This window comes from Sturnira hondurensis, unplaced genomic scaffold, assembly GCF_014824575.4.
Source record: "Sturnira hondurensis isolate 20B ecotype Veracruz unplaced genomic scaffold, ASM1482457v3 Scaffold0002840, whole genome shotgun sequence".
Classification (NCBI taxonomy): domain Eukaryota; kingdom Metazoa; phylum Chordata; class Mammalia; order Chiroptera; family Phyllostomidae; genus Sturnira; species Sturnira hondurensis.
This window is the reverse complement of record NW_028075471.1, coordinates 32,748,680-32,886,452: the sequence shown is the minus strand read 5'-3', so window position 1 is coordinate 32,886,452 and position 137,773 is coordinate 32,748,680. Positions and strand designations below refer to the sequence as shown.

The window sequence follows — 137,773 nt, the reverse complement described above, 5'->3', positions numbered from 1 at the left end:
AGTGACACAATAACATAATTGACTCATTGAAAAGCAATTGCCAAGTTGTACCATTCTGCAATAGGCACTATGGCTAATTACCTCAGTTTATTAGTGTAAGGAGGTGAGGCCAAGCAAAGGCTCCATCCCACAAAAGGCATTTTGACCTTGTTCTAGTCATGATTTCATATTTTCTTCCAGCAAGTCATCTCTCCCGTGGATACAAGGAGAATCAGACAGGCAGAGAGACAGAAATAGTGTAAGATAATTCAATAGTTAAGGGAATTAACTCAAATAGATAATCCAAAAAACTTTTATTTAGAAATTAAACTGACAATAAATGAGCTGTGCATCATTTTGATACGGAAAGTTCCAATATTACAGTATGTGAGACTCAGTTATAAGAGTAAAATAGCAACATTAACTGCTACTTAAACTAATACAAATTATTATCTGACCCCATCTCACTCTATTATAACTGAAGTATTCTGTCACACAGTTCCACTTCTGAGGACAATAGTCTTCTTGTGATTGGTATGAAAGATCACTTAGTTTAAAACATTTGGTTAATGAAAGGACTTCTATTGTTTTGAATAAAGAAGAAATTCTAATAATATGCCTTGCAGAATAAATAAATAATATGAACATATGCAAGACAGCCTAAAATATACCTTTTTTGAGGATCCCACAAATAAACTTCTATCACAACTGAAGTCCATTTCAGAAGTTTAAATACAGGAGTGTTTTAATTTCTATTAAGACCTCACTAGCCTTAATATCTCAGGAAAGTCAACTGTCTCCTGCCTGTGCGTTTTCTTACTGTGAGAGCAGACATAATGCTACTTACTGTTTCTCAGGGGGTGCTATGCGAATTAATTGGTTAATGTTCTTAAGGCGCTGCCTAAGTGCTAAATGTTATCATTAGTGTGCACTGTATATCTCTTTGCAATTATCTGCCACCTTAAAATTCTATGGCCTGCACGGGTGCCTCACTCCTAGAATGTTTACAAAAGGTTAAGGAAAGTTCAAGAAGTTAAAAAAAAGTACGTGAACTGAGAGTAGAAGAAAGGGAAATTTTGAATTTGGCACATTTTATTATATCCCTCTTGTTACATCAAGTTAAATGCTTCTGCCTTGGCTGGTGTGGCTCAGTGGATTAAGCGGAAGCATGTAACTCAAAAGGTCACATGTTCGATTCCCAGTCACGGCACATGCCTGCACTGTGGCTCAGGTCCCCTGCTTGGGGGCGTGCAAGAAGCAACCAGTTGATGTGTCTCTTGCACACTGATGTTTCTCTTCTGCTCTTTCTCCCTCCCTTTTCCTCTCTCTAAAGTAAATAAATAAAATATATTTTTTAAATTACATGCTTCTTAGACTAAAAACCATTGAACTAAACATTTTAGATGGATAAATTGCATAGTATGTGAATTTTATTTCAATAAAACTGTTATGAAAATAATAATAACTCTAACCTCATCATCACACCAAAAAAAAGTTATATACTTCTAGAAAGTATGGGACATTGTTCTATAGGAAGAATTTCTATCCACACATATTTTGAGTTTAAAATATACTATATAATTTTAAAAATTCAATTTGCAATAGAACTAAGCAATTAAATTATGCATTGAGATAAGTACAAGTCACTTTTAATAATTTAATTATTAATTACAATAGTTGTAGATTTGATCTGAATGATTGAAACTGTCTTGACATCGATGAGACCAGCTGGGGCTGGCAGTTAGTGGGTATGGAGACATCAAGCAAAAAAAAGAGAGAGCGAAAGGAAGAACTCATGGACAGGGACAACAACGGGAGGGGAGGGGGCTGGAGGTGGAAGAGGGTATACAGAGGATGAATGGCAATGGAAAAAATACAATAAAATAAAAATAAAAGATAACAAATAACAAATGTTGGTGAGGATGTGGAGCAATGGGAACCCTTGTACAGTGTGGATGGGAATGAGAATTGGTGCAGCCTCTATAAAAACCAGTATGGAGGTTCCTCAAAAAAATTAAAACTAGACCTGCCATATGATCCAGCAATTCTACTTCTGGGCACTTAGTCAAAGGAAACAAAAACACTTAATGCAAAAAGATATCTTAACCTTCATGTTCCCTGCAGCATCGTTTGCAACAACCAACACATGAAAGCAACCATAGTGCTCATCAGTGGGTGAACTGGTAAAGAAAATGTGACCTATGTAATGATGGAGTATTATTTAGCTGTAAAAAGGAAGGCAGTCTTACCATTTGCACATGGATGGACCTTGAGGGCCTTATGCTAAGTGACATGAGTTAGACAAATACAAATATGTATGATCTTACTTGAACATGGAATCTTAGAAAACAAGAAACCCAAACGCATAAATACAAAGAACAGATTGGTGGTTACCAGAAATGGGCGAAGCTGGGTAAAAGGTATGAACTTCTCATTACAAAAGTAAGTCCTGGGGGTGTCATGTACAGCATGGTGACTACGATAAATAATACTATATTTGTATGTGAAAGTTTCTAAGAGTAAATCTTAAAAGTTTCCATCACAAGAAAATGATATGTATATATGGAATAAATGTTAACTAGACTTATTATGGTGAACAATATATACAAATATTGAATTATATTGCATATCTGAAACAAATATAAGGTTATATGTTAATTATATCTCAGTTTGAAAAAAGAACAGCCCTGGCTGGTGTGACTCAGTGGGTTGAGTGCTGGCCTGAGAACCAAAAGGTCATAGGTTCAATTCCTAGTCAGTGCACATGCCTGGGATACAGGCCAGGACCCCAGGTGGGGACATGTGAGAGGCAACCAATTGATTTCTCTGGCACATCCATGTTTCTTTCCCTCTCTTTCTCCCTCCCTTCTCCTCTCTCTAAAAATAAATAAAATCTTTAAAAAATTAAAAAAGAACAGAGGCTGTATGTCAAATCATGCATATCATTTTAACAATCACTAAATAAGAAAGACTTCAAGTACTTATCTAGAAGGAAAGAGACTACTTCAGAAAAAAATTAAAGGCTGGCCTGAGCCCTGGCCAGTGTGGCTCAATTGGTTGGAGTATCATCCAGTAAAACAAAAAGTTTCAGGTTTGATTCCCAATCAGGGCACATGCCTAGGTTGCAAATTTGGTCCCCCGTAGGGGAGGCAACCAAGCTATGTTCCTCACATTGATGTTTCTCTTCCTGTCTCCTTCCCTTCCTTCCCCTCTTACTCAAATGAGTAAGCATGTTCTCGAGTGAGGACTAAAAAAAAAAGCTGGTTTGATCATTAAGACAAGCCACTAAAAATGGCAACTGAAGCTTTCACATACCTGGTATAATAATTGTATTACTTTGCTTAAATACTTGTGAATCTTTAGTGAAACACCTCAAGTAATTTTTTACTCCAAGTATTCCTAAAACTAAAAAATAATTTTCTGACTTTCCATTTTAAATCAGAAAGAATATTAAAAACATCTAGTATGTTTTAGTCACATCCATTCAATTGACTCCTGCCAGGTTCCCCATCCTTCCTGACCATTCGAGCTGTTTGACTTCAACTGCATTCCACTTTCTCCTTATCCTCCCCTACTCTCCCACCCTGGGGTCAACTCTGACCCCTGTCTCCACAATCAATCCTGACCTTAGACAATAATGACTTAATGAGTTTCAACTCAATTCTGTGGGACCAAGCTCAATTTATCCCTTCTCACTGGTCCAACTAGTCCAGTTTTATCAAATGCACTTTGGTCTTACTCCATAGGTCAGATCTCCATTTATAAATGAATCTTTGGTGGCCTTATTCCCTGAATCTGACTATGTACTGCAGTCCCTGGGGGTTATGACCCTGCCAGGCTTTGCCAGGTCCCTCTCAGAAAAGAATCCTGCAGCAGATCCTAAGTCCTGAGGCACAGGAAATCCCAACCTGACCTTGTCCATTTTCAACCACCACAAGCTCCTGGATTCTTTGCACCTATGTTTTGCATGCCTGTTGAAGAATGCCATTATCCCCACATGAGACTCTCAAGATATATATAATTTGATTGACATATCTTTCACCTCATCTATAATGGAGAGCCCAACAGGCCACACTTACTCCCTAGACCCACCCAGAGTCTCACAATAACGAACATTACAAAAACCTCAGTTCAATTACAGTCTTATTCCTTCCCACCCTATCATTTCTGCCCCAGGTGGCCTGTCTGTGCCTGACCCTATTCTGAAACACCTTTGAGAATTTCTGTGTTGCTGTCCTCCTTTCACAACTATACCTAAAGAATTAATTACAGGATTCTGCAACAAAATAGTATGTGTTGCAAAATAGTCTCAGTATATGACAGATTATTAAAACGCTTGAACTCTGTTTATAAGTTTAAGGCTTTTCAATTCATATGGGCCCTTAGGAAATTACTTAAATCTTAACATAAAATAAAATTGCAAAAATCCAAGTATAAGTTGTATGTATTTGATGATTGTAATTATTGGGGGAAAATTATGGATGTCCACAAAGCCTGAAAAACAATCTACACACAGCAACGCACTTTATACACAGGTTAAGTCAGAATAATGTAATTATGGACTTCTTTACTTTTCCAAATATTATTTACTTTTGCATTTTGATAAGGAAAAGGAAATTGTGATATTTATCATAAGATAATCCTTACAAGTATGCTGAGATGATTCAATGAAAAATGTGATAGTTAATGCTTCCTTTTTAATGAATTCTTTCTTCCTTAATCAAATCTTGGTTTAGCTGTGTATTGACTCAGAACATGCCCCCTTTCATATGCACATATGTGTTTTTCCAGAGAACCCAAAAGGTTAACAACCGTTATTATACACCAGGAGTTTGGTGTAATGGTTAAGCACTGAATCAGCAGCCTTAATATCTTCCTCTTAGCTCTATGACCCCGGCAAGTCACTGATCATCTATCACCTCAGTTTCTCTCAAACCAAATAATAACTGTTGAATTAGGATTATACCTATAATGTATATTAATAGCTTTTAGTGATAAATGAGAAATGAATGTAAACTAATGTATTATAGAGTCCCAGTTCAGCTAGCCTACTTTCTTCATATAAGACATAAAACTTTAATTTGATAAAGGTGTGTTCTTAGATTATAACTACTACTATTGGCCATGGAATGAAAGCTAGACTATTAGTATATTAAAACACTTGGCTAAATATCAGAACTTTTGACATAAATATTTAACGAGAAATACATAATGACATGTAATGACATATGATTGTTTCTATAGCCCAAAGTTAGGATTTACAACTGTAAAAGCAAGAATTGTTCATTGGTAAAGATGACTCTAAACTTGTAAATGGTATCTCTACTTAAAAAGTGTAAAGTACCTTTAAAGTGTGTCATAGTCATTCTATAGATTCACCAATTGTAATGATGCTCTCACGGAAATTCTGCTTTTTTACAAGTCATTGCAGAAATATTGCAGTAAAGATGAATTACCATTCTACTATCTAAAAAGTGTATCTTCAAGCTGTTAAATGAGTGAACAGTGATCTGTTATGACTTTAACAAGAACCTTATTATCCATGGGGGTTACTGCTATTAACAGTGGGAAATGTATCTTTTAAAGACATTAACATTGAATGGAAATGCTTTCACCCATTTAAATAAAAGTCCTTGTTCTTTACTTTACAATAAAACTTGCTTTTGCAAGCTTCTCTATTGTAAGTATTTATACGAAAATATTCTGTTTGTCCTGGCTGGTGTTGCTTGGTGGATTGAGCATCAGCTTACAAACCAAAAGGTCACTGGTTCCATTCCCAGTCAGGACACATGCCTGGGTTGTGGGCCAGGTCCCCATCTAGGGGCATGTGAGAGGCAACCATTTGATGTTTCTCTTCCTCTCTCTCTCCCTCCCTTCCCCTCTCTCTGAAAATAAAATCTTTTTAAAAAGTATTCTCATTGTGCCATTTTAGATGGCTTTTGTATTTTTAAATTTCTATATTCTAAATTCTTTTCTATAGAGACACTGGTAAAGAGTGTTAAATTAATAGAACAGTGTTTGCAAGCTGATACATGAAAGGCTCTATTCTAGCTATAAACATATTAATAACACTATTAGTCAGCTACTTAGTTCAAGGTTAGATACATTATTTACATTCAAGGTTCTTAGATCCTACATTTGTTAGCTTTTGTCCCATATGCACTAGATACTATGTAGGGAATTTGATAAACATAAAATCTATTTGTCAATATAAAAGCAACAAGTGGGGAAAAAGAGAATAATCTTTAAATTTTAAAATATTTTAAAATATTTTAAAATGATGAAATACCACATTTAAATATCAAATTGGAAAATATTTAAATTTGTTTTCATCCCCAATACTGGCCAGAATGCAAGTAAATGGATATTTATACTCATTTAATTTTGCAAAATAAATTGGTCCTTTGTAGGAGATAATTTCATTATATGAATCAAGAGCCTTGTAAATAATCTTACCCTTTGAGATATAGTATTTAGAACTTCTGGGAGTCTATCCTTAAGAAGTAATGGAAAATGTTGACTATTTACTCTCAAAGCTATACCAGAATTGTTTACGATAGCAAAATGCTGAAAACAATCTAAAAGCTCAACAAAAGGAATGCTTAAAGCAAATTATGATACTAGAAAAAATAAAATATTTTATGCTTATTAAAATTATGAATATAAATATTTTTAAATGAAAAGTCAAAATGCTTATGATATAATGTTAAGTGAAAGGGTAGGATACAGCAGATGACAGGACGCTGTATATAGAGAAGCCTAAAGATTCCATGAGAAAACTACTATAACTAATAAATGAATTCAGTAAAATAGCAAGATACAAACTAAATATCCACAAATCAGTTGCATTTTTGTACACCCAAATGAACTACCAGAAAACAAAATTAAGAAATAATCCCATTTACTACTGCAACAAAAAAATACGATACCTACACCTATACTCAAAGAATTATCAGATACTAAAGAAAGAAATTGAGGAAGATACAAATAAGTGGAAGCATATACTGTGTTCACAGACAGGAAAAATCAACATCATTAAAATGTCCACACTACCCAAAACAATCTATAGATTCACTGCAATTCTTATTAAAATACCAATGGCATATCTCACATATCTAAACAAATATTCCAAAATTTGTATGGAACCACAAAAGACCCTGAATAGCCACAGCAATCTTAAGAAAAAAGAACAAAGTTGGAAAACTCATGCTACTTGGTATTAAACTATACTACAACGACCATAGCAATCAAAACAGCATGGTACTGGCATAAAAACACACATACAAACCGATGAAACACAATAGAAAACCCAGAAATAAACCCACACTTTTATGGTCAATTAATATTTGATATAGGAGGCAAGAACATATAATGGAGTAAAGATAGGCTATTCAATGAGTCGTGTTGGGAAAATTGGACAGATACATGCAAAGAATGGAACTAGACCACCCTCTTATACCACACACAAGAATAAACTCAAAATGGACTAAAGACTTAAATATTAGACTCAAAACCATAAAAAAGCCTAGAAGAGAACATAGAAAATATAATCTCAGCCATTTCTCATAGCAATATTTTTTCTTATATGCCTCCTCAAGCAAGAGAAACAAAAGAAAAAATAAACAATTGGGAATACATCAAACTAAAAAGTTTCTAACAGCGAAGGAAACAGTCAACAAAATGAAAAGACAACCCACTGAATGGGAGAACATATTCACCAATGAAGCATCTGATAAGGGGTTAATATCCTGAATTTATAAAAAACTTATAAAACTCAACACACAAAAAAATCCAATTAAAAAACGGGCCAAGGACACTAATAGACTCTTTTCTAAAGGGGACATCCATATAGCCAGGAGGCATACGCAAAGAAGCTCAGCAGCAATCAGCAGAGTGTGATGTGAAGTGAAATAAGTCAGTCAGAGAAATACAAGTACCACATGATTTTACCTACATGGGGAACTGAATGTGGAAAGTAAGCTAACAAAATGGAAAGAGACATAGATGCAGAGAACAGACTGACAGCTTTCAGAGGGAAGGGACTTTGGAGGGCTGGGTGAAAATGGTGAAGGGAATTAAACAAACAAACAAACAAAAACATAGACAGACAACAGTATAGTTGTTACCACAGCGAAAGGGAGTGGTGGGAGGTAGAAGAGGGTAAAGTGCAGGAAAAATGGTGATGGAAGGAGATAACTTGGGCTAGTGAACACAGAATATAACATACAGATGATGTATTACTGAATTGTATACCTGAAGTCTATGACTTTATAAAGCAATGTCACCCCGATAAATACAATAAAAGATTATGAAAGGGTAGAATAAAAAATTATGTGTTCTATGATTTAAATAGGAATGGAGAGAGGAAAGCGGGTTTTAAAAAGATCACAATGTAAAGACAATATGCGCCCCTGTGTGCACTCACCACAGCATCATTCACAGTGGCCAAGACATGGAGACAACCCAGTGTCCTGCAGTGCAGGACTGGATAAAAAAGATACAGTACGTACATACTACGAAATACAACTCAACCACAAGAAAAGATGAAATACTGCCATTTGTGGCAACAGGGATGGGCCTTGAGAATATGCCAAGCAAAATGTCAGTCAGAAGAAGCTAAGAACCATGTGATTTCACTCATATGTAGGAGATAAAACTGAAACTCATAGTTACCAGAGGGAGGAGGGCAGTCATGGAAGATGGTTTGACTTTGGGTGGTGAGCATACAACACAATATCTTGTATCATAGAAATATACACATACACCCTGGCTGGTATAGCTGGTATAGTGGCTTGAGGTAGGGCCTGTGGACCAAAGGGTCACCAGTTCAGTTCCCAGTCAGGGCACATGCCTGGGTTGCAGGTCAGATCCCCAGTAGGGGGTGCGTGAGAGGCGACCACACATTAATGTTTCTCTCCCTCTATTTCTCTCTCCCTTCCCTTCTCTCTAAAAATAAATAAATAAATGTGCACTTACAACCTATATGATCCTATTAAACAATGCCACCCCCAAAATTTAATAAAAATAGGGGGGAAAAGATCACAAAGCAAGAAACAACAAGTGCTGACAAAGATGTAGAGAAAGGGGAGCCCTCTCGTAGTGTTGATAGGAATGCAGGCTGCTGCAGCCACTGTGGGAAACAGTGTGGAGTTTCCTCATAAAATGAAAAACGGAACTACTTTTTGACCCAGCAACTCCACTTCTGGGAATATATCCAAAAAACCCCAAAACACTAATTTGAGATAATACATATGCACCCCTTGATTTCATGGCAGCATTATTTATAATAGATCTAGAAACAGCCATGGGCATAGAGTTTCAGGTTTGTGAGATGAAAAGTTCTGGAGCTCTGTTGTACAACAGTGTGAATATAACTGATACTACTGAACAATACACTTAAAATAATTAAAATGGTAAATTGTATGTTACGTGGTTTTTATCAATATTCTTAAAGGGCATAACTTCATAAAATTTGGTATGTGTGTGCGTGTGTATCAGGGTAAATACCAAACTGTTAATGAGAGTTTTCCCTTCGAGGTAGGGAAAGATGATGGTCAGGAAGGGACTTTTTACACTTTAAATGCTTTTTTATATTTTTATTATTTTCAGTGAGCCAATACTATCTTTACATCTTTAAAAAAAGTTGGATGGGACCTGGATCCATCTGTGGTTTCTTGAGCCTAAATGCTGTAACTTTCAATGAGTTTAAGTCACTTGTTTCCAATTTAATAGTCAATAGAAGCGTACAGCCTGCAGATCAAAGCAGATTTGAGAAACGTTTAAACACATGTATCATCTTCATAGGAAGTTACCCTACCTTTTCATCAACTTTTCAATGTCAAAGTGTTGGACAGTTAAAGAAAACATTATTGTGCTTGGGGAACAGGATGGACAAGATGAAAGATATCAAACTGCTTACAGAGTTATTGATCAGTTCACATTCAAGAGAAGAATAAAAATTAAATTGGAAAATGTTAAGTACCTATTAAAAATTACCTATGTAAGATGAGCTAACTCACCAACAGAAGAAACACAACCCTTTGCGATCAAATTTATCGTTGACTATGGTTGGCTTATTTTCAGTAGCACAATGACAGATATAGAGAAGAATCCACATGTCAGGCTTGGTGCTCATACCTGCCTGCTCGAATTGCCAAAAATCAGGGTCTGAACTCTTCAGATACACTAGCAAAGAATGTGCATTCATTTATTCACTGACTCATTCAATAATTATTTATTGAGCTGTGGCAGATAACATATGAATCTAAAACAAGCAGATTTTTGGTTTTAAAATATTCCCTGGGAACCATCTCTATTTTCAGCACTCTGCTAAGTATGGCGGTTATTATAGAGGAATGTGGAGAGGCAACTATCACCTTATACAATCAGCACTTAAAAGAAATCTTTAGGCCCTGACCAGTACAGCTCAATTTCTTGGGACTCATGCAGCAGAATGAAAGGTCGCCTGTTCAATTTCCAGTCAGGGCGCAGGCCTGAGTTGCAGCTTGGTCCCCAGTTGGGGTGTGAGAGAGGCAACTGCCCCACGTTTCTCTCTTGCACTGCTGTTTCTCTTCCTCTCTTTCCCTCTCCCTTCCCATTTCTCTAAAAAATAAACCATTTTTTTCAAAAAATAGATCTTTAGGACTAGAAGGATTATTGAAACAGTCATTTCTTTTTTTTTAAGATTTTATTTATTTATTTATCTTTAGAGGGGAAGGAGAGAGGGAGAGAAACATCAATGTATGGTTGCCTTTCATGCGTCCCCTGCTGGGAGTTGGCCTGCAGGGAACTGGCCTGCAACCCAGGCATGTGCCCTGACTGGGAATCGAACCGCAATCCTCTGGTTCACAGGCCTGCACTCAATCCACTGAGCTACACCAGCCAGGGTTCATTTCTTAATTTTTTGTAGTTAACTTTTTTAAATGAACTGATCATTTTATTTTATAGTATTTATTTTTTAATCACTTTGCTTGGGCCTCTTTGCAACCATACGTGATTTTTCTTTCTTTATTTTAAAATTTTATAAGAACAGCCATAGTTAGGTAGCTCACTTGGTTGGAGCACATCCCGTACGCTGAAAGATTGGGGGTTTGAGCCCCAGCGAGGGGGGTCACAGGAGGCAACTGATGGATGTTTCTCTCACATCAATGTTTCTCTCTCTCACTCTTTGTCTCTCTCTTAAAATCAATAAACATATCCTTGGGTGAGGATAAAAACATTAAAATTTTACATAAAATCCAAAAGTTTAGAAAGCATTGTCCTAGAGGTCATCTAGAGAAAAAAGTATATATGTAATTCCATAGGCAATTGAATGGTCTCTAACTAGTAAAATTGTAAGATTGGAGCAGTATAATGGTAACAGGTCAGAGGCTCATCATTTGTTGGCATCTCCTTAATAGATGTCATTAATAAACTTCAAGGCAATGCACTAAAATATAATCATAATAATATAAACTATATAAAAGGAGAAACTACCACATAGAAGTACTTGAATACAGAAAACATGAAATACAAATAGAATGAGCAGAACATAAGTTTGAGTGATTCAAACTACTTCCAAACACACATACAACCTCTACAACTCAGCAACAATCAGATTATTGTGTGTGTGCTAAACTGAGATATCAGAATTAACTCAATACACTGTACATATTTTGTTCAACTCTGTTATTCACAAACCCTAAGGAAAACAGTAAGTCTTGAAGGATTGCCTCTAATTTTTTCAAGTCACTAAGATGTATTATTATTTACTTACTATCTTTATAAATGGTGTTAGTAGTACCTCACTTTTAATTTAGGATTGTGACACTGACCCAAATGTGACTTGTCACTGCCTTGGCTTTCTCAGAGAACATAGTAAGAGAAAAAGTAAAGACTGATAAGCCCTGTTATTTATTCTGTGGGAATGCACCAAGAACAGTCCTACAAATCGTGGGATGAGTCACTGGGTTGCAGAAGATAGCATCTGCCAAGTTTCCATTCCAAAAAGCCAGCATTTCTATAGCTCTCTTTGTTCCTCCCTTGCTGTAGGGCAGATGTCTCACACTAGAACATCAAATAGTGGCTAATCATCGGGACTCAATAATTTCACTGTCAAACTGATAGCTTCATTTTTATTTCTCCTCTAAAATATGTATGCCACCTCTGATTTTCTTCTTATATCATTTTTCTCTTGAAAAACTACTCCTTTAATTTCTTTTTAATTTACACAGACTCATCAAGCTACCTGCTCTAGGTTCTATAATTATCCCTTGAACACATTTATTTATGAACATGAACTTCTGGACATTATATAAGCTATCTGATGCCAGGTTTGATCTTCAAGGAAACTTTCCAGGGTGCTGTACTTGCAGTTTCTTTAGTGAACCTACTAGGAAACCAACATCTGCCCACTGGAAACAAGTCTTTGTCCTCAACAGTATTTCACCCCTGAACGGCATTAGAATCATTTGTATGGCTTCTTAAACACATGGAGGCCCAACCTTAGCTCGGTTCAATTAAAATCAGAAATTTGTGGTGAGATGCTACCCACACATATATAGTTTCTTTCTCTCCTTTGCAGCCATAACTGGAAACCCCTGATGGGAGGTAGAAATCAACTCTCTCCAGATCTATTATATTGACTTGTCCATTATTTCCTTACATGCCTGTCTCTTCTACTAGACTTAACTCCTTTAAGACAGTATTAGACTTGTTTTATCCACTCGTCTGTTGGTGGACACTTGGGCTGCTTCCATATCTTAGCCATTGTAAATGACACTGCAATGAACATAGGGGTGCTCATGTTCTTTCAAATTAGTGGTTTGGGTTTCTTCAGATATATTCCCAGAGGTGGGATTGCTCAGTCAAAAGGCAAATCCATTTTTAATTTTTTGAGGTAGCTCCATACTGCTTTCCGCAGTGGCTGCACCAGTCTGCACTCCCACCAACCGTGCAAAGAGCTCCCCTTTCTTAACCTCCTCATCAGCACTTACTGTTTGTTGATTTATGATGATAGCCATTCTGACAGGAGTGAGGTGGTATCTCGATGTAGTTTTAATCTGCATTTCTCTGATGATTTTACTCATTTGTGGAATTTAATGAACTGAACTAACAAGGAAAATGGGGACAGACTCATAGATGGAGAACAGAATGACAGCTGGTGGAGGGCACATTAAGGGTAGAGAGACGGAGGAAGAAGGGCTCGTGGACATGAGGGAGTAACCATTGTGGTAACTGCCGGGGAGAGGTGGTATAAGGGCACTAAAAGGCAAGGTAAAAAATATACAGCACAGATTATTTTTTTAAAAAGACAATTTGGCAGAGCCAGTTTTCATTAATTTAATTTAAAAAGAAAATCTCAACTCCTTACCTTGCCTTACATCGCCGGTGTGGTCCTTTCCCTACCTACCCAGCTCACATCTCCCCCTTGCCCCTGAGTTTCTTGCAAATGTGACAAATGTAATCCTATCCACAGGCTTTTGCATTTGATGTTCCCTCAACCAGAAACACTATTCTCCCAGTAATTTATTTCTCCGGCTCTTTCACATCGTAAGAAGTCTCTGCTCTGCCCTTAGGAAATCCTTTCCTAACCAGCCTATGAAAGTAACCACTCCCCCCACTGTCTCCACCATCTCCCAGTCTTATTTCCATCATGGAACTTATCTCTATCAAAAGTCAATTTTCTTATTTATTATGTGCTGACTTATTATTTCCACTCATCCATTCAACCCATCCCTATTCTAGAAAATTCTGAAAGTCAAAACTTTGACTTCTTTTCCATCACATCCTCAGGGCTTACTGACTGTGCTGGTGCAGAGTAGGTCTTCAATATATACTTTTGAGTAAATGTTGAATAAGCATTTGAATTAATGAATGAATCTATAAATGAATGAATGAATGAATGAAAGTATAACACCAGCAGAGCATTAAAAGTTCAGGACCTCTTGTTCTTTGTTTCAGTAATATCCTTTTAATGTTCCTTTGTTATCACTCTAGTTTCCTTTGAATACATGTCAATAATTGCACTATTTGTTGAAGTCATTGTCGATTTTAAATCATTTCATTGACTTTTTTCTGCAATTCACTCCCTCTTGTACCCAATCAACTTGTGTTTATAAGGTCAACAATTTCTAAAAGTACCAAGAAATGGAATGTGAAAATCACATGTTGCCCTGAATGGCATGGCTCAGTTGGTTGGCACGGATCCACAAAACAAAGAGTCATCAGTTGGATTCCTAATCAAGGCACAGGCCTGGGTTGCAGGTTCGATCACCAAGTGGGGTGGATAGAGAGGCAATCAACTGGTGTTTCTTTCTCTCTCGCATTGATGTTTCTCTTCCTTCCTTTCCTCCTCTCAGCCCCTCTCTCTAAAAATAAACTAATTAAATCTCTTTAAAAAATAGAATTTAAAAAAATCTCAGAGCTGCAGAAGTGACCCATGGGTCAGGTCCCGGACGACACCATACTCTAGCGTTGGGCAACGTTCTCAGTCTGTAGGTCTCAGTATTCCCATCACATGCGATGCTGGAAATGAAAGACCTGGGGCTGCGTGTATCCATGTGGATGCATCTCAGTCATTGGTGGAGCAAACAGCAGCAGCAGAGGAACCTACACACTGTGATGCTGGTGATAAGGATGCTCCCATAGTCACAGCAGAAGACTGCTCAGTATCACCCCGTATTGGTAGAGCTTAAAAAGGGGAGACGTACAAAGGGCACCTGGTAAGCTGGGACAATGGGATGAACATCAACCTGTGTGAGATGATCTACACATCCAGGGAAGGAGATGAGTTCTGGAAGATGCCAGGCTGCTACATCCACGGCAACACCATCAAATACCTGCGTATTCCTGACAAGACCATCATATGGTCAAAGAAGATGTGGTGTCCAAAGGTTGTGGTCGCAGCGACACACAGCAGCAGAAGCAGCAGAAAGGCCATGGCATGAAGGCTGCTGGGCACAGTGTGTTTGGCGGCCACAGCCCAGGCAGGATCCCAGGCCCTAGCAGAGGTCAGCCAGCACAGAAGGCGGGCAGACAGATTAGGAAACAGCGAGCTGGTGCTGTGTGTCCCAGAGACTTGAGCACTGCCCCGCACTCTCCGCTGCGTGTCTGGTCCAATCCATGAGTCTGTTCAAAGCAGAAATACGAGACAGGTGTCGGTGGGACCCCCACCTGTGCATTTTGTTAACCCCCTCTTATGTAAAGTACGTTTTTTTTTAATCCAGCATTTCTACAGTTCGAAATGTTATTTGGTGTTTTTGATTTTGTGAAGTTGCAGCCAACTTGATTCCCGGAAGGTTCTGTGGGTTAATGCATCTTTAGAGTCCTCCCCCTTGTGCGTTAAAGGAGTCGTTTTCCAGACAGTTTCGTGCTGTGTCTCTGGTCGCATCGCTGTGTGGCAAACAGACAGAAGGTTTTCCTTTAAGCTCTTAGCACAGAGATCAACGGTCCTCAGAGTTTTCCTGAAACGCGGACCCGAAGCTGTGTTTTCCGAACGAATCTGGGCAGACTTGTGCCTAGGAAGCTGTTGCGAAAATGTGGGTGGGCCCTGCCCCTTTCCCTCCTCCCTTCCTCTTTGGGTTACAAAAATAAAAATGAAACACAGCTACAAAAAAAAATCACATACCATCCTGCTGTAGATGATTAAGATTTGGAGGTTAATAAATTATGAAGTTTATTTATTCTGCTCTATTATATTCAATTAAGTCATTGGCATCTTTTAGAAAAACATTTATTTCATTGTCTTAAAAACAAAAATAATTCTGCTTTAAATTTACATATCAAATATATGTAAATTATATATTTTAACTCAAATTAACATATTTTTAATTGTTTTTAAAATTTTTTAAAAATTGTTGTTCAAGTACAATTGTCTCCATTTTCTCACCACCACTTCCCCCCACCCCACCCACCCCAGCCCCCACCCTCAATCCTACTCTCCTTTGGCTTCATCCGTGGGTTTGAGCCATATCAGCCAGGGTTTCAGTTGCTTAGATCATATTTAGATGCTTTTTGATTATGCAGTCTTCCTTTACCAAATGATTCTGAAGGGCCTTGCAAATCATGTAATGAAATGCAAAGTTCATCTTAAGAGCAATGCAGTGCCCCTGAAGAGTTCTTAAGCAAAGAGGAATATTATCAGGTCAGTGTTTCAGAAATTTCACTCAGCAGGATGGAGAATATAATGGAAGAGAACAGAGCTAGAGGCCAGGAATCCTAAATGAGAACTATGGACCTGGAATTGGACAGTGGTAGTGAGCGCGAGGAAAAACAAAGAGACTTAAGGAGGTAAGGCAGACAAAGCTTAATCACTGTTCTTTACTTTATCTTGTCCCCTTTTATTTATACTTTTTGTGCACTTTACATGTGAGGAAGGGGTTCAAAGTTTTTTCATGTTAAAGACTGGTGGAAGGGACATCTTGCTCCCTATATTTCCCAAAATCTTGGAGGAGTTACTAAAGCAAAACTATAACTGATTCACAGAATACTGATAAGGTATAGTCATATCAATATATTTGACATGTAATTTCTTTAGTCCCTTGTACAATTAGTAATACATAATGCATATGCAATATATAAGAAATATGACGACAAACAGCCATACCACTTGATTGTCCCTATATTCAAAAGATTATGGCACCTGCCTCCCTGTGGCTGTTCCGTAAAAGATACAATGGTTTTTAATGGTCTGTAGGGCCTTTATTTTCTTTCCTGCCCATGTCTGCATGTTGAAATCTAAAATACACTCCCTAGCTCTTTTCAACTGCCATTTCTCCATGCAGTCATCTCAGATGCTAGAACCCAGAAGTAACAAATCTCTCCTCTTCAAAATTCCCACATTCCTTTTGTGATACTTCATGTTTTACTTTGTGATAAGGCCTTATCTCCAGTAGACTATAAGCTCCTTGTAACCAGGGCCTTTGTCATTTCTTCTTTAATTTATCCACGGTACTTAGCACAGTGCCTGGCACATAACAGAAACCCCATAAATACTTGTCACACAAATAAATCAATAGCTGTTTCCAGCTGCTCCTTTCACCCCTGCCTTATTGCACCCAGATCAATAGCAATGGAAATCCTGCCAGAGATCAAAGCCTCAGGAGACCTTGGGAATAATAGGTTAGGAAACAAGATTCACTGGCAACTTTGTAGAAACTATACCAGATATTTTACTTAAAGGGATACTGCTAAACCACATGTCTAAGCTTTGATTTATAACCTCTCTGAAAAAAATCCCAATGGAATTTTTTTAGTATCACAGTTGTAACCGCAAGTTTTTCTTGGAACTCCGCTATTCCTGCGGATCAAAGCTAACCAGACTGGGTACCTGTATTGAACCCAAGATAGTATTAATAACATTAAAATAAACTTGGAGCTTCACGAACATTTTATAGGTAGTCGTTTTCTAATGCAATCAATTTCTAGAAAACATCGTGTTGAAATCTCAAAAGAGAAAATCTTAAACTCCCTAATAAAAAAGACAACTGTTAAAGATGGTCAGATTCACAAACCTGGAAGCTGAAGTACCTTTCAAATGTCCCAACTGTCTCAACAGAAAGCCAACTAAGGTCTTATCTATGTGAGCATAGAACACCTATCTTTTTAATTCCTTTCTTATTGCTTAGAATGCCATAATCTCTCAGTATTGTGAATACTCATGGGCCTGGTACCGGGTCAGAGGTGTATTTGGCTTCTGTGTTTTTAGGAAAAAGGAATCCAAGCTCCTGATGCTCCAGAATATTTGGGTTTCTGACTAAATCATTCCTAGTTGCATTAAATAACAATACCAAAACAAGGCTATTAAAAAAGAACATTTGATACTGAAATGGCAGTGGTAATACGGCATGGTATCTAGGATTTGCTGTGCAATATTCCAGCAGAGGAGGAAAAGGAGATGATAGGTGAAGAAAATGCCAAAATCTAGACAGCAATTTAATTTGGGTGGCAAGTAGATGGGAGTGTGTTGCGCCATCTCTCCACATTTGTATGTTTGATTTTTTTTCTCTTTGTGTAGTATTATTGCAAAAACAATTTTAAATTTAAAAAACTCCAGACAGCCCTGGCTGGTGTAGCTCAGTGGGTTGAGCGCGAGCCTGTAAACCACACAATTGCGGTTCGATTCCCAGTCAGGGCACATGCCTGGGTTGCAGGCCAGTTCCCAGCAGGGGACTCACAAGAGGCAACCATACATTGATGTTTCTCTCCTTCCCTTCCCCTCTAAAGATTAAAAAAAAAACCCTCCAAACAAATAGTGCCCAGAGTCCTGAATCCTCCTTGAGAACTGCCATCTTGATCTGACTCTAGACTCATGTGTTTAAAGCTGGCTCTCAGCTTTTGTTTCTTTTGTTTCATTGGGGGGTGGGGGGTCAGTGCTTTCAGAGAGTCTATTGGACCCATGGCCCAGGACAATGAAAAACAACCAGAAATTTCAGGGCTTTTTTCATTTGAACTTACTGGGGTGACATTGGTTCTTGACTTCATACCTCCTCTCTAAATATCTGGGGACACAGTATCTTCTTGGTAAAGATATTTTGCCTTGTGCTTGTGGTAGACTTTGTTTTTGTTTCCTGTGATAACAATTCCTAAATTTACATTTGAGAATCTACTCTAACCCCATTCTCAATCCATGATGAAGCTGATTCTATCACTGAATTTTGGGGTGGAGTTTAAGACCAAGATGAAGTCAATTGAAGCATCCCTTCCCCCAGCCACTGCCTGTTGTCTAGACAGACACGTGACCTAAACAAGGAGATTCAGATCTTCCATTTCTGTTTGTGCTACGGGAAAAGTGGACTCTTTACCACTAGATTTGATATTCAGTTGATAGGTTCTTGTAGTTGCTTAAAGCCATCATGTATAGCCATAGAATTAATACAGCAGAAGGTAGCCATATAACCACTGCAGGTGAAAGAAAGGAAGATAGGTTGTAGTGATATCATGTGAGCCCTGACCAGCTGCCCTTGAAGACTGTCCCTGGCCTTGAGCTGTGTGATTAATTACCTGAAACACTCTGATATGTAGCTTAATCACTCCCACACAGTATTATCAGATGGCTTGACAGCATAGCACTTTGTAGAGCTTGCACTTCAAAGGAAGATGCATAAAGTTCAAGCATAACTCTTACTAATCAAAATACACAAGTGAGTTCTGAAAATGGGGAATCATGACCATTAAATTCTATGATTAACTCAACCCATATTGTATGCCTATAGTGTGACTGTGCTAGGTGCCAATTCCAGCAATGGCAAGGCAGCTCAGCAATGAGAAATAAATGCAGTCCCTAAATGTTTCCATTTGTTCAACTGACATATAACTCTGTCTGAGATTTTCATAGCAGAAACTACTAAGAGTATTTCAGTAATATAACTGGTACTGGCCCAATTCCCTCCTAGGTAGTTGGGGGCCCAAGTGACACTCAGGCCAGGGATAGAAGAATGGGGTTAGAAATTGCTTAGGGTTGCCCCTGGATCCTGAGCTTAGAACAAGGATGATCCCAAAGGTAGCTTCCAGGAACAATCTCACTAAGGCAAAAAGTTAAGGGAAATGGGCACAGAGTTCAATAAAAACAAGTGGAAGCCAATGGAGAGATCAGGAGCAACTGGCTGGAACAGAAAATTTAAGAAGATGGAGAATCTCAGAGACTCAGGTTATTGCATCTTCACTCAACACCTAGGAAAGGGCTGTGAAGTCACCGGGCTATTTCAGACAAATAGCAGAAAAATATTGTAGAATCATCATTATTTTTACTACTCAAGTGAAAAAAAGTTCACTTGTCTAAATGGAAATCAAAGAGCATCAGAAAAAGAAAGAGAACCCATAGATTTCCTATTCTATTACACATGTTTCTTCTTTAGGTCGTGAGGTGGAAATGGTAAATCAGCAATCAACACACATTCCAGTTCCTGTCTAGTGTGTCTCCCAGTACCGCACAGACTAGAAAACTGGAAAACTATTTCCCTATATTCCCCTGCAGCAAGAGTTCTGGAACCGGGACCCAATAAGTAGATGCAATCACATGAGATCTGAAAACTGGAAGGGAGGTGACAGCGATCACCCAGCTATTCTCTCTTGCTGCTGGCAACTAGGGCGGGGGAGGGAAGAGACTGGGCTTTTCTGAGGCAGAGCGCCCGTGTCCGGTCATTAGCTGTGTGAGGCTACTGCGACAAGCTCTCAAATTCCATAGTTCCGTGGCAGCCTTCTCATTGCCCCTCTTTCCCGGCCAAGTAGCAGCTAAATTTCAGGACTGCTCAGCACTGTTATTCTGGGAGTTAGTCTTACAGGCCCAACAGTGTGCTCACAACTCCAATTTTACAAGGGACAAAATTCCTTATATTTAAATTTCTTCTTAAAAAAGCTAGAACGGTTTCTGCCTCCTGAAACATTCTACTTCCTAAAGCATTACAGATTTGTGATGATAAACAAGTCAAGCCAAAGATGAATCTCATTTACAGGGCAGTGTCATTAGGACACCAAAGATAGTACTTTAGAAAAGAAAATGCATTGGGGTGTATGCAAATGAGCAAAGCAGCAGAATATATAAATCTCTGCAGCAGTTGGTAGTCTTACTGTCTTTCCCAGGCAGAAGGCTTTCCAAGGGGCAAGCTTCCATAATGCCACGCCATCCGTTCAGCAGTATTAGCCAAGTTAATGAGGTTACTGGTACTCACTTGTTGTCATTTCCCCATTGTAGGCACTTAAGGCCCAATGTGAAACATTAATAAATAGAATAGGTCACCAAATACAGTGGTCTGGTCAGAATGGAGCTATTTATAAAGGTTATGGATCGGATTAAAACCCTCATTTGTCACAGAGCCAGGGAGACAACACTCTTTCCTTAGCCACAGATTCCTCCACATTTCTCAGAGAACAATTACCTAAACCTAGATTACAACGTTATTCGAAAGCATTACCAGTTAGTGTATGCAGATCACTATCTGCTCTGTCATTAAAAGCACAGCAAGGAATAATGACCATGAAATGCCATTCCTGGAAGAACAGGGGCTTGGAAGTAAATGTAGCAGTTGAATTTGGCATCTTGTGGTGGCCCTAGAGGGAAGGTGATTCAGCTAAAACTTGGTATTTGTGAAGATTTTATTCAAAACCTCTGTCATTTTTCAGCAAGATCAATAGGAGGCAAAGGGCTTCCCTGCCCCCGCCACTCCAGTGCCGTCAAGGTGGGGGGGCTCTAGCTCTACCCAGTATTCAACGCTGCCTCGGGGTCATGGAGTCCCCCTTCCTGCAAAGACCTGGGAGTCCAGTTCCAAAGTGACTGACAAATTCCAAACGCAGGACCTGCTTACAAGCTGCAGTGGTCTTTGAAAAATTAAAAATCACAGAGACTTCAGAGACACAGAGGGTTATTGGGATATTTATTGTTCACGAGTAACCTTTTAGCTGTATTTTACACGTGGAGGAGATTGTACAATGTCACCTTATTTGCATTTTCACGGATTGATATGTAAACATTTTAATCATCATGCACATGTTAATAGTACAGATGATTTGATTTATATTTTTTACGGTAAGTCGATCCACTTTTCATTCATGAAAATCCTAGGAAAAGAAGTATTACCAAAAAAGTGACCCAAAACTTTCTACTTTAGTCACTGAAAGCTCAGGAGGCAACTTGAATTCCTACTGCTTTGCTCCTCTAAATGTCCATCCCCTTATTAACAACTCTGCTTTATTAAAATTACAATTTTACATGGCATTTTTGCAGCAAGAGAGCATGACGATCTAGCCCAAATCCATATTCTGTAATTCTGTATATACTTTTCCCCTAAACTTATCATTACTGACCAAATTATAAAGATGTGAGCAGGAAATTTACAATGTAAGCAAGACTTAGAAATAAAGATCTATCACAATAAAACAAAGGGTACATTTTACTAAAAAATGCCATGTGCGATTTTAAGAATTTTAGAATGTAGTGTTCTACCACCATTAAATTAACTCTTGATATGTATGTGTGTGCAATGTGTTCATACACAGCGCCATATTTGAAGACATGGTCAAATTAGACTACTGAAAATAGTATAAACACCTGTTAGTTCTTCTTTTATGAATCTTAACTTTACAAAGCAGGGATCAGCTAAAACAAACATTAAATACAACTCTATTTCAAAATACAAAATAAAAGAGCATGACGTTGGCATCACTGTTCGTCACCTATGTGTATATCAGACCTTTCAAGTGATTCTGCAGTTGCCACACAGTGGGGCCTCTGGGCCTGTCAGATATCTGATTCCTCTGCTCTGCGAGGTATCTAACTCCCGCGCCCAGCAGAGCGCAGGGTCATTCTTGGGTCACGGTGGTTAAAGATGGCTGTCAATTCATTGCTTGGGCTAGGTTTCAAGTCTCCTTTATATCTGTTATATTGATGATTCCTAGTGATAGCTTAGGAAATTAACCACACCATCTATATGCATCGTAATGGTGTGTTTCATAGCACCAAAATGACGGTATTAAAAGCTCAGTGTGCTGTATTTAAAAGAATCTGTTACCCTTTGAAAGCTAAGAACTGGAACAAATATACTTTCACCTGAATAAACAGTTATGCTTCTATGGTGCCTTGCAGATTTAAAAAAAGAGAGGTTGTAATAAAACAAGTTGTAACTAGCTGATCCTGCCTTTTCGCCATGCAAAAGTAATTATTACTCAGTCAAAAATATACAGTGAAAAAGAGTAATTGCAAACAAAGCCACTGTAATCCTGAGAGTATCCACCTGGTGTTTTTATTTTGATGAATACCCTTTTGGTTCCTATGGCTGCACGACTTAATGTTTGTCACAACTCCCTATGGCTAAGGGGAAAGACAAGACTTAACTGCACATTTGCACATGCTTTATTGCAATGCAATGACATTAACACATTTAGCAGGGTTGTCATTCCATTTAATTACTCTGATTCTGACATGGACCTACCACAGATAAAATTGATGGTATGAGTTATGAGCACCATAAAAAATTACTGCTTTCTCTTCAAGGGATGTCCTTTTATATTCTCTACAGCTATCTAACTTAGGTGAAGAAAAAAATTAAGCCTGGTAATAGGAGAGCCATCCTCAAATTGCTTCCTTCCAAACTGAGTTATTCCTGCTACATGGTGATGATCATGCATGCTCATTTATTTTTCACCCTACCCGGGTGAGATCTGTGACAGCTAAAGAAAAATAAACAAACAAACAAGCAGACAAAAATAGAGAAAATCCTCTGCTAGATTAATCCTATGCTTATTTTCTATTACATTTGCTATTTCTCAGCAATGTTTGATGATACTCATTAAGCTTTTCCCTGGGACAAGTAAAAAGCTCAGGAGCTAGATACTAAACTCAGAATGTATTCGGTTAGACAGGAGTTACGACAGGGCTGTGGTAGTAGTCACTGCCGAGATTTAAAACCGACAGTAAGAGGAAGTCAGCAGCTCTATCCAAGTGAGAGGGTGGTGGTACAGGGCCTGGCGTCCTGGCGTGCGTGGCCAAGTGGAAAGGTGCCAGGTGCTGGCTAGAAGAGCATAACATGCTGGCTTTCTCCTTCACGAGTTGAAAGAAAAGCTTCAGCAGCACAACGTCAATGTTTCATGGAACCACATTAAACACTCTGCTACTTGAGTTCATTTTCCACATTCTTGTTTATGACTCACTAATAAAAGAAGCTAGTGTCCTTTTAAAGTCTCTCCATGAGCTTCCCTCCCCATCCATGGGAAAAAACCTAAATTTCTAGACACATGCATAATTCAATTACCCAAAGAGAGGATGAAGCATTTCTTTTTCAGTCTTTTTGAAAATAGGCTCCTATTTATTTGGCTATTGATCAAGTAGAAATCTTCAGTACAGATATTCTGCCATGTGGCTTCATCCCAAGATTCTTTTGTCTTCCAATTAGGAAATGGTTTTATGTTATACCAATAGGATAAGATATTCAGAGGATTAAATCAATAGACTATAAATTACATGTAAAAGAAAACATCAGGTCACTGCCCTGGCACAACAGATTTATTATTAAAGTAGGTAACTCCATGGCAATTCACTACATTAGATTTTATAAAGTAAGAGACACAGAGAGATCAATGGTAACTTTGGCTTGCCATTGCTTTTAATGGTTCATTTATAATAGCTACTTATCTCCTATTATTTTAGCTTGCTATAATAATGTCAAGCCAAGAAAAAAAGATGATCACCATTATGGGAATATATATTTAATTCAAGTCTGACTGACTATTCCTTAATCTGATTCATGTGTTTTGTACGGTGGCCAGAAATACTCTAAAATGCATAGTGATTCTTAGGTACACATGAAAACTCCATTATACAGTCTACATTATGGTCAAAGTACAAAAAATCTGGCACTTTTGGCTGAAGTTTCATTGGCGTATTATTAGATGAACGACCACATTGCAAGGCCCATCCATAGCCCACCAGCGCAAACCTGCCTGGTGCTGTCAACGTCAAGAATAACAGCTGAATCTCAAATGGACCCTCACTATGTTTCCTGGAAACTATCTTTGACAATATAAAGTACACTTGGCTCCAGACAAGCAAATGATCCCACACTCCATGTGTGGATTCGCTGCAGCCACCTTGGCATTCTTGAATATGTTTGATACAGGCTTCCAAAGACTGTCTCAAATGGAAGAGAATAAACTCATCTATTTCTTCTGGTACGACTTAAGGAAAAGGGGTCTTCACCAACTAATGCCCTAGACATTTTCTTCCAGGGAAACTGGGATTAAATAAATATTAAAGGACATGAGGGGTGATTGAATCAAGGAGGGATCTCCACCACCACCACCACCACCACTATTTCTTAGTGATACAAGAATGATAAATAACTTTAATTATATTTTATTGATCATGCTATTACAATTGTCCTGATTTTCCCCCTTTGCCCTCCTCCACCCAGCACCCTCACTCCCTCAGGCAATCCCCCCACCATTGTTCATGTCCATGGGTCATGCATACAAAGTCTTTGGCTACTGCATTTCCTATACTGTATTTTGCAACCCCATGGCTATTCTGTAACTACCTATTTGTATTTATTAGTTCCCTCACCTCTTCACCCACTCCCCCAAACCTTCTTCCCATTGGGCAACCATCAAAACACTCTCCATGTTCATGATTCTGTTTCTGTTCTTCTTGTTTGCTTAGTTTGTTTTTTTAGATTCAATTGTTGATAGATTTGTATTTTTTGGTCATTTTATTGTTCATGGTTTTGATTTTCTTCTTTTTCTTAAATAGATCCCTTTAACCTTTCATCTGATAATGATTTGGTGATGATGAGCTCCTTTAGTTTTTTCCTGTCTGGGAAGCGCTTTCTCTGCCCTTCCATTGTAAATGGTAGCCTTGCTGGATAGAGTCATCTAGCTTGTAAGTACTTGCTTTCTATGACTCTGAATATTTCTTGCCAATCCTTTCCAGCATGCAAAGTTTCCTTTGAGAAATCAGCTGGCAGTCTTATGGGAACCCCCCTGTAGGTCAATAACTTATTTCCTCTTTCTGCTTTTAAGATTCTCTCTTTACCTTTAACCTTTGGCATTTTAATTATGATGTGTCTTGGTGTGGTCCTCTGCGTATCTACCTTGCTTGGGACTCTCTGTGCTTCCTGGACTTGTATGTCTATTTCCTTCACCAAATTAGGGAAGTTTTCTTTCATTATTTTTCTTTTTCCTTTTTTTATAGATGTAATTTATTTAATTTTAGGGAGAGGGGAAGGGAAAGAGGAAGGAAGGGAGAGAAACATCAATGTGTGGTTGCCTCTCGCACACCCTCTACTAGACCTGGCCCGTAACCCAGGCATGTGTCCTAGACCAGGAATCAAACCAGCTACCCTTTGGTTCCCAGGCTGGCACTCAATTTACTAATAAGCCACACCAGTCAGGGCTGCTAAAATCTTAAAACTTATGTGTCTTTGTCAACATAAGGTGATTTCACTACTGCTCCCCCTGTTGGCTGTCTTGTTACTGATCACTCTGGATTCTCCACACTGTTAGTGTTGCATTTGCACACATAATTTCACTCTATTTTGAAGTAGATTTTACTTATATCCAGAATAAACATAAAACACCAAAGACTCAACAACAATAAAACAAAAGTCCAATTAACAAATGGGCAAGGACTTGAACAGACATTTCTCCAAAGATAATATACAGATGACAAATAAGCACATGAAAAGATGCTCAATATCACTAATCATCAGGGAAATGCAAATGAAACTACAATAAGATACCACCTCACACTCATTAGGATTAAAAAAAAACAGACAATAGCGCTGGCCTGCGAACCACATGATCACGGTTCGATTCCCAGTCAGGGCACATGCCTGGGTTGCAGGCCAGTTCCCAGCAGGGGACACATGAGAGGCAACCATACATTGATATTCCTCTTCCTCTCTCCTTCCCTTCCCCTCTAAAGATAAATAAATAAATAAAATATTTTTTAAAAAACAGACAATAACAAGTGTTGACATATGGAAAAATTGAAACTCCTATGTGTGTACATTGATGGTGGGAGTGTAAATTGCTACGACCAGTTTACAAAACTATTTGGCAGCATGTATTAAAGCTAAACATATGCTTAGCCTGTGATCCAGCAATTCTACTCTTTAGAATACATGCAAGAGATATGAATGCACATCCTCATAAGAATATTTTCAAAAAATATCAACATAATGTTCATAACATGATAGCCAAATATTAGAATCACTCCGAATGCCATCACAATAAGATGGATAAATGAAATATGGTGTGTTCGTACAATGAAATACTGCACAGTGATTTTTTAAAAGAATAAATTATTATTATTAGCTATAACACAAATGCATCTTACAGATATTACATTAAAGAAAAAAGCCTTATAGTAGGTATTATATAATTCCACTTATATGAAATACAAAGCGGGTAAGACTACAGTGATAGAAGTCAGAAAGAGGGATGGGGTATTGACTGGAAAAGAACACGAGAGAAACATGTGGGGTGCTGGAAAAGTACTGTATTTTGATATAGGTTGCAGTTACACAAGTATGTGATGAATCTTAAAAGCATGATAGAAAAAATGTCAAACACATAAGTATGATTTCATTTATGTGGCAAAATGGAAAAGGCAAAACTATAGGGATAAAGAACAGATTGGTGGTCACCAGGGACTCGGGGTGGAAGGAGGAGACTGACTGCCAGGGAGAGCAAGGGAACTTTTGGAGAGGATGGAAATGGCCTGTATCTTGAATGGGGTGCTGTTCCGCAACAGTATACAGTTACCAAACTCATCAAACCAGGCATTTTAGAAAGGTTGAGTCTTATTATAACTAAATTATAACTCAATACCTACTTTTAAAATATTCCACAATCTGTACCCTTAATATTAGTGCCCTTGTGCACTAGCTATACTAGGTACATGTTTTATTTCAATAAAAAACATAAAGTTATTTTGAAGTAGAGGTTAAATGGGTTATGAAATATGTGTTCCAATCCAAAGTTGCTAAATCAAATACTGGTTTGCTAAGTCAAATACTCTAGTTGTTGCAACGGAGCAGAAACACAGGAAGAGTTAGGTCTGGAATGAGCCCCGAGGTTTATGCAGTACCTCCCCTGCACCCAGCGAGGAGAGTGGTCTGTGAAATGCTGCACAGCCATTCAGTGTGGAGCCTGAAACCGAAGAAGCCTCGGAAAGCTGACTCTCAAACCAATAGTCTAATTCAATTCCAGGTAGAGGGAGATTTTTGTTTAAAAAGTCAAACTGATCATTTGGCACTGTGTAAGCCGCTCATTTCCAACCAGTTGTGCCGCACGGGGCCTCTGGTGGCACATATTTGCTCTCAACTTCCGAAGACACCGAGAGAATGAACCAGAAGTTGTCAAAGTGCCTTGAGCTATTTGAGCAGCTCTGCCTGAATAATCTGAATCTGCTGTTACCAGAGTTCCCTTGATAGCAGCAATTTGCCGTAAAATGGGGATTACGGCGGCGCCTGTTTAGGTGGCTGCAACTCAAAATGAAATCTCGCCACAACTTCTACCCTTCCCTGTCCAGGGCCATCTCCAATATCACATGGTCAGTTATGCCAAGCACTCCAATGGTCTTACTAGATATTTTGTGGTACAATCTACATTATATAACTTTAATTAACTTCTCTTTAAAACTGCAGTTCCTCTGCAGTAAAGTCAACTTTTTAAAGTGTACACATGCTCAGATCTTAACAAAGCCTATAAAGCAAGTGTTGGTATGCTAAATAGTTCTCAACATTTTTCTCACAAAATTGCAAACATGAGCAGTTCTGCCATACTTCTCTCTAAAGCTGAGAGTTTAAGGAAGAGCCGAAATGGTCCCTAGTTCCCCTTTCTATGTTCTGTTTCTACCTAGATGACCCTTTGACCTCCCATCCTCTCACCCCCACGATGCCCCAAGCACCAACTTTTCTCTCAACTCCACCCCTGTCAAAACAGAAAAGACTCTGGTATCAGTTATTTACACTTTTTGATTGACTGATGGGTTACACTTTAGTTTCAATGAGCTTTCAATTCATTCAAGCAACATTTATATTTGAGCCATTTTACACTTCATTGTACAATGAAAGGTCCTTTAACTTAAAGACCTTTGAGCTTTAACTTAACTTCAGTAAGCAAATAAGAAAACATTTTGGAATCAAGGAAGAATGTGAAGTCACTCTTGGTGTCCCTAACCTTGGGAACTCGCGGACCACAGCGAAACGGCTGAGAGGGTACAGAACAAACCCAAAGAATTGTTCCCTCGCTCACTCACTCATTCACTCAAGCATGCATTCAACAAACATTTATCAGTTGCCTAGCATGTGCCAGGTGTTACAAGGCAGAAAGAATCAATGATTATTAAGATACAGTGTCTCTCCTGAAGAAGTTTACAAAGAAGAGTCCCAAAGACTGAAAGAGAGAAGTGCTCCGACAAATAGGGAATACTGAAGGAGGATGGGGGGGGGGGGCGGAATTCACTTCCCTCTCCCTGGGGCAGCTTTCACAGACGGCAGACCCATGAGCTCAGTTTATAGGAATTTGACAGGGCAAAAGGCAGAGAAAGGGGCAAAACAGGTTTTCTAATCTTTTGGCCAAATGGGAGAGGGACGCGTACCTTTCCTGTGCAGAGGGAATTTAAGGCAGCAGAGGACTGGTGTCTCCTGCAGCCACAAACATAAAGACAGCTTTGGCTGTGGCAGCAGCTGGGCCCCTCCCTCTCATCTGAAGGCATTCGGGAAGGTCAGTTGCTTAAAAGCCTTGCCAAGATTCCCTCAGCTACTTGTAGGGGAGAACAGGTGCAAGTGTTGTCATTCACCTCCATGCTCCAGCTCCACTTACTAAAATGCTATTTTTTGTATCGGGATGCATACATTTTATCATTATCCTTTAAAGTGGTTCCTACTCTCTTCTCTTTCCACTCCCTTGACTTTCCCAGGAAATCTGGAGGCATTAAATTTATATTAGCATTTCCGGCCCTGGCTGGTGTAGCTCAGTGGATTGAGCACAGGCCTGCAAACCAGAGGATCGCAGTTCGATTCCCAGTCAGGGCACATGCCTGGGTTGCAGGCCAGTTCCCTGCAGGCCAACTCCCAGCAGGGGATACACAAAAGACAACCATACATTGATGTTTCTCTCCCTCTCTCCTTCCCCTCTAAAGATAAATAAATAAATAAAATCTTTTTAAAAAATTTATATTAGCATTTCCCAGACACCTTATCTTCTGTAGCAAAAGTCGTCATAAAACCCAAATCACATGTTGATCACTGTCCCAACCATAATTAAAAGCTTACTCTTCAGGTAAGTTGGGGAGCAAAAAATGTCACCTCCAATTGCTCTATAAAACTTTGATAATAAAATTCTAAAAGTTTAAGTGTTTAACTAAATTCTAATACAAGTATTAACAAATAATGTGATATGACATAAGTTAGGTAATAGGTTATGTTTTGCAATGATTTGTACACACCTTCAAAAGGGCTGGTCTCTTCTCTCTGCAAAGTGTTAGATCATCCCCAAATAAATGTTTTCATTAATAAAGGAGCAGTTATGAGACAGGATTCAAATATAAGGCAGCGAGAAAGAAACCAGAATAAGGAGATGTGAAAAGTTCCAGGAGGGAGAAGGAATAGGAATAAAGTTAGTGGAGATAAGAAACAGGTGAAGCCAGAATGAATTCTTAGAGCCAGAAGAGCAAATCTCTAGGTGCTTCTGTAGGGCACCTACAGCCAATAGGTACTGAAGCATCGTCCACCTGACACGATTATAGATGCTCAGTCAGGGACTGGACTGGACACCTTCATGTCATTCTCAAATAAGAAAGAAAAATGAGAAGCGGGTGGGGAGAAAAGAAGGAGGGAGGGAAAAGGCAAGAAAAGGGAAAGTTGAATCAGTCAAACCAGTTGGGGAAGGAGGATATACAGTGTTATTGAGAATGACTTATTTATTTTATAAATTGAAGTTTCTACCTTTTAAATTCCTTCCCCCATTTTTGTCCACCCCTCATACCCTGCCTGTAACAACAGCCAGTATGTCTTCTGTATCCATAAGCTTGTTTTTTTTAGATTCTGCATAATAAATGAGATTGTATGGCAAGAAAAAAAATTAGTGCTCAGAAGCCAGACTGCTAGATTTAAAAGTAAGCTTTACCATTTTCTTTTTTTTAATTTATCTTTAGAGGGGAAGAGAAGGAGAGAAAGAGAGAAATATCAATGTATGGTTGCTTCTCGGGAGTTCCCTGCTTGGAACTGGCCTGCAACACAGGCACGTGCCCCGACTGGGAATCGAACCGCGATCCTCTGGTTCGCAGGCCCGCGCTCAATCTACTGAGCTACACCAGCCAGGGCACTTTACCATTTTCTAGCTGGATGACCACTCCCTTCAGTTTCCTCTTTTTTAAAATAGAGATTGTAATAGCACCTACACTTCACAGTGTTGTGGGGAGAATTCAAATGAGCCAATCCATATAATGTGTTTAACACAGTACCTAGTGCAATATAAGCAGTCAATAAGCCTTTGCTACTTTTGCACATATAGGCTCAGCCTCAGAAAAACAAACATTCATGACGATAAGATAGGAAAGCTGAAAAATAAAATAGAAAATAAGTTCTCTTTTACAACTCAATTAGATAAATTTGTGTTTTCTTGGCGGACAAAGAAAGAGCCATCTTTGGCTTTTTTATATATTTGTTTAGGTTTCACAAAGCAAAAGAGTGTGTAGTTTAAAAAAAACATGGCGGAGAAAGAGAGAAAATGGAGTTTGAAGAAGCTGCCATTTGGCCCACCTTGTACAGATACTTTCTAAATCACTTAGTCCAACTTCCACCCCACAATCCGGGGATACAGCCCACAAGCCCTGAAAAATATCAAAGCACCGACATGCGGTGTAACACATGGCAGGTGTGTCAGGATTCTTAGTTGTAAGCAAAAAGTACTATTGCTGATTTGATTGGAAAAGGAACATTTGGGTAGCTCAGCAATTTGCTAAGACGCCTGGAAATCCAGCTTGAAAAATGAGAAGAATGGCAGCCAGACCTCAACGTCACCGTAGAGTCAGTCTCGTGAGGAGACCACTGCTCCTGCCCTAGACTGTGAGCCCGCCACCTGCCCTGCCAAACCACTCAACCTGGTTGCTGATAGAGGTCACCTCTAGAACTTTCCCCAGGCCTGTGCTGGAAACAGATGAGGCTACTGAGAGCAGAGATGCGGGGTTTTCTGACTCACAGTGAGAAAGTGCCGGAACATAAAAGGTCCAGACATTGGCCAATCCTACAGAAAAGAAAAGAAAAAGAATGAGAGAAAAAAAGAAATATATTTAATGTAATAATTAATGGTACACCTACTGTTTTAACCAGTCATGAAATTCAAAACATGCCCCATAAACACAGATAAACTCCACGATAAAACATTAGTGTATCTATGAGTTTGTTTCTGTTTCATTTGTTCATTTGTTTTGTTTTTTAGATTCTACATATGAGCGAGATCATGTGGTATTTGAAAGGAATTAAGAAGTAGAAATTGCCACTTACAGCCCTGGCTGGTGTAGCTCAGTGGATTGAGCATGGGCCTGTGAACCAGACAATCACGGTTCGATTCCCAGTCAGGGCACATTCCTGGGTTGCAGGCCAGTTCTCGGCAGGGGCCAGTTCCCAGCCGGGGATGCACAAGAAGCAACCATACATTGATGTTTCTCTTCCTCTCTCCTTCTCTTCCCCTCTAAAGATAAATAAATAAAATATTTTAAAAAAAAGAAATTGCCACTTACAAAAATAGTCGTGAGGATGCAAAGTATAGCATAGGGAATATAGTCAATAATACTGTAATAACTATGTATGGTGTCAGATGGGTACTCGCTCATCAGGGTGACCACTTTGTAAGGTATATGAATGTATAATCACTATGTTGTACATCTGAAATTAATATAATATTGTATAACAACTGTAAGTGAAAAAAATTTAAATAAGTTGTCACAACTGCTGAAGTCTGGATTTCTCTCATAGAAGGAGTATTTTTTATCTAATATAACAAATTGCAAGTTAAGTCCTTGTGGTCCACAGGGAACACACCAATGAAGCCAGAACGCTCCCTGAACTTCTGTGGCTCCTGAATCAAGCAGCAACCAGGGAGCTAACACGCCATTTGAATGGCTGGGGCAGGGCCATTAAGAAGCTTGGCTTTCTTCTGGGTTTTACCTCTATCTCATCTGTCAAACCATATGCAGAATTTCTGAAGTGGAGGAAATAAAATGGGTTGGCCAATTGCTCTGTACCCATGCAATAGAAGGGATCTGCGCATCAGTCACCCTTTCTGTAGAATTCATGGAGGTAAGCAGGGAGAAAGAAACCCTCTGGCCATCTATCTCATTATTCATACCTGCTTATTCTGAATAACTTTGAGATCTTCAGTATTTAATTATTATTCTAACTAATTGCTGTAATTACAGTACTTAATAAAATAATTAATCATTAATGTTATTAATATATCTAGCCCAAGATTAATTTTTACTTGCAATTTATACTACCCATTTAAGTTTATATTAAAGATACAAGGAAATATTTTTTCTTACCCCTCTTGCTGCTGGCACCTTTCTGGGACTCAGTTTCTCCACCTATAAAATCGAAAACCCAGATTAGATGACTTTTATTATCCCATCTTACTTTCTTTCATTCTAGAACTAAAAGATATGGGAAATATTCTAATGTTTGTAATTACACCAAGTCTTTGTTCACTATAAAAGTTAGAAAAGTAGGAGGAAGTAAAGTTACGTTCTTCTATATACAACTCTTTTTTCCTTCTCTTAGAGAGAAAGGGAAAGGGAGGGAGGCAGAGAGGGACAGAAACATTGATCAATTGCTCTCCTAGATGGGTACTGACCCCTCAGCCCAGGCATGCGCCCTGACCAGGAATGGAACCAGCGACGTTTTGATCTGAGCCACAGCGCCCAACCAGCTGAGCCGCGCTGGCCAGGGCTCTACATAGAACTCTAACCTGACTTTGTCTTAATTCAGATCTGAGAATAACTGGCTGCTAGAGACTGGCTGTTTCAAAGCCTCATAGTATGTTTCTTCAAAATCATGTTGAAACTGGTTCCTCTGGTTATTTTTAGTCAAGAAGTGCTAAGAAGTAAACTATGAGGACTAGCCCTCTTGGATGAATATGAATTATTCCTTTGTTGTTGTTAAACGTAGATTGTGACCGGGTTTATGGTACATAAAATAACCAAATGAAAATTGCAGGGTGGAATATCATGCATTGAAGTGTTTCCATCATCTGGATGTTAGTTTTCACAGAGACAAAACATCTGTATTTTATAGTGAATATTTCCATTTTTGTCCACCTCTTGGGTGTGCCACAGAAATAAGTTGTGAATGAATATAAATGTTTTCTTCTCTCTGCAAAGAATTCCCTTAATCAGTTAGTGTCGGGTATGAAAAAAGTCTTTTATTCTTAAAATTGTTCCCTCATTGACTTTATTGTTAAATTTGACCTCTCTTTACTTTTGTTTTCACTCAAATATTTGTCATTTGCTTATTTTCCCAAGGATGTGTAGCCACGGTTTGCACATAGGTGCGGTATTAAACAGTTTCTCCAGCTCTCTAATTCTCGATCAGTAAGCAATTACCCCACTGTGTGCATGTGTGGACAATGACGGCTTGGTAACTCTACAGAGGACTCGTGTGGTTGGCCCTGTACAGAAGCACTACAACCAAGTGGCTAGGAGTTTGAGCCCTGGGTTCGGTGCACAAGTTATGTATTTAACATCTTATTAGCCCTCCATTTCCTTATCTGTAAAATAATAATAAAAACACCTCCTTCTCCGGCTAAGGACGAAATGACAATGTGTGTAAAGTATGTGATGTAATATTGGACATTACTTGGCTGAGAATATCTGCACAAATACCAGATGTTAAGCATGCTGAAAAACCACATGTATTTTAGAGGATAAAACTTAGAAGTCAACAAGAACGGTCACCTTGGTTTGTAATGTGAGAATCTGCAAGTACAGAAAGCTTGAGAATCCTCCAGGGATTCTCTCTTCATGTTACTGGAAGTCGAGAGCCCTGCCCTCCAGAAGCTTGAGGTCCTCTTGAAGGAGTCGAGACTAACACGCGTGGACAGTCTGGTGCACAACCCCCACAGTGACAGAGCTTCCTGTGTCAAGGGAGTTTGGGGAGGGGCCCAGCAGAAAGCGTGTAAAGTCGTACCGACGACTTTCTACAAAGAAGCGAGACGTGCGTGGAGTGAGAGGACAGTTGCGTAGAACGCTTCCCTGCCTGGAGGCGCGCTGGTCTCTCTAGGAGCACCCAGTGTTCAGAAACTTCTACTCATCACTCCTGCAACGCACCCTCTACCCTTCAAAACACCTGCGTTGAATACGAAGGGGAATGCACGTTACTCAGTTACACGCAGTTTGAAAAGATCTGGGAGGAGGGAGCCAGCAGAGAGCAGAACCTCCCTCCCCCTTTCAAATCTTAAGAACTTGAACCCAGGGGCCGGGCTCCCTGGGGTTCCCGGGATGCAAGCCCGGAGGTCTTCGCCGCAGGAGGCCAACCTCTCCCTCCGGGGGCACCTGGACACTGGGCGCTGCTGGCGGGACAACCAGGAGGAACAGTGGGGCCTAGTGTCCCCTAGAGACGGAGCGGGCCCTCCGCAGGCTCCCTTCACTGCCCACTCACCGGCGTGGGCTGGGTCCCAGGCCGGCCTCGAGGCCCGCACGCCCGGGAGCGCCCGCATGCCGCTGCTGCACGGAGTCCGGGAGGGACGAGCAAAGGGGCGGCGGTGTCTGCCGAAGATTGGGCGAGAGAAGGAGGGCCCCGGGGCGTCTTCCCGAGGCCGGCGCCGAACGCCGCACCCCGCAGCAGCACTCGCGCTGCCCGCGCGAGCCCAGCTTCCCCGACTCCCGCTGCTGCCCCTGCGCTCCTGGAGCCGGGGCCCCGTTTGTTCCTCGGGAAGAACCGTTTCCCGGAACCGCGTGGCTGATGTTTGGGAGGCGGAGGGGGGGCGGGGAGGGCAGAAAGTCCCTAGGATTTCAAATCCTTGCTTTCTGCACTTCTCTTACGGTCCTGTGGCGATTTTTCTTTTAAAAGGAAGCCGATTATCTTTTGTAAAACATCCAGCATGGCTAAAGAGTATCCCCGTTTAAAAAAAAAAAAGTAATTTAGTAATTTATTTTATTTTCCGCTGCAAACATTTGCGTATTTTTCTCCAAACCAAGAAACCACCCAAGCCCGAAATGACAACGCAAAACAGCCTGATTTGCCCAGATTAGCCTTAGGACTAGATGGTTTATGAACATATTTCTAATACTAAAATATTTAATAGGCTGTTTTTAAAATGGAAACCTTTTTAGTTGTGGCTAAAAAGAAATATTAAGAAAGAGACGCTTGTCTTTTCATTTATTTCCAATAAACTCCCAAATGCAGTCTTTTTAAGGTATTTTGCAGGACGTAATGGGGGTTTGGGATTTCCCCCACCCCCCAAAAGGCCACACTGTTGATAGGCTAGATTCATTATTTTGTTTGCAGTTCCTCAATCGAAGGTCAACTATATTTAGTGACTGGTGTTATTTAAAATAAGGATCTAAAACTACAGGGATTCCAGTTCAGCTTTTCAAACACTGACAACCATAAATGCCCCTCTGGGCAACAGGTTCTGCTGAGATCAATAGAATCCAAAGGAGGAAAGAAAATGTAGAAAATTATGTTTCAAGGAGACTTTGATTATTTGGGCTGTTGTTTGTGTGTGTGCATGTGTATGTGTTAGGTACATCAGTGGGCCAGGGGAAAATTAAGAAATATGGACCAGAACAACTCAGGAGGCTATGCTGTGCTACAAACCAAACAGAAATAAAAAAAAAGATTTAGAGTCAAGACACAACTTGGACTATTTCTTGCATCTCTAAGCCCTTTCCAGCTGATACCTCTTGACAATTTAATGGAGGTTGAATTTGGGTACAGGTAACTAACCCCCCTTGTCTATGTTTAAAAACAACATCAAGTATATGTGTTGAAATCTACCTGCTCTCTGTCTTCATATTTTAAGAACATGTCTTTAATGGCAAGTAGCCCAACATTTTCTTGTTCAAACAAGATGGACAGAAACATTCAACTGTGAGGTTGTTTCAAAGATTCAGTAATGAATCTTTGAAATTTCAAATGGAAAGGATCCTACCCTGGCCAGGTAGCTCAATTGGTTGGAGCATCTTCCCAATAGCCAAGGTTGTGGGTTCCATCCCCCATCAGGGCACATACAAGAACCAATCAATGGATGCATAAATAAGTGAAACAACAAAGGAATGTTTCTCTCACTCCTCCTTTCTCTCTCTAAAATCAATTTTAAAATTAAATTAAAAATTCAGTAATCCTAGTGGCCTCAAAATCAAGGACTTGACTAGTAAACCAGAAGTGGGAAAACAAACAATAACCAGCCTGAAACAAATTACATGGAATAAATGAGAAAGTGCCGAATCAAAGCAGAAATTTAGAATTAAGAAGAGCACTGGCCACAGGTTCTAAGCCACCCTGACTTTTATTTAGAAAGTAAGAGTACTGATAATATGGTCTCTGAGTCGAATCCATTCCTGTCTGGATGCCTTGTCTTTTGATTCATAAAATGAGAACTTGGGGGGACAGTGGCCCAGTATGGTGTGGCTCAGTAGATTGAGCGCGGGCCTGCAAACCACACGATCACGGTTCGATTCCCAGTCAGGGCACATGCCTGGGTTGCAGGCCAGTTCCCAGCAGGGGACTCGTGGGAGGCAACCACACATTGATGTTTCTCTCCTTCTCTCCTTCCCTTCCTCCCTAAAGATAAATAAATAAAATCTTTTAAAAAATAAAAAAAATTAAAATGAGAACTTGGGTAATGGGTCCCTATCAATTCTGGATATCTAGGCACAAATAGTCCCACCCCAGAACTTTTGGACTCTTAAATCTCAGGCAGAAGAAGGAGGAGAGGAAGGGGAAGAGAGAGAGGAGAAGAAAAACTTAGGCAAAAAGTAGGCTTATCTACACCAGAGTGTCACCAAACTTAGGCAGCTAGTGAGTAGCTTATCTGATAGGGACATGTTAACTTGTATCCTTGTGTGTATTGAAAAGCCATAGCATTTCGTAGAGTTAGAGATGCATTTTATAGTCCCATTCAATATAAAGAAAGATGCTGTCAATGCACTGATTTCAAAATTTAGAACAGAAGGTTTGTCTGTCATTCAAAATAGTAAATTAAGTACTCAGACTCCTAGAGCTTCTACTGCAAGAATGATTATTCTTCAGGAAGAAACACAAACAGCAGTGACTGTTTTCTTTCTTTTTTTTCACAGACGTGCTCAGCCATCAGAAAAGCTTAATAAATCCCTATTTAGTATGCATTTATGCAGTGATTACATGAACTTTGACCTCTGAAGAGCTGTAGCGATTAGCTTCAGTGTCCAGCATCTTCTTTCACCATTCCCCACTGGCTTCCCTGGGTCTTCCTTTTTCATCTTAGTAATTCGTGCACTAAGAGAGCGTAAAATTTTAAAGTTGACTTTCCACCTGAGATATTTGCTTCTGCACAAGTCAATTCCCCCTCCTCACCCCTCCCACTCCTGTCTAAACAGCCATCTCTAAACAGCCATCTCAGATGGATATTGGGGCTCTGATTGTCAATATTACTCAAACGCAAATGGATTTCAATTCAATCTTGCCCTGTACTTTCGCAAAGAAGATAAACTCTAATAGCCCAAAGAGCTTCATTTCATAGCTCATGGCATCAGAAATAAATCGAAGCTCTTCTGTCAGGCTAATTTAACGTTTTTTTAAATATTCACTGTAATTTATTTTAAGTCAAATGAAACCTAGTGGATTGGCAGAAAGCTAAAAGGAGGAGGCAGAAGAAGGGCAGCTGGAAGCTGCGCTCCCTCTCCCCCAAAAAGGAGTCAGGAAGGGGGATGAAAGTGTTTTAACTTTCTAGTAAACACTGTTTAGCAAAAGCATAATAGGAAAGTTGCCCTTTTTCCAAAGAAGGATGGAACTGTAATTGTTGCCTTCAGCAGAGAGCTCAGATAAACCGCTGGGACTCATTCTAAAGTGACCCATCACTGCATTCATCTCTTCTTGAACTTTCGGTGAACCTGAGATTAAACAGGGGTGAGCAGCTAAGCAGTTTGTTGTTAGCAGCCTTTTCAACAACCCTTTCAGACTGAGTAAATATTGATCGGTTTGAATCTGATTGCCCCAGAGGAAAACACCAGGGCATCTGAATAGCCTCCAAAAGTAAACTTTCAAAGGTGAAGCCCAGAGCAGACCTCAGAGCGGGCAACACAATCTCAACACAGCCTCGTTTGGGAACTCCCAGAATTTCGGGAGTACTTTGAATGAATGTGAGCGGAGAAAGGAAAAAACACTTGAAAACTGGAATTTTATATTGTGCTTATCCCAAGTCCCTAATTGAGACGCTGTGCTTTTAAAATCTAACGATAAAATGTTATTTTCTGCTTTTCCTCTTCTGTCATTTCAGTTACCGTTGCTGTCATTTTTCACGGTGCTCCTCAGAGACCAAAACAGAAGAAGAGAGACCTTGAAATAGGCTGTGTTAAGCGCCTTTGATTTAATCGATTGGGACAACTACAAAGATACAAATGTTTTTCTTGTTGAAAGGTATATTAATGTTTCCTAAATGCATTGCTTATTAACTGATTTATTCCACAACCTAGAGAAGGCTTCGGATGTTTAGCCATAATGTATTGTTCTCTCTCTCTCTCTCTTTCCACCCCCCACCCCCACCCCTGCTACATTAAAACCAGCACCTTGAAGATTGGAATCTCCGGGATTCCAGCAGCGCGGGCCCTGCTTTTAGATATTGAAATTTTGGCAGTGGCATGCAAATGACACTTTAACACATTAAAGTTTTTGGAATCAAGCCATCTGTTTTGCTGTGTGGTCTTACACTAATAAACAAAAGATACTGTATAAGGGCAAGCCGGGGAAATGAAAGAAAGAGTTGGCCCACTTTGAAGTTCTCCCCCATCCACTTAGTCTTTTAGAAGCCAACCCAGAGCCCGGGAGCGGCAGGGAGGGCACCGGGCGCCCTTGATATGGCCGCAGCCACTGTGCCTGCAAAGTCCAGGCTCTCCCCTTTGACAAGGAGGTACAAGAAATCTCATTGTTGCTCTAGGAGGTCTGTAAATGTTAAGTTTTTGTAGGATTTCCTCCCACCAGAACACCAGCCCATCCTTTGCAAAACACCCTTTGGAAAGGAAGGAAGTTATATGTCTGTATTTGTTTGTGATGCTGTAAAATTTCTGCCCTAACCTTGGGGCTAAATTAAACCCTCTAAAGGAAAAGTGGTAAGCAGCCTGGCAGGGCCCCTTGGAACTCTGTGATTCACCGGCTTCCTCTGTTGCTTTAACACATGCCTTCGTCAGAAGAAACTTGAATAGTGAAAGACTTCAGAGCAGCTTCCACAAGTTCACCTGGAAAAACCTGTTGAACCTTGAGAAGAAAAATCAAAACTGTATTCCAGGGTTATGTGGCATGGAATTGAGAACTGAAGACCCATTGCAGCCATGATGGCTATGAAATCAAAGCTGAATCGGATGTAAATGAGATGTGTGACCTAGAGACAGTGAGGGGGGGGGGCGTGTGTAGAAGGTGGCAGGAAGGGATGGATACTGAAAGGAAGAAAGGGGGGAGGGCTGCAAGGGTTTACTGAAAACAGACCACACTCAATTCAAAGGGTAAATAATATTGGAACACTGACCATCCAAAAAAAAGAAAGAAGGGTGGGGTGGGATCCCGGTCTTCAAACAGCTTTATACTGGAGCTAATTAAACGTGAATCTCTTAGCTCTTGGTTCACTGATGTGAAGAAAGACTGACTGAAGAGCTCCAGCTTTTGAAGGGGGTTCTGTTTATACATACGTCAACATTCAGTTGGAGGTGAAAAGGTTAGCACTTGACCCAGGAAGTACCCATGTTTGTTTCAAAAATAGATCTCCTTTATAAATTTCTTTGCCATTTTTCCATTATGAACTTTCATTATAATAAAGGAACTGTTGTTATTTTAAAGAAAGTCAACCTATTACAAATACTGGTTAGGTGCAATTATACTCCTAAGGGAAGCTTCAACTATCTAGTGGAAAGCACTTTTTTCCCCCCAGAAAAGTCCTATCTCTTTGAAAATGCACACTACCCTTCTTCCTTTCCGCACATGAAATGACCCAACTTTGTAGGAACCAACAAACTGTCACCAGGCCAAATACAGGGATCTTGAAGCATATCTGAAACTTGAATATATTTATTACAGACATCTTAAGACCCGTAAACTCTGCTCTGGATCACATCACTCCAGGATCTCAGAGCTGTTCATGATTGTACAGGAAGTGGGAAGTATCATAGGCTCACAAAGGATAACTGATAGAACTCAGTGTGGTACTTCAGGAACATCAAAACATTGTGCGACATGCAAAAGACTATTCACGAATCACACAAAATATACATTCATTGTGCCATCCATCACATTAACAATTGAGCTGAAAATACATCACATCCAGCTAAGATAACTGTGAAAGGAAGAAGCTGGTTTGAATAATACCTTTAGGTTCCGAGTAATCCAGTACAAAGTTTAAATAGAATGGCCAGAGAAACAAGAAAGAGGTGGGGATGGGAAGAGACAAGTACAGGAAGCAAGGTTTCTGAACCTCCTGGTCTGCAGGCCTTCCTAACTCACTGAAAGAACGAATAGAAGCTACCCTCTGAGGCATCCTATTCAGTTTCAATGAGGGCTTTTATTTTTTAACCTGTAATCATACAAAATTGTACCAGCTTTGAGAGTTTGCCCACCCTGTTTCAGTCACTAAATCCAAACATCCCTAGAAAATCTGTATAAAGATAAATCTCTCAGGACAAAGTATTTACAACCAGCAAACTCACACACGAAACTGAATTAAATTAAAGGTGAAATAAATGTGTAAACACGTTCATAGTGCATCTCTTCTTCATGAGCTCCTGACCACTGTCCTTTCTCTCTCCCCTAGGGCAAAGTAGGGGGGAACTGTAAATTTACAGATAGATACAAGGTGTGAGGCTTCCCTTTGACATGTTTCTGCTGGCAAAGGAGACTATTTTCCAAAGAACATCTGACAAGAACAGAAGATTCTGTGGAAATCTCCTAAGAGTGAGAGTCATCAGAAAATCGGTGCTGGGACCCCATCTTCATTACAGAGTTAGCAGCCCACTCCCCCACCCCATCCCAATCAAACGTCTAGTCCAGAATTCTGTGGAAAGACGTTATCCTGCCCAGGAGCTCTCCAGATAGGATCAGAAAGACAGAGCCTGCAAATGGAAAGGAAGATAAGCTAACAATGTGCTTTGGGTAAGAAGTCCCAGCCTGAGGCGTAGCCTAGGCTGCGGAGCCCCGGGCTGCGCCGGCCTCAGTGGGAGGTAGTCAGCGTGTCTGAGGTAGAAGACCCCGGGGAAGGAACGCAGGGCGAGGCGCTGGACTTCTCTGAGGATTCTTCGGCCTTCTCCTCGCTTCCCGGTGGGGTGGCAGGAGAGATGGGCAAGAGGCCCTCCTTTTCTCGTTTCTTCTGTTTCATTCGACGGTTCTGGAACCAGATCTTCACCTGGGTCTCATTGAGCTGCAAGGACGCGGCGATCTCCACCCTGCGGGCGCGCGTCAGATACTTGTTGAAGTGGAATTCCTTCTCCAGCTCCGTGAGCTGCTTGGTGGTGAAGTTGGTGCGCACCGCATTGGGTTGACCGACGTAGCCGTACTCTCCAACTTTTCCTGGGGCAGGGTGGGAAGCCATGGGAGAAAAAGGTACAATTTTAACAGTCGGTATGAGATCCTCTACAGGTTCAGAACGATATTCAGATAAAGAGGAATGGAGAATTTCTCAGACTGGGCTGGGAAGGGTGAGTGATGAGGTGCAAAGTGTTCATCTGAAGTCAGCAATCAGCGTGGTCAGATCGGTGACGAATGGAGCCTAGAGATATTACTAGAATTCCCCCAAGCACACACACCTACTCACTTCCTAATTCCAGAATCTCTAAAGCTCAGCCCCTTTGGAAACGCAACAGCCCCAGACCTTCCTTTGCCCCAACACACCTGAGCAATCCCCCAAACGCCCCATAACACTGGTGGAAGCAAGAACTTTTAAAAATATATATATATTAGTTTTCCTTAGAAACTAAGCATACCACCTCAATCAAGGAGCAACCACGGAATGGCAAGACTTACCTGTTTTGGGGGGGTTTCTTTTGACTTTCATCCAGTCAAAGGTCTGCGCTGGAGAAGAAGTTTCTGATGCAGGGGAGAGACAGGCTTCTTGGTGGCTGGCGTGGAGAGGGGACAAGGAGTTATTATACGTGGCCAGGGCCAGGTTCTGATGCTCTTGTCCATATGAGTGGTGAATGTACTGAGGCGATCCCACCGCGCCCCCGGCATAACCCTGGTGGTGGTGGTGATGTTGGACCATGGGAGATGAGAGGTTTCCAGAATAAACAGCGGGAGCGCACGAGGGGTACCCACCACTTACTTCTGCTTCCTGATTTAACGCGTAAGGGCTGTAAGGAGCGCCGAAGTTCTGGGCCCCGTAGCTTGGACCACAACTCGAGTGGGAGTAGGATACCCCCAGGTTCCCAGGAGTCTGGTAGGTGGCCGGCTGGGAGTGGTGATGGTGGTGGTGGTGGTGGTGGTGGGGCGAGCTGATCTGCACCCCCCTGCCTACTAGGAAGCGGTCGTCGCCGCCACAGCTGTTGGCACTGACCGCGCACGACTGGAAAGTTGTAATTCCATGGTCGGAGGGATAGGCTCGCGCAGAGCAGGTCCCCGAGTCGCCACCGCTGAGGATGGGGTATTCCAGGAAGGAGCTCATTCTTGCATTGTCCATCTGTCACTGAGTGACTGGGTCCTGAGAAGCCCTGGGTGACCGTGCCAACTTTCTCACTTCCTCCATGGGGCCGAAGAAGAAAAATGATATGAATGTACAGTGCGCAGGAGGGGGGGCAGGAGGGCGGAGGGCGCTACGGCAGGCACGTGACCGTGGCAGCCAATGGCGGAGCCTCCTGCGAAAGTTTGCTGGCTCCCGCAGTGATGGATCACCGTTTCGGTGGCATTTAAATCCCAGGCGCTCCTCAGTCTAGGTGATGCGCAGTCGCCCCCCCAGGCGGCCCAGGCGGCGGTAGCAGCTGCGGCGGCTGCAGGGGCAGATTCGGAACGCTGGGGCGAAAGGGAGAGGAGCCTGCCTTCTAAGCGCGCCGACTCCGCTCGCCCCCCTCCCTCTGGGAGGTGGGGGCTGGGAGGCATCTTCCCCACCCCGGTCTCCGCCCTCTTCCCCACCGCACAGGAAAGATGATGAGCTGACCAGAGGTGAGAAGGGAAGAGGGTTCCGCGCTCTTTTGGGTGGGGAATCAGTGGGCCAGAGCTCGGGTCGTGCCGAGCAGGAAGGGCTAGAACCCAGCCGACCTCGCTGCCCAAACTCCCCCGGACCCGGAGCTTTCCCTGCAGTCCCCGCTGTGGTGCCTTGGGGCCGTGGGCAGCGCGGAGCGTGGTGGCGTAGAACGAGATTGGGCCACCAGCTCTCCAGGCTCCAAGGAGTAATAAAGGCCGCGGATGGCTGACTAAAAGGAACCTGGGTGGGCGTGGAGAAGACGTGGACAAGAAAAGAAACTTTCTTTCTCCACGGAGGTCTTGGAGGCTCCCTACCTCCACCCCTTCTCCCCCACACTATTAGTATGGCAATGAGAAGCTTTTGTAATTCGATGCCTGATAACCGGGTGAGCCCTGGGAGCAGAGCCTGCCGGAAAAGGCCGGGACTGGCCGGGTTCATTGCCCTCCCTCTCTGCTCGCTCTCCGCCCCTTTCTCCGCCCCACTCAGCTTTGCTCTGGGAGTCTGATGAGAAGCGGAGCTGCTGGGCCGCTGGATTTTACAGGGTAGGAGGCGGAGGGGAGAGAGATGACGCTAGAGGACGTGGCCAGCGTGGGGGCCGGGCCCTGCGCTGCAGGCCATCTGCCGGCTCCGCCAGACCTCGGAGCCTACGCGGTCTGGCGGTGATCTCAAAGGGCCAGACCACAGCTCCCACAAAGTACGTTGTCTCCCCTCCCCCACCCCCTGCAACGTTTCTGGTTTTCTTAGGGAAGAATGTCAGGAGTTTGCTGAAATTCCTTTATGCACATACACACCCATTCTACAACACATCTGAAGTGGGGGTGTGGGCTGGTAGGTGGGGCGGGGGCAGTGGACAGATGGCTGATGGTGGAGGAAACATTTTCTTGCCCAACAACACGTCCTCTCCTTTGACTGCGTTGTGTGAACTTTTAAGTCTTTCCCTAGAGAGACACGTTCGAATCTGAGCGTCACCCCAGGTCAGGGGTCCTGTTCTCCATCACCCTCCTACCACCCTGATGCTGATGAGCCATTAATCGCTGTTTACTATTAGGTTTCTTGTCAACCCTTGGCTTGTAAAGAGAAAAGGCCAAGCAGAGGCCCAGGCTGAGAGGTGATGTATTCTTAGGTAGAAGAAATCCGGAGATCATCCAGGAAGCTTTGCAACCAGTGATGTATAGACCTTACACTGACCATATTTACTCATCTGAATCCCACAGATGAAATTTATCTGAGGATTGTATGTGGATCTGGGGATCACATGCCCCTGTAGTTTTCCCTTCCCAGTTGGAAGAAGTAAGTTTTGCTTAAGGCCAGCAAGCACATTTCACGGGTGTTAGTGAACCTTTCAGATTTCTGCATTCTGTTCTTCACATATAGAAGTTCCTCCCAAACCTGCCCTCCTCCAAGGGAAAACTTGCAGAAATTTGATTATAGACTCCCGTCAGTGGCAAAAAATCCATTTTCCCTAAACATTTTCCTTTGAAAAGGTATTTATATGACCTTTGACCTAGCCCCCATCACGTTTAAGAGGGTACACAAGCAGGAAAAGTCACTCCTGCCCCAGTTTCAGCACCTGGGGAACTTCATCCTGGAGAAGGGAACAGGCATGGTGGCCCTCCTGGGGGCGGCTTCCATGGGAGCGCCCAGGCCTCCAGCACTGGGGAGAGATGAGGCTCCTGGGGCGGGGGGGGGGGCGGGGGGGCGGGACGTGAGGGAATCAGTGCTGATAGTGCGGAGGTTCTGCTCTCCGAACAGAAGCTGGTCGTTACGTCCTCCCCCTTGGCTTCGTTCCTGGCCCTTTCTTGCTCTCCAAGCGCCCGTTTACGTTACCCCCTCGGCCACAAGCTTGTACCACAAAACCACCCCTGGCCACAACTGCTCTCCTTCTTCTGATACTTCGCCTCTGCGCTCCTCTTGGACTCTCTTCCTCCCCGCACAGCTCTTTTCAGGGCCAGGAGGGTGGGTGCACTTCTTGGAATCACAGGCTTGCACCCGGGCTCCGCGACCCACCCCGCCACCGCGCACTGCTCTCGGCAGGCCCGACTCTGGCAGCCGCGCCGGCTCCGCCCCGGCTGGCCGCCCCGAGCGCGGATCTCCCTGCGCCGCTCACAAAGACGGCCTCCCTGGCCTCGAGCCCGCAGGCTTCCGTAGCTCGGGTCCTTCCCCACCCCCACGAAAGCCTGGGGCTCATTCTACCTCGTAGGAGACCCTCCGTCCTCCCGGCGAGTAGGCGAGCGCCCCACGACTCGAGCTAAAGTACCTTTAAAGCCCGGGGAGAGTGTGTGCAAGGGTAGTTTGGTTCCAATTTAAATGATCCTCTGTGAGCAGCTTGCCCGGCTCCGAGCGCCTCTTTCCGGGCCCTTCTACTAGAAAGGGAACGAGCGAGCAGCAGACAAAACGCCGCCGAGGCCGCGAGCTGTTCCTGGCATCCGCCGCTCGTCCAAGCTGTTGTTTTAAAAGAGCAATAAAAATGAATTATGACTAAACGCCTTCTAACTTAATGCTTTCGGACGGGGATCCCCGGCAAATACGTAAGAGGATTTTTATTTGTGCATGTGTTCCTGCAATTGATCTCTTTGATGACATTCTCATTCATAGAAAGCGTTTGATTTATGAGCGCAGGACGAATCGCAAACAGCAGCGGCTCAGCCCTGGCCGTTGCCCGGCCGCCCTGAGCGGTGCCGAGCCGGGGGCAGGAGACCAGCCGCGGTCCTCACGTGCCTCCGCCGCTCCCGGGATTTAGGGGGCAAAGGTGTGGGGGAAGGAAGAGAGCAAAACCTTAGAGGAAGATCCCGGTTTCAGTATCACTTCCGAGCCTGTGCTATTAAGAGCAGGGTTCTTAAATCAACCCGCCCCCAACACATGTTGCTTACGCGCTGCGTTTTCTCACGGTAAGTAGCCGCCAGAGCAGAGCTCAGGAAGGGAGAGGCAAGCATGGGGAGACACAAGAAGGGGGCAAAAACAGAACAGCCCAGTAACACACCCTAGATCACGTTTTATTGGTATTTCATTTAAAGTGCTTTGTCGCTTTCTTTTTCTAGAAGCTGGTTAATTTATAACTTAGGGTGCAGAAACACTCCGTTTTAAATCCCAACTTGCTAACCTGACTTCAAAGTTCTAATGCTCCATTATTTGCCGTGTAAACAGATTGAAGAATGAAATATTGATTTTTCTGGCCCTGGGGCGGGGGCGGGGGGAAGAATCCTAGAATGACTGAACCAGAGGATTGGAAAGAATCCTTTCTGAAATGTATTTGCCAGCTAGTGACCATCGTTTTCTTTTATTTTTATTGTTCTCTGTCTTTTAGGTTTATTTGCCTGGACCCATCAACAGCTGGGAGACTAATCAACAACATTGAAAATGTTCGGGAATTTGTGGGGGAGGAGTTGGAATGTAGATGTTTGAAACAAATGTGTATAAATAAATGAATTGTTTATAACTTAGTTATTGACCTAGAGACTGGTAGCTTGTTAAAGAAACTCTATGTTCCTGGAGTCGGGGATTTCTGTAGGCACTTTATTTCTCCACTTTCAGAAGGTTGGGCTTGGCCCAACACTGAGGCTGCCCAATCCTCTTTCTCTTACCAATTTAAACCAATAGCTTGGACCTCTACACTGAAAAACCAAATTCATTCCCTTAGAAAAAAAATCATTTATCAGACACTCTAACCTTTTCCTGGCTTTCTTTTTTTGTTGCTGCCTATTGAAGATTTTGCTCGTACCCCCTTAATAAATATATTAAGATTGAAAAAGAAGATGAATTGTGACCAGAATTTTATTTACCAAGTTAGACTAAAAGAAGAAAAAGAAACCGTCAGGAGCTTGGAGAAAGAGGGGGAGGAAAAAAATAAGAAAGCTACTTATAGCAAAGGAGAATTTATTCTACCAAAAATACGCATGACAATGCATCCTAATGTAATACAAAAATAAAAAGAAAGTGAAGATACAATTATATGATCACTTTCTTGCAGGCCTCATATATTGCTTTCAGTAAATCACATAGAGGGTTGTTGGATTAGATTTAAAACAACTAAAGCTCCAAAATAATCTGTAAAAGATGCCTCTGAAAGTGGGTCAGGGGAATCACTAAACAGAAAATCTTCAACATTTAGAGGAGGGAGAGGGTAGGTCAAGAAAAAATAAAATAAAAATCAACTCTCAGAATAAAAGAAGGCCAAACCACCTGGTCAAAGGGGTTTTGTTTTGTGATGCTTTGTTTTTGCTTTAATGTTTTTAGTAATTCAGATGCTGCAAGTCGATTGTGGTGAGTGTGTCTGTAAAAAAGTCAAAGCTGTCAGCTGAAATATCTACAGGACTGTCGAGGGAACCTGGCAAACTGGGCGAGACTGCATCTGAAAGCTGCAGGCAGGAATCTGTGGAAAAAACGTTAAAGTCCTGCAAGGAGGGGACCTCGAGGGCCTCGGGACTGTCATTGTTTAGGCCAGAGCCACAGTTCTGGCCCATTGTTGACAAGCAGTTAGGAACAGTGGGTGACTGGTGCTGAAAATGTTTCAGATTTTTCTCATTGCTGGTTAAAGGCGAAACTGGGAAACTTTGGGAGTCGCCATTGTGTCCGTTGGGAGCCTGCTGCTGAGAGAGGGCATTCTGCTGAAAAGTGTAGCCTTCCCTCTCCAGAAGGGCCCCGGAGACGCTGAGGGCTTGCTCAAACAGGGACTTCTCTTCCTCGTCCTCTTCCACTTTCTCCGCGTCTTCCAGGCTTTTAAATTTCCCTTCGCCGTTCTGGTTCTCCTTGCACTGGGTCTGCCTCTTGTGCTTCATCCTCCGGTTCTGAAACCACACCTTCACTTGTCTCTCAGTCAAATCCAGCAGCGCTGCGATTTCCACCCTCCGGGGTCTGCAGAGGTACTTGTTGAAATGAAATTCTTTCTCCAGCTCTAAAAGCTGCGTGTTGGTGTAAGCAGTTCTCAGGCGCCGCGAGCCCCCTCCGCTGCCATCCGCGATTTCCAGGGATTCTGCGGAGAGGGAAACCGAGAAAAGACACACTCACAGTTGGAGGTGGAGGGGTCCGCAGAGGGGTTACCGCACTAGAGAATAAATGCAGCAGAAAAGATCAACGGCAACAAGATGGCCGCCCCTGGATGCAGGAGGGCTATTGTGCCGCCTTCCCTGGGCGCCCAGCCTGGGGAGACCCCATCTCTTCCACCTCCGTCCGACTCCTGCCTGCAGCTCCCCCCAACCTCTGCATCCGGGAGCAAACTTTATATTACCCACACCACAATTTATAATTAATGCATCAGCTGCTTAGCTGAGCAAGAGCGATCTATCACTCTTCATTACTGTCAAAAAGCCAAACTCTAGGACAACGAGACAAGAGGAGGTCAGTTCCAACTCAAATAAATCATCCCACATTACACAAGTTAGGGAAAGTTCCTCCCCCCGCTTCTTAAAAATATATGTCTCATTGTGGAGCGTAGGATGCCTTTTCTCTCCATCAAACCCACTCCTGAGCCCACAGGGGAAGGGAAGGCAGCCAAGCATCTCTCCCTCTCCGCCTTCTCTCCCAGCCCACGCTCCCCTCCCCCCCAAGAACCGCTCTCCGGGCAGCCCCGAAGGGGCCCGGGGTCCCGGGACCTGGGGCCACGTCTTCGGACTGACCTTTGTGGCCGAGGCAGGCAGGGCCAGTGGTGGTGGCGGCTGAGGCGGGCGGCAGCGCGGTTTTCTTGGCCGCCTTCTTCTCCTTCATCCAGGGGTACTCGGGCGGCTGCAGGGCGCCGGCGGGCCCTGGGCTGCCGCGGCTGCCCGCGGGGCTCGGCTTGGGGCGGCCGCCAGCGCCGTGGCGAGGGTGACTGCCCGGGTTCAGGCTGGGAATGGTCTGCTCAAAAGGAGGAGGAATCAGTGTCGAGTGTGAAAGCGTCGAGGTCTTGATTGATGAACTTTGAAATGTATCAGCGACAGGGGGAAAAGATGTCAGGCACTCAGCGAGCGACGGCTGGCTATTGATAAAACCAATCTCTCGCTCAAATTCGTAATTCATGGCCTTCTCCTTGGAGCCCCCTCGGAGAAAAAGTTCCCTCTTCTGGAGGGGCTTTGGGGGGGCGAGGCCCAGGAAAAAGGCGAGTGCGGAGGGAAAAAAATCTATCATAGAAGATCGCTGCTGGGGTGTTTTTTTTCTAATTCACTGATTACAGCCGTATGGGGACCGCGCTACTATTAAACTATTGAATTCATGGAGACAAGGTTGAAATTGGACCGAATTGGCTGTCACATGATTGCTTCTGCCCAATGACAATTTGGGCTTTAATCAAAAGAAGCCACTGTCTGTTTGATTGATCCAAAAAAGTCGGGAAGGAACGCCTCATTGGGGGCCAGCGAGGCTTTATTTACACTTTTTTCTGGGCAAAAATACATAGATGAGGGTGTGGGTGGGGATGCCCGGTAGTGCGTGGGGGCGAGGGTGCCTGCCTGCCTTCCCATCCGCAAGGACCTGGTGTGCGCGCTTGGCAGTGCGTGAGAGCGTGCGAGTGTGAGCCCTGCTGCCGGTCCCGCCGGAGGCTGCCCTCTGCCTCCCCCGCGCGCTCCGCGCATTGTTTGGGACTGTCGGGAAGACGCCTCGCACCTCACAAATCATTTAAGCACCTCCGTCTGACGCCTGCAGTCATTAACAAAGTAATCCATTAATCTTCAAAGTTTTGACACCCGAGGGCCCCCCATCCCAACCACATAAGTTCTACTAAGGCAGGAGGAAGGAGCAGAAGGAGAGGAGAGATATGAGAGAAAGAGAGGAGAGAAAGAGAGAGAGAGAGAGAGATTCTTGGGGAACCCCCCCTTTTATTTTTCTCCTCCGCCTTTTCCAAAATCATTTCCTGGATCTCAGAACTGATCTCCTCTCTGTCTCTGTCTTCTGTCTGTCTTTCCCTCTTTCTCGCCCTCCTCTCTCCTCTCCCCCTCCCTCTCCTCCGTCCACTTCTCCTTCCCTCCCCACATCCGCAGGCCCTCCTCGAACCCCTCCCAATGCCCAGCTTCGAGTCCGCTCCCCTAGACCCGACCCGGGCCCATTGTTAGCCGGCTTTTCCACCGCAGCTTTGCGTCTGGCTCCAGAAGGAAGCGGAAAACGGGAGGCTGCTCTCGACGCTTCCCCATCTTCCTGCGCCATCAACTTTTCAGGAGTGGCTGGAGAGAGATAGATGCATGTGCCAAGCAAGACAACAAACCCAGGTCCATGTGTTCAAATCCTTGTAGCCAGGGCGGCGGCCAGCCAAAGAAATGTCGCCCCGGAGCAGGCGTGTGCGGCTCCTGGCATTCTGGGTTTCATACCCGTAGGGCTCGGGTGCGGTGAGTATTTCCGTTTTCCAGGAAGTCTGTTGGAAGTTAGCAGCAGGGAGGGAGAAGGTGCCTGTTTCTCTCTTTTCCTTTTCTCCCCTTCTCCTTGTCGCTCTGATTGGGGGCTTGTGGGTTCAGATGCAGTGAGTACTCCCCGGCCGCCCCAATTGTCTCCCGCACCTTCCTGCTCCTTGGCCACCAGGGATGTGTGCACTCAGGTTCTGTTGTGGGAACCAGCACCGCAGGTGAGACAAGGCGACCCCAAGGAGGAATTAGAATGTTTCTCTTTCTCTGTTCTCTGCCTCTCTCTTTTCTCCAATTCTGCAACTTGAGACTGAGCACATCTTGGACTGTGCTGGAGAGTTCAAAAGATAACACCTTTAGATGCCAAAAAAAAAAAAAAACTTTAAAAAAATCCACCAAGCTAGAAGGAAGGGAGGAGGCTGGAGGCTGAGAGAGAAATCTGAAGGTATCTCTTTTCCCCCAAACCCTGAGGATGATAATTCCCGTTTGCTTCCTTTGAAATGGACCAAGTGATCAGACTCCCCCAGAGCGGCAGGCATCAGTGGCAGGAAAATAAATCATTCTGATGGCTAGGGAGAGAGAGGTTGGTGGGAGAAAGCCCTATGTAGAAAACAAGCAAGGCCGTGCAAGGCGCAAGGACAGGACTCCATCTCTGAAGCCGGCATCAAAGGGGGCTTGGGTTGGAAATTAGATATAAAGTGCCCTCCGTCGCTGACTAGCTCAGAGCATTGCCTTACAGATAGAGGTGCTATTTTGGAAAATGTGAGGTTTTTCAGTTTTCGTGCTTTTATTCCAAACAAAGCTCTGAAGGAAGTCTGGGCGCGATCAATCTTGCTCACCAAAAGCCTTGACAGCTTCTAGCCCTTGAGAACACATTTCAGCTTCGAGCTCTTTCCAAGATCAAATGTGGCCGAGCAAAGAGGAGAGCAGGAAACGCAAGTAAACAAGGAAAACTAGTCTTTCTTAAGATATTTTTTTGGCAGCAGAAAGAGTTATAAGGCCGCTTTTTTTAAAGGTGCTTTGCAGACTCTGGGATGGCAGCTTTTGGCATTTGCTTCTACCAGAAAATATTGAGGGGTTAAGGGGGGGCAAAAGAGAGGGAGCAGCGCTGCCCTGGTATCTCCAAGGCTTTGTCAGGGGCTGCGTGGGTGAGAGCTTTCTGCTGCCGCAGCCGCCTTAATTCAAACACCATCTGGAAGAAAACCCCTTTCTTTCACCATTCAACACTGGAATCTTCTCCAAATCTATTACTTTAACTCAGGAGATATTTTAATAAGGATTTCTTTTTAATATCTAGGAAGCTGGAGGTGAGATGGATGTTTTTGCTTTGAAAGCCAAAATGAATGTCTTGACTGGCAAGATGTAGAAAATCCGATTGGAATCTCATTTTAAAACGCTGCCCTGGGGGAAGGAGGAAGCCTCCAAGCCAGTCGTCCCTCCGCTAAATAGTAGATTTTAGAAGTGGGTTCCAATAGTAGAATTTCTGAAAGATATTCCTCTCTGAGTAGACCCCCCTCTTCCTTATTTTCCTAGGTAATTTTAATCTTCTGCACCTCTTTAAAAATAGTACTTAAAAGAAGACTCTTGAATCTGTTCAGCCTGCTTAATTTAGAGGTGAACAACCCGAAGGGCGGAAGCTCCAGTCCTTACAAAGACTGATTTTTCCAGCCTCTCTCTTTTTGAGATGTGCCCCATTTCAGCAGCGGGGCTGAATGTGCCACATTCAACCAAGCGCACTCCTTCCACAGCCCAAAGTCTTCAGCTGTATATATGGAGACCCAGGACAGATGTGGGGGAAGCACCTCTGGCTGGGAGAGAAACACCCAGATCTTTACCGCCTAGGCTTGCATCTTCCGATCCCTTTTCTTTTTCTTAAAACGTGTGGAGGTTTCCTAAAAGCAGCTCCTGCAGGTACCCAGAAATGGCTCCAGTGCCTGTGTCTAAAGATTATCTGAGGGAGCTTCTTGGGGGAGCGGGGGAGACAGAGGCCACAAAGATGGGTATTTTGGATTGCAAACAAAATGGCGACATTTCCCACCTCTGCCTCAGAAACAGAATTCAAGGAGAAGGGGGATTCATTTGCCACATCAGAGGTTCCTGATCCCGGGATGCAGGTAGTTCCTCATGTCCAGCTTTGAAGGAGGATGCTGATGAGGATGCAGTTTGGAGGTCTGAGCTTTCTGAATGTGGTTCCTTCTCTGAGCAAGTCTTTGCTCTAAAGATGAAAATAGTTCCTTTTCCTGCGCCTGCCTCAGCCTCTGCCAGCCAGCCAGTCGGCAGCCCAGAAATAGAAATGTAATATTTAGCTCCTGTAGCATCAAATGAAACAAGTACTTATAAAATTGCGTTTTTATTAAAAAGACATTCATTTCCTTTCTCTCTCCCCCTCCCCCTGGGGCCATAAAAAGAAACCAGAGAGTGAAGAAGGAGAGGAAATAAATCCAGAGAAAGCCAAATCCTAAATTCCGAGAGGAAGCCGATGCTGGGACTTGAGCAGTCCGAGGAAGGGCTCAGCCTTTCTTGGGCGGGGGACCTGGGCGAGCCTCGGTCTCTTTCCAGCCGCCTCGCTCCTAATGGCAATTTTAGAAGCGATTCTTTCCTCCTGGTTATATGAAGGACCAAGAAGCATTCGCGGAGAGTCCAGTTGCTCCTGGAAAGCGCTCGGCATCCTCGGCGTGGCTGGCCAGTCCCCAGGTTGAGATGTGGGCCAGAAGGCTTCGACCGGAGGAAGATCCAGGACAAGAAGACAGCCCGCTTACTCCCGGGTGGGGCCGCCCGGCACCTGTGCGCCCCCCGCCGCGCCTGGGCCGCTGCCTTTGTTTCTCCTGCAGTCAACTCTCCGAAGCCCCTGTGCCCGCTGACGGCCTCCGTGGCAGCTGGGAACCAGGCAGCCCAGCAGGCTGGCCGCTCGGCGTCTCCAGAGCTGCAGCCGCCCGGAGCTCCGGCTGCCTTCCAGAGAATTCGCCGTTCTCCGAGTGGAGCCTCCCCGCCAGGCCCAGCCGGAGCTGCAGCGCGGCTGCGGCCTGCTCCGCCACTTCGCCTCCATTCCACGCAGACCCCCATCTTCAGTCAAAGAACCCCTTCCGAACGCGGATATTATTCAGAATAAAAACTTTATTTTGTTTTGTTTTGTTTCTCAGAGTGTGAGCAGCAAGGAATGTAGAACTCTCAAAACACATGTAGCATTTTTCGCCTTTACAGATTGTTTTCTTCAGTTTCGCCGGATGTTACAAATTAAATTACCGCTTTTTGAAAGCTGGACGCTCTCTGGTATTATTGCATCATTACCGTTTTTTATAAAAGAATTACATTTCCCTTTCAAATAAAAATTTTCCTACGTACGCCAATACACTATTGAACAAAAGGCCCAAGAAACCTTCTGAACAATCAGGGTACAGAATTTCTTTAATATAAATACGAACGGATGGGGATAAATAATATTTAAAACTTAGATTACTCAATGCTTGCAAAAAAATATAAATAAATCTGACTGTTCACCAGCATACACACACGGAAAGACGTACACGTAGTTAACCTTGCACAGGGGGTCCCTGTCTCAAAGCGCCTTTGATTTTTTTTTCTCGCTCTTTACAAGAAGTGCAATTAAAAAACTAAAATTAAAAAAAAGTAATCGCGTCCCCTCGGGAGCCATAATGTACGAACAAATTCACATTGAAGAACTCGGCTAGAAAATTTGTTCATATACCCTGTTTCTGATCAAAGAGTAGAGAAGGTAGAGGGCGCAGGGCAGGCGGCCAACGAGGGGCGGGAGGAGATAAATATCGCTACTGATACAGACAGCCATTCCAGCAACCAAGATTGCTACGTCACAAAAACTATAAAAACGAGTTACCAAAGAAAACAAAACGGGGAGAGGGGAGGGAGCAGAGGAGAGAGAGAAAAGGGAGGGGCAGGGAGAACCTTAAAACAAAAAAAGCAAAGGAAGAGGAAAGGGGAGGGGGCTCTCCTGGCGCGCAGCCCCGAGCCCACCATCACAGGTGGGTGAGCTTGGGGGCTTCCTGAATTCTTCCCTGAGAAGGATGGTGGGCGGTAAGGTCCGTATAAGTGGGGTGCGGCTCCCCTGGCCCGGGCCCGTGATGGTGGCCGCTGCCCAGCGGCCCAGCACCCCCGTAGTCCATGGTGGCCGAGGCGGCGTGAGGGAGGTGAGTTAGGCCATAGAGGGCCGGCCCAGAGTTGCTCAAGGGCTCCACATAGCTGCCCCCTACGAAGACGGGGCTTCCCTGTAAGTGTGGGGTCCCATAGCTGCCGTTGCCCTGCAGGCCATGCGCGTGCGGGTCATAGTCGGGTGTGCCCCCTGCCCCTGCCCCCGCGGCTGTGTAGCGCTTCTGTGGGGGCGGCGGTGCGCAGCTGGGCAGGGCTGCGGGATAGGAGGCAGGGGGCAGCCCATAGGCGCCCTGGGGGGGCTTGGAGAAAGGCGGGGGCGACTGGGGCTCGTAGGGAACACTGTTGACCAGCGAATGCATTGAGTTCAGATAGCCGCCTGCACCGGGGGGCACAGGGCTGCGACTTGGGGATTGGCCCCCTGATGACGTCAGCATGCCCTTGCCCTTCTGATCCTTCTTGTACTTCATGCGGCGATTCTGGAACCAGATCTTGATCTGGCGCTCGGTGAGATTCAGCAGGTTGGCCATCTCCACCCGGCGTGGCCGGCACAGGTAGCGGTTGAAGTGGAATTCCTTCTCCAGCTCGACCAGCTGCGCGCTCGTGTAGGCCGTGCGCGCCCGCTTGGAGGACGCCTGCCCAGGCGGACTCTTGTCGCCCGCGCAGCTCTCTCCTGCCAGGACAGAAGAGTAGAGGAAGAGTGGCGTCAGGGGCGGCTCCGCAACCCCGCCCCGTCCCTGACCTGACCAGGCTCCGCCTGGCTCCAGACCCCAGAGCCCTCCATTTGTCAGGGCTCAGAAAGGGGGAGGAGGAACTAGGTGCTGTCCTCCGTCCTGGACAGTGCTGGGAGCTGGGTAGCTAGCCCCTCATTCAGTCAAATTGTAAATCAGCCTTCTCCGACGCGGGAGGGGGGTAGAGGAAAAGAAAGCAGAACCTCCAGTTTGCCTTCCTGGTCTGTATTTCCTTCCTGGAGCTACTCACTTTCTGACTCCTTCATGACCCTGCAGGCCCACCAGACTGAAGCTCCCTATGGGCAGGTCTCACCACCTTCATTCCCTTCACAAATGAAATGTGGGCCACCTAATACATGCTCAATAAACCTTCCCCTCATTCACTGTCTGTCTGAAGGATTGGACAGTTACCTCAACTGGCCACTTATTTAACCTCCTCAGTGGAGATGGATGGAGTAGAAGCCCCAGTCTGGAAGCTTTTTCTGCCCAAAGAAAGAGGTCTCATTAACAGTATCCATTTCTAGTGGGGAGGCCCAGACTCCCGATGCTGTACCCTATTACTTAGGGTTCTCCATGTTCTCCAGCAGCCTGCCCCAGCTTTGCTTACTAATCTTGTGACCTCCTGTCTTCCCTGTCCTCCAAATCGTAGCTCAGGAAGGTCCTAGATTCTCAGAACAGCACTGGCAACTGGAAAAGGCAGGGGCAAGAGTAATCAAGAGTACTGGGAAGCCGCAAGACCCAGGGCCTATCATCCACTGGAGTCAGGTTCCAGGAAGCCCATGTGGTTCCCATTAGGATGACAAGTCTGAATCCCCTCCCCCAGGAGATCCCTGGCTTCCTTCATTGTGCTAAGTCTGAGGAGGGCCTTCCCAGTGGTAAGACAGCCAGCCACTCCATCTGCTGGAGCAGAAATTTAAAATAGGCTCTGATGATAAGCAAAGTATTGATTCTGAATTGGAGGGTGATTAAGACTGCTTTTATTGTGCCACATTTCAGTGTGGAGTGGGTGTCACTAGTTCATTAAAAACGAGTTGTGCTAAAAAGAGAGTGGAGCTCAGGTCTGTTGGGCACAAAGGTCCTCACTGCGACAAAAGTGGAACACGAAGAGACTCCTAACTTACTAGGCCCCACTTGCTCTTGGGGAAATCCAGAGAGGATTCCATTAGCTCTCTGGGGTTCATAAACTCTCTCTGGGGTTTCCTGAGCACACAGAGTCCCGTCACCTCCCTAGTGGCAAAGACTCTGTAAGTCTGTGCAGGGTGGAAAGATAAGGAGCAGTGAATCCTTGGAAATATTCCGGCGCTCCAGGCCACGCTGCCTGTGCCTGGAGGCGGCCTGGGGGACCAGGAGCCAGGTCAGAGGATCCTGCTCCGAAAGGCACCTCTTTACCTGAGCTGGAGCCGCTGGTTTTCTGCTTTGTGTTCTGGCGAGACTCCTTCATCCAGGGGAAGATTTGTTTGGCCACGGTGGGTGAGTTGAGTAGGGGGCTCTTGGCCGCGCTGGCAGGGGTGGGGTTGCTGCTCGCATTCTGAGGTGGGGAGACTGAAGACGGGGGCGGGGGCACGGCAGGAGCCGGAGCAGGGGTCTGTGGTGGTGGCTGAGGCTGTTGAGGGGCAGGGGGCGGGGCCTGGGGCGGCGGTGGGGCCAGGGGCGGCTCCCCCAGGCCTGGGGGCTGGCTGGGCGGGCCGCTCAGGGTGTGCAGACATGCCTCGCTCAACTCGTGCGCCTTTGGGTGGCCCCCAGCGCTGGCAGGTGACTGGAGCGAGCAGGCAGGTCGGTGGTACTCGCCCTCGGCGCCCAGTGCCGCAGACGCCGCGTACGGCTGCTGGCTGGCATTATAAGCGAACCCGTTGGCTGCCTGGTACGGGTAGCCACCGTAGATCGCCGAGCTGTCGTAGTAGGTCGCTTTTTGCATCGCGTTGTTTCACGGTCTTGATCGCACACTCTGACAGGGGCTTGACACCCGCGAGGGCGCACATTGGCACGCCCCCGCAGTCACGTGACGCTCCGCCGCCAATGGCCGCCCGGCGCAGACCTGGGGGGTGAGAATCACCGCGCGGTGAGGGCTCCGCGCAAATCCATCTTACTCTCAATAGCTAAGTGACATGAAAGCCATAAAAGAAAAAGTGGTCAGCAATATTTAGCAGCACGACTTGGCCCCGGGCGCAGAGAGCCGCGCTATAAAAAGCCGCTGGAATTTACTGGCGGCTACAAATATTTGCTTAACTTGCGTCTGGAGTTGGGGGGTTTTCCGGGGAGAGAGAAGAGTGAGTGAGGGTTGGAAGCCTGGTCTCGGGAGCTGGAGTCCAAAGGAAGAAAGGCCTGATGGGCTAGAAAGGAATGGGGTTGGGATCCTTCTTTTACAGGGAAGAAGAAATTTGGGGTGTCCCTTCCTCCCTGCTCCCTGGCCGCATCCGGCAAGCCCTGCGACTCCTTCCCTGCGGAAATAGTGGGGAAGAAGCGAGGAGGCAAAGGGGAGCTTGAGTCTCCAATTTCTTTCCTCCTCTCCTTGCTTTAGGACTTACATTTGCCAAAAGAGCCCTGACACGGGGGTGACATCCTATCCAGCCCCTTTTTGGACGTTCCAGAACCAGAGAGGTATGCACACAAGAAAAAAAAATTCAGGCAACTGCCCTGCTGGACCCTACTGGATTTCAGAAGCTGAGATTGTTAGGCAGTCTACCCTTGCGCAGGATGGGTGGGACTCACCTCCCAATGAGCCCCTTGTGGCTAAGAGGGGAGACAGAAAACTTTAGATGGAACATCCTGTGTGGGGAGGGACGACCACCAACACCCACTCCAGCAAGTCAAACTCAAATCTGGACAGCTTTTTACTCCTCTCCTTTTCCTGTTTCTCAGGCATGTCCCAGCAAGCCATTCCTACCTCTTCCCCTCTGTTACAAAAGGTCCCCAGACCCTCCTGCCTTGGACTTTCTGAGGTGCTGTTATTCAGAGCAACTATCAAATTCTACCTGTTAAAACATGATGGATTAGAGAAAAAAACAACCCACCAGGAACCTGAAAAACCAGCGTTCATCTCCATGACCACGGCTTGAACTCTCCTTCCAACTTAACGATAATAGGTTCTGTCTTAGAAACTGCTATGTAATTTGATGTATGGGGGTCATTTGGCTCCGGACAAGGGATGGAAGCACCAGCCATAAAATCCTGCCGGAGTTCCCTGATCTTTGTGTGCTGCTGCTGCTGCTGTTGTTGGTATTTGTTACTTGGCCCATTTACCTGCTTCAGAAACGCCAAGTAAAGGGCAACCCTAAAAGTCTGAAAAGCAATTGAAAGCCTTCTCAACTATTTTTTATTTAGAAAGCACTTTGCAGAAGTAAAATCTATTTCTTTTTTTTTTCAACCTTTGCGTGGTCAACCCCTGGTTCTGCTCAGAAAAGTTCCACGTGAGTTCATATATTCACACACAAACTCTGACACACTCACAATGTTTGTCTCTGACCATTTAAGAAAATTGCAATGACACATTCGTGAAGAAAACAGTTTACGCATCACACCCCAAACTGTGGATTTCAGTCCTGGAGTTATTCAAGTTTTCCAGGAATAGCAAGCACTTTGTTAACTAGAAAAAAAATAATGTAATAAGCATGTACCAGTGGATGATTATACTGTAATTTTGTCTTTAATAATGTACTCCTTTGGATTTCATTATTAAACCAACAAACTGACCAACATCCGCAAAATAGGCACAATTAATTTTCCAGAGCCTCAATTAAAAATTACAGCATGCGTTACCCAGAGTTATTGTGTGTGATCTGGAGCCCTGTAGTATTGTTTCTCTTTTGGAAATGGATAGAAAGCTACAGATACCATTATAAAAAATAAATGGTAAAATAAAATTTAAAACTGAATAGCACTTTAATGTCTGTTTCCTGTTCTTTCACTGAAAACAATTCCTATTGCATTTGGCAGTGTTAATGTCTGCCATTATAAATTTTTAAGATACTAGGCCTGTGTAAAATAAAACGTCAGGTTAAGAAAATTACTTCAGACACTTGAACAGCAAGATATTAGATAAAACAAAGTTAAGCTATTTTGAACGTGCACTCTTTCAAGTCACTTGCTAATCCATTACCACAAGCAACATCACCTGCCTTTTACCTAAGTCTTCTCATCAAGTTGTGTGTTGTCTTGTAAAATAACAAAAATACCTTTCAAAATCAAAGAGCAAACAACAACTCCGATAAACTTAAAATAGGAATTCACCTCCGAGGTCCCACCAAAGCGCTTCCTATTGTTCGAGGGCAGCAGACAACCACCTTGGGGCCCACAGGGTCCACCTCTCAACTCAGCCCTCAAACTTTGCAACCTAGTAAAGAAGTTGGAGATTTGCCAGCCAGGAAACTTTGCTTTGTACCCCCAAACATGGGCTGGGGATAAGAGGAGAGTCCTCCTAAAAGGTCCGTTTCTGGACAATAAACCCCAGGTGCAAGAGCTGAAACAGAGTTGAGGAGGCTAAGTTGAGTACAGGAAGCAAGCCCCATTGTCTGTCTGGAAGATCTGCCCAAATTCAACCTCCTTCCTTCAGACACAGCTCCTTCTTCCCATTCCCGCCCCTTCCTCAGCCTGCCCTCACCCCAAGTTTAAGTGGGAACACGGGGTAAGAGCCCCCACGTCCCAATGCCCACGCCTTCCTCCCCAACACCGAAAAGTTGAGGCTGGGCTGGGGGAGAGGAGAGCGGTGGGGGCGGGGATGGGAAAGCGGCCTGAACTCGAAGTGTAAGGGTATCAGTCACTGCCGGGAAGGAAGCTCCGGCTTGTGAACTCTTCTTGAACCGAGATTTAAGTCTGCGGCCATAAATCACCGAGACGTAAACTCCGCCATTCAGCGCTGAGAGCGGCCCGTGGTGGCCCTGCTTACCTTAACTTCTGACGAGCGCCGCGAGCGCAGGCTCGGGCTCGGGCTCTGGCCCCGGCCCGGCTCGGCGCCCCGGCCGAGTCCCCTCGGCGCGGGATGGGCACCGACCCTCAGCATCAGCCGAGACCGCTGGCGGGAGGGAGACCCGGAGGCCGGGACACCGCGACGCAGAGCGTGGCCTCCTCGCTGCTCCGGCACGGTTCGCCCAGGGCGGAATGGGACGGCTTGGACCCCCCCTCCCACCCACCCCACCCACCCACCCCTCCCCCACACCCCCGCCCCCTGCCCTTCCCGAGGGCAGCAGCCGCGGGCCGGAGATAAGCGCTAGCACGGCGCGGGGCTCAGCCTGGGCTGGTGGCACAGACTTGGGTATGTTTCTTATGAATATTACGCGCGGAGCAGCGGCTGGTAGGGGGTGCAGTGGGGGGTGCTGGGGGCGGGCGGGAGGGGTGGCCGAGGCTGCTGGGGCTGCGCGGGCCGGCCTGGGGGATGGGGCTGAGACGAGGGGAGGGCCAGGAGCGAGAGGGGGAGCTCGGCAGTGGCGGGAGGAGGGCAGCCTCCCCCCCCAACCCCCACGTCCTCCCTCTCCTCGCTCCTGGGCGTCACTAAAGTCCTGGAAAATTATGCTAATGAGGACAAGCGGCTCTCACAAAGGGGATCTCTTGCCGGGCTCTATTTCTTAGGAATACGTTGGGGAAACCATGTAACCCTCTGCCCAGTGGTTTCCAGTTGAGGGGCAAGGAGGAGAAACAGGCGAAGAGAGTTCCCCGGACTTGGGGCAGCTGACCTCACCTGCCACCCCAACGAAGAACCTCAAAACCAATCTCTGGAGGGCTCGGATAGGGCCTCTTTTCTCGAGAGGCCTCCCAAAGAGCAAACGGGGCTGCCCTTGGTTATGTTGGTAGGCAGAAACACTGAAATCCTGGCAGCCAGGAGAGAAGGAGCCTGGGGGAGATGCACAGTGTTCTCGCAGTGAAATGGCACGCTCTGGACTCAGGTACACACACCAGTCTAGAAACCCCGGAATCCAGCTCTTGTGTGGGGGGTGTCACAGTCCAAACATGCAGGTCACTCACAGGGAAAGATTGATAAAGCTCTAACCTCAACTGCAACCGACATCTGTGGTATTCCACCCCCACTCCCCATCTAATTAGTGATATACAGGGACGCTGAGCAGAGGAAAGGCCTGCTAGTGCCCGGTAATATTTCCACAACTCTAGGGAGGATGGTCTTCCTCCCTTCTCTCGCCTCTCTCAAATCCCCAGATTCAGAAGCAAACTCTGCAAGGGTATGTGTGTGGCAAAAAGAGAGAAATGGAGCTTTCGTGCAATTCCAAGGTGTCAACGGCCGGTCCTCCTCAAAGGAAGGTGTTAAAAATATAAGTAGTATGTTTAAACTGTCAGGGAGCCAAAGTGTCACCTTAGAGCAAAAACAAAGCCAAGGGAAAAAGGAGAAATCAAAAAGCACTCCCGGCCAGGGTGGCCTCATGCATACCAATGGTTTTTGTCATTTACGGCTGGGCAAGATTTATGACTCGGAGCTCCAACGCTGTAAACAGAGCACAAAACAGCAAACACTTGCTCCTTATGGCATATTGCGGCAGCCCAACTTGAAAGGGGGAGCAGGGCCGCGTAGGAGGCCAGAGCCTGTCGCAAAAATCCGCTCGGCGGCATTTTCTCTTCAAACCGTCCGGGTTGGATGTGGCATTTGAAGAAAGAAGGCGTGGGTCAATAATCAACCCGCACTTTCTCCTCCAAACTGCTGACATGACTCTCACGCCTTCTCAACTAAGCCAGCTGCAAGCAGGGATGGCCAGCTCTCTGTGAGAACCTGCCAGGGAAGGGGACGGCCAAGGGAGCAGAGGGCAACGAGGTGAGGGCTGGAGCGCCCAGGGCGCATACCTTTCTACCTGCGCCAAGACCGTGCTGGGCAAAACTCGGGGGCTGGACCCGCCGAGCTGGGGGTCCTATTCTGGGGGTCCCAGAATAGGTGGCTTCTGGGCATGGACTGCCTTGGGCAGAAGCGGGGTTCTGACCTCAAGGTTGGAGTCTGGCGCCTTGGCACGCAGACTGCCTGGAGAAAGGCCTCGCTCCTGAAATCCAAAGTGCTGGCTTTGGGAGCATGGCAGGGCAAGGTGATTAAAAAATAATAATTTGTAATATCAGAAGGGATTTTGTTTGTTTTTGTTTTTAAGATTAAAAGTACCTACTGTCGATTTTCCATTGCCTGAAACTACCCGGTCTCTGCCGCCTGCCCTGTCTAAGCAAATCCTGCAGCTACTCACCCGGCTCCACCAAAAACACCCAGGTTTTCTTTGCTAAGGCCGTTGGGCTCCCCAGTTCCCCGAAGCCTCTGTGCTCCCTGCCTCTCTTGCCCGTGGGGACCAAAAGAAAACATTTTCTCAGTTCTGGAAGAATGTTTGAAACACAGAAGGTGTGCTGGTGCCCTTCTCGGGGAACTCCTTATGAAAACCCCCGAGAGGGCCTCCGTGGCTGGGGTTGGGGTGGGGGGACCTCTGGCTGTGCGGCCAGGGACCAAGGTGAGGAATAACTGTTGGCAAGAAGAGGCATGGAAATCCCAGAACGAGGAGGAAAATTAATGAGGAAATGCACTTGCCTGTGAGGGTGAGGCTGGCATTTTGAGGGCGAAAATGGACTGAGCCTTTTTTACAGCTGAAGTTTGGCTGTAGCTCTGTGCTGGGGGGAACCGTCCTGTGCTCTATTCTGTGACTGTTGGTTTCTCCTCCCTGTGTGTGCTTTTGTGCGGAACCAGCTCTAGAGTCCTTCCTGAGATATTTATTTTGCTCGCTGGTACTGAAGCGACAATAAAAAGATGCCTTTAACAAACCTCTATTCCCTCTCTCATTCTTTCTAGTGAAACTATATTATTTATGAGTCTTTAACTGGGTCAAAAATGCGCCAGAACTGGGTCATAAATCAAATGAAATGCTGACAAGTAATTGAACAGCAATTAAAGCTTACATTTTATTTCCAAGGGGTGTTTTAGAGCACTTGAAATGGCCTCAGTTAAACACGGTTAGTGCCGAGGCTGGCAGGGGTGGGGGGAGAGCAGCCCTGCCATTCTGGGAAAGTAAATCCCACTCAAGTAGGGGAAGCCTCATTTAATTTATTTCAAGTACCAAAAAAAAGATTTTTAAAAAAGAAAGTTGCAAGGCAAATCTGCTTTGCAACTCCTGGCAAGCACCCCTTTCCTCTGCTCTGAGAGCTTCAAGAGCAGAAGGCAGCGAAGTTTCCTTCATCTTTTCCGGGAGTTTCAATCTTTCCCAGGAGTGCTGGGTCCCCAAAGCCCAATTAGCTAGGGCTTTCCTAGTAATCTGGAGACACAGTTTAACTCTCATCTGCCTCCACCCTGACTATAGTACCATTTCCCAAAGAAAGTCTGCCTCTGCTTCCTGCAGACTCTACCTCTGGACTTCCCTCCAGCCTAGGGTGCACTGCCAGTCCTCCAACTCTCCAAGCCAACTGGGAGCATACAGGGGCTCGCCAGGCCATGCTCATTATGAAGCCCAGACCCAGCTCAGGCTACCTCTTTCCTCTCTATGCCCCAACATTAGAATAACAGAGCTTTGGGGCATCCGGCGTGCTTGCCCCCAGCCCAAGCCTGTCCCGAATCAGAGCTGTCCTTCTCCACCCCTATGGGGCAGAGGGTATGCGGGAAAACAAAGGCGAATCTTTGGGGTCCAGATCCTTCCATCCCGTGTGTGAGAAAGCGCATCCTGCAACCCAGCACTAAACAAAGTGGCCTGAAGCATCATCAATAAAATGGCAGCGCATCTGCACACTCATTGATTTCCTTCTCCCAGCTGCTCCGGCTGCTCCAGCTGCTCCGGTCAGCCCTAGCCCTCCATCCTGGCCGGCAAACAGGAGCAACCGGAGAGCAATTCCCTTTCTCCTTCACTCAGCTTCCGTCCACCCCATCCAGTGTCGCCTAGGAACACAGCGGCGGCTACCTTAGCCTGAGCTCAGTCTGCTCCGGGGCTCTGAGACCCTCCCTCTGCCTGGGGCTCAGCTCCGGGACTCAAGCGCCGCTGTAGCGGACAAAGCCACCCTAGAGCTGGAGGCCACCGGGCCCACCGATTAGCACCCAAGGACCCTTTCCTTCACACCCCCACCACCACTTTCCAGGGAATTAAACTCAGTTTCAGGAATTACTGAGGATCTTTCAAATGGTTTCAGTTCTAAAGGAGAAACAAAGGAAGAGAGGGGCTGAGGGTCCTGTCCCTGAACCAGGGTCTCCTCGCCTGACCTTTGTCCCTCACAGCCATAACTCACTCTTGATATGAACAATCAACGGAAATACCTTAAAATAAATTCCATCCTCCTGGTGTGGCCTCGAGTCCCATCGGCTAGCTGGCCCAGTAGCGCTCCATAAGCTCTGAAAACTGCAACCCGCTAGGAGAGCGCTCTCCGGAGAAGGGGAAGGAGAAGGAGGAGGTGGGTGCGTGGGGGTGGGGGAAAAAAGCTCTCTCTCTGTAGAGAATCTACAAAACGTAATCACAGGCGAAGCCGCCGGGTCTCCGCTCCAAATGCCACAATAATGTGCTGTATTATGTGCTCACGTGGTCATACGTCAACTTAAATCCTTTTATTTGAAATAGGGAATCACTGAAGGAACTAGGTTTCCAAGCAGAACATTTAGCTTTGGGGGAGGGGAGGTGGGAGGCCTTGACCAGCAGTAAGGAAGAGTTTTGTCTAAGGCGGTAGGATGCTGGGGGCATGTGCCCTCTCCCGCCCCACCAACATGTGCCACACAAGGCCAGTTATCTCCACTTCTATTTCTTTGCACTTGGATCCGCACATAAGAAATAGCAATGCTCTCTCCATTCTTAGAATCCACATAACTTTCCTTACAGGCTTCCACACAGGGACCTGCTGAACCCAGCACACCCAAGCACTGCACTCCCCTCCGGCCAGTACGTCACAAGGAAGGGCTCAGGCCCTTTGCAGAAGAAAAGCCAGTAATGATTGGCCTAGTCAGTGGACTCCCTCACAGGTCTGCCATTGTATGGAGTTTGCTAACACCCACGCCATACACCACAGCCACTGTAGAAATCCAAAAGGCCCGTAATTACCTGACAAAAGGCTAAAGCACCTCCTCCAGGTCCGGCTGGTTTTGTTTGATAAGAGCCCCTAGTAAGGAGGTGCTTGGCTCTGAAGTGGTGGGTCAGAGTTCCACCGGAAGGACTCAGTGCCTGGGCCACACCTGCATTTATGCTTTTCCTCACTGCACAGCGGAATGGTTCATGAAATCATAGGCTTCTCACGATAACAAATGTAAGGGGAAATGATTTAATCGTCTCTGCAAGAAGAGGAGATAAAGAACCTTTGCTCGCATCCCTTGATTTAACTGACAAGACAATCTGGGACCCTCTCTGTAGACAGGCTTACTCACCCTCCCCAAAGACACCTCTGGCCACCCGCAGAAACTGAACTGGACCGACTCTTCTCAGGAGGAACCTGACCGAAGTGCACACACACACATTCCTGCCTTCTTCTTGGTGACATTCTCCGTATTTCAACACTTCACCCTCTCAGGAGATGTCTAAAAAGTTTCTCTTTAGGTCATAGTTTCTGAACTTTGGGAGTGCCCTGAGGTGGTGAGACCTTCATGTCAAATTCTTTTGTTCAGTAAGCTGGGCCTCTCTGGGCATGAGGACTCGCTGGTAGCAGCTGCAGGAGGCTCTGCTTGATTCTTCCCCTCCCCTCCTCTCTTCCCCTCCCCTCCTCTCTTCCCCTGCAGGGAAATAGAAGGGGCCTGGTGAGACTGCAAGGCCCTCAGTAAGGGGGCCTGGCCATGGGGTGTCCCAATCAGAATGGCAATAAAAGAGGAGGAGACCTCACCCCTTGGAAATGAGCCCTGGCTGAGCTGGTGGCAATATTCCAATAAGGCTCTGCCTGTGGTATATAGCTAGGGGAGAGCCTCTAAGTCAACTTTCTCAGTCCTTACTTAAGCCACAAGCTGGAAAGAAAGAACCCAAAGTGAAAACCTGCTTCTCTCAGGTTTCAGGGGTGGGGCAGAGGATGGAACCAAAGGCTGGTTTCCAAAAAGTACTGCCTAGTACCCCCCCAAAACTCAGACCACTACTGCACTACCCTCTGCTCCTCTTACTCACCCACCCCCCAATATTTGACACTGAGCCCTCCAGATAGTCTATAAAGGGCCAAGAAGTATTGCCCAAGCACTGGCAAACTCCCCAACCAAAGTTTCTGTGAAGGTTTCAACTTGAAGATGAGAAGGGGCCTTCTTCAGAACTCTCGGAACAGTCTGGAGCAAACTGAAATTCCCAAGGCCATAAATCAACGGGGCAAGTCTTTGGTAGTGCTTCAGAGAAATGCCTTAACGCCAGCGAGGCCCAGAGGCCCCTCAGCTCCAGCCAGGAGCCTCCATGCCCCCATTAACAGCCCAGTTAATGCTCCAACTGCTGTTTAACAATTAACATTAAGGACTTGGGGGTAGGAGGGGTGGTGACTTGGTGGGATATAAAGGAAAAAAACTGAGGAAATCCAAAGAAATATAACTTCTGAGGTGAAAAGAGCTTTTCTAAGAGAGACCTTGGTCTGGGCAAGTCACCAGGGAGCCAGCAGCTGAGAGTCCTCCGTCACCACTCTGAGATCTGCTTTCCCGGAGCAAGGCTCTGGGCCTTTTAAACTTCCATCCCAGAGAAGAAGAATGGAGATGCTCAAGTATCTAGGCCCAGGCTGGGAAGCCTAGCTGCCAGTCCTGCTCCATTCATGCCCCTGCCCCCAACCTGGCCAGCCAGAAGTGGAGACGCACGCCCTGGATCCAGGCCACCAGAGCCAAAATAGGCAGAAAGTTGTCTCGGAAGGAGCAGGTGACTTAGGATACAGAACTTTAGTCAATATTTGCAAGGCTGTTGGCAGATTAGATATAGCTGTATTCAAACACTGCACTCTGATTTCTCTGTCACAAATACACTTAACATTTTTCTCCCCGCAGTTAACTCCAGCAGTTTTTCTACTCACTGTCAGGTTAGGCCCTCTTCACTCACTTTTTTTTTTTTTGTGGAGGTTACAGATCATTATTTAACATGAGATATTTCCTGTGGGCACAACTGCACTACAGACGGACTCCCAGTTCTCGGACACACATGAATGTGTGCATCAGTTTATACACATGGTCTGAAACTCCTGCAACTGTTTATACACTCAGTGCTCTGTGTGGGCAGAGATGCAAATCACACGTGCACCCTGAGTTGCAAATCCCTGAAATGCTCCATCTATACTTGATATAAATAGACATACAGTAGCTGAAAAGGTAAACCAACTTTGCTATTATTTTGTTTACTTCTCATCGAATAAAGTAAGAATTGTATCCAGAACACCACATCAACCTTAGAGCATCACTGTATAGCATGTTGCAATTAATTAGCAACCTGGTATTTATTTGGGGACCGAATTTTAGGGAAGAGTGAGGCCTGGGGAGGGGAAAACAAAATCTGAGACAACTTTTTAAAAGAAGTAATTCCTCAAAGAAAAAAAGCAAACCCAACTGCTTCATACCAAGCTTGGGAAAGCTATTCCAGCAGCCCCTCCTCCAAATCAGGCACCAAATTTATGGATCTTTTACAAGGTAATAAACCACAGTAATTACCTCCCTGCATCCCAAACTAAAAGGACAAATTAAGCCAGAACCAGGAAAGAATTTTAAAGAGTTTTCCCCGTGTTCCAAATAGGAAAAGAAAACGCCGAGACGCAGAAAACCCGTGTTTTTCCCACAGGAAGAAGAGCGGATCGGCTCGGCTGAAGGGACCTAGAAGCCCCGCTGCCTGTGATGGTCTACACTTTGGAAAAACAGCCGCTTCCCTCACGCCAAGGAAAAGCAAAAGGACGGAATAAGCTGCAAGGCGGCGAGACCACTTTTCTCTACGCAGCGATGGACTAACCACAATTTCCGCGCTCACAGCCTCCGCAGGCGCCGCCACCCGTGGACAAGGACAGCGGCCCACGCACCGGTCGCCGCGCCCGTGGGCTCTACTGTCCTTTGCCCTGCTGTTCCATGTGGTAGTTTGTTTCAAACTGACCAGAAGAAACGAGCAGACCCTTCTAACGCCCCCGCCCCCTCAAGCACGTACATCTTTGGTCTCTGCAACCTAGCGCCTCTCCTGCACGACGCCGGCTTTGCGGGCTCTTTGTCTGCCCAAAGCCCCGCATTCGCGGAGCACGCAGCTGAAAAGATCCCAGCTCCAAAACTCCTCCGAAGTTAAATATTGACCAGAACCTCCTACCAAAGGCTGCAGCTGCCCCCAGCAGAGCAAACTTCTGCCGAAGGCTCACTGCAAAGCCCCAAGCGGTGACGAGTTTGGGCGCAGCGCTTACCTCGAAAGATGTTTAAGACTGAACCCCAAATTGTCTCCAACTCCGGGCGCTCAGTGAATCGCCTTTTCCGGTGTCCAGGCGCTCTGCGGACAAATAAACAGGAGACGGTGAACGGTGGCTGCAAAGATAGGGAGTTGGAGGACCAGAGTTGGAAGCTCGGCCGGTCCGGGCGCCAGGGTGGCCCCCGGGGTGACGCGGACACGGAGGAGTCGCCAGGGCATTCGTCCATGCGGCGCACTCATTGCTCGAAAGGTTCCAGTCTACAAATGGCCTGAAGATGGTGATTTATTTTTGTAAAATAAATACATACTCCATCTCCGCATCCACACTCTTCATTTTCTTTCTTTATATAGGGGGTGGGAAGGGGGGAAGGGGGAAGAAAATGCACGAGGCGGAGCAAGATAGGATGGTGGAAGGTGCTTTGCTCTTGGTGCCGGCTGTGGTCCGAGAGCTCCTCACGCACCTCAACTTCGGGAATGTGAATGCACGCTTTATTTTCTTTTGCTAACAAAGGGAAGCCTTGTCTGGGAGCATTCAATCACGGACTCTCCTGAAACCTCACTAATAGTGTTCATTTCTGTTTGGCGCGAAATCAACCCAGGCTCAGCCCATGGGCCAGGGGCAGCCTTGAGAGGTTTTGTCTTCTGGTTCATTCAAGCCCTGGGCGTCACTTCTCCATCCTAGCGCGCTGGCTGGACTACCGCAGTGCCCAGCCCCTCACAGCAGGCCAGCTATGGTTGCTGGAAATAGGGGTTTTGAAACTGAGAAAGACACGGGCATTGATACCCCATCTAGGGGCCCTATTCAGCCTCAACTTTCTCAGTGGGTATAAGCCGTTAGATGCCCCATAGTGCTACCACTTCACCCCTCAGGATATTTGCAATCCTCTTTCTCTCTAACTAGCAAATGGTCAACCAACTTGGGTGGGAGTGTGGAAGACAGTGGGAAAGGGGCAAGAATCGTCCTAGGCAATGGGCTCTGGCTTGGAGAAGTTCTCTGCTGGGCTAGGACTGCTGGGTAGATTGCTTCCACGGCCTTGTTCCTGCCCCACTATCCCTTCACTCAAACCCACATAGCCTCCCCAGATTCCAGAGGGCCCCAAACCAGCCTTCAGTGGCTGTCCCACACCCATTCAATCCTGGTGATAGCGTCAAGAGCAGCTACCAAACAGCTGACAGGTCCCCTGACCCTCAGGCATAAGAGCCCCCTAGCACACTGAACAAGTGGCCACAAACCAGCAGCTAGCTGCCCTCTGCCACCACCATGGATTGCAGTCCCCACCCTCCATCAGGCAGTTGCAACTCAGAATCCATGCTGGGCCCCTTTCTTTTGTTCAAACTCGCCCTCTGTGTCCCCAAAGGGAGTGCCCCCTGGCCTGGGGGCACCTGGTGTGACTCTGAGCCATGTGGGGCTTAGCTACACTGCACATTGCCACTCAACTTCACCCCAGAAAGATCCACTATGCCACCGCCCACCACGCCACCCCGACTCGGGGATGCTTAGGAGTATTGTCATCATTATGGTTATTATTATCATTGCTATTTCCTTATCCCCAAGTCAAATATTCATGCTGCTGTTCCCCATAAATCGTTCAGACTAATGAGTCACAAAGATGTTGCCCAGGTCTTTCCCTCTGCAATGGCTGCGCCTGCAGCCGCTCTCTGGGAGTTTTTGGCGCTCCCTCGCTCCCTCGCTTGCCCAGCGCGGGTGATTTATGAACACCGGGAAAATTGAACAAAGCCGCGCGCCTGTTCTGTGGTATCTCTGCAACGTTCCCCCAGTGTGAATCGGAACATTACCAACTATCTGAGCATCCGTCCCACTTCATCACCAAAGCCAGATTGTGACCGCAGAAAACCCGAGCTCCAACTCACATTTCCCCCGGACGCAGCGCACTCCCCAGACTCAGATTCGCAAAAATCCTGCAGAAAAAGCCCCTGGACCCAGCATGGGCCCACCAGCTCGGGTTCTTCCTGCTAAAGGGCTCTCTCCGGCCTTCCTGAAGAAGCGAGAAGCCTTTGGAAATAAATCTGAGGATGTATGTTTTAAAAAATCAAATAGGAAGTTGGGGGTCTCACTTCTGAGAGATTCATTCCTAGTGAGGCCCTGCCGACTTGGAACCATTCTTGATGATCAGCATTAATTATTTAATGAATCACGTGACCTCAGAGCACAATTTCAGTATCTCCATCGAACAGGCGCTACACCTTTAGCTCCTGCAACCAGGGCCCTTGGTTGGCTTTTTAAGTTCCTGGGCCTCCGGAACACAGACGCCCTTGCCCAGCTCTGGGGCAAAGAATGCCATGGACATACCAGGGCGACCACAGCAGAATTGGTCATTCTGGGACTATGAGAATTGTGGACAATGGGGTGTCCACTGCACTCTCAGGCACCCTGCTTTCTGTTCCCTCCCGAGCCCAGAGGTTATCCCACCTATCTCAGCACCCTGGCTGAGGAGATTTGGTTACCTAACCTCCCCAGGACCTTTGATGGCTCATCAGGTAAGAACCCCCTTCTAACCTGGCAAAGCACACCTGTGGCCCTCCATGTTATGTGTGAACCCAGACTCATCAGTCCATTCCAAACAGAATAACCTTCTGCCAAAGAAACATGCTAGTACACTTATCCCTATCCAAGGTGAGACCAAATCTGCAACTCATTAACATAAAGAACAGAGGGGGGGGCATTCAGCTGTCTGTTTCCTCACCAGACAAACTGAGTTGGAACCACAATGACCTCCAGATCTCTTTTACCTGGGATAGTTTTTTTCTCAATCAGGGATCTCTTTTAGCTTCAGGAATCAATTCCAGAGAGACTTGGGTCTGGCCTGAAAGGGGGCAGGGGTTATTCCATGAGTTTGGGGCCTTGTGAATGACTAGGTTCCAAGACAGAAGTTTCAGATGAGAATATTTCACAGCAGCCCAAGTAGCTTCTGGATGCTATCAAAGAGTTAGAATACAGGTCTCTTCCTCCTCCTGTTTTCCCCAGCCCATACACTTCGAGAGAAGAAGCAGAGTTAGTCTTGCATCAGTACGTAATACAGAGAAGGGCAACTGCTGGAGGAATAGCTGTTGGGAAGGGTGAGCCTGTGTTCTCCAATGTAGGACCTTGGCTAGGGCTGCAGATTCCAAGAGGGTGTAAAGAACAGCCTGTTATTGCCTGCACAGAACCCATTCATACAGATGGGAAGCCTGGGTTTGCGTCTTTGGATTTTTTTTTCTTTCTTTACATTCTAAAGAGTGGCTGACCTGTTTCAATGTGAAGCAGTTGGAAGGAAGGCAGTAGTGGGTGAGAAACTAAACTTCCAAACTCTGCCAGTCTGTGCCAGTTTGGAAGCCTAGAGGAGCAGGGGAGCAAAGGAGAAAAGGTGATGCCCACCCCAGGGGGAGGAGGCTGAGAGATGGGGGAAAGGAGGTGGGCACCCAGGGACAGCTGAGTGTAAAGTCAGTGACTCTGCACAGAGTGACTGTGCACTGTGACTCCGACCCCACACATCTCTAGGTGATCTTCCCCGGAGCCCCATCTGGGGATTAAGTGCTCACTGTGCCTGTCCCAGTTGAAGTCCTGCTGTAATAAAACACCGGGTATATCGTAGATTTCAGCAAAACTAGGAAAGAGAGTCCACAAAATGCCATTTTTCTTCAGGGGGGGAGACTATTAAATACTTAATTCAAACTGGGACCATTAAAGTGTCTCCTATCCGATTTGGGTTGATTTCAGATGTTGACAAAACTTGTATCTCCCGAGCCACCGCACAGCTCAGCTATGTGAGTAAAGAGGACGAGTGTGTGTTGTAGGAAAGAAGATAGAAAGAAAAAAAGAAGAGAGCATGTGTAAGGGCCATTTTGGTAGAAGAATTATAGAACTTACACAAAATACTGTCTTTAAAGGTCAAGGGTTTGAGGGGCCAGTAGGGTTTTCTTTAAAAAAAAAAAAAGAAAAACAATTAATGAGATAGAAAATTTGTCCTCTGGGTGAACTCTATGGTTGCCCTAGCAAAGGGGAGACAATGCAGGATTTTGAAGTACAAAGTGGGATTTTTCTAAGCTGTTATAACAAGCTCCTTTAAAAGGCCAAATCTGAAACAGGCGAAAACACTGAAGAAATCACACAATCATCTGGATCATTTTGGACAATTTTGACGTGGTAAAACTTACCAATATCTTAATAATCAAGGCAGTTGGGTAAAAATGCCATTTTCCCTGGAATATGGGGGGGGGGTCTCCATCCTCTCTCTTCTTTTCCTGGACAGTCTATAAGACTCAGTGAAAGAACATGACTCCTTTTAGCCCCATACAGCTGCCTCCAGTATGCATGCGGCTAATTAATGCCCCCACCCCTCCTTTACTACAGAGGAGAAATACAAGAATTTACCTTAAATGATGACAATCTGCCATGTGAAGTTCTGCAGCTCGACACTCAGTTTCCACCAAGAGTCTAGGCATTTTTTGAGCAGACAGCCAAGATGCTGCGTCTTTGCCCGAGACCACATTATTTGCAAGAAGATCCCTTGCTCCGCCACAGACTTTTCCCAGAGAATGCCTTTCAGAATTGCTGTTGAATTACAAAGAAGTATTTATTGTATGAGGTGATTAATGATTCCTGGGAAAATTGCTATTTTCAGTGTGATCTAATTTTGTTTTACAAATGCGTGTAGTAGAGGAAGGGTTAATAAGTTTCAGCAGCAGTTGCAGTGATTCCAGAAATCCCTGGCACTCATTGACACCTTATAAAATGCGTTTTATGCCAGGTTTGGCCTGACCTGGGAAGAGGGGCACTTGTTTGCCCCTGGGTTTTCTTGGGGAGGTTAGCATCCATCAGTTCCCTCCCAGATCTGGCTTGTACATAGGTAGACAGCTGCTCGCCTTTGCCTGTACCACATACAGAAGGAAGGAGTAACAGCACTGACCACTGACCACTGGCTAAGGGTTCACCACTGATGGGGAAAATGTGTTTAAAATTCCTCTGTTATTGCAGAGGTAGGTGAGCGCCCCCTCCCATCTCTGTGAAAATTACTACGTGAACTAAAAATTGCCCTCACTCAAGGCCAAGTAACAATTCTAATATTCTGGGGCTAGTGTGTATTGGGGTTTTTTGTACATTGTCCTTTCAGTGACCACCAGTCTAAATTCTCTTGACTGATTTGTAGCTCAGTAAACAAATACTAGGGATTATGGAGACTGAGAAGCGGATTTTATTTCACCCTTTGAATTTAGTTCTCTAGGTTTGGCAGGAAAATCTGGGAGCATTTGAGGAAAGTGACCCTAGTTCAGAGTTTGGCTCTCTTCCAATACTGAATACTCCCAGGTCTTCCTTGCTTGGGGTGTACTTTGGGGTGCCATTAAACTTTTTCTTTCCTTGGAAGAAACTTTGGAGGGTGTACTGAGGAAATTCAGATTATTTTGAACGCTCTTTTTTTAAAAAAAGAAAGGAAGGAAGAAAGAAAGACGCAAACAAATAAAAATTCCTAAGCTATAGTTAGTGAGCAGAAACTTAAAAACAGGGAAGGAACAAAGGCAATCTCAACCCTTTGCACAAACTATTTTGTATCTCCAGGGAAACAGGCAGATTAAGTGTGAAGGTGCAATAAATACCAAAGGGACCGCATCTTTCCAAGTGTGTTCAGAGTTCAGCGAGTAGAGCAGCTGCAGGAGCCCCTGGGCCCACAGCACTGCCGGGTTTCACCTTTCATTGCAGGGAAGGACACGTCTCTACGTTTCTACGCCTTACAGAGACTTGAAGCCTGACAGCCTGGCCAAGTTTGGGGAGAAGAGGAGCCCTCTCAGAGCTCAAGAGCCTTTCATGCTCTTTGGAACTTTTCCCACAGTGGGTCAAACTTGACAAGAGTTCAGCTCAAGTTGAACACACTCACACGAATTATACAAGCAGTCAGAATCCAAGTGAACGCAACTCAAGCCATCTACAAGATTCTCACATGCAAGGTCAAACATCTCAATCCAGAACCCCCTTTTTTAAATTAAAAATAGGAAGGACACAGGTGTGTTTTAGAGCTTTAATGTTTTTCTTAGACAGTGTTTAATCTTAGCACATGGCTTTCTATGTAGCCACACCACAATTTGTACAGTTGCACATGGGTCTAAAAGCACTCCCCCTCCCCCAGGATTGTGCCTCGGGGAATAAGACAGCAATATCTCTACATCGATATTTTAAATAAATGCAAAGAAGGGAAACTATGTGTCACATCTACCATCGAGGACTATATATTTTGAGAATTAAATAATCTTGTGAGGTCCACAATGTCTACTCATTCCATTCAAGACAAGCTTGTATGAGCTGCCTTAATGAGAGAGGGGAGGTAAGGAAGGTCGGAAAGGGTCTGTTTTCTTCTGCTTGAACAATATACATATACATGTCCCCAGTCAGCATGGGCTGCCCAGCGGACTTCAGCCACCTCTGAAGTATCTGATGCCAAGTGGTCCTTCCGAGGTACCCAAACCTGGCAGCCTTCTTCAGGCCAGCAGGTTGTTCCACCAGCCAGCATCCTGGCCATTGTCCTCTCTTGGGTGGCAACCAGCACACACTCTTACCAGGATAATGTAGTCTTCTTTTTTTAAAAAAATTATACTTTTCATCAAACTGGGTTTTGTTTTGGCGTCTATTATGGTCCAGACAGGGAGAGGTGGATGGGGGAAGGGGCAGAGGAGAGGAGAAAAGCAGGTGAGGGAAAGAAACTGGCCTAGATCTCTGGAAGATTATATGGAGGAGGGAACGGGTGTGGAGGCGCCCTGATGGGGATGCGGGTGGGGATGCGGGTGCGGGCTCTGAGTTTGTGCTTTTCCTGGCGGGCCTGCTGAGGCCGAGGCCGAGTTGGAGGATCGCATCTTAGTGTTGGGCAGTTTGTGATCTTTCTTCCACTTCATCCTCCGGTTCTGAAACCAGATCTTGACCTGACGCTCAGACAAGCAGAGCGTGTGGGCGATCTCGATGCGGCGGCGCCGGGTCAGGTAGCGGTTAAAGTGGAATTCCTTCTCCAGCTCCAAGACCTGCTGCCGGGTATAGGCGGTTCGAGAGCGCTTGGGCTCCCCTCCACTATAACTGGGGTTGACTGAAAGCCCATAACCCCAAGGAGAAAGCCAAAGAGGAGGGAGTGAAAAGAGAGGGAAAGGAGGAGGAGAGATAAGGTGGGGTGGGGAAGAGCAATTGGACATCATCATTATATAATAACCTGACACCAAGTTCACGCAAGACACATAAAACGGCAAAGAAAATGTTTCACAGGCTATTGACAACGGGAAACACCCGAGAGCCATAAAGAATGGTTCTGGGCCTTGGGGCTGAAGAAAAGCTTCAAAGACACATGGCCTGAAGCCTCTGCCAGGGCAATTAAATTTATGGGGGCTATAATTACTGCCCTAACAGTTTGGCGTCTCGTAAATCTCCCGATAAAGGGACCCCGGGTACAAAAGGATTCTCACATTGGGATCAGGCGGCTGGCTGGAGCACATACACCCACATCCCACTGTCGCCCGGGCCAGATGGGGGCTCCCCTCCCGAGGTCCTCTTCCCCTCGTCCTCTGCTCCTGACCCCTGCTCAGACCCGCAGACCCCGGCCGGGCCCCAGCCCACCCTCCCACGCCTCCCCAGCGGCGCCACGTACCGGCGCTGACATGGATCTTCTTCATCCAGGGGTATACCACCGGCTCCTTGCCCTTCAGGCCCGGCGGGCTCCTGTCGGCCAGAAGCAGCGGGCACGGGGGGGCGCTGCCCCCTGTCGGGACGCCCGAGGTGGCAGGAGCCGCCTCGCAGCGCCGCGGGGGCGCCGGGGGCGCCGCGCGATGCTGCGGGGGAGGCGGCGGCGGGGGCTGCCGCCCGGGCGGCAGGACGTGGCTCGCGTGCAGGCCGTGCGCGGGACCCTTGGCGTGCGCTGGGGGCTGCTCGGGCTGCGGTGGCCGCCCGGGGCTGGCGCCGCCGCGGTAGCCATAAGGATAGGCGGTGTCGTGCGCAGGGTAGAGCGGGGCCGCGGGGTAGGAGGGCTCGCGGGCGGCCCGTGGCGCGTAGTAGGAGGCGGGGGGCTCGCGGCTGCCGCCCGCGTGGGGGAGCTGGGGCTGCTGCGGCGGCAGGTGCTGGGCCGCGGGCGCTGGGGGATGCTGGTAGCTGGAGCCCCCGCCCGGGCCGCCGTCTCCGCCGCCCGGGCCGCTGTGCTGCCCGTACTCCTCGAAGGGAGGGAACTTGGGCTCGATGTAGTTGGAGTTTATCAAAAACGAGCTCATGGTCATTAATTTGTGAAGTGCAAAAATACTAATTTTTCTCGCGTTGTCGTTTTTCTGGGCTCGCCGAGGCCCCTCCCCCTCCTGCCTCTCGGCCCCATCCCCCCCCGTTTCGTCCGCTCCCTTCCCCTCCCCCGCTGTCAAGCGCCCACCCCTCCCCCTCCCGCCGCCGCCAATGCCACCAAAGTTCGCGCCGCTCCTCCCCCGCCCGCGCCAGCGCTCTGCCCACCCCGTACCCGCACGTGACCCGCCCCCGCCAATGAGTGCGCCGCGCGCGCGGACCCGGATCAGGAAGCGCGCGGGAGGTGATGGATGCTGCTGTCGGGTCCCGGCCCGAGGGAGGGAGTTGGCGCTTTGGTCCCCCCACCCCCCAACTTTGAGTCCCGCTGGGAATTCGGGACCCTCCAGGCTTTTCAGGTCGTCTCGGACGGCCAGGCCGTGCCCTGTGCGTGCCCTGCCCCTGGCCTGGGCCTCAGGGCAGCGGGGCACCGCGGCCCAGCGTTGACCTCGGGCCCAGCCTAGCCTGGCCTGGCGTCCTCCGGGGTTCGAGACCCCCTGGGGCACGGAATGAGGTTGGGCCCGAGGAAGTATCGTCGCTTCAATCCTGTCCCCGGAATAAAGCGAATGACACGAACAGACCCATTTTCTCACCAGCTGATCCCCTTCCCCACCTCGTGCCCGCCGCGTCCGCCCTAAGTCCCGGCTTTGGGAAGCCAGGAGCCGCGGAGGGTGGGTGGGTGAGCGAGCAGCCCAGAGAAATCAGCCTGCAGATGTCAAGCTAGGCCATTCCGGTACAGCCGGACAGGCACTTTTCCTTTCTTCTTTCTTTTAGAGGCAGAATCTGGCTTTGCTGCCTAAGAAAAAATCAGAACCTTCTAAAAGCATCTCATTTGATGGAGGTATTGATGAGAGAGTTAAACACGCTCGCATTTACTAGGTGTGATTGTGACCGAGAAGGTGGTACAAGGGTAAGGGAAAGGACAGCAGCGACGCCTCCACAGAATAAAGCTTTGAAACCATCAACTGCCTATTTCAGAACAATTCCCAAACAAAAACAAGCTGCGGATAGAATAGGCTTTGTGCCCAGTCTGATCGCCGATGGGTCCTTTCCCGCTAAGAATTTTATGTTCTGTCTTTTGGATGCTGCTTTCTCAGACTGAATCTGAGGGTAAAGTTCTATTTATAGGACTGTCTATAATTTCTGAATTGCCTAAAATTAGCATATTAACGATAATAGTGGCTCTGGAAAGGGGAGCGAGGACTATTGCCTGCCATTTGGTAATTGAAATTTGATGGGTAAACTAATTACACCATTATTAACAAATAAATTACTTATTAATTCCACCCAGTGTTGATCTTTGAAGTAAATACTGATGCTTTGCTTGTATTGTGTACTTTCCCTTCACTTTTCTGAGTAACAGACCCACCTAGATCCTTTGCCTTTCAACCTAGATTAAAGCAGTACAAACTAGAATAGTCACCATTCTAAAAATACTTTCGTGTTGGCATGCAGAGCAAGGATTTTTCAGCCAGTGCACCTTATTGGATTTTTCAAAGAGCAGTATAAACAGCCTTCTCACAACTGAATCTGGAAGGCGGACAAGGAAAGTTATAGCCTAAGCCTGGAGACACTTCAAAAGGAATGTCAATTCTATCTTCATTTATATCGGTTACTCATATGAGTTACTAAATGCTGGAATATCCATTTGATGGATAGTCATTTAATGCTAAGCCACATAAAGCCTATTATATGGGACTAATCTTTAAACTAATTTACGAAAAGAGGTTTTAAAAAGGGATCATGTTAGCTTTTTAACTGGAATCACCCTGAAGTGGTACAAAGAGGTTTTCCACATTGGCTGTGTGTCTGTGAAGAGTGCTGTCCATCCAGGTGGTGCTCCCTGAATATGTATGTTTTTTTTTTAAATGAAATCTGAGCCACAGACAGAAATCAACACTGAGTGTAATCTTTCCATATGCTCCCTAGATTCAGGGCAAAAGCTAACCTGTGATACAGCCTACAGCAATACCTTTCTACAGTAAGAAATATATATATATATATACTGAATGTACATAATTTGAATTATACAAATGATGTAATTTACAAAACCAGGCTCTCTGAGCTTCAGGGGGATAAAAAATGACAAGGAAATTTTGCCATCATCCTCATGTCATCATCTCTGAGCACTAGGGTCTTAGCCACGTTTGTTTAATATTATTTACAGACATTAACACAAAATTCATGTTGTTTAGGTCAGAACCTTCTCCTAGGTTCCTACTTTAAAGCATTAACAAGGCATGGACACTGTTTTGTATATGGTTAGCTTAAACGAGTTAACTTCGCCTGGGTTTCATGTGGTTCTGTTACTTTAGGAAGATGGGCTTACACAGAATCCCCCAAGGCCTGTAACTTGTCTTTGTGGTTCGTATCATAAACACAAACGGAGCCAGGACCACCAAGTGTTATCTCACACACCGACATTTTGACATTTTACTGCAAGATTTATGGCTGTAATAAACAATCTCAGTACCTTTTCTGGTCCTTCCACAATCTCTCTCTGCAAGCCACAGCATCATTCCAATGAATCCAATGATCTTTTGAAAAACATTTTAAAAGCTCTTGCCTTTACGTAAAATCCAAAACACCAAAGTAAAGCCAGAAAGAAGCTAACTCAATTAATAAATAAACTGAAGTTAACCAACAGCATCTCACCCGGGAAAAAGATGGGATGATCTCAAAAGGAGCAGAGAGGGAGTGTGCTAATCTTCGCACACCAACTGGCCCCAGTCCCAAGCAGGGTGGAAGCGTTACCCTTTTCTTGGGAAACTGGTAAGCACGTTTGCTCATTTCCACGTGCAGGGATAGCATATATTGGCAACAAAAGCTTTCTTAAAATTCCATTAAATGAAATAACTTTTCATCGTGTCTTCGAATCCCAGATGGATAAGGAGAGTGCAGGGAGTCTAAGGGAGAAGGGAGGGCGAGAGGAAGGCAGTATTTGCAGCCTAGTTTGAATCTGATTTGAATCATTTTGAATATATTTGGAATAGCCTTTCCTCTTGAATGCAACCCTGTCCCAAGTTTCAAAGTGACCGAACAGTGACACCGTGTGCATTTTGTTTCTTATTAATCTTACACATTGACAGTCTTTGTTAAATCACAAGGCGCGCCCTTCACCAGCCGACATTTTCATATTTGTTAGACGCGCTGACCTGAAGTTCACCTCGGCCTTGGACTTTGCGCTTCTAAAAGGTCTACACAGTGTCTTTTAGAGAGCAGGGTCTTTGCCCAGGTCACTCCTTCTCAGGGAAAACCAAGGGTGGGGGGAGCAAAGGAAATGTAAACGTTATGGAATGTATTGACTGTATTTGTCCTTTGTTCTACTGACTGCTTTCTATCTGAAGCTCATCTCTGGAGCGCATACGGGAATGGCTGAATTTCTGAATGCCTGGTGGTGGCATTTGAGAGCTTTTTCCCACCTACACTAGGCAGATGGTTTTAAAGAAGCAATACTTTATCAGCTATTTGACCAATTAATTGTTTGGGGGTAATTTCCTTGCAGTCATTTATAGTAATGAGCACAACCCAGGCATAAAAATTGAAATTTATACTCAGATTATGTATGAATTTACACCAGCATTGTGCAAAAGGCCTAAAAACCACGATTTTCCAAATAAAAAAATAAGCACTCTAAAAGCAATAACTTCTGCAGGTACCTTTTTCTTTTACTGTAAAAACTGGCTAAGAGGTGTCTGTGATTATTGGAGCTGACATTTTTTTAAGGCGTGGAACATTTTTAACCAGTAGTCCAGGAACAAGTTTTTCTCAAACAGACACATAATTGTCTTGGTGAGTAATAGTGGGGGTTTCGGTTTTCTTCATTTTACTAGCCCAGATGTGGTGAAGTGGTCATTGCTATAACAGCAATCTCCACAGTTGTTCCCTTCCTTGTTTTCATCTGGCACACCCCCATTTGGCTTCAAGCTCTTGGCCAGAGTGAAAGCTTTACACATTGAACAGTGGCAGCCATCTGATTGCTTCCACGAAGGCAGTGTTTGGGAAATATTTACCACTGAATGTACCTGACACCAGCAAATCCCATCAACTGTACTGGGAGGATCTTAAACAGCCCTGCTGGGGTTTACATTCTGAGTAGTTGAATTGGCTTATCTTCTCTACAGTTCAAAAGAAAAACCTGGAAAAATTTTTTCGCCTTTCTCTTTCCACCTCCCTACAACGATCACTTGAAGATCAATACATGGAAAAGGAAAACAGGCCCCCCAGAAAATAGATGCTAATGGCACCAACACTTACAGCTAATATAAATGCATAAACAATAAAATATTGTTTGGCTCTCCAGTTGCAACTCACATACGGCACAGTTCCAGTTGCCTTCCTTAACATACTGTTCCCTCTCTTTTCCACTCTCCCACCCGTCCTCCTCAGCTTGCTTCCCCTCTCCTTAGCTTTTATTCCAGATGTATTTTTAAAGAGTATTTTCTGGAGAATAGAAGTTGCTTTCTCTGGCATTTGTGGATTCCACTTTCCTGCTCAAATGTCATATTCTTTACAGTTTAGCTATTCACTTACAGGTTGTAGTATTTCTCAATGTAGAGTTGACAATAAATGTAAGGAAAATTTCCCAACAACAGGGACAACCTCATGATACCAATGAGCATCTTCTCTCTGGTGGAGGAGGGGTAGAGGAATCCTGTCTCTTTTGGGAGGCGTCTCCATTTCCTTCTTCCCCTCCCCAGCTGTAAGAACTCTTTGCATTTAGTGGATGACAGTTTCAGAAAAAGCGTTCTGTGTTTGAAAATTGCAAAGAATACATTTTGCAAGAAGTGCCTTTGTTTGCCCTTGTTCTCACACACGTTAGGGATCATTATGGGTACTAAAAAGGAAAAAAAAAGGCAAATCAAAGTCACTGTTTTCAAATTAAGGAAGTTTCCTGCCAGTTCTCTTGCCTTTCAAGATACAACGGAGCATGGGAAACTTGCCATGTCATTTCTTAAATGTCCACTGATGAGCTTTGTGCCTGTTTAATTTTGTCCCCACCCATACATAGCCTCCCGGTTCTCCAAGTAAGGTGTTGGAGTTTCAGTAATCTAAGCCTATTTACCTGCTGCTATTCCCTCAGAATGGGAGCAATAATTCAAGATGAAATACCGCATGTATTACTCTTGAAAAGAGGAATTTTCTATCCTTTTCTCCGTAATTGAGGTCATTCAACCACTAGGGTTCACCTGGAGTCCATACCGTGATACACACGTCACTCCAAGCCGTTTTATCTTTTGTGCTGATAGTCAAGATCGCAGCTCTAACATTCAGGTCCAGCTCCGTCTGGGCAGATGACTAAGAGTGCTGCACAACGTAAACTTTTGACCCTCAACTTTTTGACCTGCAGTTGCAACGCACGAACCACAAAGATATACAAAGCTGTGCCTTTTCTTTCAGGGAGAAGACCCCCCGCCCCAGGGTCTCAGGGAAGCCCTATTTCTGCCCTTTAGAAGAAGAGGGTGCACTGGGTATTTTTGTGTGTTTGTGACTTTACTTTCTGTCAAATCAGCCTCTTAATCCTTGGTATGTCAGCACTTAAAATAGGAATGAAATTATTTTTGAAATCACTCATCTTTACATTTACAAGGAAAATTTGGAGTAGGGGTGAAGGAACCTCACAAAGAGCAAAAGAAAAAAGATGGGGAACGCAGGTAATGGAAGTTGGAGAGTTTTTCTTCTTTATTTAAAAATAAAGACGCAGCCCTAATTGTTGGGTGAGCTGGCCCAGGCAGGCGAGTTGACTGTGAACTTGTACTAAAGCGTGCTCTGCTGGCGATTCCTAGGGTGTGCAGATTTATCTTCTCTGCATTTACTTAACCCGGCAGTGAACTGCGCGGGCGTCATTTGTTAGGTGATGACAGACCTCACCTCTAGCAAGGGCTGCTTCACAAAATCGCAATAATTACCCAATAACCTTCATAACAAATATTATTATTGAAAAGACTGGTTTGTGAGGAGGGGACGTGGTGCAAGAAGGAAGCTGTCTTTGTGAAAAACACCAAACAAAACAAACCTGGGCAGATCTTCCAGCTCTGGGGCTTTGAATGGCTAGGACTGAGGTGCCCCACTTCTATGAGGGCTGAAGCCTAGGTTGACCCCCCCTTAGCCCTGTCTGGAAGCCCCATTTACAGTTTTATCGTTGACTGGAAACAATGTTCTGTCCTAGAAGCCAAAGGGATGGAGGCGCACTATTCTGCACTGTCCATGATGGGCGAACCTCTGGCAGACCCCAAGCTAGGGTAGGGTAGGGGCTTCAAAAGGCATCTTTTAGGCTCAAAGGATTGTTTTCCTCTTTAATAGCCCATCTTTCAGGGTGTAATTTGCTCTCCCCTCACTAACTGTTTGGCTATCATACTCTTCACATCTCAGCACAGGAACATGACTCCGTTTCTGGTAGAAAATTCTGCCTTGCTCTCCCAGAGCTGCCAACAATGAAGCAGAGGAAAGAGCAGAAGAAAAGGAACCTTGGCATAATGTTGTGAAATCAGACCATGGAAACCCTAACAAACCCCTAAGCGAGAGTGACCAGAAGCTTCCTATTATATTTATAGTTCAGGAAATATTGTCTCTCCAGCTTGTAGAAACACACAGGGCCCTGCACATTTCGGACACCGCCTTCTACAAGACAAGAACCACAGACAGACAATTCTGCCCCCGACTGAGGCTGGATGTCTTCCTGAAGCCCTCAGTGAGAGGTATTTTCTTTTTAAGTGAGTTTCTCTGCAACAACAACCTAAAAGAATGCACGAGAAGAAACAACTTATCCACAAAAGGAGCAGATAACCAGCCATCCTCTTCACTGTGCCTCCTATGAAAATAGGAAGAAATTAAAAAATTCCTCCAGGAATGCTCACAGAGGTCTGACTGGATGCTCTATTTCTTTTTAAAAGTCATTTAACTCCATGTGAGTTGGCCTTCTCCTTACACTCTCAAGTTTTATGAAGACTACAACAGACAGAAGCAAGCAAGCTGACAATATCTATAGCCTCTAATTCTTTTAAATCATGGGAAAGTTTCTCTATATTGTGGGATGCTGAATATGGGTCCAACAGCCTTTCTACCCATCTCCACACCCAGGGTGTGATGTGGCCACAGAGGTGATGATAGTGGCTGCTTCCACCAGGCAGTTACTCAAGTGAATTTGCCAAGCAGCTCTTTTTTTTCTGCTACTAATTTTAGTCACCAAGAAATTACTCAAGCAAGATCACCAAATGAGCCACTGCAATAAAATCTTCACCCAGGACTTTCCAATAGAGAACCCCAAACTCAGAGCAGCAAAACAAAGATTCCAGAACACTCACAGACACTTAAAATAATAGAAGAGAACCCAAAGAGATTTTCTATTTTGGTTTCTGCCCAGGGGCAGGCACATTTTCCTGAGTGCTGAAATAGCAATGCTCACTTTAACAGGTCACAAAAAATGACTTCAGGGATTTGCCTTGCCACTCACGATTCGGGAGAAGTGGGAATTGTGGGAGGGCTTCAATTTTTTTAGAAAACTTCCCAGGTTTTGCTTGTTGGACCTCTGACTTTGGGGACATCTGTTGGACTGATGTTGAGTGTGAGTGGCCTCTGGACAATAAAGTATGTTGAAATTCCAAATCTCTAATTTAAAATTTTTCACTGTAAGCACTTAGTATTTATCTTGACCAATTAGCACTTGCAGAACACTACCCCAGTTCCTAAGGGGAAAGGCATTTGGAAACAGAAGGTCCCATTTTTTGGTTTGTTTGTTTCATTTCTAAGTTGGAGAGTTCGGGTTACTTCCTCAGACAGGATAGGGGGAAATCCGCTAGGTCCCTTGTGGGTACCACCCAGAGAAACACCCCAGGACAGGCCACAGGGTCCCCCAATCACCACTTTGCCATGGAAGACTGTGGGGGTTGGGGCCAGAGGGGGTGGCTGAGGCCAAGCTGGAACTGTACCCAGGAAAAATTTATTTTACCTCACTTCACCCATTGGTGCAATATTGAGGACTGTTTTGGAAATCATAGCTTATGTAAATTTCCTGGGATCGAACAGAAGGAGCAGCTAACAAAAGAAAGGCGGAAATCTCCTACTGACAAACGACCAATTTCTTCCCTCAACTGCCCTTTATGATGTGTCAGGGAAAACAGCCTAATGGCCCTGGGGACTTTCAAGTTGGGCAATGAAGACACCTTGATTTCCCCCCAAACTGTAGGGCACAGTTCGAAGGAATTCCTCCTGCATGTTGAAGGGGAATCAATTTCTCTAATCTTTAGTGTTATCTTGGGGGACGCCTAAGTTGCCTTTTGAGGGTCCTGTGCATAGATGTTCTAATTCTACCAAAGAGGAGAGGAAAAGGAAAGAAGAGAGTGAGAAGAAAGGCAAGGCGGAAGAAAAGAGAGCGCTTTAACTCCTTTCATTTAGCCTGGGGATTCAAAGACTAAAGTTAAATCCGGCCATAAAGTTTATTGCTTCAGACTCACAGGCGGGTGAGAACAGTCCCACCGAACTAAAAAGAACGTGCAGGCCAGCAAGGTTCAGGGCCTGGTCCCAGGCGCAGGGGAGGGGGCGGGCAGCCCTCCCCACAGGTGGGGTTCCCGCGGTTCCCGGAGTCTTGGGTTCGGCCTGGCAACCCAGGGGCCCAGCCTGGAGGTGCGGCCCGCGCCTCGCCGACCTCTGCCACCCTCCGGCTCTCTCGAGCCAGCCTGAAACCCGGCCCTGAAGGCAGCCTCCTGAATTCAGTGCTGCCAAATGACCCAGGCCTGCGAAGACATATTGCCACAGCCCCACAAGGAATCCCGCCAGAGTCCGCCTGGCCCAGCCCGGGCCTTTCTTTCGCACTCCCCAGCTCGGCGCGGCCCTCCGCGCCCGCAGCCCGCGCCCCACTGTCTCCCAGCCCCCACCCCGGGGCTCCGAGACCCCCGAAGAGCCGAGACCCGCCAGCCCGGAATGGGGGGCAGCCCTGCCAAGTCGCCGCACACAGGCCCATTCGCACACAAAAATCATCTTTTTTGCACGCCAGCGAAAGCAGCGGAAGTCATTAACATCCGCGGTGGTGCAGCGATTAAAGTTGGGCCTGGGGATGCGGCGCGGCCCCAGGCGCTGTTCGCCGTGGGGACTCCGCAGAGCAGGCTCCTGGCGCTGCTCGGGGGGCAGGGGGAAAGTTTGCGTTCCCCTTTTGAATTTAGAGGCAACTTCCGAGTTACTGAACCAGATAGAGAAAGGGAGAGAGAAAGAGCCAGGAAGAAAGTTTTTAGAGGACAAATAAACTCGAAAGCGCTCAGGAGGCGAGCTTACCTTAACACGGAGGGAGCCATTTTTCAGAGAGTTTTGAGAACTTGTGGTTTGGACACTTCTGGACCTAAAATTGACAATTTGAATGACCAAGCGGCACACGTAGCCTGCAAAAGAGTCAAATGGAGTCCAGCGTCAGTGAGATTATATGTTATGTGGTATATAATGTTGGATGTCAACTCCCCAAAACCATAAAACTTACTTTAATGGCCCCACGTGACGTTTTATAGCCAGTGAGCCGATCTGTCTGTGCTATGGATGATTTTACGATCTAATTCATAGACAAAACCCTATTCATTTGGCACCCAAATGTCATATAGCCGGAACTGGGGCTTATAAAGTTTACTGTTTTATAACTTTTAAAAGGAAAGACGGCATCAGTGTAAGCAGTCGGTAAATGTGCAAATCTCTAGTTGCGCTTTAGCTGCTCTGAGGAGTTTCTCAATCGAGCTAGGATGGGGTAAGTACCTTCCATTTGTAGCACATTAATTGTAGCAAAAGAAGCCAACTGGGTTTAGGGTGAGGACTGGGAAGGGGTGCCCGGGTGGGTTAGGGGGCAGAGGGTTTGGGGGCCAGAACTTGACATAGCAGCTTCTCCAGGTGGAGGCCCAGGATGACCTTAGGAAGCAGGCAGCATCTGTGTGGGCCCTGTGGGCTGCCAACAAAGCCCTGGGTTTTTCTTCCCTTCTCTCTCTTCCTCTTTTTTTTTTTTTAACCCAGCAAGTTAAACTTGGTTTCTTCAGAGATGAGCAGGTTGGACTTAAGCTTTGGAAGCACCTACAGCTTTTCCACCTTCTGCCCTGAACTCTCTGGAAGGTCAGAGTTAGGGAGGCTGCAGGTCAGGGTGTGGGTCTGAGGTGTCCTGGCGCCGTCAGGCTGCTCGGGTAGCCTCAGACCCACCGCCTCCAGGACTGGACAGACAGAAAGAAGAGCAAAAAGAGTCGCTCACTATTTGGCACAAACCAGACCAAGAGAACTTACAATAGAAAGTTTATTTTTTTTTGTTTCCAGTCAGTATTTTTTCCTTAAAAACAAATACAAAAAAAAAAGCTGATCACAGTTTGTTTAAACAGCCAGACTTGGACAATATTTGTAACTTTGTTCACAAAAACATACATCACTGAAGCTGCGCTTATAAGAGCCACTTCCAGAGTTCGTGCAAAGGGTCCTACAAAGGCACGCAGGGACACACCGCTCAGAGTCACAGTTTTCGTCACAGAGCCACTAGTCACTACACGTCAAACAAGTTAAGTTGTGTCTCATCAAGTCACCTCTACAACAGCATTAATTACACAAGGAATATAGGTAGTTCGAATAAAAATATCTTTAACAGCTTGGAGCTATTGACAGGAACACTTCCACTCACATGCACAGTTAAACAACTGGGGTGCCGCGCACGACATTGGCACTAAACGGGGTCGAAGGGGGACTTTTTTGTGTTTTTTATCTTTTCTTTTTCTGTTATAGTTACTTCAAGTAACACAGCTTGCTTCATATAAATAAGTTAAAACATCTATTTTTTTTTCAAGACAAAGCCATTCAGGACAAAGAGATGAACAGAAAGCAGACCTACTTATACAGGCGCTATAATGGCAATAAACAGGCTCATGATTAAAAGATGAATTAGGGCAACGAGAACAGGGCTTCTTCACAGAAGGAACACAAGGGAGTTTCAGAAAGTCACCTTAGTACTGACACTACGCAGGATCCGCTAATACTGCTCAGTACTTTAATCGCTCAGATACTCAGGGGCGGAAGGCCCCTCCCGCCGCCGCCATGCTCATGCTTTTCAGCTTATTATCTTTTTTCCACTTCATTCTCCGGTTTTGGAACCAGATTTTAATTTGTCTCTCGGAGAGGCAAAGAGCATGTGCTATTTCAATCCTCCTTCGGCGGGTCAGGTAGCGGTTGAAGTGGAATTCCTTCTCCAGCTCCAGTGTCTGGTAGCGCGTGTAGGCCGTCCGGGCCCTTTTGCCTTCCGGGCCGCCTATGTTGTCTGCAACAGAAAAGTCAGCGGTTTAGCCACCAACTCGTGAGCTCCTGGCCTCCAGAGTCGGCCAGCTGGATGAGTCAGGGAGCTGAGCAAGGTACAGGGGAGAAAGGCTCAACAAGTCTTTCCTCCTCGACCGCCCACCCCTCCCGAATTTCCTTCCCTCTTCCTCTCTACAGAGAAAACAATACAATTTGGACTCTGGGAACAATCGGCCCATCCCAGGCTGGAGACGGGTCGACCGGGAGGATCAACCAGCTTTCCCTCGGCCCTCTCCTGCCCTCTGGCCCTGCCCCTGGCGCCCTGAGGCGGGGGCACAGCCCTTCCAGGCTGCCCACCACTCAGAAACCCACGAAAGCAAGGCCCTTTTCTGAGCGCCTAAGTGGCCTCCAGGTTACCCTCCCTTAAAGTTCCAGCCCCAAGAGCCGTCTCCTGTTCCAGCCTGCACGCTCGGGGCGCCTGCTTTCTTTTTCTTCCCTTTCCCTTCCTGCTCTTCCTCCTGCCCCCAAACTCCAGAATCCCGCCGGCTCTCGCCCGGATTATTCCACCCCCCAAGCCCCTTTTCGGGGACTCCAATTAGTAACGCTGTTTCCCCAGCGTAGCCCTCCTCATAAATTATCCGTCCTGACAAGCCCGATTCACAGCCCCTACTGCCATCCTCTACCCCTCCGCGCCCTGCTTGGCTGGTCTGACCTAGTTTCCGAGGCGCTGGGGTTCGACTTGGGCTCTATCCTTTCCCCCCTTTCACCGTCTGAACTTGCCAATCCACTGGCCCTTCCCCCCCACCCCACACTTGCGAGCCAGGGCTCTTGCAAAGAACAGAAGGAGGATGGAGGAAGGCAGGGAAGGAGACCGGCAGAGAGAGGCTCCACCGGGCTGGGAGAGGCGAGACCAGGAGACAGACGGGGAGAGAGGGCGTTAAAGGAGAGAAGGGGACCGAGAGCCGCGCCGCCGCTGCCGCGTGGTTTTAGAAAAAGGCTGGCTTTACCATGACTTATGTGTAGCTTGCGCATCCAGGGGTAGATCTGGGGTTGGGCAGGCGGCGCCGGGCTCGGCTCGCTCTGCGCGCTCGCCTGCTCGCTGCTGGCGGGGGCGTCCTCCTCGGCTCCGGACGCCGTGCCAACCCCCTCTCTGTTGCTGATGTGGGTGCTGCCGGCGTTGGCCGAGGCGCCGCTGGAGTTGCCCAGGGAGTTTTTCCCGCCGTGGTGGCTGTCGCTGCCGGGCGAGGGGGCCACGGCGGAGCAGGGCAGCGGGTCGGGCGGAGGCGAGTGCGTGGACGTGGCCGGCTGGCTGTACCTGGGCTCGGCAGGCGCCGCGCTGGCGCCGGCCGCGTAGCTGCGGGCGCGCTCCCCGGAGCCAAAGTGGCCGGAGCCCGAGCGGCCGACGCTGAGATCCATGCCATTGTAGCCGTAGCCGTACCTGCCGGAGTGCATGCTCGCCGAGTCCCTGAATTGCTCGCTCACGGAACTATGATCTCCATAATTATGCAACTGGTAGTCCGGGCCATTTGGATAGCGACCGCAAAATGAGTTTACAAAATAAGAGCTCATTTGTTTTTTGATATGTGTGCTTGATTTGTGGCTCGCGGTCGTTTGTGCGTCTATAGCACCCTTGCACAATTTATGATGAATTATGGAAATGACTGGGACATGTACTTGGTTCCCTCCTACGTAGGCACCCAAATATGGGGTACGACTTCGAATCACGTGCTTTTGTTGTCCAGTCGTAAATCCTGCCTGATGACCTCTAGAGGTAAACTCGTGCACTAATGGGGGAGTTGGGTGGAGGCGAGAGGGGTGGCGCGCGCGCCCCAGGCGCGTGCCCGCCGCCCGCCGCCGCCGTTCAGTCGGACTCGAGCGCCACCCGCTGGAAGCACGGTGTATCGCTCCGCTTCCGACCCGGGGCTGCAAGGGCCGGGGTCGAATTGAGGTTACAGCCCATTATAGCAAAATTATTGCATTTCCCTCGCAGTTCCATTAGGATGTACCAATTGTGAGGCCGTCAGCTGCCGATCGCGTGCCCGGCGAGGATGCAGAGGACTGGGGGGGAGATGGTGACTTGGATTTTATTTACAACGACTTTATTTCCCCGCTGTACAGCCCCTCTTATTTTTGTGTCGAGGTTGGGGCCGGTTCTGCCCGTCGTGCCCGCAGCTCCGAAATTTGAAAATACAGATATCACCTTCGGGGGAGGGGGGGGAGGCCATTTAACCAATTGGAGAAATAAATCCTGCCCACAGCAGCAGCTACAATTACGGCTCTGTTTTTGCGAGCGCATGAGGGACAGTGTCTTCGCCGCTCTTAAATGACAGACGTCTATTAAGGATATCTTTTGTGTAGTGTTTCTCCGAAGCGAGGTCAAATTCCATACACTTTTGTAACCACATTCGATTTTTCTTTCTGGTAAATATAGTTTTTGTGTCATTAGTTTCCTATTTGATTTGCTTTAAGTATCCAGCCTGGAGAATCTTCACCACTGGGTCCTTTTCCTGGAGCCAGCCGGGCCCCAAGTCGGAGAGTTCTCGGTGAACCCGGCGAGTGGGCCCAGGCTCCCCGCAGCCACAGAATCTTCTTGGGGGCTGGGGATCCGTGGGCCGAGTTTTCAGGGTCTTGCTTAGACCTCCAGGAGTAAAATGAGGGCGTTAATGGAAGCATTTTGTGGCAGTCAGTGACAAGTATCTCCGTAGTTATTTTCCTGGGATCTAAAAGATGAAAGTAAATCACAAATACAGCCGAAAGGCATGTGAGGGTTTCCCCGCTGGAGGCCCGGCGTAGCAGGAGCCCCTGGCACGCTTGGAAACCGCGATTCGTGCCGCTCCCATGGCCCTGGACCCCCTTCTTAGGTCCTGAAAGCTGCTATGGTGGTAGCGCCAGCACTGTCGGAGGCGGGGAGCCGGAATCCGGAGCCTAGAGCTTACAGGAGGCCAGTCGCTCCCAGGCTGTGAAGTTCCGCCCGTGCCCAGGTTGACTGGGCTCGGCTGAGGCTGCTTGCTTCTCTTCCACGGACGGTTGCGCGCGGGGCCGAGAGACTAGGCTCTCTCGGGGCCCCCTTTGTTCCTCAAGCTTCTTCCTGGCAGAAAGAAGGGGGCGGCCTGGGAGGCCACCGCAGTGCTAGGGCCCCAAGCTTTAGGTCCCCTCTTTGCAGTGGTCGGAGTTGATTTGGTGGTGCCCTTCGGGACTTGGTGGCGAGGAACCGAGGTCAAAACGCCCAGACACCAAAAGCGGCTGGGTCCTGGAGTTCTTCCCTCTCCAGCAACCCCGCGTCCCGAGCTCAGGGGCAGGCAGAGGGTCTAGCACTGGAGCCGGGGACGAATTTGGGGCTCGCCCTGGGATCCGGAGAGGGCTTGAGCAGCCTTGGAGAGGAGGGCTGTGTGTGCAGCGCGCCCCGCTCCTCCGCTGGGGTTGCTGTGTGGTTTTTTCTTTTGTAAGAAATAAGTGCTCAGGCATTTGCAAAGCTCCGAGCTCCCCTGAAGTTGCGGAAGCCCCCCAAAGGTTAGCAGGCGGGGAGAAAAGTTGGGGAGCAGGCGAAGGCAAGGGAACAAAGCCGAGGTCCCTGCGGTACTGGCCTGGTCCCTGCCCGGGCGTCTACTCGCCCGCCTTTGCCTCAGCTTCCTCCCCGCTGGGCTGTGTGGAATTGATGAGTTTATTTTCCTTTTTCCACTTCATGCGGCGATTCTGGAACCAGATCTTGATCTGGCGCTCGGTGAGGCAGAGCGCGTTGGCGATCTCGATGCGGCGGCGCCGGGTCAGGTAGCGGTTGAAGTGGAATTCCTTCTCCAGCTCCAGCGTCTGATAGCGAGTGTAGGTCTGGCGGCCTCGGCGCCCGTGGCTCCCGTACACGGCACCTGCAGGCAGAAATGGCCAGGCGCCGGTGAGCCAGGATCCGGGCAGCCGCGCCAGTCAACCCCGTACCCCGCACTCCACGCCCCTGGCCTCTGGGCTGGAAACCACGCTCCTCCACTCCAGCCTCTCCCATAGGTCTTGGGCCAAAAGCCGTCTGGATGGGAGATGATTATTTCACAACAAGCGAGATGTTTGCCACCTAGAACTACTTGGGGTGGGAATTATTGTTTGTGAAAAATCTTCTCTGTAAGAGTACCATTACAAGCAGAACACTATAATGAGCATTTTTAATTCTGGGTACCTACGCCTTGTTTTGTGGAAGTGTGGCACATGTATGTCTGGGAGTGGGGGTGTGGGGCCCTATGAGTAGGGTAGACTCTCTAAATCCACAGAGGGATTTTTGTGAAAATGTTACTGTGGCCAGCCACGTCAGGACTCAAAGCGCCTTTGGGAAAATTTAAAATGGCCAACCTTCTTAAGTCTTTGCAAATCTCCCCAAATTGTGTGGCCCTTCTGAGAAACAGAGAGGCTCCTTGGAAAAAAAGAAAAAGAAACAAGTGGGTTTTAAAGCAAAAAACACTGTAAAATTTAGAATCTGCATCAGGCGGTGCCCTGCTCCAAGCATTCCCAGTGAGTGTTTGGAAACCAGGGGAAAAGAGATGGCACTATGGGCCATCTGCGGTTCCTGGAAATGGGGGCTGCGATGAGCTATCTGTTCTGGTGCCAAAGGGGCCCATGGGTTGGGGCTCCCCCCAAGCTGGGTGCCTGAGCCTCATACAGGGACTCAGAAGGAGGTAGAAGTTGGCTGCATGTGAGCAGTTAAATGAAGGGGGAGGAGGGGAGGGAGGAGAGAGAAGAAATACTGAGTTTGAGGATGTGGCCCTCCAAGGCTTTGGGATGACCCTGGAAAAGGCCAGATAAGGGCCTCTAGCTATGTGAATTTCTGAAGGGCAGAAAGGAGAGGGGGTTGGGAGGTGAGGGGGGGCTGTTATCAGTGATGGGTGCAGAAGGCCATCTGGGCTTGGGAATCTGAGCAGGGTGTCACCAGGGTGTAGTGTGGGCAGGAGCTCCCTCCTCTCCAGCCTGGCTCTCTCTTCAGGTTGCCCTTGCTTCCAGTCTCACATAGCATGGCACTGCCCCCCCCCCACACACACACACACTCACAAACGTGATCTCCTAAGGTGTCACCTTACATGGACACTAGTGCCCTCCCTTCACTCTGCCACAGCTTGACTGCACCACTGGGAATGGGATGGGGGGTTTTAATATCTTTTTTTAAGCCAAAGAAACTTTGTTCATTCTTTCTGTCTTTCTTTTTCCTCTGTCGACTCTCTATGTCTCTTCCTTCCTTCTTTCCTTGCCCCCTTCCCCCTCTCCCTCCACTCTCTTGGGGCGGGGGGGGGGGCTTGCTGCTGCCGGGAAATGCCTTACCAGCGCAGGAGTTCATCCGCTGCATCCAGGGGTAAACGGGGCTCGTGTACTTCCGGTCGGTGCCTTCGTCGTGCAGGGCTTTGCCCGGCACGCTGCTGCTGTCGGGTTTGTACTGTGCTTCGGGAGGAAAGTGCAGGTAGTCCCCGGGGCCCCTCTGCTTGCCACTGCCCGAGGGCGAGGCGCCACTGAGGTCCTTATCGGAATAGAAACACGAGGCCCCGTACTCGTAGGACGCCCGGTTGCAGGCCAGGACCGAGTTGGACTGTTGGTAGAAACAAGGTGAAGTGTACGTCTTGTCCGGGAGGCTCGACGCCCCGTACGAAGCCGGGAAGGGCCTCAGCGCGTCATAGCCGGCCGGGTAGAGGGGCAGCTGGCCCAAGAAGGAGTCCTGGCCGCTGGGCAGGCTCCCGGGGAAAGTGGGATTCACAAAATAAGAACTCATTTGCGCGCCCCTCTGCAGGACTGTGATTTGTTGTGTATTAGTACATCTGGCTATAACTATTAGTAGTCATCGAACTGGTTTGTTTCTGGATGGCCGAACGCCAAAAGCGACAGCAGCAAATCGCACCAGCTGACGCGGCGGCGGCCAATGGGAGCGAGCGCCGGAGCCCGCTCCCCGGGGACCGCGGCGACCGAGGCAGCAAAGTTACAAACAGCCCCCAGCCCGCCCGCCCGCCCGCCGCCCGCCCGGCAGATTAATGGGCGCGCACAGCCGGCCGGCCCGTCTCCTTTCCGAACGCCAGCAGCGGGCACTGCCCGGACGGGAGTGTGGAGATCAGGCCGGGGTTGGGGCAGCGTTCCCGGGCCGCCGCCAGGCCCCACCAGGCCCGCTCTGTTCTCCTCCCCTTTTTGCCTTGTTGGATTTTGCTGGGTTTTCTCTCCAAACAGGAAACCTGACAGCCCTGCGCCCAGAGGGGCGGTGACAGGGACGTCTTTGCTCTCTGTGTCCTGCCCTCCTGGCAGGGCCATGAGTTCGCCCCTCCCCCTGCACTGCTCTACCGGTGGGTGCGGTTCCGGAGCTGGAGAAGGGTTCTGAGACACCAGGCCCGAGCCCCTTGCTTCGCACTGCTGCGCCTCAAGAATTGGTGCATCCCCTCCTTTGCTCCTTCCCCACTCCCATTAAGCGCCTAGGCCTGCCAGCCGCCGAAGGCGGAAGGCTCACCTGGGGCTGACCGGGACTCCGCCAAAGGTACTCTCCTACCTCGCCGGCCCCTCCTCCCACGCACAACAGATCTTTGAGTCCCGACTCCCTCCGCTCCAATGGCCAGCGATTGCCTGGCCTCAAAGCACCTCCACCTCCACAAGCTGTGCATCCCCGTTCCGCCTTTGAAACCGGGAACCGATAGGCCAGAAACTGCTGGTTTCTACTGGAAAGGGACCGACAGAGGAGTGGCCTTGAGACTGAGCTCTGAAGCCAGCCGGGGGACCTGTTCCCATCGCGCGGAGCCCGGGGAATCGCCCTCCACCCCCTGGACCTCTCAGAACTGAGACAGATCCACGCAGAGAATCTCTGTCTTCGTTCCAGAGGTGCGGACGCATCGGGGTCTCTGACCCACCCGGCCATAGAGGGCAGTTCGCCTGGGCCCAAGTCCGAGGGATAATTGATGTGCTTAGTGTTTGGGACGCCCCGCGCCGGGCACCGTCAGTGTCCTCTTTTCTGCCTCGTCTGGGACTGGTCAGGGGCCTGCCCGGGACAGTCGCTCCAGAACGGGGACCAGTTGTCTCACCAACTCCAGGAATCGTCTGGATTGCTTTGATCGCAGTCCCGGGCCCGGCCTTCCCCAAACAGGACAGGGAAAGCCTGCCCTGGGCTGCTCTCTCTTGCCCGAGAGGTGTGCCTTTGAGAGAGTCGACTTTCAGGACGCAAGGATCAATCTCATTTTGTAAAATGTGATATCTTTCCAAGGGCATCTTTACGACTGTATCTGGGGGGCTTGCAAAACCCCTTGAATCAGCTTTAAAATCCTCAATTCTGTGAAGACTGAAGAAAGACTATTTATATGATTTGGTTGAATTTCCGGAGGGTGTTTATAAGCTCTGTAAAACTCTGGCAAATACAGAGAATGGGGTTCAGGACTTGTGGGGGTGGCCAAGCCCCCTAGAAATCTGGAAGTGGTTTTCTTAATCTCTTCCTTGCTTTTCGATCCCCCACCCCCGCCCTCACTTCCCCCCAAAAGGAACAAAAATGGAACAGAACTGGGCTGAGGTCAGCTAGGTGCACGGAGCCTAGGGTACAGCCTTGAAGGTAGCCGTTCCCACCCCTGGGGGCTGTGCCTAGAAGCCTTCCGGTTGTGCCCCAGTGAACCCAGCAGAGAAAGTTTCTCCTTTGCATATATGAAAATGGGCCTGGCAGGAAAGGTTAGAATTTTGTATTTCCCTGGCATTTCTTCAGGGAAAAGATCTGATAGAAGAAAATAAAAACTCAAGAGTCAAACCATTTCAGGGGAATTATTTTTTAAAATCTATGTTACAAGAAAATCACATTAAGTTATCGTTTCTTACACAAGAAACGACATGTTCATGAGAGGACAGAGGTTTCAAGCAAGTTATCACATAAGATGAAAAAACCGTTTGGAGATATTGACAAATGGCTACATTGATAATTTCTGCTTCCTTCCTCCAGGTCACACACAGTGTTTGGGTGGGTGGCAGTTTACTGCTGTTATTATTATTTGTGATATTTTGACCAGGATTCTCAATCTCCTAATAGTCCCAGTCAACAAGATAATTTCATTTCTCAGCTAAGAACCAAAAAAAACCCCATTATATTTCTAGTTTCTATAGGCAATAAGATGGAAAACACATTAAATTGAAATCTATACATGTTAGCCAAGGCTGGTAAATATCATGTTGGCAGCCTCCCAAATTTATTTCTCCAACCAGCGAATACACACACACATATATATATATATACACATACACAGAGAACACCCAGGCAAGAATATGAGCCTCAGACAGTGGAGGGGTCCTTTCCTGGGATGGCGAGAATGGTCACCAGGGCTCTCTCTTCTCGGTCAAAGCCACACAGAAAGTCCACTTACCTTTCAGCTTCTCTTCAAAAAGGGGCCAGGATGGGAGGCAGACCCCCACAAGCCGCCCTTTCCCTGGGCTGCCCACTGAGCTCCTCGACCTCTGCCAGCCCGGAGGGCGCCCTGCTGGTGTTGGGGGGACCTTGAAGGCCATCTCTTCCGCCCTGATCTCTAGCTCAGACCGGAGCCCACAGCACACAGGTGTGGCCTGAGCCTGTCACCGGGTCTCGCCTGGAGCCAAAGCCCGCCTTCCTTGCCATAGCCAGTTCTCCTTAGGGCCAGGCCTGCAGGCCTCAGGACTACCAGTGGTCGTTGTGATTTCGAAATCCCAAAGCGCTGCATCCCCCGAACCAGCCTGCGCCCCCAGGGCGCCCCGGGACGCGCAGTTTGGACTGAAGCAGTCATGACGTGCCAGGCGGCCTGTGCAACCAGTCTCCATGGTGCAGGAGGGGGAGGGGGGACCCGAGTGTAGTCGGGCGTTCAGCTCCTGTCAGGTGGCCAAGGCGGGGGAGGTTCCCGGCCAGAAAGGCCCTGGGAGACCGCCCCTCGGGTCCTCCCTCGCCCCCCTCTGCTCCGCCTGCTTGGGAATCTGTGAGGGGCCCGAGCAGCAGTCGCGCCAGGCTGCACGACTGGGGGCTGCGGCTGGCGTCGGTCCCGGAGATGGCCACAGCGTGGCAGCAGCGAGCCGCCCGGGCTCAGCCGCAATAAATAATGGGCCCGCGGCAGCCGCAGTCAGGCCGCCCGCGGCCCTGCGATGCAAATGCGCGGCTTTATCTGCCCGGAGCGCACCCACCGCGCCCGCGAGCGTTTCGAACCTCCACAGCCACTTATTTCTTCATTATCTCATGCACACCAAGGTAGTATCTTAAGGTGGGGAAACAACGTAAACCAAAAAAACAAACATAAAGAACTCGAGCCCAAAACCTCTGGGTGGTTTCTGGTCCCGGTCTTTGGGAGCTCCGGGGGCAAATCCGGCCGAGAGGTACCCAGACCAACCGGAGTCGTGTGCCACCGCGCGACGTAAATCTAACGCGGCGGTCCCCTCCGCCGCCTCCGCCCGGGATGCCCCACAGTCCTCTCCACCCCTCGCCCACGGTGGTGAGCGGTCTGCGGCCCGCTGCGCCGAGGTGCGGGGGTGGGGGTTCCCCCTATCGCCCAGACTCCGTGGGCGTCCTCCTTTCGCCCTCAACAGCGGGCGCCTGCCCTTCGGGATAACACGGCTCAACCCTCTGCACCGAAACTTCCCGCCAAGCGACACCCAGCCAATTAACCCCATCCTCTCCTTCCACACAGAATTCCATCCGCGCGCGCCTCTTCCCTCTCCCCGCGCTTCTGACAACGCTCTCATCCGAAAACCGCGTGGAAGGAACCAGGCAATCAGCAGAGGTCTCTGGCTGAATTAGTAAGTTTTTGTTTGTTTCCCTCCCCGTCGCACCCCACCCCCAATTCTACCTTTCTTTCCAAAAACCAATTCTCAGGGAGTAGAAGGTACTGTGTTGATGCTATCAAACGCCTGTCGATAAATTCAATTTGCCTTCATCTCTTCCCGCCTTACCAGGTAGGGATCTATGCCCCCCAGTCGTTGGGGAGTTCAATCGAACCAATTTGGTCATTAATGAAAAAAGAAAAAAAATCCAAATCCGAGAGGCTGGCAGGGAACTCAGGGTGCAGGGTCATTTCCTTTGGGGCTCGGCCAGGTCGCTGGGCAAGGGGAGAGAGACCCCAGCGCTCCTGCCCCGGTGCCAGGGCGCTGTGCCACCGGAAGGAAGGCGGGCATTCGCTGCCACTGTGAGCCAGGGAGAGGAGAAAGGGAGTGTGTGTGTGTGTGTGTGTGTGTGTGTGTGTCTGCGGTGGCGGGGACTGTGGTGTCGTGTGATGAGGGGACGAGTGTGAACGGGTGAGTGTGGGTGACCGGTAGTACGCCCCTCTTCAAAGCCACCCTGGGTGCCCTCTCCCACCCGCGCCGGCGCGGCTGCCGTCTCACCACCTTTGCTCCTGTCTCCCCACATGTCTCACCTTCAGATGGCGGTTCCCAGAAGCTCCTGCCCCTCTGACAGCTGTCGCTTGGGCAGCCCGGGGAGACGAATTGTCCTCCTTCCTGGTGCCAGAGGACGCAGGAAATTAGCCAGGTTGCGAGTTGCAAAGCGGCCGCCACGGCGCCGGGGACTGGGCGCGCCCCACCTCCAGCTGGAGCAGCCAGGCCCGGCCGGCCCGGGGCTTCGTCTCGCCTTCCATCGCCGGACAAAGCGCAGTGGAGCCGGGCTGTAAGGCAGAGAGCTCCGAAGCAGGCAGGACGGAGCGGAGCGAAAGAATGCGGCTCTATTCTCGCAAGGGAAATTATAAAAAAGTTCATGTTCACGGTTCCCATCCACATGACCGACAGCGGCCAATGGAAGGGCCGAACAACTCATAAAGTTGTATTGCAAAGTTGTAAATTTTCATAAACAACAACGGATTTATGACCCTTTCCCCATCTCTAAGAGGAGGCAGCTCTTACACCGGCGCCATCTTACCACGGAGGCCGCCCCGACTTGGGGCCGCAGGTTTTGCAGACCCAGTGGGGCCGGGTTTTATAAAAGAGCAACGAGAATCGGGCCCAGCCCAGGCGGCAGACTGGAGTCGCGGTTCTCGCCCGCCGCGCTCACTCCGGTGTGCGCCATCCGCACCGCCCCTCGCCCCTTCCCCAGCCCCTCATCGTTCCCGGCGCCCAGACGCCCCCGCCCAGGCTTCCAGCGGGCGCCTGCGGCCTTTGCCCCTTCTCAGGGTTCTGAGCTGCGGTGCGGGACCCTCACTTAGCCGGAATGCGGGGTGGGGGCGGCCCGCGCCAGAGGCCCTGAATCCCACCTCCCAGCCTGGCGTTAGGTTCAGGGCTCCTGGCGAACTCCAGGTGGGTGGTAGGGCGATACCCCTTTGCAAGCCCATCCCACAGCCTGAGAGGAAAGAGCGGATTTTACATTTGCTCTTGGGCTTTATGGAGGTTTTTAGGGAGGTTCATAGAACATATGTACCAATCGAAGATTTCGTTTCCAAAGTACCTGGAGGCTGAGTGTGCGTGCACACACCAGACGAAAAATCTCCACCCAGAGAAATGCACACATACAATTGTGGTCACACAGAAACGCATACACTGAATTATGGACAGATAAATACATGCAATTATTTACATGCCGAAACACTTTCATTCCATTAGACAGGGAAATACATACAATTATGAACTCGTGTAAAACTGCACGCAGATGTACAAAGAAATACATGTACAAAAGAGGCACACACATACATAAACCCACACTTTAAAAATCCACACAAAAAGAATTTGACACACATACACACCAATTCACACACACCCAACACTCGGACCCTATCTGCACTTCCACTTTTGCCTCCCTGAAGCCCCTCTGCACGCACACGCACACGCACACGCATGCACACACAGACAGAGCCAGGGCTTGCTTTCCAGCCATGGTCACCCTTTTTCCCATCACCCCCCCCATAAAGCAGACCACGTTTCTTTGTCACCAAGCATCTTTATTTTTTTGTTACACAAAACATCGTTAGCTGGGCAAGGCCGGAAGCATACCTTCCTGCTCCTGGAATTCCAGGCTGGAGCTGAGGGGGGACACGAGGAGGACGCCAGACAACACAGGAGATGAAGGGCCCTGGGGGGGCATTGGCTCTCCCCACCTGCTACAGAATCAGCTCAAGACAACACACCATGCTACAAAGTCACCCCAGTAACACATCCTTCCCAAGTCAAGACATTGCCTTACAAATGAGCTCCAAGACTATATAAATGACAAAAAAATCTTATTCAAATATACAATATTTGCTACTGTAGGAAAAGTCAGGGTGTACATATTCAACATGGCTGGGCGGTAGGACACAGGAGCAGGGAGGGGGCAGGGAGGCTGGGAGCATCTCTGTGGTCCTACTAAGCAGAAGCTAACTCAGAAATCTGCAGGTAGCATGGGAATGCTCCCCTCCAGAAGTGGGGGGTGATGGGCCCGAACTTGGAGTACCCAGGCCAGAGAAGAGGGATTCTAGGTTGCAGCACTTAGAATGCTTTGGAATAAATATATTAATTTTCAATTTAAATAGAAGCCAATGCCCTGGTCCCCAGACCCCAGCACCTTCTCAATGCAGTCTCAGGGACCCTAAAGGCTGCCAGCTGCCAGCTGCCAGCTGCAAGCAGAAGGGCCTGGCCTGGGAGGGGCCGGCACTAGGTAGCAGGCAAACCAGGGAGCACAAAATAGGTAGTTTGGGACAAGTAGGTAGTGCTGAGAGAGTCAGGTCCTTGATGGTGTGGGGGAGGTGCTGGGTGTCTGCCAGTGTTGGGACACTCTGGGCTTCCTGGGAGTGGAGGCCCGCTGGGGCTGGGCCCATAGGTAGTTTGGGGGTGCCTCTCTCCGAGGCATGTGCTAGGTAGTATTTTAGCCATGCCAGCTCAGAGCCAGCCGGCCTTAGAATGAGGGGGGTGTCTGCTGGGGGGTCCTCGGAGGCAGAGAGGATCCCCAGGGGGGGCTCAGTCTGGGCGGCTGCTGTCCAGAAAAGTTGGAAGCTGGAGTGGGTAAGGGGGTAGCTGGGGTACAGGTTGGGGACTGTTTTTTTCTTTCTTTCTTTTTTTTTTTTTTACATTTCCTTTTTAATTTTCCACTTTTGTAAATAAAATCAGTGAGTCTCTAAAGACGCTTTCCTGACTGGTGCAGCCGAGGGCCGGGCTGGGCCGCTCATTCCTCCTCCTCCTCCTCATCTTCTTCATCGTCCTCCTCTTCATCAGCCTTGTCTGCCGCAGTGGCGGCTGCGGCTGCGGCTGCGGCGGGCGCCGGGCCCTCGGGGGCTGCAGCTGAGGCGGGCCCCTCGTCCTTATGCTCTTTCTTCCACTTCATGCGGCGATTCTGGAACCAGATCTTGATCTGGCGCTCGGTGAGGCAGAGCGCGTGGGCGATCTCGATGCGGCGGCGCCGGGTCAGGTAGCGGTTGAAGTGGAATTCCTTCTCCAGCTCCAGCGTCTGGTAGCGCGTGTATGTCTGGCGACCCCGCTTCCTGTCAGGCCCTGCAAGCAGACATGTGGATATATGTGGACACACGGACAGACAAGCCGACAGGGACACAGGGAGGACATTGCATTCGCCAGGCCGCGGCCCCTGAGCTCAGACCTTCCTTCCAGCCCTGACCCGGGGCGCATCCCCCTCTGCCCGGAGCCGAGCTGGGGTGGGGGGGTAGTGGGAGTGATGGGGGAGACCCCAACTGCGGCCCCCCGACACACAGGCAGCTCCCTGAAGAGGGCAGGCGCAGAATCCCAACTTTACAACCTCCCTTTCCAGCCGGCTAGGCTTCCACAATGTCTTGCTTCCCCCTGACAAAGGGAAATTGTAAATATAGAGTGTGGGCAAGTGGGAGACGCTGCACTTTTGTCATTCAAAGATGAGACGGGACGCTCCCCGCCCGGCTAGGCAAGTGGGCAACCTTCAGTGGTCCTCACTCCAGAGGCCCCCTTCCTTCCCAGTGGTCCGCGCCCCCATCCCCAGACCTTCCTAGGGCATTCCGCCCCTCTGTGCCCGATCCCACCCCCACCTCAGCCTTTAAATGGCCCCTGGCTCAGGGCATGCAAGGGACCCTGACGGGCTAGGCTATTCCTGCTTTTAAGAGAGAAAAGCCGGGCAGAAAGGAAAAGGAGGTGGGAAGGACAGAGGAGAAAGGGAGTGAGAAAGAGAGAGAATAGCGAACAAATAAAGTTAATGTTAAAATTCCAAGGCAAATGGAGTTAAATAAATTTACGAGGATTGAATCCATTAATTGGGCCATAAAAAGTTTTATGAGCCTCATTTACATACAATGCTACGGGCTCTCCACGCTATGGCGCCTCGACTCTAATTAAAACCAGAAAGGCAGCGCCGCCAGGAGTCACGGGGCCGCCGGCTCGCAGCCCCCCGGCGCCCGGCTCCGCGCTCCGCAGCCCCGCGCTCCGGGCTCCCAGTCCGCCCGCCCCTGCGGCCCGCCCGGCGGCTGCGCCTACCTGAAGACCGCATCCAGGGATAGATGCGGAAATTGGCCTCGGCCGGACCGTGCAGCGCGCCTTCGTCCGCCTTGTCGCAGGCGCCTTTGGCGAGGTCACTGCAGAGTCCGGGGATGTTTTGGTCGTAGGAGGCACAAGGCAGGTTACCGTAGGCGTCGGCGCCCAGGCCGTAGCCGGACGCGAAAGGGCTCTGGTACAGGGGACTGTTGACATTGTACAAGCCCGGCACGGTCGAAGCGAAGGCGCCGGCGCCCGCCCCGTAGCCGCTTCTCTGCGAGTTGGGCGCAAAGGAGCAAGAAGTGGGCTCGGCATTTTGGAACAGAGAAGCCCCCGCCGTATATTTGCTAAAAAGAGCGTTCACATAATACGAAGAACTCATAATTTTGACCTGTGATTTGTTGTCCGGCAGCTTTCAGTGTCGGTTTTACGAGGTAGCGTGATATATGATAACATTACACCCCCAGATTTACACCAAACCCCATTTTCTTTTGGACGGAGCTCGCCGCAGCACGTGACCGCCCACATGATCGCCTCCGCCAATCTCCGCAGCCCTCACAGGTGGTCTCGCTCTGCGGGGCCCGCAGCAGCCTAGAATGGAAGGGGAAAGGGCGCAAATACGTGGCCAACAAATCTGCCCGCGCCCTGCCGGCCCGGCGGGAACTGCGGGGGGAAAGGACCCCAGCCTCCGTGGGAGCGCTCAGCCCAGCGCCACCCTGAATGCCTGGCCTGCAGAGGCAGCGTGGGGCCGGGAGGGTGCTACCCGCTCTTGCCTATCACCAAACCTTAGACCGAGCCTGCGGGTCCCCTCTGCCCCTCTTCTGCCCACTGACCCAGCCCAGGAAGGGTCTCTGTACCCCGAGCGCCCGCGCGCCCTACGGTGGCCTGATGGGCACGTCTCTGCTCCGGGTAAATCGACTCTTGCCCATGTCTCCTCCCACCCAGGTCCAGCGGGCGACAGGCCGGCTTAGACTCCGATCCAGATGGGGCCAGCGCAGCGTCGCTTCCAGCTGCAGCGAGAATGCCACAGCAAACTGGAACCATGTGGTTCGAATAAAGTCAAGGTCTCCCAGCTTCCTTTCTTTAATCAGGGGCGCACTGTTTATCCGCCCTAAAGGAAGCAGTGAAATATTTATCTGTTAATGAGCCTCATTTGCCAACAGATTTACTAACGTGGGATTCCCTTCCCTCCTTTTGGACACTGCTGGCCCCTCACGCTCTATGCTTTTGCTCCTGGGCACCTGACTGGCAGCCCGAGAAATGGCTGGACACTCTTTTGTCCTTCCCGGCAACCTTGGGTTCTCCCTGGCTGAAAGAAAATCTAGTCTCCTCCACATGGCAGGAACCTCAGGCCCTGCACCTTTCCAGGTACCGCTTGTACCCTGAGGTTTCTGGTCGCCTTCCTGTGGCCACCCCTGGGCCTCTGCACCCCGTCCCTGGGTCTGAGTGCCTGGAAGCAATACATTCTGTAGAGCCAGTTTGGACAGGAGAAAGCCGGGCCCAGGCGCTCGGCGACTGCAGCCTACTCTGGGTCTCCATTTCTTTTGGAGACCCCAAAGACAAACAGAGCTATCCCTCCCAAAAGGCTTCACCTTTTCAAAGACCAGCTCACAGAGCGTGGAGCGCACAGTAGTCTTTCTCCCTCCCATCCAGACCCCCAACTGGTGGAGCTTACCTTCCAAGCCTCCAACCCCTGGGCAGGGCTGGAACAGCCAAAGCCCCTGCCTGCTTCTCACTGCTCCTTGGAGGGTGGTGGGGTGAACACTTCCCCTAAATGGCTCATAAACTGCCGGGCCGAGTTGGAAGCCTGGCGGACAGGTCAGTACGCCTTTTACTGCTCAGCTCTATTGCACACCATAAACCCGACCTCACAATGGAATTGCCCCGGAAATTCTCTAAATTATAGAGTTTGGTTCTTCTTGTACAAAGCACTTCCCCTCACTTTCAGAGGCTCCATCCCGCCCCCCGTCCACCACACCCTCTCAGGGGGTCCTCGGAGCACAAAAGGTGGCAGGAGAGTTCAGACCCTGGTTGCAACGGAGCCCCAGCTCTGGCCTAGTGGATGGCCCAGGGCGTGGTTGGAAAGTTTGGGGCTGTAGGGACAGGTGGAGCCAGGGTGGTGTCCCCTGGAGGTACAGGGGCCAGGGGAGGCAATATCCGGGATGCCCTTTATGGCCGAACAGAACGATAGCTGTCTTGGTTGGGGAATTGAGGGGCAGGTCAGGAAGGGAAGAAAAAAACTAAATATTCCAAATAGCATCAATTTCTGGAAGGAAATAAAAGCCCAAGGAAGTTAAAAGAACACGAAACAAACAAGAAGAGGGCTAGGAGATCAAAGAGGAAGATTTAGACAGCTTTAGACCAATAAATTGTTCCTCCAGTGACACAGAGCAAGATGCAAAGGGAAAGATCCGGCCCGCCGACCGCCCGTCTGTCTAGACTCCCGGGGCTGAAGCGGCCGGCAGCGAAGACGTTTCCAGTAGAACCTGTCCCCTGTCCGGGGTGAGCCGGTCCGACAGACGGAGCGGGGAGCGATTTCCAGGAGGATGGGAAGGAACGCACTGCTTGCCAAGAGCACTAGAGCCCGAGACACCGGCTTCTCTCCTCCGGGTTTTGTCCCATGCAGGTCCAAGCGGTCCTGGCAGGACACGCTGCCCCTCAGTTTGGGCCAAGGACGATCTCGATACTGCCCGTAAGGCCTCTGTGGGCCCTGGTCAGGCCCCTGGGCCGAGTCCCCCGGTGCTGAAACCTCCCTTTCGTTTCTGTCTTGTCTCTCGCCTCCTGCCTTCTGTGGCAGCGTTTCACAACGAAAAGGCTAGACAGAATCAGACTTTCAACAGGGCCTCTTCAACTACGTGTTCTTAAGCCATTAGTTTCCTAAATATTTGGCTAAAATGTCACAAATGTTCTGGGTTATATGTGATAATATTCCCAGAAATACTCGTTGACGCTTGGCCTGGAGCAGGCGCTTGTAGGCGGGGTTCTCCTGTGTCCCTCCGTCTTTAGATAAAGCTAGTCCACTGCCCTCCTCGGGCCGGGTTCCTATATATGAAGAAGAGTGTGTTTCCCGTGCTTCTTGGTACCAAATAATCCTCAACATTTCCATCCAGCTAAGAATATAAACCCCGTTCCTGGGCAGCCATGGGAGCCTGCAGGAACCCGGCGGCTGGCGATTTGCTTCTCTAAACGCTTCTCCCCGCGCCCCTCGCGCGACCTGCGCATCGGTCCTCCATCCGGCCTCCGGTAGCGGCGCGGGGGCAAATCCATGCCGACAAATGCCAAGGAGCTCATGCAGGCGCGGGGTCTCGCCTGGGTGGTTTGCAAGGAAGCCGGTCCGAGTCAGCGGGGCAGGGGCAACCGTCTCCCAGCCGGCCCGCAGGCCAAGGGCAAGCGAGGCCCCGCCCGGCCATCCACGAGGCCTCTGAGATCCCCGCCAGGCGGCACCTCCCTGGGGCCTCCGTGACCTGGAAAGACGAGCAGTGGCCACCGATCTCCTCTGCCATTTATTGGCAGCTACATAAACCAAGCTTTCTATCTCATGCTTGGATACTCGGCCACGGACAGCGCTCTGGAAGTTATAAAGCCCTTGTCACGATCGGATTCGGTGACATATTGGTATTATGTAAGGAAATATAATAAAGGCATTGTGTCTATGATACCAACGTGTGTGTATAAACAGAGAAAAAGGAAAGGGGGGGAGAGAAAGTGAGAAACACCCGGGAGAGATGTCAGCCAAAACCCAGTCCCCAGTTTTACAGCGTGTACGGGCGGAGATGCAGGTTGTAAACATTTTGTGGGCTTGGCAGAGGCTGTTACAGCCCAAATAAATGCACCGCGTGCGGCGTTCACAGGGCTCGGGGCGCTTTCGAAGGGTCCTCCGTTTGCTTTTGCGTTTTCCCCGGGAAACCACCCCGCACCTGGGGCTGAGCCTGGCGCGCGGCCCTCCGGGCGCCTCCCGCGAGACTCCGGGCAGGTTCTGCACCCAGAATCCGGGGCAGGCTGGGCCTGGACGGGCGCCCCGTTCCTCCTCCCGGCCTCCGGTGCGGAGGACGCCGGAGCAGCCCCGGCATCCCCACTGCGGAGGCAATTCGGCGGCCAGAGAGAGCGGGGCCGGCTTCCACGACGGGAGCGTCTATCCTGGAGCCGGGACGTTACTTTAAGCGTCGCGTTTATTTCGGAATCACCGAAGCAGCCCCCGGTCTGTCCCCAAGGATGCCCGTTCCTAAGCAACCCAGCCGCCAGACCTACATTAGACAGCCACCAAAAATGCCTTTACGCCCGATTTTCAGCCGCCCAGTTTTACTGTCGCGGATTCCAGGAGGCCCAGCCCCGCAGTTCGGGCTCGACCGGGGCGCCGGCTCCGCGGGGCCCTGCACGGGGCGCAGCCTCGGGGGCTCCCGCGCCCCAGGGCCTCTGGCCATGGATGCGCCCTCTGCACGCCCCCTGGGGGAGGGGTCACCGGGTCCGGGCCTTAGTCCTCCAGTCTGTGCGTCGCTCCGCCGATTTCTCCGGGAGTCCCGATGCCCCGAGGCTGGCCCCGCGCTGGGGACAGTGACCCTGGAGCCGTTCTCGCGCCCGGCTGCGGGTCGGACGCGCCGCGCCCCCGGGAGGGAGGGGGAGCTCAAGGTGCAGGTCGGGCGAACCCCCACCGCTTGCTTGTTTCCTAGTGAGGCTCCCGTCCTGGCGCGAGCAGCGTGCAGGATGCACCACCGCCGCTCACTAAAACCTAGGGCTCCCACCCCAGAAAGGCTCGCGTCAAGTCGACATCTTAGGAACTTCCCGGGGCCGCGGCGGCGGGAGATGGCGGCGCCGGAGCCTCTTGCGTGGAGCCACACTGCCACCTGCTGGCAGAACCGCGGTACTGCAGCCCCGGCGGCCCGGCCTGAACTTCGCTCGCGGCAGCCGCGGGCCCAGCGCCGCACTCCCAGGCCCGCGGACACCCGGTCCCCGGGGGGTCTGCGCGGAACCCGGAATCTACGCTGCTGAGAGGGCAGTGCCCATAAAAGAGAGCTGTTTCCGCAGCGCTTTATCGGCTGCAGACAGAACAGACAAATGAAAGGGCTTTGGTGGAAAATCTTAATTGGGGCTGGACAGTTGTAAACTCATTAAGGGCCGAATTCCAGACAGTTCGCAGACCCGGCCTTTATGGCACACCCTCAGTGCCCATTCTTTGAAGTTCCTTCTGTCTGCAACAACAGAGGGCGTCCCAACCTGGCGGCAGGTTGGGGGTGGGGGGTGTGAGGAGACGCCCCATTCCTGGCGCCCAGGTTCCCCTTTTGCGCGTTCCAGGACGGAGATCTTTGCAGAGGTCGCAGGGGACAGGGGGGAAGGAGAGGAAAAGAAACGGGGGAGATGAGGCTGAACCCTCCCGCCACATCTACAAGGCGCTCGGGCCTCCGAGCTTGTGGCCTCCCCCCTCCCCTCCCCCGCAGCCCTTTACACCCCATAAACGGTAACAGCCCTCATTTTCTTTTATGGCGCTGGGGCTCGTCGGTTGCCTGGGCTTTCTGCTTCTGCCAGGACTTGCGCTTGGGGAGGGGCTCTCCGAGCAAGGCCCAGAATCCCCCTGGGCCAGCCTGGCAGGAGGTAGGGGTGCGGGGGTGCAGGCCCTCGGTCCCCTGAGAGTCCCCAAAAGTGTATCCCCACAGCCACGTTGGGACGATCCACCTCCTGTTTCCCTCCTCGTAGATTGTCTAGGAGGCAGGCCCTCAGCTCACGGTCCCTCTGCCCCCCACAACCCTACTCCCCACTGCCAGGGAAGGCCCAGTAGTCCTGGTGGACAAGGGTTTGGGCAATTTCTTGGGGCGACAAGATGAAAGAGTGGCCTTTCATTGCTACAGGCCGGCGATACCCCAGACGCCAGCCCAGCTCCTCAGAGGTCTCCAGGGTCCTCTGGCAAATTGACACAAAGAGATGAGCCCGGCCCCGCCGCCCCAGGTCCCCCAGCCTTCCTGGGTGCCTCCAGGCAGCCGGCCTGGTGAGGAGCCCTGAGGCCAGCCCGAGGCTGCCTGCAATAGGTCCCAGCTCCCCATAGCCCCACTGAGCAAATTCGAAGTTCTGTCTTCTTCCATCCCAACCTGGCTCCACCCAGAGGCTATCAAGGCTCCCCTACCCCAGGAGAAGGTGAAAAGAGCTGACCCGCAAAAAAATAAAATAAAATAAAATAGAAGAGAATCAATATACTTTATTTGGCAAAAAGTTAAATATCTCAACACAACAGTTTGGTCAGTAGGCCTCGAGGTAAGTAACTATTGCAAAATATACAGTGTGTGTTCAGCCCAATGAAACCCCAGATTTATCAAGAATACAAATCTACATGGCCCAGTGGTAGTTTCATAGTGTATAATTTATTATTAATAAAATTAACTCCGTTACAATATCATTTTCCCCCGTTAAAATTAAATGTAAACCATAGGTAGTAACCTTCTGCACACATGTATAGCTCCAAATTTCCTCCCTGTTTGTCTGGCGCAAAAACAATCTTCCATCTGGTCTGACAGCTTTCAAAAATATGTGGATTATACGGACAATGTACAAGACAGGTCTATAGAGTATGAAGAGGAAATAAATGCCCAAATTTCCAAAGTGGAGAGAACCATGAATCTATATATCTCGGAGAACTCGTTCTTTCTTTAAAAAAATTTTTTATTTCACTGGGAAATCCATACAGCTAATTTACAATCAAAGGTTAACAGCCTAGTTATACAGAAGACATATGCCACTACAGAGCTATACTCTATGCAACTCTCCCCCCTCGTAAACAACCTGAGTTCAAATTGAATTCTAGCAATCACAATCACAATGGGTGCGTCACCTGGCACAGAAGTTTGAGTCACAAAACATAATCACCACGATAAGACAGTGTTCAAGTAAGTCTCTGGGCAGATCGCTCTGCCACAAAGAGAAAATTAAATTAACTACACAGACTAAAAACTATACAGCCCACAGTCGACAGTTGTGCATTATAAAAAAAAGGTAGTTTATGTTTGTTTTTAAGTCAGGAACAGGTAGATTTTACAAAATATATACAAGAGAGCATACACTGCCATCAACGCTAATGCCTCCACCTTCTTCTTCGTTGTCGTCTTCTTCCTCTTCTGTTTTGTCTTAAGAAAAAATGGAAAGCTTACAATACCTCCTCCACGAAAGCGGCAGGCCAAGGAGCCAGCCTGAGAAGGGTTTGCCAGGGGGAGATGAGGCCTGGGGTTTGGCGCTGCTCTGTGCCGAGTGCTGGAGGCCTGGGTGCTATGGGGGTTGGAACAGAACAAGGGCAGTCCTTTCTCTTTCTCTCTAGCTCCGTCTGTTCTCTACATGAATACAAGTGGCATCACTCGTCTTTTGCTCGGTCCTTATTGATTTTCTTCATTTTCATCCTGCGGTTCTGGAACCAGATCTTAACCTGCCTTTCCGTGAGGTTGAGCAGCCGGGCCACCTCGTACCTGCGGTCCCTGGTAAGGTACATGTTGAACAGAAACTCTTTCTCCAGTTCCAGCGTCTGATGTTTAGTGTAGGGGCAACGCTTCTTCCGAGTGGAGCGCGCATGGAGCCAGTTGGCCGCCGGGTTGCCTGAGGGGCGGGGGCGAGAAAAAGGGGATTTAGAAGGAGAAGCACCCCCTCTCCGCTGGGAGCTGGGGAACCTCCTGGGGTCTTCGGCTAAAGTGCAGGACGCTGCTGAATTGGTTAGGAAGGGCGGCAGAGCCTCGGACACAATGGACCCCTGGCAGACAGATGCTGGGACGGTCACTTACAATTGCACGCAGTAAAACCTCTGCTCCCCTCCCCCCCAAGGCCCTCCTTTCTCCTCCTCTGTCCTCCGGTCCTTTTCTCTCCCCTCCCACTCTCCCTACATCGTGTGATGAGTGAAATTTGAAAACAGATCTCCTTCTGGCCAGGCAGGGGGAAACCACGCTGCCCTGCGTTTGAGTAGCAAGATTAATATTCTTTCCTCCCTCTCAGTAACTCCTTCTCCGTGTCTTCCCTTCCCCACCTTTCTTTCTCCTCTCCTCACTCTCTGACGTTCCTGGAAGGCCGTGGGAGCCGGGCAGGCCCTTGTTCACCTCTCCAGTTTATTAGAATAATCTGACGTGAGTACCCGCATGGCCTGGCCCCTTGCAGCCTCATCTTGGGCAGGATTAACACCGCCACTGGCTGAAGGCAAGAACTGGAGGGAATCGGCCGTCTTTCCCAGCTCCCTGACTGCAGTCGCTGCTCTCGCTCTGGGACAATCTAGTCTCACAAAAGACTCTGAGACGCTGCTTTCTAAGAACGGCCCAAAGTATCTCCGTCCAGGTTCCCGGCAGCCAGAGAGAGGGGGTGGCTGGTCTTGGCTTGGCCTGCAGTGCCCGCCCCGCCCCCTCTCTCGGTTGCCGCCTCCTTCCCCATGAGCTCGGCCAGCCGGCCGCTCTTCACAGCTCTGTGGACTTGGGACCCCATCCGAGGGGTCCCCAACAGCAACTTCTGGCTCCCAGCCTCTTTTCAGGAGGCTCCCAACGCGGGAGTAGGCAGCCTTGGGAGAAAGCTGGAGTGCAGGCAGATCCGGGTGGTCGGCGTGGAGGTGGCGGCTGGTTCGGAGGAAGGAGACACTTACTGGGATCGATGTGGGGCTTGTCTCCGCTGCTCTCATTCTCAGCATTGTTTTCGGAGAAGGCGCCTTCACTGGGCTGTTTTTCTCTATCAACTGGAGGAGAACCACAAGCATAGTCAGTCAGGGACAGAGTGTGAGTGTCAAGCGTGGGACAGTCACCCCTTCTGGCCGACAGCGGTTCAGGTTTAATGCCGTAAGGCCGGCTGGAGGGCAAGCCCGTGAAGGAGAGCGCGCCCGGCGTGGGCTCCAGCCAGGAGCGCATGTACCTGCCGTCCGGAGCTGCCGCGGCCACGGGCGCCTGGGGGTGCACATATGGGTGGTGGTGGTGGTGGTGGTGGTACACCGCCGCGGGCACCGCGCTGGCGCCTGCCGCGTGCACCGGGTTCCACGAGGCTCCGAACACCGCGGCCTTGGACTGGAAGCTGCAGGGGCTGAAGTCTGGGTGCTCAGCCAGTGCCGCCGACTGCCTGGGGGGCTGACCCAGCGCTCCTGCAGCAAAGCGGCCGGCGCCGAGCTCGTCCGAGGCATCGGCGCCCAGCAGGAATGAGTCCACATAGTAGTTGCCCAGGGCCCCCGTGGTGGCCATCGCTGTGCCCTGCGCCCGGCGGCAGGCCCGACCCGCGGAAATTATGAAACTGCAGATTTCATGTAACAACTTGGTGGCACCGGGGAGGGAAGTACAGTCACCTAATAAGTTGCCGGCACCCGCTTCCCCATTGGCCGCGCGCATCACGTGTCCACCCAGCAGAACAATAACGCGTAAATCACTCCGCACGCTATTAATGGCCCGGTGTTTTGCAGTCATAATTTTTATAGCAAAAGCCATATGTTTTTATGCAAAGAGATCGCCGCGCTCAACGATCGGGTTTGTTTTAATTGTGGCCAACGAAGATTAAAAGATCAAATCTGGCCTTGCCTCTGGACTCCCTCCCCTCCCACCGCCGCCACCAGACGCACACTTCTTAAGCGGACTATTTTATATCACAATTAATCACGCCATCAGCAAGGCGCGGGTCCCGCGTGCGAGTGCGGCCAGCGGAGCCCCTCACATAAAATTAGACAATAATTGAAGCCATAAAAAAGCAGCCAAGTCGCATTCTCGCTCTACTGTATTTAAATCTATATTTATATTTCATAAGGAGTTATTGTTTCAGAAGCCACACAGGCTGGTGGGAAGTTGGGAACGACCAACAGATTCGTTTACCTCGCCGTGGCTCCCAGCTGTAAAAATTTACGAGGACCTGGAAAGGTTAAATTAGACTGTTGTGTTTGGTTGGCGGGCTCCCTGTAAATAATCCCCGCAGTCCTCCGAGAGACGAGTTTACCCCATGCTGGCCACGAGAAGTCAAATTCAACGCAGTAGTCGTCCCAAACTGAGCCACCACCGCCCCTGCCTGAGCGCGCTGGGAAAGGACAAGCCGCCCAAAGGACGCAGCCTACTGCGGGCCCCCCCCGACTCTGCCCTGCTGGATCGGACCGCGGGGTGCCGGGACGGGACCCGCATTTACCGCTGTGCCTCCAGCGAGCGCCCCACCGAGGAGCGGCCAGCCAGCCCAAAGCGAAGGGTTTAGGGGCCTGGCTGTGCCGCGCCTTCCGCCCGGGCCTCGCACGCGCGCGCCCAGCGCGCCCTGCTCAGCGCCGGCGGGGATCACAGTTCCCCCAGTGGACACGGCAGGCGCCCCAGCCCTGCGCTCGGACCTCCGAGGCCCTGATTCTGAGCTCTGCAGCCGTGTCGCACTCCCGGAATCAGTTGCCACACACACACACACACACACACACACACACACACCAAACAAACCCCAAACCCCCAAAACAAAAAACACAAAGCAGCATCAATAAAAGGAGAATTCGACCTAAGAGACTTGTCCGCTCAGTAGCTGGGAGGCCAGCCCGGAGCGGCTGGCTTCTGGGCCTAGTATGAATCCGTCGGGTCTCCTTCCTTCCCGGCCACTGCCCCTGGAGGGTCCGCTTCGGTTACCCACGCAGCCGGGGCCGTTCAGCTGTCACAAGGCCCGGCTAAGGGGGCTGCTGCTCAAGTCCAGGGCCAGAAATTAAAACTGGGAGGGGCACGGGGCATTGACTTTAATCCCATTCCTCAGCCTGGCCAAATTGAGGAGGGTGTTTCTCGCCCCTTAAGAGTTTTTCAGTGATAAATTGAAAGGTCTAGGCCACTCTGTTAATTGGAAGAAAAAAAACCGACCCCAAATACAAACGGAAAGCAGCGACTCCTAAAAATGAGGTAATTAAATTCACGTGCGAACACTATGCCTGCACGAGTGTGTTTTTCATTAGCCCACTTCCCTGGCGGCAAGGGCGGGCGGCCTCCGGCGCTTCCATCTTCTTTTCTGCCTTCACCCTCCTCCCAATCCCAGTTACCACTCCCCGGCGCAAACCCTAACACATTCCTCTCCTGCGTGGTGACCCTCAAATGCCAGGCTCTCCCAGCAAGGCTGAGAAGCCAGCAGAGAACCACCGGGTGCCCCTTTCTCGGCCGGCGCTGGAAGAGGGAAGTGGCCGACACAATGAACTCCGACGTGGCCGGTCCGGGCCACCTCAGTCCCCTCCCCCGCTAATATTTTTCCTTTCCTTGTACATTCGTTTGCATTATCTCCACCTCCTCCTCAGCCAAGGTGTCCCAAACATCGGACAGTTTGCTGGGCCTCTGAGATTTTCATTAAGAAAAATTAATCAGGGAGGAAACCTTCAGTCCTAATTATAATTGTCTGTGAATGGCTGGACACGTCTGGCTGCCTTTTCCTTTCTTCTTTCTTCCTTCTTCCCTTCCTTCCTTCTCTCCTTTCTTTCTTTTTTTTTTTGTACCTAGATAAGATACGAATTATCTATAGTATTTTTGAAAAATAAAAAGGCTTCCTGTAAATACCCTTAGCCTCACCAAATCGGACAGCCACTACCAAGTATTTAGCAGGGTTTGAGTGTTAAGTAGCCCCTACTGGGGTCTAGAAGTATGCATGTGTGGGGGTGGGGTCACCAAACCAAAATCACCCCACCCCACCGCCCAGAGGTTTGTGAGGAGATAGGTCAGACCCCACGGAGCCTGGCTTTGTATGTGTTTTATGCTGGAAGTAAAAGGGATAGTGTGTGAATAAGGAAATAATAAATAGGTAGGACTGCAAACTGCTTCTCTTTGCCTCATAGTTCTAAAACCATGGCCTCCAAAAACAAATCCAACACTCTGGTCCTGGAAATGGTAGAGGGGAGTGGAAGGTGACTTGGTGTGAGCCTTTCAGATGACAGAACCAGGGACTGGAGGGTGAAAGCATTTCCTGTGCCCAGAGCCAGGCTGGGACAGGCAGCACTGACAAGTGGAAACAGCCTGGAAGCCTGGCGGGTGCCGGTGTGTCTGGGGAGGTAGTTTTCAGTTCCCAGTAATAACCAGAGTAGTCCAACTGGCTTCCCGTGGGGGACTACATACAACTTGGAACAAGAACCCACTCCAGTCTGCATCCCAATGGTTCTGGAATTTAGAATTACTTTTTTCTATTATTTGAAAGCCCGGTGTTCGAAGGGTCCCCTTCTCCAGCAGTGGTCTGCACAAGGTGCCATGTCTAACATACTCTGAACCTGAGAGAAGCTACTGACAACCAACCAGTCAGTCTTTGTCCTAGCGGGGCTACCTTATCGGGGTTAAAGCCGGAGCTGAGACCCGCAAGGCCTGCCGAGCCAGGGAAGCTTCCCGGGAGTTCCCTGCGTGGCTGTGGCCAGACTCCACTGAGCCTGGCTGAGCCTCAGCCCAGTTCCTAGCCTCAGGCCCCCAGTGAGGCTGGCGAGGGCCTTCCTGCCCTCGCTGTGGGCACCCCAAAACGCGGTGAATCCCCCCTAATCTGATATTCTGGGCTGCTGTTGCAGACGGAACGCAAGGCCACCGCCATCAGGTCGTGATCGTAACCGAGGCCTTGTCTGCGTGGAGGCACACCAGGCCCAGATCCACAGCCCTCGACAGACGCCCCACGTGAGCCCTTCCTAGGCAGAATACATCTCTACTAGAACCCACAGAGAAAAATAAGACACCTCCCACCCCGAGCTCCCTGGGCCAGCCCTGGGCTCCCTCCAGGAGGAAGAGCTGGTGAGAAGAGGAGATGGAGATAAGGAGAAGGAAAAAAAAGACACAGAGAACCCAAACATAAAAGAAAAATAAAGAAAAGGGAAGGAAAGGAAGAAGGAAGATGTAAATAAAAGAAAGTAGAGGAAAAAAGGGGAAGGAAGGAAGTAAAGAAGAAAAGAGTCGGAGGCAACTCCTGAGAGCAGAAAGCAGCTTGCAAGAGAGAAGAGGGGTAAGCGACAAGGCCAGGATCCCGGCCCGTCTGCCCTGTCTGCTCTAGTTTGACCCGAGTCTCCACTGGCAACAGGATCTTTCCTTATGTCCTACCCTGGACTGGGGCTGACGCTGTCCTAGCTTTGCAGGAGAATGGCGGGGCCCTGGCTAGCACAGGCCAGGAGCAGGGGAGGCCCAGGATGGAAGTGTGCGCCCCTGACCTTGAATGGCCCGGGGCCCAGAATTCCTACCACGCCCCCCGGCGTCCTCTAAGGCGCAGCTAACCTGACTGTACCTGCTTGGGGCCAGGTGGGCCAGCAGCCTGGCAGAAGGCTGAGAAGGAGGTAGGGACGAGGCTCCTACGTGGGAAAGAGCGAGGTTGCCACCGCAGGTCTGGCACGACCGGAGCCTGGATGCCCCGCCCGGCCCGACCCCCGCGCACACAGGTACCTGGAGACGATTTCAACTGAAGTAATGAAGGCAGTATCGTGCTGTCGAGAGAAAGGTGGATCCCAACAACAGGAAACTACCTAAATCACCGACCAGTTCTGGTGCTGCCCGCGCGGGGCTGCCTTGCCCGCTGCCGCCGCCGCCGTCCCTGCCGCCGCCACCGCCGCCGCCGCCAGAGGAGGACCCAGAGACCGTGCCCCGCGCGGCCCCTCGCCAGTCCGCGCCCGCGCTGCCACCGCGCCACCCGGGCTGCCGCTAGGGCCGCCCGGACGGAGAAGCCACCGGCCCCTGAAAGGTAAACCTGGGAGAGGGAGGGAAGGAAGGGAAAGGAGAGAGAGGAAGAAAGAAGGCGAGAAGGCGAGACGAGCCGTGTTCTGCCGGTTCCCCGAATCGAACAGCTCAGCGAGCCGACGCCGCGCGGCGGCAGCCCCGGGCGACTCGGAAGCGCCGAGGACAGCCCGCAGCTCAGCTCCGGGTCTGGTCCCGGCCTCCCGCGCTCGCTCCCCGCCGCTCGCTCTCCCCCTCTCTCCCTCCCCGCCAGGCAGCCAGCCGGGGCGCGCGCTCCCGCGCCCCCTCCCCCTACCGTCGCCCCCCCCCACCTCCCGCGAGCAGGAAACGCGTGGCCCCGCGGAGGGCGACCAGGTGGGGGAGGCTGTGCTGGGGGAGGGGGCGTCCGGGCGGCGGGGTCGCTCTCTACGTAACCGCTGCCGCGGGCGCTCGCGAGGCGCGTGGGCCTCAGCCTGCTCCCTGGATTCCTAGATTGGGGGTCATCGAGGACCAGGGGACCCACAAAATAACCAGTCGCCCTGCGACTCCAGAAAGAAATCTTGTTTGGCTTCCTCTGTGAAGCTCCTCTCGCAACTGAAACCACCGGCCCAAGACAGCCGCGACCCAGATATACTAGCAAGTCATAAAACTGAACAAAAGCCGACAAACCCTACGGCACCAGGGCTATATGGCCCAGACAAATTACGACTGTCTAGGTAATATTTAAATAGACGCCTCAAGTAATTGCCGGGGGAGCGGGCTCGTCGTCCTGTTGTAAAAGGGGTGGACGGGATAAAGTGGAAGGGGAAGATAAGAAGTCCAAAAAAAAAGAGGTAAAATTAAAAAGCTTCTTCATTCCACAGCTTTTATTCTTCTATGAGAACATAAACATTGTCTTTTTTCCACGCACAGCAGCATTACAATATTAATTTATTCTGATTTAAGATTAGAATAGAGCTAGAACTAACATTTATAATAACGATAGAATGCATTTGCATAAAACAAGATTGGCGATTTTTTTCATAATAATAGACATTTATACAGATTTGCATTTATAGTTTTTTTTCTCTTTCTGCACCTACAGGTTTGACCCTTTTATGCATGTAACTTCACAGTATAAAGGAAACCAAAGACATGTCTCCCTTCTCTAATCTATTCCGCTTGCCCCAGCTCTCCTCGGCTTCCACAAATTTCGGAAAGAAAAAAAGAGGAAGAAAAAAGTTGGGGGGGGGAACCCTCCTCAAGACAGGGAGAATTGTGGTGTGCTTGTTATGTTACCAGTGGCAACAATTATTTTATGACAAAAATCCACTAAATCCACATTTATAAACTAAACTACATCAGATTATTTGTCTACTATTTTCCAGAGGATATGGAAATTCAGAGAGAAGGGAAATAATTTATGCCCACAATGCCAGAGCTTACACAAACTGGAAGAGGGGTTTGCCTGCCATGGTCATTCTTTTTTTTTTTTTTCTTTTAAAGCTGGGATACAAAGAAAGAAAAAATTTTATCTTTCTGACCCTCTCAATTTTCCAATCAGCCAAAGTCAAGCCCTTTTGCCAACCTGTATGCCCACAAACCCTTCTCTTTGCCAAGGAAGGGAGGAAGGAAGGAGGGAAGGAAGGAAGGAAGGAAGGAAGGAAGGAAGGAAGGAAGGAAGGAAGGAACCTAGGGGCCTGTATCCCCTGATTAAACGCAGCCCAGCACTCCAGGCTGGCCAGCCCTGTGGCGGCTCCTTGCACCATCGACCTCAGGCCAGACACCTCAGCGCCTACAAGGGGACCTGGGCCTTCCGGCTAGGTTTCCTGGCCGCCGCCCCCTCCCCCCCCCCCAACCCCAGGAAACCAGCTCCACCAGGAGGCCAGGGGCCATTTCCAGCAGTGGAGCACTGAGACCACAAACCATCCCAGTTCACCCCTTGACACTCAGGACAATATTCATCTATATAGAATTTTAGAGCGATATGGCTTTATCCCCCAGAAAACAACAAGTAAACCAGCACCTAGCAAACAGACTAAGAGACAAAAAGCTAGAACAAACCAGCCCTGCACAGACGTGGCCCGCGAGGTGGCGAGGTGGGAGGGAGGGATGGGGCTCCCGCACAGGTGCGAGTTCCTGGGCAGAGGCCGAAGAAAGAGGGAGGAGGATGGCTCTCTGGAAGCGGAAAACAAAACAAAAACAAAAACACAGCGTTGCCTGGAGCTTCATCAGGAAAAATTAAAGTTGGCCGTGAGCTCCCGGATCCGGTTTTCTCGGTTCATTTTCTTCAGTTTCATCCTGCGGTTCTGAAACCAGATTTTCACTTGTCTGTCCGTGAGGTGGACGCTGCGGCTGATCTCCAGGCGCCGCTCTCGAGTGAGGTACATGTTGAACAGAAACTCCTTCTCCAGCTCCAGCGTCTGGTGCTTCGTGTAGGGGCAACGCTTCTTCCGGCCGCTCTTTGCAGTGAGCCAGTTGGCTGCGTTTTCGCCTTTGGTATTGCCTGGCATTTAAGGGAATAAGGAGGGGAAGGTTAAGTCCAGGCTATGTGGGCCGACTACAGAGGTGAGTTGGGGCCGCCTCTGCCCCAACCGGCATGCGCTAAGCCATCCACAGAGGTATGCCCCCCTTATCTTGCTTGTCCAGGAAGCAGGTTCCTCCAAAAGGCTTGTGCAAAATCCAGTGGACTGTCCACTACACCTACCCTCCCAGTTTACGTTTTCCTCTGTTTTTTCCCCAAACACCTGTCTTAGCACAAAGCTGCCAGGTGCTTGCAGAATGAAAGGCCCCAGAAGGCCGGCCTCTATACCTTGAACTTAACGCCTTACTTTTTCTTTGCCTCTCGCCCCAAGGCAGACAAGCACTTGCCGCAGCACCCCCAGGCTGGGGGCCGCCCTGCTTACTCGGAATGGGAGTGGGCAGCATGGCTGTGTCTCACTCCAGCCCCTTCATTGCCCAAGGCCGGATGCGAGAAGGGAGCAGGACATCGTTGGGACACCGGGAAGGCACACAAAAAAAAACTGACTCGGGGTCAAGGGCCTGACGCTGTCAGGTCTCTTCGTGAGTCCGAGACGCGCAGTCCCGGCGACTCCGGGTTCCAGAGGAAGCTAAAAGGTCCCTCTCGGATCTCAGCTCAGGGCCCCGGCGTCCGGGCCGGATATGCCTTTTCTTCTACCCGCAACGAGGATTCCCGCCCCTCCAGCAACTTTGAAAAAAAGCATGGGGGATCGTAAACTCGAACTTCGCCGGTTAATGGGCTTATTTATTGGTGCTGGCGGCTGCTTATTTTGGATGCCTTACAAACATCCACACTATCTGCGGGCGAGCCACTTTCCCTCCCTCCCCTCCCCCCGCGTGGGCCGCGCCTCGCAGGCTGGGCCCAGGCCACGGCTGAGGGTGCTCCGGCCCACGGAGAAGGACATGCACACGAGGAGGCTACTCGCCCGTGTCCTCGCGCCTAATCGGGGTGAGCTGAAGCCAGTGCGGACGGAGGACGTCTTGGTGTGGGGCGCTGAGCTGGACATGAATTTTTACTACGTCCCCACGCCCAAATATTAAAAAGCAAGTTCATAAGGTCAGCCTGCCGGCGGCTCGGGCCAAGGCCGGCCGGCTGCTGCGCGGACTCCTGGTTCTCTGCTCTTTCCCTTCTCTGGGCCGGCCTGCCTGTCTGCCCGCCGGACTGCGGCCCTTGAGCGCACCCTGCTTACCCCGGGAGTCCTTCTCGGGCGAGGCTTTGCTGCTCTCGGAAGGGGCCGGGGAGAGCTCCTCGGCGGCCGAGGACGACGCGTGCGCCTCCTCGTCGCCCTGCGAGCCCCCGCCGCCGCCACCGCAAGTCAGCGCGGGGGGCGGCGGCGAATCGAGGGCTCGCTCCTTCCGGGCTGCATCCGCCGAGCCGGAGGCGAGCACCGGTGGCGGGTCGAAGCCGCGCCCAGGGGGCTGAGAGGGGAACGGGCCCGCGCCGAGATGCTGCGCCCCGCCGCCGCCGCCGCTGCCGTAGCCCTTGGCCGTGCCATAGGCCTGGGAGAGGCGGAAGTAGCCGGGCACGGGCACCCCGCTGGAGGTGCCCAGGGCGCAACCGTCGGGCGGCGGGCCCCTCGGGAAGGGGGTCAGGTCGGCAGCGGCGGCCGAGCCTTTGGGGCATTTGTCCGCGGAGTCGTAGAGGCAGTAGGAGCTCTCCTCTTTGATGTTCTGCGCGAAAGAGCACGAAGTGGCCTGCGGCGGGGGTTGGGGTGGCTGCGGCGGGGGCGGTGGCGGCTGTTGCTGGGGTTGCTGCGGTGGCGGCGGCCCCTCCGGCGGCTCCATCCGGCAGGACCGGGGCGCATCCAGCCATAGGTCTATAGGCGCGGGCGCGTAGTTGTGCGCCCCCGGCCCCAGGGCCCCGCCGCCGCCGCCGCCGCCGCCGCCGCCCGGAGAGGCCGCCTCATTACGCTTGCCTCCCAGAGCCGGGAAGAGCCCGCAGCTCGGTAGCCCGTAGGGCAGGTCGGCGGCCGGCGGCAGGTAGACCCCGCCGTGGGCGAAGTAGCCGCCGCCGCCCCCCGCGCCGCCGCCACCGCCGCCAGCCTCGACTCTGCCGGAGCTGATGAGCGAGTCGACCAAAAAGGAGTTCGCGGCGGGGCTCTCGGAGCATGACATTGTTGTGGGATAATTTGGCGAAGGGAGCAGATAGCCCTTTCTGGCTGACATTTCTTGTGCAAAACATGCTGAATACGATTAGCAATCCCCCCGCATCGTGGCGGGCGCCTGCAGCCAATCCTGAGCCAGAGTTTCTCGCGACCACTCCCAGTTTGATTTCGTAGGCGTGGGGCAGCTCTCGGAGGGCGCCCTCCGAGCCCGCGATTGATATAAATAAGTAATCTGTATTGATGGCCCTCGAGACGCACACCCGATAATCAGCCCAAAGGCCAGGAACTGTGGGGACTGCCCCAGTGTGGCTGGAGATCGGGGACCTGGCCCGTGGGCTCGCCTAGTCCCTGCCTAGACGAGAACCGTCTTTCGGGGTCTGTCTGAAGGGCCCTTTGGGCCCCGTGCTATTAACAAGTGGGGTGTTTATGGTGTGCACCCAGGCCCGCCTTGGGTGCCCCCTTCCTCATGTTGGACTCTGCCACTAGCCCTCCGTACACTCCAAACACCGAGTCCTCTCAGGGCCTCAAGCTCTTCCCATTCAGCTCAGGAGCTGTCTGTCTCCCGAAAGCGGTGGACCTGGTCCTCCAGCCACCAGAGCCGTCGGGAATCCAGAGTGAATTGGACGTTTACAATGGCTACTTCTTTTTCGCATCCTGCACCCCCCCCCCCCCGGTGCAATGCCCTGTCCTGTCTGCTCCCTATACTCTCGCCTGCCTGTCTGTCGATCGTTAGGATCTTGGCCTCTGGTGTGCTTACCAGACCTGCCTGTCCGAGGCCCTTGGGCACTGGTATGAATGAGGGTTATGGAAGCAACTGCCAGCCTGCAAGAATCCCCCACCCCTACTCTGAGGCAAGCGCCAGGTCCAGGCGCCCTACGGCCCATCCTTCTGCCGGGCTCCACGCTCCAAGCCCTTCCAGGGAAGTGAAAGGGACATTGGTCTTCCGGGTCATTGGCTTGCCCCAGGGGAAGATATGAAGGGAGACCCTCGGAGGAAGGGTGGCTCACGAACACCCCTGACACAGTCTCCTTGAGTTCTCCCTTTAGCCTCGGCACCTGCACTCTCCTGGAGGCCACGACAAGAACCAGTGTCGCCACACTCCTGCCTCTCTGTCCCCACCCCTCTTCCCTCCTCCCCTCCAAACCCGGTGCTGGGGCAGCCCTCACTCCCGCGGTTTTGCGCATTTTAACGAGGCCCACCGTGAGGAAATCCGCTCCCTGCGAGACCGGGCTGGGCTCCTAGCCCAGTTATAGGAACCTTCAGAGGCCAGGGCATCCTTCGTCCGCGGCGATAGAGACACGTTCTAAGTCAACTGCAAATGGCCGGCCTAAGGCGCTAGCCCCCAAGTGTGGGCCTCAAATGCGTCTCAGGAAATTCGACCTTTTCCGGCCGGATTCAGTGGAGCCCAGGAGGTCGCGGCCTTGCCCCTGGCCTGCGGGCTACAGCGCTCCAGGGTGCCCCAGGCCCGCCCGCCCCACCAGCTCTAGCCCCTGCAGAGGCCTTGACTGGGGCTGCTGCACGAGGGGATCCTAGGCAGCCAACCGCTCAGGCTTCTGCTCGGAGGGGAAAGCCCCTTGCATCCCGAGATATTTGCCAGAATTCGGCCTTCTTCCTCCCAGTATAAATCGAACCAAGTCGGAGGAGGAAGCAAAGCCTGAGAGAACGCAGGGAGAGTGCAAGGGGAGAGCAGGCGACAGAAGCCGGGCGCTGGCTTCTGAGACGCAAGCAGTTGCGGTCTCTGCCGGCTCCAGCCGCTCAAAGCGAGAAGCCGAGGAGGCCGAGCCAATGCCTGCGCTGCACCCTAGCCACTTCCACTTCTGCTACCCGAGCGAGGTCACCAACTCTGCGGACAGGGCGGGCATCTGAGGTGGGGAGAGGGGAATAATAAAAGAAAGGGAGAGGAGGAGAGAAGAAGGGAGGGAGAGGAAAGCGAGATGGCAAGAGAAGAGGAGAGCAGGAGAGAAAGCCAGTTCTCTGCAATCTGACAGGGCCATGAGGCTTCAGCTTTTGGGGCAGCCGAAGTGAGTCAGGAATCTGCACAAGATTAGAAACGGCCCTTCGGCCCTTCGCTCCCCACGACGATCTTACGCTCAAGGCCAAGACAAATTCCTACCTGGCGTGAACTTAAGCACGGAAAAGTTTCAGAGCACTTCAGCATAGGACCCCTCCCTGGATGGGCCTGGCCCTTATGCGGCTTGCCCTGCCAGGAGGATGGAACTCACTGGGACCACTATGCTCACCAGCGCTGCTGAGAAAGGCCATAGTGCCGAGGACGACCTGAGAAGGGGGCTTGGCCTCTCTGCACTGTTTGTACCTCTCAGAAGAGCTCTGCCTAGTGGGAAGTAGGTCACAAGAACAAGAGAAGTTTTCTTGCAGAGAACATGAGCCTCAGCAGGCCAGTGGGCCAGGACTTGGTGTCTCTCCAGACTAAGTGCTGAGAGCACTGCCCAGGCCACAGGTTGGGAAGGGCCAGTGACCACAGGACAGCGTGCTTGAGATGGTGGAGGCGAAGAAAATAAAGTGAGAGATTATGATCTAAACCTGTCTTTCTTAACTTCTTTGGATGTTAAGGCCCCTTTGCAAAATCTAAGGCCAAGCTCTGCCTCTTGACCTGTGAAAAATGCACATCTGTGCATTCCCACACTTTGACCTAACATTTCCAAGAAGTTCACAGACTCCTCAAATCCCAGAAGGCCCTCCAGAATGTTTCAGGAGTCTCCTGGAATTCAGCGCCCCATCAGTTTGGTAAGACAAGCCGGGTGCCCCACTCTAGGCAGCTCAGGCCCGGTCTGATCAGGGCCCTGTAGGGTGGCCAAATGGGCTTCTAGGCTGGATGGGGTCCAAGAGCATGCACGCGCCAATCTAAGTTACAGGAGTCAGCTTGGTACTGCATCTGCTACAAGAAGGCTCTTGGCTGCCAGCTCCCTGAACATCATGGCATTGGCACTTGGGTCTTCACCGACCTTTGGGGAGAGCTGGATGCTTTTCTCTAGCATCGTCCCTTCCACCCCCTCCTTGTAAGAAGCCAATTGAGGTGTTGCATTTGTGCTGTTTTGTACTTAAAAAAAAAAAGGCCTGTGTAAACCCGTGTGGGAGCCCTCTCTGGCCCAGGACCGCCGCCCAACCCCCCATCTGGGCTTGCTGTACTGAGAGCACAAACGGAGAGGCTGCAGGTACACCTTGGACGCACACTGGTTGCTGCCGCTGGTTGGAACCAGAAGGTATCAATGTAGCAGAAGCTCAAGTGAAACCCTCTCAGTTGGTCTCGGAGCTCTCAGCATCCCCGACCGCCCCCAAGGCTCCACACCCCCCAGTCCGTAACCCCGAGGTGAGGTGTTAGCTTACTCAAAAGAATATTCCGTTTATCGAACGCCTCAGCTTTCCCGAGGTCCCCTCCACCCCTCTCCAGAGATTAAGAAAAGCAATTCAATTGCAGCAAGAGTCGGCTTCTAGACACACTCTCTCCCTCTCACCCATTTGCCTTCTCATCCTCTCTCCCTTTTGACCTCCCTCCCAGCTGCTGAATCTCTCTTGCCTTCTGGATGCCTTTGACCTAAAACTCTGTTACTGCTTGCTTTAACCAAGCCCGTGTAGGTTTATGTGAACCCCGGCAGGGCCCACATTTTATTTAAGAGTAAATATTTTCTATCTCTACCTGGGTAATAATATCCGCCCTCCCACCATGGCTGTTGAGCCCAAGTGAATACCAGGCGGGTGGAATAAACCCTTTAGCAAGGATTACAATGCAGTTCACCAGACAGCAGATTCCTCCTCCTGAGAAGGCCCTTGCATTCAACAAAAACGAACTGTTATTACAAAAAAAAAAATCTTAAAAAAATCCTAGTCACTGAGATTGAGATGGGCAGCAAACAGTATCTGAAGATCGCTCTCGCCCTCAGTGTTTCCAGGGCTCAGACTGGCTACCAAGTTGGGCTTCGGCCGCTGCTTCCACGGATCCACTTTAACAAAAATTCTGGAGTGCTCCGATACTGCGTTTACTGGAGAGTTAGAGGTTTTTTGTTGTTGTAAATGACATTCTTTGCCCAAGCATCTTTAAGAACAGTCATTTTCCAGGGATATTTGATGTGGTTGCTTTGAATCAATCAGGTGCAATCTACCCCTAAACAGCCCACTTCAATTTTTTCCCTAAATCCAACCACTGACCTGGTCCTTTCTTCTGATGGGGGAAGTGTTGGAGCCTTTTCACACACACCCCAAATTGCAATATTCTTAGTTGTGTCCATAATAAACTGCCTCAGGCTTTGCAACGCAACTCGAGGTGGCTCTGGAGTTTTAGGGACAGCAAAGAGTGCAGTGAGCACCGTGTGGGCGCCACTCCTTGGGTGCCTCATTCTGGCAGAGCGTGGGAGTCTGTCCTCAACAAAGACTAGTGACTTTGATGGACCAAATTCACACGTATGTATGTACACACGCTCAGGCAGCATGACTTTCTCTACAATCCCTCCCTCACCTATGCACCGTATATTTGTGGGAAAAAAGCACCATTTCCAGAAACCAATAAAAACATACTGGAATAAAGATTTAAATATTGGAAAAGAGGGAATTGGAATTTGCCCTCCAAAACATAAGTGAAATGATTATTCAAAAATTGCCTTAAGACAACCCTAATGGAGGGATTGGTCGATCACAGTTTATCCTCTGGGCCAGTTTTTAAAAACATGTAGATATTTACCCAATGCAATTTTTGCCTGTTTGCAAAATATGCAGAGGATCTCAATTTTTAGATTTAAGGAACTGCTGCAAAATTTCAGCCAGGTTTATAGCGGTATATTCCCAACAAGCAATACAGACTTCTCTGGAAGCCTGGAAAATCAAACGTGACTTTTCTGAAATGGCTTTTTTTTTGGAACAAAGGTTTCTCCCAGGCCGCTAGGCAGACCTAGAGACGGTACCTCCTTGGGAACCAGCGACCATTCCGAAGTCTGCCTCCCCAACGACCACAGTTGCTGTCCACCTCATTGTTTGGAGTAAAAACTGTTTTCTTCCCCCCAGTCCCTCCATCTCCTTTTTATGCCCCGACCACGACCGCCGCCCCCCCCATCCCAGCACAGCCGGGACCCTTTCTCTTGGATGCCTCCCATCCCTGGTTCATCCGATTCTGAATACTTTTACAAAATCAAAAGATTGCCTTGGGTTTTTAGGTGGCCCAAGGAGCTAAAATCGTCTACTTTTCCACGTAGGCCTTCCCTTTCCAACCTTAGGGAGCGACTGGGGGTGGGTGGATGGGCTGACCACCTACGGCGTCACCCAGGAGCACACAAACCTAGCGGCTTCCCCCAGCCCTGCTCAGACATCGGCCACCTCCTCATTCCCGCCCCAGCCAGGTTGAAATCACTAAACTTGTAGCCCCTTACCTTGACACATTTCCGAAATCACTGACAACGGACCGCTGGCTTCTCTGCGCTGCGGCGCCTGCGAGGCCTAGAGACGGCGCTTTGCTTTAAATTACAACACCAACCACTTCTTGAAGGTGAGCCCCCCTTTTTTGATATGAAAGGGAGCGGGGCAAGTGAAATAATGTAACGCGCTGCTCTTAGTATCAGAAGCGAACAAAGGCCAAGAATCTCGCTGGGGTTCCGGGCTCTCCGGCGGCTTTGACATTGATCGGAAGTGCGCCATCTCGTGGCTGCTGAGGGCCTAGACCCGGCCCGAGCTCCGACCAGAGCCGGGAGAGGGAAGCGGGCTCCAGGCTGAGACAGGAGAGAATGTGCCCAGCCCGCCGCTAAAGAGATCTCACTTTTACATCTAAGAAATTGCTGCAAAACCCCAGCCGGGTTTATAGCGGCGCATTCCAAATATGCAAATTGGCCGGCCCCGGACGGGTTTACGACCACATTGTCACAGCCATCGGAGGATGGGCTTTTATAGGGCTCAGAAATCAAACCCGCGCCCGCTCGCCGCCCGCTCGGGAACAGTCCTCCTGGCTGGACTCTCTCTAACAACTTGCGAGACTTTGGTTAATCTTTAACCATCCCAAAGGGAGTCTTCCCTTAAACCTTGGGCTTCCCTGCCCGCCCCCTCCCTGCCTCTCAGGAGAGGCCTTGTTCACCTCGGTGTCTGTCTATCAACCTAGACATCCATCTCCGAGGTCTGTCCCACTCCTCTTTGAGCTCGATTTTCCCAGTCGCGCCAGTTAGACAAACACACAAACAAATAAACAAAGCGGGGTTTGGGGCCTGGGGCCCTTCTCCCACTTTCATCCCCTGTGCTGCTCTGGCTCTGCCCCGGGGGCGGGCGGGCGGGGGGGCTAGGGAGAGGGTGGTGGGATGGGAGTGGGGTGGGGGTGGGGTGGCAACAAAAAGCTCTGGTCTTTCCGCCCTGCCCCTCAAGGTTATGGGTGATGTCCAAATTTAAGGCAGAAGTTCAAAGGCAGGAAACAAAGAGGAAACAAACATCTCTCTTTCCCCAAAGGGAAAAGGCAGCCTCAGCTGGGAGCAGGGGAGAAAGCACCCTCACAGACCCTTGAGAGTCTGCTCTGTCTTCCTACTCAGTCGGCCCCCCCTGGTGCTGAAGGGTCCCCCAGAGCAGTTCCACGTCAGTGCTGCTGGTCCTGAGGTGAGGGAGCCCAGTCTGGGATCAGATTCACTGGCTACCTCAAGCCCCAAGGTTTTCTCCCAGGGCTAGGTGGGTGGGAGAAAGAAACCCATGTTCCAAGGCCTGAGTTACCCCATTCCTGGAACCCCATTTCCCCCATGGACCCTGGCCAGTCACCTAGGCTCCCTAAATCTGGCTTCTAGGGGAATTAAACCCGAAGTCACCTCTCCACCCTCTCAGGGGCCTGGTAACTTGCCCCTTTCTTGGTGTCTGTGTGTGTGTGGGGGGTGGTGGTGATGGAATTAGACATTTGGCAGTAAAAGGTGAGCAAGGAGAGAAATGTCACACCAGGACCCAATACTCAGGTTTCCACAGTCTTTATTGTCCTTGTGCCATATCGCCTGTATACATGCTGCGACATCGGACATCCGTGGTGGGTGAGAACAGAAGACAGGCCAACACCCCTGTTACAAACAGAGCCACCAGATGCTTCTTAACACAGGGAAGCAGAGAAGAGTCCGGGGGAGGAGGCCTGGCTTTCTCAGCTGAGGTTCCCCTGACACTGTTGGGAAAACCCCCAATGCTTTCAAAATATCACAAGAAATTAAAAAGGCCATTCTAAACACCCTTCCTGCTCCCCCCCCCACCAATGTAGTGTCCCAAAGGAAATCAGAAAATGGTTAAAAAAATCAAACAAAATAGGTTATGGTTCCTTTATTTACAAGTCTTTCGAACACCATCCCTGTATGAAGAGTACATTCAAATATTCTTAGCAGTGAGTGAGTTTAACCGTGGAACATTGTAAACAGATAGAACCTTTAAATATTTTCTTCATCATCTTTTTCCCCTCTATATTGTATCTTTTGAAATTCGCTTTGGTTCTGCAGGGAAATATATATATATATAATATAATATTTATCTTTTAAAATAATTCCAAATCACTCTTGATCTCTTGGAAGGTCGCACACAGAAAGCTTCCAAGCTCAGTTCTGGGGCATTGAAGGGCAGAGTGTGGCATCAGAACCTGGTGTTTTGGAGAACTTATGCCCCTCATAGCTGGGGACCGTGGGCCAGGCCGGCTCCTCCCCTGAGCAAATCCAAGCTTCAATTAAGTGGGGCAGAGGCTTTGCCAAGCTGCCGCACTCCACAGGCATTTCCTGCAGAGATCCAGGGGCCAGCGGCCTGGGCTCAGCCTCTTTGCTTTTTGATGTCTTCCACCTTGGGGAACAGTCTACTCTGCAACCAAGCTTTAGGCTTGCCTGAGTGGCAGCCCAGGACGAAGACCCTCAATGATAGAATAAACTAGGTGGGCTGCAGGAGGCAACTGCTAAGCAGCTCAGGCCTGAGGCAGTGCGGTGAGTGGCTACGTGAGGTGGACAGCCACCAACGCCACCAGGAATAGTAGATTTCTTTTTCATTCTGCTTTTCCTCCAGGATCAGCAGCCCTCTTCCACCTCATATCCACCTCTTAGTCCAGTTGTGTTTCACATTGACTTTGGAAAGCAGCCCCATTCCAGACATCGAGGAATCATCCCCTTTCCTTCCGCTCCTGTCCCCAAATTGAACTGGGTTTGGAGGTTGAAAAGCTTCTTGATGCAGGGGTCCTGGGTGGGGGAGGGCAGGCTCCAAGTGGAGGGTCCTGGGAGGTCCATCTCCAGGGGTCCTGGCAGGGGGCCCAGTCCCTCATGGAGACCACACCCAGCCTGAAGCTCCGAAGTCTCCAAGACTGAAACACCAGGGGTCCCAAACCATTCTTCCCAGCTGATGCACAACTCTCTGAATCCAATTATTACTAGAAATCCTAACCACAGATGCCCCAGAGAGTCCCAGACTGCCTTCTTTGGGCCTATCTCCTGTAGCAGTCCCTTCTCTTGCGCACATCCTGTCTTCAACAGTCACTGTGTGCCTTGATCTTGTCAAGGGCAAAATCTGCATGTAATCTCATGTGTAAGAAGCCCCCCACCCAATTCCAACTGGCTGGAGCTTTAGAGAAGGGGGTTGGCAGAGTAATATTGTAACCGGTCTCTGTTAATTTTTTTTTCCTTCATTCTTCTGTTCTGAAACCAGATTTTGACTTGACGGTCGGTGAGGTTGAGCATGCGAGACAGCTGCAGACGCTTCTCTTTGTTGATGTACACGCTGAAGAAGAACTCCCGCTCCAGCTCCCGGATCTGGTACTTGGTGTAGGGGCAGCGCTTTTTCCGGGTGCGTTGGCCACCTGCAGAGGAAGAAGCAAGGAGTAAGCCAGGTGTGGGGGCTGCAGTTCATCCCAGAGCCCTGAGTGGAGGAAAGGGGCTGGCTCCAGGAACTGAGGGCCCTGCCCAAGCCCCCTTGGGGTCTCTCCAGGCCCCTACCTTCAGGCTTCTACTGTGGGTTGGGGACAGGCTGCAGGCGGAGGCTCAGCCCCAGATAAAAGTCAGCTCCCTAGATAGGCCCCCAGGGAGGCTGCTCCTGCTGCCTGCAAAGCAGAAAGGAGGGCTCCTCACAGCAAGGGAAGAGTTTGTGCCGGGAAGGCTCGCTCCCTAGTGCTTCCTAGCCGAGTGGGGGTTGCTGGCTGCCTCCAGCCTGGCCAGACTAAACAAACAGTCGCCCAGGGACATTTCACCTTCCAGCACCTGGGCGGCCGGTTCCTGAGGCAGTAAAGGCAGCCCCAGCCCCCAGCTCCCTGTCCCAGCCTTTCCCCTGCTTGACATGTGGGGCAGCTGCCGGTTCTTTTGTCAGCTGGAGTCCTGGCCACCAGCTCTTGCCTGTCTGGCCAGCCTCCTGGCTTCTTCCAGGTCAGAAGATGTCAGCGGAAGCCCCTACCCTGGGCCTTCTCCGAGCACCGGGCGGGCCACACCGATGTGCGGGTTTCCCTAGGGCAAGGCTGCTTTTTTAGATAGGGTGGGGGAAAGAGGGTTTGCCAAAGCTGCGGGCAGGCTCCGCTCGCTCCCCCTTTGGATAAAACTCCACAAGACATAAAGAAAGAAAACCCCGCTTTTGACAGATTGAATAGCAATTGTGAGTAACATGCGGATGGACAGAAGGCGGCAAGTAATTGCCACAGCGCAAGAGGAGAATGACTTCATTTGGTAAAAAAAAAAAAAAAAGCCAACGTTGGGTTAATTTGTTTCTTTTAATATATTGCTCGAGCTAAGCGGGCTATTTTATCTGCTAAACACGCTTCTAGCGCCATCATTAAACAGCGATGCCTTTGAATCCCGGCCGGGACTGGAGACCCGGCGCAACACATGGTTTTTATAAAAATCTCCGGATTACCTCGCTATCAAAGGCTCCCGGAGCCCTTGCAGGGGGAATTTACAGGCGCCCACCTCCGGCTCCCCAGCCCCGAGCTGGCCCTGAGAGGGGTCGAGCTGCCGGGCCTGGGAGCCGAGAAGGGGGAAAAGGGAGTTTGGGGTGGTTTGGGTTTTTTTTTGGTTTTTTTTTTTTGCAGGCATGCCTTGGCCGGTGGGTATTTCACGGCCAATTTCAGCACTCGCCACGTGATCCCGACTTTTATAACAAAGTTTTGTTGGGGGAAACCTAAAGGCCCTTCATAAACCTTATATGCTTATAAAACAGCATATAAAAATTTAACAGCGGTGCTGCGCTAGATTTCCAACTCCCCTTTCATAAAGCGCTGGGCCCTGCCTTTATACGTACTGGAGCCGCCGGCCTTGTCCTCAGTGTGGCCGGAAGACGACTCGGGGCTGCTGCTGCTCTCGGGGCGCCGCCGCCGCTCCTTTTCCTCCGCCGCCGCCGCCTCCCGGCAGCCGCCGGCGCCGCCGTCCGAACTTGAAGTTGCCGGCGTGCCCGTGGCCGCTGCCGCCGCGGCCACCGCCGCGGAGGTCGCCGCGGCCGCCGGGGGGCCCTTCTCCGCGCTCTTGTCCCCGGGGTAGTCGGAGGAGGCGAGGTTTTCCGTGGTGCCGTAGGCCGTCTCGAAAAACTGGTCGAAAGCCTGAGGCAGGACGCCGTTCCTGCCCACGGTGCTATAGAAATTGGACGAGACGGCGGGGGTGGGGTGGTGGTAGACGTTGGCCGAGCTCTTGGCCAGCACGTCGCCGGGCACGCCGGCCGCGCCGGGCGCCTGCAGGCAGTCCCGGTGCACGAGCTCCTCCGCGGGGTAGCAGTGGGCCAGGTTGCCGCGGGGGTGCCATTTAGTGGCGGGCTCAATGGCGTACTCCCTGAAGGTCACTTCGCGCACGGGTTGGACCTGGGGCAGGTTGGAAGAGTAGGAGTATGTCATTGGGCGCGAAGACGGGGTCTGGGGCAGAAAAGAAGGGAGGCTGGAGAAATCTGGACCCGAGACGTAGTAAGTACAACTTGGCAAATACATGTTAGAGGAGCAGGGACCACGCTCATCAAAATCCATCATTGGGCTACCTTGGGCTCTCCGCAGTAGCCGAGCTTAACATGATTCTCCACTGCAGCTGCCTCTTTGAAGCGGATCCGTGAAGTAGAAATTTGGAGACGTAAGCTGACGTGGAAATCTATCCCCATCCTTAGCAGGGAGGTGCTGGTCATGTGACCCGATGTTGAAATTGACAAGCTGCGAGCTAGTCCGGGCCTTTTTTCCCCCCTTTCCTTTTTCCCCCCTCCCCTCCCTCCCGGATTTCTTTCTTTGTAGCTACCTCAGGGGAAGCAACAGATCGTCACTCGGTGTTCTCACCGAAAGCACGTAATCGCCGGTGTAACTCATGTTGGCTGGGGGGCCTCCCGGCGCGCGGGGAGGCTGGGGTGAGCCCGGCTTGCGCTCCGCCGCACGGTCCTGGCCCTCCGGTGCGCCGTGGGCGGCGAGAGAGCTCAACTCCTGCCACTCACCACTCCCCGGGCGAAGGAAGAAGCCCTGGGCTGGGGGTGTCCGGGTGGGAGCTCCTCGCTGCGTGGCCCATGTGTGGTCGTGGAATCGATTCACTTGGAGGATCGCGTTCGCGCCTCCTTCTTCGCTGTCTGCCTCCCACAGGTTTGCTCTGGGAGCCACCTCTGCCTCCGACCCCGGCCGGACCCTCTTCGGGGCCAGGGTTCGCCACCTAGGATGTGCCTGCCTCGAGGCTTGCCCGATTTGCACGGTGACTTGATTACACGCTCGCATTCATGGTCACTTCCGAACCGCTTTAGTGCCTTCCGTCCCTAAACCGCCAACAACCAGGCGGCTTCCCCCGCGGTTTGTCAGGGATCCGCAGGTCCCGGAGGGCCTTCGTCCTACCCGGGATCGACCTCCCCTTCACCCTCCTGGCCGGCCTCCTCTCCCCACTCTCTCCTCCCCGCTGCCCGCGGGGGTTCGGAGTCACTCCGCAGAGCCAGAGGCGCGGGGGCTGGGCAGCTGCGCACTGGTCCGCCCGCCCGCCTGGTCTTCGGAAGCGGAGGACTCTCGAAACCTTGCAGTAGAGGCGAGCCTGGGCTGCTTTAGAGGCGGTGACATTCGAGGAGTCTTCTCCTGGGTATGCTGCACCTTCAGGGACCCACCGGGCTTCTAGAGAAGTCCAGAGCTGTGCGGATAGTGGGGGCAGTGAGAAGGGGGTGAGGACCAGGGAGCGTGGCTGAGAAAGGGGTAAACGTGCCTCCTCCCTTCCTTGCAAAACACGAGAGCCAGAGATGTGCAGGGCAGAAACTCAGAAGGTTTCGGCGCCTTTCCTGCTACTCTTCCCACAGAAGAAACACAATGCCAAAGAAGAGAGGTGTGTTTCCCAAGCTCCCATCACCTGGGGTGACAGGGCTGCCTTTAAAAGGCTGGGTTGGAGATAAATCTAGAGATAGAGGCCATAGCCGCTGGTGTGAGTCTAGTTTTCTTGGGAAGAGGAAAGGAAAAAAAATGATGGTGAAAAATGCTCACCCTCTTGCAAGACCGAATGAACAACGTTTGGGGGAATCGAAAGAAAGAGAAGCAGAGCCGCCAGACAGAGCCAGGGGCAGGGAGGGGCCCAGCCCCGGGGCCGCCCCTCACCTATCTTCTTGGAAGGAGCTGAATGTGTCTGAAACAAAGTCGAAAATGAAAAAGAATAACCTTTTCCCTTTCCCCATCCAGGAAATAACTGAAGGTATTTATATATCTTGGGGAGATTTAGAGTATAAACGCTAACATCGTTGGTATTTAAGTGTCAACATCGATTTATTTATTTATTGCTGAGCTGACTGTAACTGACTCAATAACAAATCTAATCATGTATTGCACTGGAAAAGGAGCATTCTCGTTATGTATTTTCTCCAAGTGATGGCTCGCCACTGCATTTGAATGCCCGCTGTAAATATCAATAATATCGAATAATTACTCTGTAGTGGAGTAAACTAATTTATCAGCATTAATGTTTATGTGGTTCCTACTGCCCCCCCTTCACAGGGTAGCTTATCACAAATCACACTACTCCAACACACCGGTTTAGTGAACTCTTTATTCCGGTTTTGCTGTGAGAACGTTCATGCCCTGTAATCTCTCAGAGCAGAACTCGAAATTATTTGTGCGTCTTTAACGCGACATATTTGTCCACTGTGGCTCGTGCAGAGGGCAGCAGCAGTGGGAAGGAAAGGGTCTAGTGGGAAGAAGGATTGTCGGGGAAGGGCAGCTCGAGACCACCTAAAGCTGAGAATCACAATCACGGGATTTCCTTGCAGCAGAAAGAAAACAAACAAACAAACGAACGAACTTCGATTTCCAGCAGCGCCCAACAAGGCAAAATTGTTTGTTTCTCCACAGTATCTCTTTTTTGGAGACAGAATTAAAAGGGGGAAGGAGAGGTTTTCAATGAGCAGTATTTGAGCCATTCCCTGGCTTGATTTTGGTTCTCCCAAACTCTCTACCAAGAGCCCACCCAGTCCCCACCACTCCCACCCTCAAACAAAAGGAATGCATGAGGGGCTTCAGTGACTGTGCTGTAACAAAGGCGCCACCATTGCGGGGCTTGCCCCGCCCCTGGGTGAAGGCAAACAAATTCTTGCACTTGTATTAGGGCTTTTAAGGCTATAATTGAACCCGGGGGCGTCTAGGGGAACCGAAAACAGTTCTAGACAGACCTGGGGTTTTATAGCACTTTTGGCAGTCAACTTCAGCTTGTGCCTGAGCAGACAGGCTGTGGTGGCCTGCCAGCGGGGGACGCCAGGCTGCCTCCCCCAGCTGCTTGCAGCCCCTCTCCTAATTAGATCGGTTACCCCTTGGTGCCAGGGAGAAGAGGTCCCCACAGAAAGGTTGGTACGGGGACGTGCTCTGCTCTGCATAACCAGTGTCTTCCGTGTTCTTGCGAACCCAGCGGAGGGGTGCCCGGCAGGTCTGGATCCCATGGGTGTCTGCAGGAGACAAAGGCAAATGCTGGAGGAAAGGCTGGAGCAGAGGAAGGCGCTCGGGAGCGGCTGGCAGGGCAATTCCAAAGGCTCTACAGACGTGGGGCGCTGGGCGGACCTGGTAGCCTGGAAGGGGGTGTGTGGGGGCACAGCTGGGAAGATGGATGAGGGCAAAGGCTTTTGGTGCCGGGAGAAGACAAAACACCTAGGGTAGTGAATGCTTAATTTCCCAGCAGGGTGGGACAGAGTGGACTCTCAGATCCCCAAGGCCGTGGCACTGCTCCCAGTTTTGCCCATTCCTGCCCTTCTTGCCCCAAATATACTGGCTGTGTGAATGTCTGGGGGAGGGAGTTTGAGGGTGGGCGCAGCTCTGAGGATCAGACCAAATCTTGGGGAAGCAGGGGAGGCAGAACCTGGGGTCCTTAGTTTTTGACTTTGCTCTGAGCCTAATTGACTCTTCCGCTTTGCAGGAGGCCCGACAGCGGAGCTGAGCCCACCCTGCTCAGGGCTCAGGGGAAGACCCGACGGGGACTAAGGCCGCCCTGGAAGTCCAAGTCCGAGTTGCATTTCTTGAAATGGCTGAGCCAGGCAAGACTATGACATTGGCCCTGGAGACTGGCTTCTCATGAGCCGTTCTTTCTCAAGATTTCCACAGCGTGGGGCCATCTCCAGAGAACAATCTTCAGCATGTATTTCCTTCTCTCGTCAACCCGGAGCCCCACAGCAGCGAATGCAAGAGGCCAAAAATGTTTGGGAGGAAGAAAAACAAAGGCAGGAAGTGGCGGCGGACTGACGGTGCGTGCGTGTCTGCGGAGAAGGGAGGGAGCCGTTTCAATCTCTTCGTGTTGTTTTTCCAAACCTCTCTTCTTGTTGTTTTTCCAAACTTCAAGGTCTAGGCAGCCCTCGCAGGGCCGGCCCCAGCGCTCCCGCGCAGCCTTTGGAGATGGCCACCCGGAGTGGAGAAGGCTGGCGCCCGCCCGCGCCAACCTCTTCAGGCGGAAATGGCTAACGAGGAGATTTGCTCAGCAAGGCAGACCTCGCCTTTCCAAGGCTTCGTTTGATTAGGCCCTAATGCTGAGGGGTGCGGGGTGTAGGGGAGTTCTGCAGCGCCTTCGGACCCTTCTCCAGAGGGCTGAGTGCGCCCGGGCGAGGACAGGCGGGTTCATGCGCCCCCGAGCCCCCAGCGCCTTCCTAGGAAGGCTATCGGAATAAAGTGTGTCCAGGTGCTTCTGCCCAGCACTGCCGCCTCCGCTTCTTCTTGCAGCCGATGGGTCTGGGCAGCAGCCGGAGGGCGGTTGTTGGCGGTGCCCGGGGTTGGGCAGCCTTGGCTGGTCAGTGTGCACCGGGGCAGTGTGAGGCCTTTCCCTGAGATTGTTGTGTTTGGGGACGTTTCCAGCGGAGTCATTCGAGGGATGTGAGACTGAGCCCGAAAGGACTGACACTTGATAGGCGGCTTAACACCTGCTCGGCAGCAAGAGAGGACAGAGCTGGGGGCAGGGGACACCTGCAGACTCGCTGTTCCCGACCCCAACGGGCCCTGGGTCGAGGCTGTGCACTCCTCTTTCTTTGGGGCTGGCTTGGGCTCCGCTAGTGGCTCATTGTCCCCTCACTGCACTTGCAACCCTTTGAGTGCTCCGCGTCGAGTCCATAGTGTAATCCCAATACCAAGCTGCCGGCTCACCCCATTTCCTCCCAGGCCAGTCCTGTCTCCCTGCAGCCACTGCCTGCCTGTATCCTGCCCTGCCTCTTTTCAGCGGAGTGTCCCCTTCTTCAGTCTCCTGACTCTGCGGATGCCTCTCATAGGCTGAGCAAGAGCCGAGGTGCCACTGGAGGGCACCCAGTAGTCCTGCATAGAGAAGGGGGCCTGTTTGGTTCCTAACTCTTCCTCAGGTCCGGCTTCCACCAGGAATGGGAACTGAATTTATCATCTTCTGAATTCTCCATTCCAAGGCCCCACGGTGTGCTTTTTCTCTCCCCCCCTCTCTTTCCAGCACTTCCACCTTCTCTTCTAGGGACCTAGCTTCTGCTTTTCTGGGCCCCGCAATCCTGGGTGGCGGCTGGCCTGGGAGGAGTCAGGCTCACTTGATAAACTCCCTCCCAAAGATCTATGGTCATGTACCTATGGATCACTGAAGGCACCAATTTTTTTTTTTTTTTTTGCCTCTCCTTGGTCTGAGCCTCTGCCTTTCTTTGTCCTTAAATATCACACCTGTTTCTAGAAAGCTACACTGAAAACTGTGTGACCACACTGCACACAGGTGCAAGAGCCAGCTGGAGGGTCCAGGGTGGAAATGACCATACGACACTTCTCTGGTCCCTGCTCAGAGGCCAGGCCTCCATGGAGGGCTCTCCCCTTCCCAGTGGGAGGTGTTCTGGAGGTACATCTGTCCTCCACGGTAGGCCTCAAACAAGGATTGTCTGGAAAGGCCCGGGGCATCTAGCATTTGTTCTCAGGAAACTAGGAAATGGTCTGTCGGCAGATCAGCGCCTTCAGAGGCGGCTTTAAGGCTGAGATGATATACCCAGAGAGTCCTCCCCGTCACTGCTGGGCAGAGGCAGGTGTTAATTTATCCCGATGGGTTGGCAAGATACCCACCTGTCCACAAGCTCTTCTCCCCTTTCTGAAAGTATGGGAACAGGTAATGTCTTGAACTTGAACTTTTGGTTGGTTCTGACCCACAGGCTCATTCATCAGAGATCCCTCAATATCTGGAGAAGTCCACATTCTTCCCTTGGCCCCTGAGGGG

The 137,773-nt window shown here is 49.3% G+C and overlaps 10 protein-coding genes, 2 long non-coding RNA genes and 1 pseudogene across 17 annotated transcripts; 3 read left to right on the top strand and 10 right to left on the bottom strand.

Annotated features, from left to right (window-relative positions):
* Positions 1–14,580: 14,580 nt before the first annotated feature.
* LOC118983649 (U6 snRNA-associated Sm-like protein LSm4) lies at positions 14,581–15,085 on the top strand (annotated as a pseudogene).
* A 25,602-nt stretch (positions 15,086–40,687) lies between these two features.
* On the bottom strand, positions 40,688–43,442 carry HOXA1 (homeobox A1). 2 transcript variants are annotated; one of them, XM_037041253.1, is made up of 3 exons: positions 42,946–43,442; positions 42,648–42,742; positions 42,108–42,194 (listed from the first exon to the last, which is right to left on the bottom strand). In XM_037041253.1, exons 1-2 carry the CDS (start codon positions 43,297–43,299, stop codon positions 42,683–42,685), a joined length of 414 nt encoding a protein of 137 aa, XP_036897148.1. In that variant the 5' UTR covers positions 43,300–43,442; the 3' UTR covers positions 42,108–42,194; positions 42,648–42,682. The 2 variants fall into 2 exon arrangements, with proteins under 2 accessions (XP_036897147.1, XP_036897148.1); XM_037041252.1 differs by having other exon boundaries at positions 40,688–42,194; positions 42,648–43,442.
* A 70-nt stretch (positions 43,443–43,512) lies between these two features.
* LOC118983595 (uncharacterized) lies at positions 43,513–47,240 on the top strand. Its single transcript, XR_005065747.1, has 2 exons — positions 43,513–43,778; positions 47,105–47,240. It is a non-coding gene; the product is annotated as an uncharacterized LOC118983595 (long non-coding RNA).
* A 75-nt stretch (positions 47,241–47,315) lies between these two features.
* On the bottom strand, positions 47,316–50,531 carry HOXA2 (homeobox A2). Its single transcript, XM_037041251.1, has 2 exons — positions 49,413–50,531; positions 47,316–48,769 (listed from the first exon to the last, which is right to left on the bottom strand). Exons 1-2 carry the CDS (start codon positions 49,897–49,899, stop codon positions 48,030–48,032), a joined length of 1,227 nt encoding a protein of 408 aa, XP_036897146.1. The 5' UTR covers positions 49,900–50,531; the 3' UTR covers positions 47,316–48,029.
* A 2,458-nt stretch (positions 50,532–52,989) lies between these two features.
* HOXA3 (homeobox A3) lies at positions 52,990–86,843 on the bottom strand. 3 transcript variants are annotated; one of them, XM_037041247.1, is made up of 5 exons: positions 86,744–86,843; positions 73,565–73,744; positions 69,191–69,273; positions 57,344–57,989; positions 52,990–55,896 (listed from the first exon to the last, which is right to left on the bottom strand). In XM_037041247.1, the coding sequence occupies exons 4-5, from the start codon at positions 57,867–57,869 to the stop codon at positions 55,094–55,096; spliced, it is 1,329 nt and encodes a 442-aa protein (XP_036897142.1). In that variant the 5' UTR covers positions 57,870–57,989; positions 69,191–69,273; positions 73,565–73,744; positions 86,744–86,843; the 3' UTR covers positions 52,990–55,093. The 3 variants fall into 3 exon arrangements, with proteins under 3 accessions (XP_036897142.1, XP_036897144.1, XP_036897143.1); XM_037041249.1 differs by lacking the exons at positions 69,191–69,273; positions 73,565–73,744; positions 86,744–86,843 and adding an exon at positions 68,947–69,055; XM_037041248.1 differs by lacking the exons at positions 69,191–69,273; positions 73,565–73,744; positions 86,744–86,843 and adding an exon at positions 60,837–61,047.
* Positions 75,208–77,481, bottom strand: HOXA4 (homeobox A4). Its single transcript, XM_037041254.1, has 2 exons — positions 76,809–77,481; positions 75,208–76,256 (listed from the first exon to the last, which is right to left on the bottom strand). The coding sequence occupies exons 1-2, from the start codon at positions 77,425–77,427 to the stop codon at positions 75,904–75,906; spliced, it is 972 nt and encodes a 323-aa protein (XP_036897149.1). The 5' UTR covers positions 77,428–77,481; the 3' UTR covers positions 75,208–75,903.
* Positions 86,844–88,175: 1,332 nt separating the features above from the next.
* On the bottom strand, positions 88,176–90,664 carry HOXA5 (homeobox A5; the record flags this gene model as incomplete). Its single annotated transcript, XM_037041297.1, has 2 exons — positions 88,176–88,736; positions 89,719–90,664. Coding segments are annotated over 2 exons (1,197 nt in total), but the record flags the coding sequence as incomplete, so codon positions are not given.
* A 129-nt stretch (positions 90,665–90,793) lies between these two features.
* HOXA6 (homeobox A6) lies at positions 90,794–99,695 on the bottom strand. 2 transcript variants are annotated; one of them, XM_037041255.1, is made up of 4 exons: positions 99,214–99,695; positions 99,049–99,130; positions 94,004–94,265; positions 90,794–92,574 (listed from the first exon to the last, which is right to left on the bottom strand). In XM_037041255.1, exons 1-4 carry the CDS (start codon positions 99,441–99,443, stop codon positions 92,315–92,317), a joined length of 834 nt encoding a protein of 277 aa, XP_036897150.1. In that variant the 5' UTR covers positions 99,444–99,695; the 3' UTR covers positions 90,794–92,314. The 2 variants fall into 2 exon arrangements, with proteins under 2 accessions (XP_036897150.1, XP_036897151.1); XM_037041256.1 differs by lacking the exons at positions 99,049–99,130; positions 99,214–99,695 and having other exon boundaries at positions 94,004–96,896.
* Positions 99,696–100,540: 845 nt separating this feature from the next.
* Positions 100,541–103,953, bottom strand: HOXA7 (homeobox A7). The gene is made up of 2 exons (XM_037041257.1): positions 103,046–103,953; positions 100,541–102,082 (listed from the first exon to the last, which is right to left on the bottom strand). Exons 1-2 carry the CDS (start codon positions 103,422–103,424, stop codon positions 101,757–101,759), a joined length of 705 nt encoding a protein of 234 aa, XP_036897152.1. The 5' UTR covers positions 103,425–103,953; the 3' UTR covers positions 100,541–101,756.
* Positions 103,954–110,109: 6,156 nt separating this feature from the next.
* HOXA9 (homeobox A9) lies at positions 110,110–113,219 on the bottom strand. Its single transcript, XM_037041245.1, has 2 exons — positions 111,630–113,219; positions 110,110–110,608 (listed from the first exon to the last, which is right to left on the bottom strand). Exons 1-2 carry the CDS (start codon positions 112,450–112,452, stop codon positions 110,370–110,372), a joined length of 1,062 nt encoding a protein of 353 aa, XP_036897140.1. The 5' UTR covers positions 112,453–113,219; the 3' UTR covers positions 110,110–110,369.
* Positions 113,220–117,467: 4,248 nt separating this feature from the next.
* On the bottom strand, positions 117,468–121,842 carry HOXA10 (homeobox A10). Its single transcript, XM_037041244.1, has 2 exons — positions 120,306–121,842; positions 117,468–119,101 (listed from the first exon to the last, which is right to left on the bottom strand). The coding sequence occupies exons 1-2, from the start codon at positions 121,279–121,281 to the stop codon at positions 118,827–118,829; spliced, it is 1,251 nt and encodes a 416-aa protein (XP_036897139.1). The 5' UTR covers positions 121,282–121,842; the 3' UTR covers positions 117,468–118,826.
* Positions 121,843–128,466: 6,624 nt separating this feature from the next.
* HOXA11 (homeobox A11) lies at positions 128,467–132,315 on the bottom strand. The gene is made up of 2 exons (XM_037041246.1): positions 131,418–132,315; positions 128,467–129,993 (listed from the first exon to the last, which is right to left on the bottom strand). The coding sequence occupies exons 1-2, from the start codon at positions 132,127–132,129 to the stop codon at positions 129,761–129,763; spliced, it is 945 nt and encodes a 314-aa protein (XP_036897141.1). The 5' UTR covers positions 132,130–132,315; the 3' UTR covers positions 128,467–129,760.
* On the top strand, positions 132,239–136,265 carry LOC118983587 (uncharacterized). Of its 2 annotated transcripts, none has more exons than XR_005065746.1 (4): positions 132,239–132,432; positions 132,718–132,823; positions 135,497–135,821; positions 135,917–136,265. It is a non-coding gene; the product is annotated as an uncharacterized LOC118983587 (long non-coding RNA). The 2 variants fall into 2 exon arrangements; XR_005065745.1 differs by having other exon boundaries at positions 132,718–133,195.
* Positions 136,266–137,773: the final 1,508 nt, after the last annotated feature.

What these genes read in the sequence shown, in the direction of transcription:
- HOXA10 (XM_037041244.1), bottom strand. Translation starts at nt 121,281, where the DNA reads ATGTCAGCCAGAAAGGGCTATCTGCTCCCTTCGCCAAATTATCCCACA. An exon ending in GCCCGAGAAGGACTCCCGGG is followed by an intron (nt 119,102 to 120,305) that starts GTAAGCAGGGTG and finishes CTTAAATGCCAG; the next exon opens with GCAATACCAAAGGCGAAAAC.
- HOXA3 (XM_037041247.1), bottom strand. Translation starts at nt 57,869, where the DNA reads ATGCAAAAAGCGACCTACTACGACAGCTCGGCGATCTACGGTGGCTAC. An exon ending in AACCAGCGGCTCCAGCTCAG is followed by an intron (nt 55,897 to 57,343) that starts GTAAAGAGGTGC and finishes CTGTCCTGGCAG; the next exon opens with GAGAGAGCTGCGCGGGCGAC.
- HOXA4 (XM_037041254.1), bottom strand. Translation starts at nt 77,427, where the DNA reads ATGACCATGAGCTCGTTTTTGATAAACTCCAACTACATCGAGCCCAAG. An exon ending in GAAGATCCATGTCAGCGCCG is followed by an intron (nt 76,257 to 76,808) that starts GTACGTGGCGCC and finishes ATGGGCTTTCAG; the next exon opens with TCAACCCCAGTTATAGTGGA.
- HOXA7 (XM_037041257.1), bottom strand. Translation starts at nt 103,424, where the DNA reads ATGAGTTCTTCGTATTATGTGAACGCTCTTTTTAGCAAATATACGGCG. An exon ending in TCCCTGGATGCGGTCTTCAG is followed by an intron (nt 102,083 to 103,045) that starts GTAGGCGCAGCC and finishes GTCTGCTTGCAG; the next exon opens with GGCCTGACAGGAAGCGGGGT.
- HOXA6 (XM_037041255.1), bottom strand. Translation starts at nt 99,443, where the DNA reads ATGAGTTGTTCGGCCCTTCCATTGGCCGCTGTCGGTCATGTGGATGGG. An exon ending in CTGGGAACCGCCATCTGAAG is followed by an intron (nt 94,266 to 99,048) that starts GTGAGACATGTG and finishes TTCTACCAACAG; the next exon opens with TCCAACTCGGTCCTGGCCTG. An exon ending in GCGGATGAACTCCTGCGCTG is followed by an intron (nt 92,575 to 94,003) that starts GTAAGGCATTTC and finishes TTCTGCCTGCAG; the next exon opens with GTGCCGTGTACGGGAGCCAC.
- HOXA1 (XM_037041252.1), bottom strand. Translation starts at nt 43,299, where the DNA reads ATGGACAATGCAAGAATGAGCTCCTTCCTGGAATACCCCATCCTCAGC. An exon ending in AAGAAACCCCCCCAAAACAG is followed by an intron (nt 42,195 to 42,647) that starts GTAAGTCTTGCC and finishes ACCCTGCCCCAG; the next exon opens with GAAAAGTTGGAGAGTACGGC.
- HOXA2 (XM_037041251.1), bottom strand. Translation starts at nt 49,899, where the DNA reads ATGATAGATTTTTTTCCCTCCGCACTCGCCTTTTTCCTGGGCCTCGCC. An exon ending in TGCCTGCCTCGGCCACAAAG is followed by an intron (nt 48,770 to 49,412) that starts GTCAGTCCGAAG and finishes CCCTCTCCGCAG; the next exon opens with AATCCCTGGAAATCGCGGAT.
- HOXA11 (XM_037041246.1), bottom strand. Translation starts at nt 132,129, where the DNA reads ATGATGGATTTTGATGAGCGTGGTCCCTGCTCCTCTAACATGTATTTG. An exon ending in GGACAAGGCCGGCGGCTCCA is followed by an intron (nt 129,994 to 131,417) that starts GTACGTATAAAG and finishes CTTCCTCTGCAG; the next exon opens with GTGGCCAACGCACCCGGAAA.
- HOXA9 (XM_037041245.1), bottom strand. Translation starts at nt 112,452, where the DNA reads ATGGCTTTTGCTATAAAAATTATGACTGCAAAACACCGGGCCATTAAT. An exon ending in CAAGCCCCACATCGATCCCA is followed by an intron (nt 110,609 to 111,629) that starts GTAAGTGTCTCC and finishes CCCGCCCCTCAG; the next exon opens with GCAACCCGGCGGCCAACTGG.